The sequence below is a fragment of the Thunnus maccoyii genome, chromosome 3 (assembly GCF_910596095.1).
Source record: "Thunnus maccoyii chromosome 3, fThuMac1.1, whole genome shotgun sequence".
Taxonomy (NCBI): domain Eukaryota; kingdom Metazoa; phylum Chordata; class Actinopteri; order Scombriformes; family Scombridae; genus Thunnus; species Thunnus maccoyii.
Genome location: NC_056535.1, coordinates 439,598 through 583,776, shown reverse-complemented (window position 1 = coordinate 583,776; position 144,179 = coordinate 439,598). Strand labels below are relative to the sequence as shown.

Here is a 144,179-nt window from a genome sequence, read left to right as displayed (position 1 = left end):
TATGAAACAAATATTCATAAAAAACCAACTATTTGTGCTTTGCTGAATATTGTATTTGTATTAAGGCACACCCCTACTGTTTGTATCCTCTCTTTCAGGGATGTCTTAATGACTCAGTGCCGGTCTCATGCATCCACTGGTCCACTTCTCACCTACTCAACCTCGTTTACAAAGTTGTCATCAGGGGAGACTGTCAGGGCCCCAGTCTCCTACATGTGGCGTGATTTTCCCTTCAGCGGTAAGCTCAACACTGGTTCACTTTCAGCGTCCCATCCTCATCGCCAAATTGTCATGGAAATTCTGTAATAAAAATGGATTAAAAGAGTTTTATTCATATGTATATGGGACTCAGAGTCTGATTTAGACACAGAGACCACAAGTAAAGTCAAGCACTTGCATGACCCTTAGAATATCTTGACAGTTAAATTGTACAACAGTTGGTCCTTTTTTCATCCCTTATCAAATTCTCCTACTGGAGGAGTTCTCTCTCCCCATCCATCTTCCAGGAACTGCAAGTTGTCTCTAGCTGTCTCTATTTCTGAAGTGCCACCTCTATGGTTAAGGTTTGGTTATGTTTAGGCAACTAGAGGTACTTAGGTGAGGCCATGGTCAGTATGTTTCAACCTTATTACTGAAGATAACCAATTACTTCTATAAAGAACTAGCTGAATTAAAAGAAAATAAAATCCCACTCACGGATGAGCTTCAGTGTACTGTTAACACCACACATCTGAAACCTAGTCTAAAACTTGGTGAGGCAAGAGACTTGAAGCCTTTAGCTGCCTCCATCAGCCATGTGACCTTAGGGAAAGGATAGATAGATTCTAAACAATTAAATGTAATATATATGCGCGCGCACACACACACACACACACACACACACACACACACACATATATATATACACTGTTCTTTAAATAGCAGAGGGTTTCTAAATCCTTCTCAATCCATCTGCAGACCATATTGAGTGTGAGGCGTGAAAATGGGGTTAAGGTGAGGCTACATCAAAGCAGAATACAGTGATAATGACAACCTGCACGGCACCTAAGTATTTCAGAATGGAGGGAGAGACTGTACCACTTTAGAAAATATTATGCATGGTGGCTTTCACAAATTCACAAACTTCTGACCAACTGAGTCAAGTGAGGTTGCACTAAAAGAAAACGGGGAAATTTGCTCAATGCAAAGATGGAGGTCAGAGAAATGGCACATATAAAATTCACTTAGTATGCTGATTTGTCTGCGTCCTTTCAGGCAGGGCCTTTAACAGCTTTCGTCTCCCTATAAAAGAATTCAATTCCTGGGCAGAGAGGCGCTCCGGGCCAGCAATAATCATGCAGCCTCGGAGGCCCTTAAGCTCATGTTATGATGAAGAAAACTGTCAAGTGCTAAATAGAAAAACATTATGGTCTCTCTTTTTGGGAAATGCACCTGTCATTCCATATTGGTTGCATGCATATCCTGGAACCGGCTGGAAACATTATCTGTCACTTTTACTTTCTCAGCACATATCTCTTAAAAGGTGGAGAAATAAAGCAGTGCATTGAATGTTGTATGGGTCACAGCTCTTCACCAGCATGGAGCGTGTTTTCTCTGCTTTCCAGCCTCTCTCCCCCTCCAGTCACTGGGAAAAGGGCTTTGAGTACAATCCATGATTACAAGGATTAGATTGGCTGCTTAAACCTGAAGGGCAACTCTCAGTTTCAGATCAGACTCAATACCCTTTCCAATGGAAATTGCAAAGACTGAGAGGCAAAAGGAGGAAGAAAGGGTGATAAAGAAAGGCAGGGAGAAAATTTTTGGCATCACATATGAAGGATTTCTCCATGAATGCAGCCAAGTCAACTGTGAATAATATTTGGAAAGGCAGGGTACACAGTGTTTGGAGCCAAGAGCCCTGAAACACAAGCCATGCACAGACAGTCCCTGATGAACTTTAAAAAAAACAGCCCACTGTGATAGTCAATGGTGCATTTCAGCCCATAATTAGGGCAAAGCACACTCTTCTAATTAAACAAATTTACCCAGTATTAATGTGAGAGGATCATTACGGCTCCTCCAAGAATCTTCTTCAAAAAGTCGTCTGAAATGCCTTCTACAGTGTGCGTGCTAAAAGGTGACAAATGATTTCCCTACTTTTCACTTCTTTTCCCCCAAAGCTAAACACATTAGGACTGGGTCTCTGATGCTTCTACATACAGCATTCTTATAATTAAGCCTTAGGCAAGCCAGAGAACTGAAGCAGGGTCTTAATCAGATATGTACGTCCCCTAACTCTGACTTAAATACATAAAAAAGCGAAAAACAGCAATTAAGAGAGACCATGTTATCAGGATCAGATCTTTTTTTGAGTTTTAATGACTGCCCACACAGTGATTTCTCAGTGTGGCAATCAGGCTCATTAGTGGAGCTCACCTGTCTCCACTGCAATGCCACAACAAATTATATGGTGGAGGAAGCCAGGCACCAGACTCCTGTGCCAGGGAATCCAGTGGAGAGGAGAGTGGGCATGGTATGCTAAGAGATGTAGTGAAAGATGACACAGTCTTATTCATATCCAGAGATAGACCTTTTCCATTCAGAAATATCTATAGATATCTATAAATAGAATAAGTGACCAAAATTTTGGGCTGAAAAATTTAAATCTTAATAATGCTTATTTCTGTTCATTTTGTATGTTGACTCACAGAGTGAGATAAGCCACAGCTTGAGTAGTATCTGATTGGCCAGTGGGGTAAACAATTCCAGCTGGTTAGGTAGGCCAAGAGCACATGGGTCGAGGCTTTTAAGGCTGGCTTCTTGTGAAGCATTTGAAAGGTTTCCCAGCTGTGGAGCGCATTAATAGTTGTGGCTGTAACTGGTTGGACTGGTATGGGATAAATATCTGATTCTGGGGCCAAGAGTCTGAATTTCTGAAATGAGAAGCACGACAATGGATCAGCAATGTTGATGTGGCACTCAGGAATGTGGGTATACTGAGGGGAAGCGAGATTAGTGGGTTAGCGAGGTATGTTGAGCCTAAAGCCAGGGTTTTCAATGTCACAAAGGTGTCTCTCTTTTAACCTGGCTACATCACCATGGTAACTTATGCTGCAAACCTAACCTGGTCTGGAGCAGGTTATGATCCAAGTTTCGACTTAAATCGGCAATAAACAGTGCTGATTTGCTGCCAAGTCCGTTTAACACTGCTGGTACTGTAGCTATTAGAACACTGAATAGAAAACTGATTAGTCTTTGTACACATTTGTAAGGATCATGCATTTGTTGGATGAGCAGCAGAGCTGAGTGTGTGGGTTGCGCCCATGAAAAATTTGCCAAATCTTCTCTGCCAATGCCAAACAGCTTATTCTGCCATTGACTCTTGTTTGGTGTTTGGTCGAAGTTTGAAGAAACAAGACATACTGGCAATTTAACAATTTATTCATTTAACAGGAGCCTCAGTAGCGTGTGGAAGAACCATACACAGTGACAACAGCCTGGCACCTCCTCCTCATGCTGGTCACCAGCCTGGTCACACACTGCTGTGGGATGGCATCCCATTCTTCAACAAGCATTTGTCGCAAGTTAGCCAACATGGTTGTGTTGGTCACTCTGGCACGAACAGCACGCCCAAGTTGATCCCACAAGTATTCAATGGGGTTGAGGTCAGGACTGCTGGCAGGCCATTCCATCCTCTCCACTCCCACATTCTGGAGGTAGTCTCTGATAAACCCCACTGTGTGGGGGCGAGTGTTGTCATCTTAGAGGATAGAATTCGGTCTCAGACTGTGGAGATATGGGATTGCCACTGGTTTCAGAATCTCATCTCGATATCTCTCTGCATTGAGATTGCCTCCAATGACGACAAGCCTCGTTTTTCCAGTGAGGGAGATGCCATGCTCCAGTATTGAAGCAAGCAGGCAGTAGCCAAAAAAGCGTAAAGTACATGAAGCAAGCAACAGAACAAATGTTAAACAAATATCAGTTGAGTCAAGCAGTATAAACTCATATAGAACATGAAGCAAGCAACACCCACAGTCCTTGTGAAACAACACGGGTCACACTGAAAGAGCTACACAAGAAACACAAACCACAACAGACAACGCATAGAAGTACAGTAGTTGGAAAAACAAAAGACAAGTTTACAGACAGACTGACATTAATAAGGTGGCAGCAGCTAAGAGAAAATGGTTTTTAGTGCTTATAGATTTGACTATAATATATATTATAGTGTGCATGGATGGTAGGATACATGGTCATGTAGGTAACTACGCCTTTCTCTGCATCTCCCTAAATCACCACCTCAGTATTATCCATTTTCCTGCTTTCACTTGCAAAATATCAATACAAAAGCCTACACAGTTGATCTGTGGGTCTGGATGGTTTCGTGTTTGTTTTTTAAGGTATCATATGCTGTGTTTGCTTAGCTTTCTTTTATTTTATATTGTATGATACCTATTAAAGAACACCACAAGGGACCATTTAATTGGCATCAGAGGAACTGCATTAAACTGGTTTAAATCCTATTTATCAGATCAATTTCAGTTTGTACATGTTAACGATGAATCCTCCATGCATGCAAAAGTTAGACATCGAGTTCCACAAGGTTTTGTGCTTGGACCAATACTATTCACCTTATATATGCTTCCTTTTGGTAATATTAGGAAACACTCCATAAATTTTCATTGCTATGCAGATGATTATATAGACAATTCTATTTATCAATGAAGCCAGATGAAACCAATCAATTAACTAAACTCCAAGCATGCCTTAAGGACATAAAGACCTGGATGACCCACAATTTTCTGATACTAAACTCAGACAAAACTGAAGTTATTGTGCTTGGCCCTAAACACCTTAGAAACACATTATCTAATGATATAGCTACTCTGGATGGCATTACCCTGGCCTCCAGCACCACCATAAGGAATCTGGGAGTTATTTTTGATCAGGATATGTCCTTTAACTCCAACATAAAACAAATCTCAAAGACTGCCTTTTTTCACTTACGTAATATTGCAAAAATAAGGCACATCCTTTCTCAAAAAGACGCAGAAAAAATAGTCCACGCATTTGTTACTTCTAGGCTGGATTATTGTTATTCCTTATTATCAGGCTGCCCTAACAATTCTCTAAAGACTCTCCAGCTGGTCCAGAATGCAGTTGCACGTATTCAGACAAAAACTACAAGAAGAGATCATATTTCTCCCATTTTAGCTTCGCTTTATTGGTTTCCTGTAAAGAACTTAATTTAAAATCCTTCTCCTCACCTACAAAACTCTTAATGGTTTGGCACCATCATATCTTAAAGAGCTCATAGTACCCTGTTACCCCACTAGAACACTGCACTCCCAGAATACAGGCTTACTTGTGGTTCCTACAGTCTCCAAAAGTAGAATGGGAGGCAGAGCTATCAGGCTCATCTCCTGGGGAACCATCTTCCAGATTCAGTCCGGGAGGCAGACACCCTCTCTACGTTTAAGAGTAGGTTTAAAACTTTCCTTTTTGATAAAGCTTATAGTTAGGGGTGGCCAGGCTTGCCTTGGACCAGCCCCTAGATATGCTGCTATTGGTCTAGACTGCCAGGGGAATTCCCATGATGCACTGAGCTCCTCTCTCCTCCTTCTCCTCTCCATCTGTATGCATTCATTTACCATTAATGTTTGTTACTAACTTGACTTCCTCCCCAGAGTTTTTTGTGCTCTCTCATCTTGCAGGACACCCCAGTGCCCAGGCCGAGCCTTTGCGGGCCTGTAGATGTCTTTCTCTGGCTATTGCTGCTGTTTGTTGTTGCTGGTCACATCACCATTACTGTTATTGTTATTCTTATTATTGTTGTTATTTTGCTTCTCGGGGCCCCCCTTCCCCTCTTTCTTTCTCTCTCAACCCAACCGGTCAAAGCAGATGGCCACCCACCAAGAGCTGGGTTCTGCTTGAGGTTTCTTCTTGTTAAAGGGGAGTTTCTCCTTACCGCTGTTGCCAAGTGCTTGCTCATGGGGGAATTGTTGGGTCTCTGTAAATTAAAGAGTACGGTCTAGACCTGCTCTATGTGAAAAGTGCCCTGAGATAACTTTTGTTGTGATTTGGTGCTATATAAATAAAATTGCAATTGAACCACAACACTTTTAAGAAATAATCATCACCTGTGCGAGTATGTTCAAGTAAGTGTGTGATTGTGTATGTTTTATATAGGGCTGTAGTCTCCTGGTCGACTGGTCGATTAGGTTGTCGATATGCTCTCATCCGACTAAATTCTCATTGGTTGAATAATCTCCGTGTTATTTTCATAAGAGGAAAAGTGCTACATCAGTAGCTTTCCAGGATTAATCCATTAATTCCTGCAGTGGGAGGGACAGACTAAAACAACGGGAGTGTATTCAAAACACCCCCGTTGTTTTCACAACTTTGAACTCGCCCGACCTAATGGAGACTGCTGGGTCTAACTGTACTCAATGTTTACTGACTGTTTACTGAATTTACTGAATGTTTGTTGAATCAGCGTTTCTCCTGTAATATTAACGAACCCCCATCAGGCCAAAAGATTTTTTTAATGCTAAAAATAACGCTAAATATCGGTAACGTAACTCCGTTTAGGAATAGGACAGTGCTTAGTATGTTTGCGTAGCGAGTGGGAAAGAGTGTCAGGTAAGGGACAGTGGATGCGAGCGGAGCAGAGGAAAAGGTTAGCGGTAAGTTCTCAGTCTGGCAATAAATGTACAGTACAGACTACAGTGTAACAGTTAATAAATGCTTAAAAGTCAGGTCTGTTGTGTCCAAGTGCTGCAAAAGTGAATGGGGTTAGCTCCAAAATTAGCAATAATACGTTAGCCTAACCTCAAGAGGCAAAACAGAGAAATGTGAGTTCACTGTGCACTCTGTTCTGTTACATACAAAATCTTATCACATGGAGTCTGTAGTCTAATGTTTATCAAATTGTGGGTCCTTCACAAGAAAATGGTTGAGAACCACTCTGCCCTACAAAGGCAAAAAATAGTAACTTCCCTTACTGCCTTTTGCCTTTGTACAGGGACAATAGATATAAATTAGCATTTTTTTGCTAACTCCAGCATGTTTACATCTTGTGTTGTATACTGATGTTCATTAATGTGCTCTGTCCCTATCAAATAAACAAATTAATAAATAAATAGAGCAGAGTACCCCTCTACATGTGTATTTATATCACTATATCTGTACCCCTCTACATGTGTATGAATACCACTTCATCTGTATCCCTCTAAGTATGTATGCATACTATACCACTATATCAGTACTGCCCTACAAAGACAAACTATAGTAACTGAAGTTACTGCTTTTTGCCTTTGTAGGGCAGCACTGCCTTAAGAACCACAACACATGAACTTCTATCACTATTCATGTTTCTTTTACAGTACTATTATTTGCTTATAACACTTGAAATTGAGTTTCATGTTATTGGTCATTGGCAGTGTGGAAAAATGTGCTGTGGCAATTATTACTGAGCACCTAAAAGGATGAATGATTTATTGTCTGTACATCTGAAAGGGCTCAATTTAACCATGGCAGCCTACAGTATATGCATCAAGTGTTGATGGAAAATTAAAATCTGTATCAAGTCTATGCTTATATTTTTAATGATTTTATTTCTTATGTAAAGCACTTTGAATTGCCTCAGTGTATGAAATGTGCTATATTAATAATTGCCTTCCCTCGTGTGTGTGTGTGTATCTCTGTGCATGGGTGTCTGTATGTTTAATCAACTGGCAGAGAAAGGATGCCAGAGAGAAATCCCTTCAGATCAGTTACCCAATGGAGATGCAGGTGCGCTGAAGTACCATCAAGATCTGGGCACCACGCTGAGGAATACATGAGTCTCAGGAGCTAACCCTTTTTCAGAGGGACCTCTGTCAGAGGAGCAATTTGTAGAGGAGTTCCCTGACATGTACCTCCTTTTTAAATCAAACTGTGAACCATAATTAGGTTCCATTTTAATAGGTGATTCTTCATCTTATCACCATCACACAAAAGTTTTCTCGAGCAGCAGTTACATACAGTTGATTTACCTTAAAACACAGGCAATTCAGAATACTTTTTTTCAGATTCAAAGAATGGGTTAGGTTTTCCACTGTTAAGTAGAGCTTAATAATGAAATTGCACTCTAGATAACAATATCATATGGTATCAGTTATATGTGACTGAATTAAACTGTAGCAAAATTTCTGATATTGCCAACTAATTATTGCATTACAAATCGCATAGGAGTTAAAGCCTGAGGTTTGCACTCCAAGATGATTGTTGTCAGTTGAGGCTGTAACAGGTTTACCTTGCAAGGCAGCTGGATTTATGAGATCACAACATCACACGAGAATCCATGTTGTCAGGCTTCAAGTAATGTGCTTGTGTCCAAACCACCAATGGTTTGTACCAATCAGCATTGAGAATCAAGCTGCCTTGCAAGGTTAGACGGTGATAGACAGATGGTTCATCCAATTATCTGCCAAGTATGTGTTTTGAAAGTGCCTGCCCTTTTCCAAACAGTTTCCTTGGATGACTTCTCAGATGGTTCTGTGTAACAAACTATCTGGCACATCAGGTTAGTAACGGGTTCCCCTAAACAAAATTCTTTTTTATAGAAAATGATGATGTTACTGCCAACATGTTTATTAAAGTTGCTTTATGTGTGTATGTATGTACTGGTACTTTTAAATGCATGTGTGTTTTGGGTAGGGCAATTGCCAAGTCTAGGGGCGGCTGTGGCTCAGGTAGAGCGGGTCATCCACTAATCGGAGGATTGGTAGTTCAAACCCCAAGTCCTCTAGTCCGCATGTCAAAGTGTCTTTGGGCAAGATACTGAACCCCAAATTGCTCCTAAAGCCTATGCCATTGCTGTGTGTGTGTGTGTGTGAATGATTAGAAACTCTTTCTGATGAGCAGGCACTTTGCGTGGCAGCATCTGCCATCAGCATATCAATGTATGTGTGAATGGATGAATGTGACATGTAGTGTAAACACTTTCAGTTGTTGGAGGACTAGAAAGGTGCTATACTAATAGCAGTCCATTTATCATTTAGAAAAGAATTAGGTTGGAGGATGTCCATGAAACAATTCAGTAATCACACATGAACTGTGCTTTGTGCATCTGGATTGAGACCAATTTCCATTGTTGTAGAAATTTTTTATCGCTGTTCAAGAACCACACAGAAACATGAAGAAAGCTTTAAACATTGTTACTTGTTGAAGCAGCTGTACGGTACGATGATCCCACAGAGACCTCATGGTCAGTCAATAACCCTCAGATAGAAACAAGTTCAAAAGTTCAACTAGCCTAGGAGTAGGATTTCTTCACCAACATGTATGACAGAATGACAATGACATTACATCACATTCAGTTGAAAACAAACAACACTGTCCTCTAAAGGTTCATCAGATTGACACATAGAAATCTGCATTATTATGATTTGTCTTACCACTGGCTCAGACAAAAGTACAACAAAATAAACTTACTATTAAATACTCAACTGTCTCATTGTACAGAGAAAGGAACTAAGTTTAGAATAGACACAAAACAGATGGAACAGGTGGGTATGTGGAACAGCTGCCAAATGACTGACCACCTAGTTTAAGAACATTTGTAAAATTTTGTTCAATGTTGTTATATTATTCGATTTTCTCTCACACCATCAGAAAAGAAATAACTTAAGATGATCACAGGGAATAGTTTTTCATGTATTTATACACCTTGCCTTGCCACAACAAACCAATATTTAACATTTATTTATTTATTTATTCATTAGTTTATTTGTCAGGGACAGTGAAAAAAATATTGTAACAGGTTAAAGTAACATGAAACAGGTGTATTTTATATAGGATTTCTAGCCAAGGCTACTTTGCGACCCCTGTCCCTGGTTAGGCTTTTCTACTTAAAAATAGTCATAACATAACATTCCAGAGATACATCAATTAAATAAAGCTCATAATAAATAGTGACCTTCTCAATAACTACAGTATTTTCATCACATAACAATTAATTTACATGTGTTGCATATGTGTGCACATGTATATGTTCCCTAATTCATGGCAATGATGTATTTATGTGCATAATATATATATATACATACATACATACATATATACACACACACACACACACACACACACATATATAGATATATATAGATATATATATATGTATGTGTGTGTGTATATATATATATATATATATATATGTATATTGGTCAACCTAGCTTACGAAAAGACCAAATCCAACAATAATTTTCTTCTACTTACAAGTATGGTCTGTCCAGCCAACACCAGATTATAGCTCATATCCAGAAGAGATAAAAATCTATTGTTTTCCAGAATCCGTTAAAACAAGTCACAGAGCCATACTTTTTATTTTGGTTAGTATAATTGGCACTGCAATGAACGTGAGCATCAAAGTTTTTCCCAGAATTACTGTATGAGGTGACAGCAATCATCTTGGAAGTAGCTCTGGCTCAGGCAGTCACAAGGTGATCTCTGTCACCTCATCATTTTGGTCTTTTCATAGGCTATGTTAGTAGTTCTACCTCCTGTCCCTTTTGAGTCCACTATCACCTTTCCTTGGGCATCAGTCAGGATGAGGGGCTCATCATTTTGCAGGGCATCTTTGCAAGGATGCCTTCAGTTGAGGCTTCATATTCATAGAATCTAACTACAACGTAGGAGATCCAGTGCCCCTCCTTTTCTTCTACTAATTTCTGTAAAAGCCCAAAGAAGGCCTGGGCTCAATCAACGATAACCTCTGACCTCAAGAATATGAATGTTTATTCAACTTTGGTATGGGAATTCTTTCAAAGGTAAACTGAGAGTCCTTTCTCAATGTTAAAGTCCCAATTTTGACCCTTCACAGATCAGTCCCCATCCCATTCTGCTTCCAGAGACTCCCCAGCTGTGTGAGGAAGTGGGATTTATGACACAGACTAAAAAAACAGTTACATTCTTTCATCAACTCAAGTCTCAAAAAACACTGGATAAAAGAACTTTTCCTTGGAAAAAATGGGAAAGACTGTTTTGCCACACTTTAACCTAATCAGTTTGTTTTGATGAGTTGGGGCAATCCTATCTATTCAAAGTTTCTCTCCTTCTAACCATTCCTACACACACACACACACACACACACACACACACACACACACACACACACAGACACACTTACCCTCCCCTTTTTGTTTTTTACTCTGATGTGACTTCAGATAAGAACATTTGCCAGACACCAGTCATAAATTAAAGAAGGTTTTGCTTGAGTTTTCTGTGTTTCTTAAGCCAAAGTCTGATTCAATGTTTATTATGATATAATCATATTGTAATCTATATATTATTGGGCATGAAGTAATGCCCATCAAAATGGTGTAATCCTGAATTTTCTGTGATAAAATATAGCTAAGATATTCATGTATATAAATTGCTACACCTTGCATGTACCAACATTGCCATCCAGTGGACAAAATTTAGTAAAGCTTTGAACACTGAAGAGAGGCCTCTGTAATAAGTATAATATTTGCTGGCTGTGTTATTCACTAAATTGCTGTTAAACTCTATATGACTTGTAATAGAAATTTGATGTGTGTATGAAACATTATTTTGATGAGTGAATAATTAACATTCGTAGTTATAGAATAGAATTTAGTTAACATTAAAAGTAGGTTTGTCAAGTGACTATATATGTATATATATGCATCTTTTCATTAGACTGAACTGATTGCTGTTTAGCTTTTACTATAAAATATCATGATAGGACTAGTAGTCAACAAAAACTGTAAATCAAGTTGTGCAACTCAGCTACTGGGATAGTGATTATGTTATGGACGTATGTTGTCTCTGAATGAGTAATATATTGAACAATGCCATTTATGTTTGAATGTGAATGACCATGGTGAAACGTGGATGCTTTGATTTTAAACTTAATCTCGAGTAATCAATTTAGGGGAGATCACGTGTTATCTCTCAGACAAAGGATTTGCTGTTTGCGCTGGAAAATGTGTCCACCCTAAAACATGCCAATGCCAGAGGTGAGGATAAAATCGTGTCGGCCTCTGCCATTATGCTTCTTCTTTTATCTCCAAGGAGACACATGTTCGATCTCTAAGGGCTTCTGCCATCTTAACTTTCTACACACCTTTTTTGTTTTGTATCACGTGATCTCCTAAGTTAACTTTCTTTTCTTTAAGCTATGTGCAATATTGTAACAAACTTTATATTGAAATTCTTTCGTGCTTAGTAACTTGAAGTATAGTTTCGTTTTGGCTGGCAATGTTATTTTTTAAGTTATTTAGTCAGAAAGTCAGTCAGTCAGGAGACTTCAAGGCAAAACAACCCGCTCTTCCATGGACCATGACATCTTCAATGCTGTTACCAGAGACAACCATATCAGACCTGTTTTGTCCCCTTCATCTAACAGTTAAACCCTGTGGTGATTCAACGAATTACCTGAAGAAACCGTTGCAACAGCGCTGTGTCTTAAGGCTCCCGCTCACTAGTGCAAACCTCAGCAGGGAGACTACTCCAGAGCTGAACAGCTGATTTCTCATGGAGTCACCAGTTTATCTGAGGACAACACAACACAAAGAAGGCTAAATAGAACCTCTCCTGCTCTCCATCTGCTTCTATGAGTAAAGAGTTGGTGTCATTTGAATTGAACTCTCCAGTTCAATTCTTAAAGAAGTTGGTTAGTCAAATTACCTTAGCATCAACTAATTTTCCAATAATTACATTATCATTCCTATATTTCACCATCAATCATTCATAACTACTAATGCACCATTTAAAACATATTACACTCATTCGGGTTGATTGTTCATCTGTTTGCATTGATACCTCATTTATTCACTTGTTAACCATTTTAGTTAAATAAATATGCATTATTCAGTATATTGCTGTCTGTGGCTTCAATTTAAAGCAGAGAATTAAGAGCCCTGTATCGTAGCACACTACCTCAGACATGAGATTGATAAAAAAGTGTTTCTGTGTCTCCTCCCAGCACAGTTGAAAATAAAGGGAATGGTGCCCTGGTTATCACAAGGATATATCAATAAATGTAGATGTTCCTACACTTATTTATGGTGCATCGCACGTGAGGCAATACATATCATAAATTGTCTGCAGTAAATTGATGTTTATAGACAAGCTGGCTGTGTGACTATCAGTATGGCTATTAAATGCTGTTTGCTGTATGCTGAATTGATCCAATGTTTCTGCTTAATATTCTGTGCTTATGAACTGTGTATGAGCAGTTGTGAATTAAGCTTAGTAAAGCTTGAGTTGAGTAATGTTAAAGGTGACTTGTCCCTCATTGTATTAGGCACACTGTGTGTCCGTGTTTTCAGCCACTGTGCTGAGTTTGTTTGCATGCATAATGTTGCCGTACACTGATTTTAAAGGCCTTTGGTCAGATTTTGGTGGCTGCACTGCACCAGCATGAGGTTACTCTTCCTGAGTATTAATTACCATTGCTGCGATGTTCCAGAGAGAGTTTAATTTACTCTGAACCTCTTATGTTTTCTGGTTAGATTAGCTACTTAACCAAAAACAGCTGTATGAACAGAGACAGAGGGTTATTTCTCTGTTGTTGAGATTAGTTGCTATAGTAATAGGTTTTGAATCACAAGCAATAATTTGTTGTGAAAAGACGTAGAAAACCTCAGTAGCTGAAATTGTTAGAGTAAGCTAAAGTGTTAGTTGCATTTTCTGAGGGGCTCAAATCTATTTGTGCTGAAAACCCAATGATAGCTGCCGTACCTGGAGCTTACTGCTGTGTGAAAAGTGAACTCAGCTGCTGTGAATTTAGGGTTGTGCTCTGTGTCTGCTGGGAAGTCAATTCAGTGACTTCAAAACAGAATTGAGACCAACCCAGCCTGAACAGGCAGGGTCTATCAGAGGGCAGAGCCAAAAACACCCATTTCACCCCTTCTGCGATGCCCCTTCCTCTGTATTGTAGAGTAAAATAAACTTACAGTGCTCTCTGGTGGTTGACTTGTTAATCAAATTTGATTTGTAAATATTTTAGATAATAGAGTTTTTGTGAGCTTTTAATTGGAGACAGAGCCCAATCACACACTTATGCTTACCTGAGTTAATTACATTACTGTTAAATTGTTATTCTGTTTTTATCATACTATATTAAATCATCATTCATCATTATTAATCCAAGTGATTAAATCAAGTTTACATGTTACACGTTTGATTATTAAAATCCAAATTATTCCAAAGATTTTCAATACTATGTGATTTTTTAAAAACTTAATATATGTTACACATGTTATATGTTGTGCTTACTATTACTATTAGGTTAAAGCTATTGTGTCTTACTATACATACAAATTATTAGATCAATTTTGAAATTATTATTTTTTTCATTCAAATTCTTATTTAAAATTTTTGTTTTTTATTTATCCTTCCAATTCAAAATGGAGTTTCTTTTTATTTGCCTTATTACTCAGTAATTAATCTACCTTTTTGTTTTGCTTTACCATCTCAATCGAACTTTATCAAGTTAATTATCTTAGGTTCACTGTGAAGCTTTCAATTTAGTTCTTCCCTGACTCTCTTTCCCAGTACAACTGTTGACCAGATGACTGATAATCCCTTCTGTACTCCCTCCAGCCTTGATACTACAGGGGTACTTGCCAATTGGAGGTTCCAATGTGGGCAATTGCGACCTGCATCTGTTCAACTGTGAGTTCTACCCTGACTTGAACAATTTGACCAGTGACAGTTAACAGGGGGTTCCACTTTTGACGTTCACAGAGCATAGGTCATTACCTGCCCCATTTTAAGTTGTACTCCTTTGGGAGCTGACCACCTTTCATTACTGTGGGTACGGATTGTGGGATAGACATTATGGGGTTGTACGGCTGGGACTGTATTTTTAGGGTTATCCTTTTTGGTGGTTATCACAGTGAGGTTGTAAGCTCCCTATGTTTTCTGTCTGCACTGCCTCCTCCTTTGACGCTATAGGGAGGTCCCTCCATTGGAAGTTCCAATTTTGCCAGTTACCTGTACCTGACGCTGGTAAAACAGTAAACATGGGTTCTAACTGTCCATCTTTGAGTTCTACAACTCTCTTCTTCAACTTAAATAATTTCTTAATTCTAGCAAAAAAAAAAGAATTTATACTTTTTCCCTTTTATATTTATTCATATATATGTTATTTCTTTATTTATGTTAGGCTTATATAGTGCTCACAGAAAAAAATGAATCACACACATCTGTTATCTGGGTCTTTGAGTTTTATAAAATTTTCTTTTGAATTTATTTGGTTTGATCTGTATATAAAAAGTCAAGTTCATTAACCAAACCAACTATACACCTAATTATAACAAACCAAACATGGAGGTTCCAGCTGTATCTACTCATTCAAGTTTAGGAAATCCTTCTAATAGTCTCAACTCAGCATTTTTGAATTTGACCAACAAGTTAATAACTGGCTATGCAGCTCAAATGCAATAAATTAATCCTACTGAGCATGAAAGAATAATGTCAGAACTTGTACGTAAAACCATGACTGAAAGTCAGAAAGAAAAAGCTTTAGCCAATATATTAGGAAACATGGCCAATGTGATGTTGGCACAACTCAAACAAGCATCCAAATTGTTAGAACAGGCTTTTGAGAAACTAAAAGCCCACCAACATGAAAACAAAGTCCTTAAACAGCAACTTGATGAGACTAAGCAATCTTTAGCCACAGCAAAAGGATGCACTGAAGAGTTAGAAACTCAACCTAAAACACCAGGTGAGGATGATAGTGAGTCTTCAGATGACGATGAAGAGACTGGGTTGCGTAGAAAGAATAGCGAGCTAGAACAAACCCTCCAAATCGTGAGCAGGGGCTAGCTGACACAAAAACTCATCTTGTAGAGGTAAATGAACATCTTGACACTTCCAACAAAAGCCTTGGGGAGGCAACAAAAGAAATAAAGGAACTGTGAGTGCAACTCCTCATTAGGTGAAAAGAGAAGTAAGACCTGATAAAGACTTAGCCGCACCACTCTCTTCAATGCTTCCAGGCCCCACTCCCCACTCTTGGGTCGGCGGTACCCCCATTTGCTTTTGTCTACCCTTAGGTGCTTATCCTTTGCATGGCCCCATGCTGAAAGACTTAGATAAAGTTGTCCGCCCCATAACCTGTCTTGAGCCTAAGGCTGATTGCTCTCATGATACCGGTGCCTATCTTAAAGACATAGAGTTATACTCAACGGGAATCCTGAATGCTGCAACCAATGACAAGATCTGCCTGATCAAGATAATCTCTAGTTGTGAAGTTGGTAGCTTCATTGAGTGACATCCCTGGTATGTCATAGAAAGCTACGACATTCTCTGCCAGATGCTGATGGAAGAATATTCAGGCTGTATCTTACAAACAGGTATAACAACTGCTTTAACAGTCAAACAAGGGAGAAAAGAATCTCCTCAGCAATATTACCAGTGGCTTCATCAAGCTTACTTTGGTACCATGAGATTCAAGTCCATGCAGGTGTGGGTGTGGTATGGGGCCACAACATGCTGTATGAACCCCAATGGTTCAATCTAGGTTGTGAATCATTCCCAGTATGCTAAAATTGCTGGCATTTTGATTAGACTCGAAATGGCCGTAGCATGAGGGATAAAAACTCTTGTCATTTGTACCAACTCCAACTATGTGTGTCTGAACTTTTACTGCCATCTCTCTTTGTGGTACATGGCAAGAAAAGTGCAATGGCTTTACTTCCTCCAATAGAAAACCGACCAAACATAAACAGCTTTTCATGGCCTGTAGCCACCTGATGGACGCGCATGACATGCAAGTCTACTGGGAAAAGGTCAGAGGCCGCTCTCATGTCCCTGGACAAGATAAAGAGCTCAGTGATCTGACTGACTGGCCAAGAGGGGTGCCCTTGATGGGACTCCCTGGCAATTTGACTCTGAATCCCAGATGGGTGGAATGCTTGCAGGCCCTGAACAATACAGGCCAAACCACAGCTTATCTCCTGATGAACCACAATTTTTCACGATTTGGCCTGCTGAGTTGCATTGACTGAGACAGAGGGATTCACTTCACTGTTGACATCATGCAGCAACTGTGGCAGCTACTAGGCATGAAAGCTACCTACCACATCGGCCACCACCCTCAGGCTTCCAGTCAGGTAGAAGAGGTGGTCAGCATACTCAGAAAGTACATGGCATCCAAACAAAGAGACTGAGATATTAAGCTACCCTTGGTCTTGATGGCTATCAGAGCAACCCAACACAAAGCAATGGGTTTCTCTCCATTTGAGATGATGACTGGTAGACAGATGACTCTTCCATTGTACCTGCTCTACCAGCCAGGCAAGGCCAGCATCACAACTGCATTTACTATACACCAGGATATGACCGACTTAAACAACCATCTCAAAGCCACCATTGCTTTTGCCAAGAAAAACCTGGACAAAAAGCGCCCCATGACAAACTCCCAAGTGCAGTACAAGATGTGGTACTACATCTTTGTCCCACCAACTAGAAAGGACAACCAGAAGGTAGGAAGACTTATGCACAAGCTCCTTCCCTACTGGGCAGATCCTTATGTGATCACAGACAAACGTTCATCCATCGTGTACCAGTTCAAGGTTAGCAAAGGTCAGAAAGAGTCAACACTCAAATGGGTCCATCACAACCAGATTAAACCACACAAAAACCCTGTGGCATTTGTCGGGGACACCACTGTCCCAGTTAAGTCATAAACAAACAAGAAACGTTTAAGCACCCAAGGGCGTCAGTTGTTAGTGGTTGAGCACATCTAAAAGTTGCTGTTGTTTGTGTTGTGCCATTTCCGGAGAAGTTGCTGCACTGGGAGTGAGCTCCTGATTACATCTCAAACTTGGACCCAAACAAGTGGAACATTTTGCAAATTAACACTCAAAAATCTTTAGAAAGGACTTTATAGAAGAAGGAATAGCATTGATCAGCAAGAACATAATTTTTGGATATATTTTTCAGATCAAGATTTTGCCTCTCTGTGCACCTTGGACTAAAGAAGTGATGGCATATGACTAGGGGTCACTCATCGGGATGGGGAGATGGTCAGCTCATCCCCCTGCCAACTCTGTACCAGCCCAGTGCAGGTTTTCAAACATAAACATCAGATTAAACATCAAGTAAGACCATCTGTACATCCATCTCAACATCGAAGGAAACGGTCCTGGCCATAAGCTTTATCAAAAAGGAAAGTTTTAAGCCTACTCTTAAACATAGAGAGGGTGTCTGCACCCCGGACAGAATCTGGAAGATGGTTCCACAGGAGAGGAGCCTGATAGCTGAAGGCTCTGCTTCCCATTCTACTTTTAGAATGTGGCAGCTGTGGCTCAGGAGGTAGAGCGGGTAGTCCACTAATCGGAAGATTGGCGGTTCGATTCCCGGCTCCTCCAGTCCACATGCCGATGTGTCCTTGGGCAAGACACTTAACCCCAAATTGCTCCTGATGTGTATGAACGGGTGAATGTGATTCATAGTGTAAAAAGTGCTTTGAGTGGTCAGAAGACTAGAAAGGCGCTATACAAGTACAGTCCATTTACTTTTAAAGACTGCAGGAACCACCAGTAAGCCTGCATTCTGGGAACGCAATGTTCTAGTGGAATAATACGGTACTATGAGCTCTTCAAGATATGATGGTGCCTGACCATTAAGGGCTTTGTAAGTTAGGAGAAGGATTTTAAATTCTATTCTAGATTTTACAGGAAGCCAATGTAGCGAAGCTAAAATGGGAGAAATGTGATCTCTTTTTCTAGTTTTAGTCAGTACACATGCAGCTGCATTCTGGACCAGTTGGAGAGTCTTTAGAGACTTGTTAGGGCAGCCTGATAATAAGGAATTGCAACAATCCAGCTTAGAAATAACAAATGCGTGGACTAGTTTTTCTGCATCTTTTTGGGACGGGATGTGCCTGATTTTTGTGATATTGCATAAGTGAAAAAAGGCAGTCTTTGAAATTTGATTTATGTGGGAGTTAAAGGACATATCCTGATCAAAGATAACTCCCAGATTCCTTATGGTGGTGCTGGAGGCCAGGGTAATGCCAGAGTAGCTATATCATTATATGTTTCTAAGGTGTTTAGGGCCAAGCACAATAACTTCAGTTTTATCTGAGTTTAGTAGTAGAAAATTGCAGGTCATCCAGGTTTTTATGTCCTTAAGTCATGCTTGGAGTTTGTTTAACTGATTGGTTTCATCAGGCTTCATTGATAAATATAATTGGGTGTCATCTGCATAACAATGAAAATTTATGGAGTGTTTCCTAATAATATTACCTAAAGGAAGCATGAGACATGGCTTAATGACAACATCCCCGACTCTGCTGTACAACTGGAGCAGCTAACATGCTATCTAGCAGACAGAGCCCTCGTAAACGGAAGAAAGACTCGTGGCGGGGGAGTCTGTGTTTACATCCGTGATGCATGGTGCTGGGACGCTGTGGTGGTATGCAAACACTGTTCACCACTGGTAGAGTTTATGATCATAAGGTGCTGTCCCTTCTATCTGCCGAGGGAATTTACAGCGATTTTGCTAGTCGCTGTTTACATCCCTCCCACCGCCAACAGCAGTGACAGGAATGCAGCACTTTGTGAACTGTATCAGGCCATCAGTGAACAACAGACAGCACATCCAGATGGATTCACCATCCTCACTGGAGATTTTAATCATGCTGAGACTTTCCTCCCAAAACTTCACCAGCATGTTGATTTCCCAACAAGAGGAGACAACATTTTGGACCTGGTCTACACTACCCACAAAGGGGCATACAAGGCCTCACCCCTGCCCCACATGGGACTCTCTGATCACATCACTGTTATGCTAATACCAGCATACAGGCCGAGAGTGAAAGTCACCAAACTGGTTCAGAAGCAGGTAAGGGTGTGGCCAGAGGGGGCCTCCTCTGCTCTCCAAGACTGCTTTGACACAACAGACTGGGAAATATTTAAGCAGGCAGCCACACAGAACAACCTCACAGACATTGAGGAGGACACAGACACTGTTACTTCTTATATCAGCAAGTGCATTGATGATGTGACCCACACAAAAACCATCATCACTCGGGCTAACCAGAAGCCATGGCTGACAGGGGATGTCCATTGGTTGCTGAGGGCCAGAGACAACGCCTACAGAGCCGGGGATGAAACTGGCCTGAGAACAGTGAGAGCCAACCTGTCCCGCGGCATCAGGAAAGCAAAACAGGAATACACAAACAAGATAACCAGACAATTTAAAGACAGCAGAGACACACGGAGCCTGTGGCAGGGCATTCAGACCATCACGGACTATAAACCCGCGCCACAGCTCTGCGACAGCAACATCTCTCTGCTCAACAACCTCAACAGCTTCTTGCATGTTTTGAAGCACAAAACAACACACGCCCACAGAAGACTCCACCCCCCTCCCACGATCAGACTCTGTGCCTGTCGGCTGCCAGCGTGAAGAGGACACTCTTCGCCATCAACACCCGCAAGTCAACAGGTCCAGACAACATCCTTAGTTGTGTGCTGAAGGACTGTGCAGAGGAGCTTAAAGATGTCTTCACAGATATATTTAATACCTCGCTGAGGCAGGCTACCGTTCCATCATGTTTCAAGTCCACCATCATCATACCTGTGCCAAAGAAACCCGCTCCATCCAGCTTCAATGACTATCGCCCTGTGGCACTGACCCCCATCATCATGAAGTGCTTTGAACGGCTAGTCATGTCACATATTAAATCCATCCTCCCCCCACCCTGGACCCCTTCCAGTTTGCATACTGGGCCAAACGGTCCACAGAGGACCAATCTGCTCTGCTCTCCACCCAGCCCTCACCCACCTCCATAAAACACAAAAGACTCATATGTGAGAATGCTGTTCATAAACTTCAGTTCAGCATTCAACACCATAATCCCACAACAGCTAATCGGTAAACTGGACCAGCTGGGGCTCAACACCTCCCTCTGCAACTGGTTGCTGGACCTCCTTAGTGAAAGGCCACAAGCAGTACGAGTCGGCAACAACACCTCGAGCAGCATCACACTCAGCACAGGGGCCCCCTAAGGCTGTGTGCTCAGTCCCCTGCTCTTCACCCTGCTGACTCATGACTGCACACCAACCTACAGCTCAAATCACATGGTGAAGTTCGTAGATGACACAACTCTGGTGGGTCTCATCACCAAGGATGATGAGACCCACTACAGGAAGGAGGTCAAACTTCTGACCACGTGGTGCAAAGACAACAACCTCCTGCTGAACGTCAGCAAGACCAAGGAGAGTTGTTGACTTCCGGAGAGGCCACACCCAGCACCCTCCACTGACCATCAATGGTGCTGCCGTGGAGAGAATGAGCAGCACCAAATTCCTGGGGGTGCACATCAGTGAGGACCTATCCTGGACCACCAACACTGCATCACTGGCGAAGACAGCACTCTACTTCCTCCGCAAACTTAAGGAAGCGAGAGCTCCCCCACCCATCATGTGCACTTTCTACTGGGGCACCATTGAGAGCATCCTGTCCAGCTGTATCGCTGTGTGGAAAACCCTGCAGCGCATCGTGAACACAGCTGGAAGGATCATTGGTGCCCCGCTCCCCTTCCTGCAAGACATTTATAACACCCACCTCACCCGCAAAGCGACCATGATTGTGCGCAACGCCAGCCACCCCGCACACAGTCTGTTCAACCTCTTGCCCTCAGGGAGAGGGTACCAAAGCCTCTGTGCCTGCTCCACCAGACTCATTAAAAGCTTCATACACCAGGCTGTCAGGAAGCTGAACTCTCTCCCCACCCTCCCACTCCCTCCTGGAAACCCTGGACTCTGAACCCTGACCTTCAGAAACGGACTGTCTTTTGCACTACTACTGCACAATATCATGCCGCTGCACTATTTGCACTATACAGAACAATATATATTTTATTTTATTTTTTTATTTTATTCACGGATTCATCATTAACATGTACAAACTGAAATCAGTCTGATAAATAGGCCTGAAACCAGCTTAATGCAGTTCCATTAATGCCAATTAAATGTTCCAGTCTCTGCAAAAGGATTTGATGGTCAATTGTGTCGAATGCGGCACTAAGATCTAACAGGACAAGTATGGACACAAATCCTTTGTCCGATGCAGTTAGGAGGTCATTTGTGACTTTCACCAGTGCTGTCTCTGTGTTATGATGCGCTCTAAATCCTGACTGAAAATCCTCAAATAAACTATTGTTATGTAGAAAGTCACATAACTGACTAGAGACTGATTTCTAAAGGATTTCAGGGAGAAATGGAAGGTTAGATATAGGTCTATAATTAGCTAAAACACCTGAATCAAGAGTAGGCTTCTTAAGAAGAGGTTCAATTACAGCTACTTTAAAGGACTGTGGCACATAGCCTGTTACTAAAGACAGATTGATCATATCTAGTAAAGAAGTGCTAACTAAGGGTAAGGCTTCCTTAAGCAACCTAGTTGGGATGGGGTCTAAGAGACAGGTTGATGGTTTAGCTGAACAAATCATTGAAGTTAGTTCAGAAAAGTCGACTGGAAAAAAACAGTCCAAATATATGTCAGGATTTACAGCTGTTTCTAAGGTGCCTGTGTTTGGGGAGAAATCGGTGCCTGTTGAGGGCAGGAGGTGGTTAATTTTGTCTCTAATAGTTAGAATTTTATCATTAAAGAAGCTCATAAAGTCATTACTACTGAGAGCTATAGGAATACATGGATCAATAGAGTTATGACTCTCTGTCAGCCTGGCCAAAGTGCTGAAAAGGAACCTAGGGCTGTTTTTATTCTCCCCTATTAATGCTGAGTAATAGGCGGCTCTGGCATTACAGAGGGCCTTCTTATATGTTTTAAGACTATCTTGCTAGACTAAGCGAGATTCTTCCACTTTGGTAGAATGCCAAATCCTTTAAAATTTTCGCAATGTTTGCTTTAATTTGTGGGTTTGGGAGTTATACCATGGAGCTAACCTCTTATGTTTTATTATCTTCCTTTTTAAGGGGGCGATGGAGTCAAGTGTTATTCGTAGCCTGCAGCACTATCAACAAGATTATCAATTTGGGAGGGACTAAAGTTAACATAAGAGTCCTCTGTAGTATTGAGACATGGCATTGAATTCAGTACTGATGGAATTGCTTCCTTAAAAATATCTACACCACTATCAGATAAACATCTAGTGAAGACATTTTTGTCTAATGGTGTGTAATCCAGTAATGGGAATTCAAAAGTTATTAAAAAATGATCTGATAAAATAGGATTTTGTGGAAAAATTATTAAATGTTCAATATCAATCCCATAAATCAGAACAAGGTCGAGGGTGTGGTTAAGACAGTGAGTGGGATTATTTACACTCTGAGAGAAGCCAATTGAGTCTAATATTGAGATAAACGCAGTACTGAGACAATCATTATTGACGTCCACATGAATATTAAAATCACCTACTATAATTACTTTATCTGTACTAAGGACTAAGCTTGATAAAAACTCTGAGAATTCAGATAGGAATTCAGAGTATGGGCCAGGAGGACAGTACACTACAACAAATAGAACAAGGCTTTCAAATGAGTTATAATTAAAAGGACAGAACTCCCCATGCACAGCCAGTATTTTCAGACAGGTGCTGGTCGGTTGCAGGAACATATAAGTTGACAATCAGAATATAACGCCGCACACTGTAATGACTTTACTGTGACTTTATTGAGAGCGAACAACACGTTTCTCCTGTAGCTTCTTCAGTGTTTTAAGTGTAGCTGTCTGAAAAATTTATAAGAATCAACTTTCAATTTAAATGCATTTACTTTATTAGTAGGGACAAAGTCCTAGACATTCAAGACGTTTAATTGAGGGGTAGTCAGAGTATAATCAGAGATATTAATTACCGAGTGTTCCGGCTCCGTGTTGTCATTCCTCTGATGGCGCTTCTGTCCCTCTGATAGCGCTTCTGTCCCTCTGATGGCGCTTCTGTCCCCTTCTGGTTTCATCTTCAATCTCTGATCATTTAGACTCACTGTTGACTTTTCCTTTTGGCGATCCTCAAACAGAGAATGCTGAGAAATTATGTTGTGTGCCTCCGCATCACTGAAGGAGAGGCACACCACTTGGTTCAGGTGCTCTGTTTGGCCGTCCATCTTGGTCCGTAATGTGGCGTGCAATCAAGGGCAAGGAAACGAAATGTTTCCAACAGTATATAACAGTAAGTCATGGAGTCCCTTGTCATTGGGTTCCTGTGCGGCTGTTTCCTTTGGCTCCCGGGTCCCAGTGGTTCCGGCTTTCCCAGGAGGGCCAGGTCTCTACTTCCTGGTGTCGCCCTCCGAGCCTGCAGCATCCCCTGTAGCATCTCCTTCCGAGTCTGCAGCATCATCCCCAGTGGCTCCACCTCCTGAGTCTGCAGCATCATCCCCAGTGGCTCTGCCCTCAGTCGCCTTCCGAGCCTGCAGCATCCCCAGTAGCGTCGCCTTCTGGGCTTGCAGCATCCCCGGTGGCTTCGCCCCCTGAGGACCCTACCCTTTGCCGTCGGCCTCCAGAGGGGTTCTGCCTTCACTGCCGGCTTCCTGCCCAGCCTCTAGAGGGGTTCCGCCTTCGCTGCCGGCTTCCTGCCCAGCCTCCAGAGGGGTTCTGCCTTCGCTGCCGGCCCCCTTCCCAGCCTCAAGAGGGGTTCCGCCTTCACCGCAGGCCCCCTGCCCGGCCTCCAGGGGGGTTCTGCCTTTGCCGTGGACCTGCAGCCTGACTTCCAGAGGGTTTCTGCCTTTGCTGCCGGCCACCAGGGCAGCTCCTCACGTCTGGTCGCCCTATTGAGCGACTTCTGCCGTCTGTCCTGTGCCCTGGTCGCCCTCCCGAGCGGCTTAACCTGTCTGTCCTGCCTCCTGATCATCCTCCCAAGCAGCCTCTGCCGTCTGTCCTGCACCCTGGTCGCCCTCCCAAGCGACTTAACCTGTCTGTCCTGCCTCCTGATCATCCTCCCGAGCAGCCTCTGTCATCTGTCCTGCACCCCAGTCGCCCTCCAGAGTGGCTTCAGCCGTTGCCCCTGCCCTCCAGTTGCCTGCCGGAGGTCCTCAGTTTTCCCTTGGTCCTGCCCTCAGGCTGCTCATCTGAGACCTTTTTCTGTGCCCCTGTGCAGCCCCCAGGCCATTCGCCTGGGGCTCCTTGCTCTGCCTCTGTTCGGGCCCTGGGCTGTCCCCCTGAACTTTCTGACTCTGCCTCTGTCCGGCCCACAGACTTTCCACCTGAACTTTTGCTCTGCACCTGTTCAGTCCCTGGGCCGTTTGCCTGGGGCTCCTGGCTCCGCCCCTGTCCGGCTTCAGGCTGCCCATCTGAGTGCCACCTCTCAGGTTCCCAGTGTCCTGGCTGCCTGCCCGAGTGCCACCTCCCTGGCTACCTGCACCTTGTCCTGGCCTGTGGAATGTTGGTTTTGGCCTCCTCCTCCCCCCGTCTTGTGACGTCCATCCATCCTGTGTTCCTTGATGGCATTTGTGGGATGTCTGGGATCTGTCCCTTAAGGGGGTTGGGGGGGGTTCCCACCTTTGTTGATGACCTCATGTGTTTCACCTGTGTCTCATTTCCCTCACCTGTGTTCAGCTTGCAATCACACCTTGTGTATTTATAGTCCAGTTTACAGTTCGGTCTTTGTCGAGTCGTCTGCGTTTGTTCTGCGTTTGTTCTGTGTTTCCGGTTAGTGTTCCTGTGTCTCAGTGTCTCCAGTGACTTTTTGTATCGTTTCATTAAATATTCTGCATCGTATCCTGCCTGCCGTCCACCTGCTCCACTCACCCTCATGACACCATCACACTTATCCTCCCGCTTTTGTTTTTCACTCTGGTGTGACTTCAGATAAGAACATTTGCCAGATGCCAGTCGTAAATTAAAGTTTATTGTGTTTCTTATGCCAAAGTTTGATTTAATATTTATTAAGGGTATAATCATATTGTGACCTATATATTATTGGAAGTAATTCCAATCAAAATGGTCTAACCCTGAATTTTCTGTGATGAAATATAGATGGATACTCATCTCATAAGATACTCATGTATATGTTAAATTGCTACACCTCGCATGTACCAACGTTGCCATCCAGTGGTCAAATTTTAGTAAAGCTTTGAACACTGAGGAGAGGCCTCTGTAATAAGTATAATATTTGTTGGCTATGTTTTTTACTAAATTGCTGTTAAACTCTATATGACTTGTAGTAGAAATTTGATGTCTGTATGGAGGATTACTTTGATAAGTGAGGAATTAACATTATTAGTTATAGAATAGAATTCAGTTAGCATTAAAAGTAGGTTTGTCACGTAACTATAGTATATTTTCATTAGACTGAACTGATTGCTGTTTAACTTTCGGTATGAAATATTATGAGAGGGTAATAGAAACGATGTTAATAGAGGTATAGCCAACAAAAACTGCATTTTAATTCTATTGCCTATCCTGATGAAGTTGTGCAACACAGGTATTGGGATAGTGACTACATTATGGACATATGTTGTTTCTGAATGTTTAAGTAATGTGTATGACTATGGTGAAACATTTTAAACTTAATCTTGAGTAATCAACTTAGGGGAGATCACCTGTTTTCTCTTAGACAAAGTATTTGCTGTTTGCGTGGGAGAATGTCCGGCCAGGATAAAATAGTGTCTCAGCGCCTGCCCTAATGCTTCTTCCTTTTTGTTATCTCCAAGGAGATGTACATTGCATCACTAAGGGCTTCCCCCAACTTAACTTTCTCCATACCTTTTTTCCTTTCGTATTGTGATCTCCTAAGTTAACTCTTTTCTTTTAAGCTATGTGCAGTATTGAAACTCTGTTGAAACAAACTTTATATTGAAATACTTTCACACTTAGTAACTTTAAGTATAATGTCATTTCGGCTGGCAAAGTTATTTTTTGAGTTATTTGGTAAGAAAGTCAGTCATCAGTCAGTCAGTCAGGAGACTTCAAGGCAAAACTACCTGCTCTTCAACACTGTTACTAGAGACAACCATATCTGATCTGTTTTGTCTCCATCTAACCGTCAAACCCTGTGATGATTCGATGAATCACCTTAAGAAACCATTGAAAGGACGCTGTGTCTTAAGTAGGGATGCACGATATTATCAGCACATCATCAGTATCGGCTGATAAAAGCTCTAAAATGAAATATCAGCATCGGCCATTTCTGCCAATTATGGGAAGCCGATTTATTGCCTTCTCCTCCGCTGCCTGACTGTGCTTCCCCACAGACTGTCTCACCCTGACAGTCCTCACAAGTCTAGAGAGAGATTGTTATTGAAAGAATTACTTGGGGCCAGTCAAGACAATATGGATTTTATTCCATTTCAAACACAGCCATCCCAACAATTTATTAAAGTATATTAAACCTACAATAACCATTTTCTGACAACTAGAGGGCGGCACCTCCCCACCCTTTGGCTTTTCCTGGTTGTTAAACAGGATAGGTAAAGGTTGATGTTAGATCACATGGAAGAACATTTTTATGTTTATTTCTGATTTGTAGACAGTGGGAGTGGTTAAGGTTAGGGTTAGGGATAGATTCATAAACAATTTTTAAGGTGAAAATGATGACGACTTGCAGCTTTTCAGCTCGGCCAAAAACTGACGACCCCCAATGAAATGCCAATGACCCTGTGTGATCTGGCTGCAACCTTAGGTGAGTAGCCTACTTCACCTACAAACACTGTTCTGACAGCACAATATTGATGTAAATTTATTAAGAGATTAACTGAAAAAAAACCTTTTTAAATGCATAAACGTATTAAATAGGCAGAACTAAAGCACAGGCCACGTTTTACCAACAAAGAAAATAAATGATGGAATAACAACAGACTGGCCGCTGGTGGCACAGGGTTTATCGAGTAGGACACCATTGCTCAGAAAGACCTTCTGATGGCAAGTGGTCATTAGAAGTTATGAAAATGTGAAAAGCAATGTCAGAAAATAGTTATTGTAGCTTTAACATAGAAGGGATTCAATATTGCTTGTCAGAATTAAGAAAACTGATAAAATCAAGCTGAATTTTTCATGTCCAGCTAGTTAGTGGTAGAAACCAATTATTGGCAATTGTGCGTTCAAAGCGGGGTTTTGAAGTGATTGGACACTAATGGTGTTCCTCAGCCTTGGCATTGATTCTACAAGTCTCTGGAACTCTTCGGGAGCTCTTCTGGAACACTTCTGGAGAGATGACCACCATTCTTCAAAAAAATTCTTCCCTCATTCGGTGTTTTGATGATGGTGGTGGTGAGCGTTGTCTAACATGTCAGTCTAAATTCTCCCATAGGTGTACAATTGGGTTGAGATCTGGTGACTGTGAAGGCCATAGCATATTTTCATACTAATCAAACCGTTCAATGACCCCTTGTGCCCTATGACTTGGGGCACTGTCATCCTGAAAGAGACCACTCCCATAAGGATAGAAATGTTTCATCATAGGATAAAGGTGATCACTCAGAACAACTTTGTATTGATTTGAAGTGACCCTTCCCTCTAAGGGGACAAGGGGACCCAAAATGCCCCCCAAAGCATTACAGAACTACCGGATCCCCTCTCTGTAGGGGTCAAGCATTCAGGCCTGTACTGGATTTTCCTTTAATTTGTCACCCATCTGTATATATATATTGGGGATGTGCAGGACATATTTATTTGTTGAGGCAGCAAAATTATTTATATTTGTATTTGAATAAAAGTGGAAATATGTGTAAAAATACACTTTTTGTTTTTATGACGCTTGTAATTTTAGGATATTAAAGTGTTAAAATAAGTATTTATGAATAAACTATCTTATGAAGGAGGTCCCCACACCGGGTCTCAAACTCCAGTCTCCCAGATTATAGACGACTGCACTGACTATTGAGCGAAAACCAAGTGCATTGCAAATGTGCAGCCAGACCTCTACTTATTTTTACACCCATAACACAGAGACAGCACAGTGTGTAATGTGTAGAGAAGAACTTCAAAGGCAAATCTTGCTTTGCACTTTTCATTTATTGCCTATTTTTTACAACCTAACTTTGTGGAAAGGAGAAAGGGAACAACAGGTTATGGAGAGTCCCTTGAGAGCACTTTGCTTGTACCAGTAGGCTACTGACACAAGTGATGTGTCCCATTGTTGAGACCAGCTGATAGACATAACAACGGAGCAGAGACTGAGATAGCAATGTAACTGCTATTTGACATGTTTTTTTTTCTCCCCCCACAAAAAAAAATTAAAATCTGTACAAAATAAATTGCTGAATAATGTAGTTGTATTCAGGCATAACCCTAAAAAAAAAATAAATTAAAAAATTATTCATAGCCATGCCAAATTTTGATTTATAGTGAATTTATATTTGACCAATAGGTTTCATCTGGCTGGAAATGACATAAGCATGTGACAAACAACGGAAAGACATTGTGTTAGAGATGTTAATGATAAATTTTAACTACTTGTTTGTTTTTTTTAACATTTTTACTAAAAAATGCCATGTCCAAAATTATCCACACCCCTTGAAATTGTCACAATTTCACAATTTGAGAAAATGCAAGCGTCTATACTGTTCAAAATGGTCCTGGTAATTTCTACCATGTTCTAGAGCATTCTAATCAACTATAAATTGAGAACAGCTGATGCAGTGTCAGTGTCTCCAAGACAGGCACACACCGTGGGGATGGTGTTCTTGGGGTTGAATGCTTCTCCTTTCTTTCACCCATGTCCCTGTGTCCAAACAATTCCATTTTCGTCTCATCCAACCACAGATCAAAAGCTTTCTTCTTTGTCCAGATGAGCTTTTTCAAAGGCTATGCAAGCTTTTGTTGTGCCTGTCTTGGAGAAGTGGAGTCTTCCTTGGTCAGCGTCCACGGAGTGTCTGCCTTGAGATGTTGGTACCAGAATTGCTCAGATTCATCAGGATGGCCTTGGTGGTGATCCTTGGATTCTTCATGGCCTCTTGCACTACCATTCTTGCTAGAGAAGGGGTCACTTTTGGCTACCTTCCTTTTGGCCTGGGAGTTTGAGGGTTCTGCACAGTATCTTAGCTGTTCCTAGGACTGTGTTCTTCTGGACAGAGACCTCATATGTTGTACTTGGAATCTGCTTGAGCCACTCTCCCAGTTTGTGGGTCACAGCCCCCAGTGCTCTGATTACCACTGGCATCACTGTTGCCTTTACTCCCCACATCTTTTCTAGCTCCCCTTTCAGCCTTTGGTATTTTTCAAGCTTCTTGTGTTCTTTCTTCCTGATGTTGCTGACACTTGGGATTGCTATGCCTATCACCACTGCCTTGTTCTGTTGTTTGTCAATCAACACAATGTCTGGTTGGTTAGCCATCACCAGTTTGTCAGTCTGGATCTGGAAGTCCCACAGGATCTTAGCTTGATCATTCTCAATCACCTTAGGAGATGTCTTCCATTCTGACCTTGGGACTTCCAGCCCATATTCAGTGCAGATGTTCCTGTACATTATGCCAGCCACTTGGTTATGTCATTCCATGAACGCTGTTCTTGCCTGCATCTTACACCCTGCTATTATGTGCTGAACTGTCTCAGGAGCATCTTTGCACAGCCTGCACCTGGGGTCCTGTCTGGTGTGGTAGATCCCCACCTCTATCTATCTTGTACTAGGTGCCTGTTCTTGTGCTGCCATGATCAGTGCTTCTGTGCTGTCTTTCAGCCCAATCCTTTCCAGCCACTGGTAGGATTTCATTATATCAGCCACTTCTTCCATCTGTCGGTAGTCTATGCTGTGTAGGGGCTTGTCCCTCCTCCTCCTGTGCACCATTTGGTTTCTACTGCCTTAGGTATTCACTCAGCAGCTCATATTTGGGGGCCATCTTCCTGATGTATTCCTGGATCTTGGTTGTTTCATCCTGGACAGTGGCTCTGACGCTCACCAGTCCTTGGCCTCCCTCGTTCCGCTTAGTGTATAGTCTCTATCTCTTCCTTCTCTCCTCCAGCTTGATGTCATCTATTTAGAGGAGGTGACTGATGGCTGGCTTAGCCTATTTATAATTTTGTCCAATAGTGATGAAAAAACTAGGATACATTATAGCCGAAATAGATATTTTTTATGGTTCAACCTTTCTGTTTAGGCAGATAACATCTGATGAGATTAAATTAACTATGATCATAGGGTGATTAGACTACTGTAGGCAACTATTGGCTGTCTGTGGCCATGTGACGATATTTATTATATTCAGTTAACATTTACAGAACCATAGCCTATGTTCTCTTAATATGTTGGCTAGTGTTGCATCCTCATATCACACCGGACTCAGGATGAACAGGACTCAGGATGATTTTGCTGGTCTTCAGCGACTTCACTCTGTTCTAAGCCAGATAAGTTGGCAGTTATACCCAATGTAGCCTACAATATATGGCAACAATCTGAGTTTCCTAAAACTGCTACAAAATACTATATGTTAATTCTATTTTGCACTATCAATGAGCTATTTTTTTAACCAACATCAGTTCTGATCAGCCCATCACCCCATGCCGCAACAGCGTCAGAAAAAAAGAAATAAAATAAAAATAAATAAAAGAAATAAGTAAGACTTTACTTACTTTACTTTACTTCTCTCTCTCTCTCTCTCTCTCTCTCTCTCTCTCTCTCTCTTTCACTCACACACAAGTGTTTTGGCAGCGCTCTTAATCTGTTCACCCATGGATCATACACATTTGCTTTAGTGATAAATTATCTGTGTGCATAAAAATTACTGCTAATAAGTAGGGTTGGTAAATATGACAATATATACATTGAGACAAAATAAACCTGAACTCAACATGGTTTTCAATTTCCGTTCTCACTTGTTGTTGCAAGAGCAACAGACTGCAAACATTAACACTAATATGTAAGTCAAAGCTGCCACAGTAACTACACAGTCAAGAACACTGAAGTCATGCATGAAAACTGCTAGGAGGTGATGAGGGAATGTATCTGGAAAATTCCCAGATAAGCTCTTGGTATATGCAGCAACAGACTTACAGGCATTTTCTTGCCCAGTCAAAGAATTGTGCCTTGTACCCTTTCAACAAGAGTGATATAGTACACACATGCAAACACACAAACACACACATGCACACACTTCTCACAATCAGCACTCACACTGTAGACTGTTACGGTACACTGTCCACACACTGCACGTTGGCACTTCATGCACATTTTCACAGTTTTGTTTTCTGCACAGTTGCATTTTACACAGTAATTCTTCCTCTATCAAATCTAGTCTGGCTGGAGGGGGGCTTTAATGTCTGGCTAGGTTTAGGCACAAAAACCACTCGGTTAGGCTTAGGGACACATGATGATTTGGGTTTAAATAAATACTTTTTAGAGGATATTTCTGGCAATTTTCTATATTTTTCTTCTCATCTCATGTTTGGAGCCAAACCAACAATGAACTCATCCAAATAACAAGTATTGTGTGTGTATCCAAAGCCTACTACGTCTTATTCCTCTGTGCTGTAGAGCTCTGTTGTTGTCCAGAAACTCTTAAAACACATCAATGAGCCTCACTGCTGCACTGGGTGACATGTTCCTTCCTTTGGAACACAGTTCCATTTATAGAGCTTTGCAAGCTTGTTGTGCTACATATCATAACCTCTTGATTTGTACTACATTGTAAATTTCTCAAAGAACTTAAGTAAATCAAGATGTTTTGCTATGTAGCACACCAAGCTAGAGAATCTGTAAACAGAACTACTTTTCCGCACATGCACAGGGGCACTGGGCTTACATGGAACTACTCTCCGGAGACTGAAAACGTGATTGAGGTCTACAGCATAAAGGAATAAGAGATATTAGGCTTTGGATAAACAAACAATACTTGTAAGTAGATCAATTAATAGTTTGTTTGGTTCTGCACATGAGATTTGTTGACAATAAGAAAAATATAGAAAATCACCAGTCATATCCATAAAGTTTGAGGAAACATTATGGTTTGGAATAAAGTTACTATTTCCTTAAGGTTAGGGGATGATCCTGGACATGGTTTTTAAGAAACAGGGTTGACTCGTGGTTGGAAACAGGAAAGGAACAGTGATCTCAGGTTAAAGTCTGATGTTCTGTTGACCCATCCATCCACCCTGACCTCCTCTCTACACAGACTGATTGTCACCTGATTTCCTCCTTTCTGGCCACTAGAGGGTTTCTCTCACTTGTAACGTAAATATGTGATGTTTTGGGTAATTTTTCTTGGGAGGACAGTCTCACTATGCATGTCCACCACTTTATGCTGGTTGTTGATCATGCACTACTAAAATACTGTGACTTGCACTGTATGATTGTAATACTGTAGATTAATCAAACTACCTGTGGAAACAGAAATCGAACCACCAACAGTGACTCTAACAACATATTTACTCATAAAATAATGTATACAGCTTCAGTCCTATAGAGCCACAGTCACTGTTGTCATTACTGTATTGGCCAGAACATAAGCATATAATTTTACTCTTGAAATTACGAGGACTAGCCATTTACGTGTTCACAACATCACTTATTCCCTAATATAAAAAGAATTAATATTAGTAGTTTCACATAAATGGAGACCATTAGGTGTCATATTTTAATCACTGCAAATTCATTTTTTCTCTCATTTTTTTTCCTCAAGTAAAAACTGACCTGCAGCAAGTTAGAAAACTACTTCAACTGTATTATGTGATGGTGACATGCACACAAATTAAATAAATCACAGGAAAAAAATGAAACATCCTTTACATAAGCAGTGACACCATCCTCTCTGTGTAATTTTAGACACCTGAAAGTGAAGAAAGAACACTGCCCAAGTAGGATTTCTACTTTTTCACTTTTTTTCTGTGCCAAAATATGTAGCTCTGTAGGAGGTTTCTCTGCTGAGTCAATACTTCTCAGGAAGGTGGCTTTGTATGAATGCTCCTTTACATAAAAGACATGTAGCCAGTCATGCATGTATGCACACTTGCATTCCTGCACCTTTTCACCCAGGACGTGGCAGCTTCTCTACTTGAAGTGGTAAATGGAGATGTTTTGCTATGTGTGCAGGTGTGTGATGATGGATGATATCTGAGTAATGTCTTGTTTGTTGATCAGATCAATCAGTACTGTAGAGCAGGGGATTTAACAACATTTCCATCTGCCAGGGACAAACGTGACAGGGAGAAATGTACCATGAAACTGGAAACAGGATTGATCTAACACTTCATACACTGCTCTGCTCTGCCAAGGCATTTGTATTTGTAAGCCTCCTGTTTTTCCCTATTGTTTGCTGTGGCACAAATAAGGTTACTGCATATCATCAAATTATGACTTTTATTATTATATTGATAAAAGGGTTATAATGATGGTTGACAAAATTATTAGATAGGACCTCAAAATTGTTACATACAGAGCCATAAATGATATATTATGAAATACTGATATGATAAACTTTATCAAAGCTTAACATATTTCAGCAGCCTCTGAACAAAACAGGGAAGTTTTTGTCAAATTGATCATATTACCGTGTATTATTTCTTCAGTGGCTTATTTAATGAATTCTATTCATTAATTCTCTTCCTCCTGCATGACAAAAAATAATTAAGCTTGACATTCATTATAGATTATAATGATTATTTCTGTCATAAAGGCAGCATTCTGTTATAAAGTTGGACTCCTAGAAACATATTTTACCTGTAGCCTAATTTCTTATTTGTTTCACTAACCATCTGGGATGTAAAGAATCTGAGGATCAACAAGGATTCTGCTTAGAGAGCTAATCTCCTTAATAAACAAAGGAACATTAATCTTAGTTAAATCAACTAAATGATATACCACACAGGTTGGGGTGGTGGAGGGAGATGCAGCGGGTAACGGTGTTGGCATGAGTGTGATTAGCATTACAATGGTTGCCCTGTACACTCTGCTGAATGAATATTACTGGGTGTTACCAACCACACAACTATGAATAAACCAATGGTAGTGAAGCAAATGAGAAAGAGCTGATGTCAATCAGCCAATACAAGTCTGACTTCAGTGGTCTGCCTGAACATAGCTATGCTTTATTTTGCGTGTTGGAGGCAAGCATTATTCTGGCATAACACACTCATAACAAGTATAGTGGATACTTTCCATTTTGCTTATTCTGCTTCTACTCATGCTAAATCCTCTGTCCTGTGGCCCGTGAGCTGGAAATCAATCCCTCTCCGCCATCGTTGAGTCCAGTCCATTAAATACACCTTGTGGAGAGAGGAGGCTCCAAGAGGAGCTTTGAGTGAGGAAGCACGGGTGTATCGTATGCTGCAGAGTTTTTTTCACCTGATATTAATGCAATATTAATAATATTGCATAATTGTAATACTGTAGATTAATCAAACTACCTGTGGAAACAGAAATCAAAGCACCAACAGTGACTAACAACATATTTACTCATAAAATAATGTATACAGCTTCAGTCCTATACAGCCACAGTCACTGTTGTCATTACTGTATTGGCCAGAACATAAGCGTATTATGGAAATTACGAGGACTAGCCATTTACGTGTTCACAACATCAGGTATTCTATTTGAATGGAGAAAGTATTGGTGTAAAACCGACTCCTACAGGGCATGTTGTATTATGGGTTGTTTGCAGCCTTGATGTTGCAATGCTAGCGAGTGTCTTCCAGTCAATTCTATGTGTTCGGAGATGCACTATAATTTTGTTGTCTTGAACAATGACAATAAAGCTGATATTGATTCTGATTCAGTCTATTAATAGTGAGTCTGCTAGAGTCAGTCAGCTCCAAAAAGTTTCATTAGCTCAGTTTAACCTGCAGGAGTTTCTGAAGACTCGTGTAACATGTTTTTCTCTCGCTGAGGAAATAAATTCATGTTGAGTGAAAATGAGTCCAAAGCGTCTTCCAACATCTTCACCGCAGAAACAGACTGTGGACTGAATCTATCAGGCAGCCTATTACCACTGTCACAGATGATGAGGAGCTCAAAAAGAAAAAGGCAACGTATGACCGCTTGAGTTGCTGTGCGCCATGAGTAACTGCCGTCTCCTGATTTAAATTCCTCTGTCTTTGTATCTTTCTCTCACCTCTCTCTCATCCCTGCTGGGAGGAACTAAGATGCGAGGAAAAGGCATGAGTGAGGAAAGCAAGGAGCCATGTAAGCATATGGTAGTGACATGGAAAGCATCCAGTGATGTACAGTACCATGCACAAGTTTCAGGAACTTTAAATGTTTAGATTCTTATCCATAATACAATACCATCAGGGAGGCATCTGATTGATCCCAAATGTATTCTGCAGCATGACCCCTACCATGCATGCACTACCCCAAACATCCAGCCAGAGTCATAAAAAGCTATCTTCAGCAACAAGAAGAACAAGGAGTCCTGCAACAGATGCTTTGGCCCCCACAGAGCCCTGATCTCAACATCATGGAGTCAGTCTGGGATTACATGAAGAGACAGAAGCCGAAATTCACAGAAGAAATGTGGCAACTTCTCCAAGATGCAGGAACAACCAACCTGCCAAATACCTGAAACACTGGAAGCACTGTGTGCAAGTGTACAGGGAGAACTGATGCTGTTTCAAAGGCAAAGCTGCTCACACCAAACATTGATTTCAATTAGGATTCTTCTGTTAACTAATCTTTTTATGAAGATGATACAGCTTTGTTAAGGTGGGGGAAACATGCTGTTATTTTTCTAAATGTGACTCACCTCATTCAGAACAACTATAGAGTTATGTACATATGTCAGATCAATGTCTGATAAATCGTAGCACTTCGTAAATAGCAGAGAATTATGATCTACATGAAAATATGTCAAATAAAAACAACAGCTTTATTGAGGACACTTAAAATGTCGGCGTCAACCTGTGTGTTTCCTGTGATTTCATAACAATAAAAATGATTATCACTTGGTTAGTTGGCAGATGGGTCATAGCAGCAGCCACCTTGTGAAAATCTACTACTCTGTCTTTGGTCACAAAGCTCTAATTCTGTTGTTGGTCTCCCAGTGTAATCGATGGCCACCATTTTGGACTGACGAGCAGAGATTTGATCATGTTTTTCTTTTTTTAAAATTTTTTTATATTTAGTGAGATGAGACAAAATGGGTGATACAAGACATAACAAGACAGAATGTAAGCAAACGGATGACATGACAGGATTTGAAAGACAAACATGCATTGAGGACTTACAGTGCTAACAGCAGAGAAGAAAACTTCAGATGTTAGTGCGTATAATATGAAATGTGTGTGTGTTAGGGCAGGTATAGCACAGTCTGTTGAAGATGAATGATGATGATAACAAGTTAATAAATAAATAAAAAGGAAAGGAAACTTTTGAATTAAAAAAGAATAATTAAGTTGAATTGTCTCAGTAGGGGAAGCTGGTGATGTCTTTATTCACTCATCTCCTCCTCCCGTCCGCCAAGGCACACCACACTGGCCACGGTGCTCCGGCCCACTGCCCCCAGAGATGAAGCAAGGAAGGAGTGAGAAAGCGAGCGGGGGGGAGGGAAAGGGAAGAGAGGGGGAAAGAAAGAGAAAGAAAAAAAAGAGGGGGAAAATCGAGAGGGGGGAGTAAATAGGGAAAGTGATATATCCCAGGAGGATATCCCAGGTACAGTCAATTCGTAATATTTTTGTTTTTGTTTTTGTTTTTTTTTTCCCCTCTCCCCCTTCCTTTTAATCCCCCTTTTTCTTCCGTGTTTGAGTTTGGATTTTACTTAACCAATTGGGAGAGAGCCTGTTCTTGTGGGGGGAGCGATTCTTCCCATCCTTCCCCATTGCCACTCCTGCCTCCACTCCTTCCAATGTTTCACCATGAAGCAGGAAGTGACTGTAGCTTGAATGTACATCATCCAACCTGCCCCAAATTTCTCATGCTTGATGAGAATCCTGTCACAGAACAGAACACACTGAACACAGTTACATGTCATTATTGTGTCATAGTCATAGCACCACCTACTGACAACAGGCACAAAGCCCTCTTGTATCCAAAGGAATTATTAGGGCCCAAGCACTGACCATCACCACGCCCTCTTGTATCCAAAGGAATTATTATTTTTAGGGCCCCAGCACCAGACGGTGCGAAGGCCCTCTTGTAAGTGAAGGAATTCACTTCTCTAGTATTATTATTGGAGCCCGAGCGCTGACCAGCGCGAAGCCCTCTTGTATCCAAAGGAATTATTATTATTATTATTATTATTATTGTTATTATTATTATTATTATTACAACAAGGACATCACAACAACATTTCAATGTATAACCTTAACTAAATCAATACACATACAGTACATTGTTTGAGTTAAACATTCTTGCTTAGCCGTACTATGCTTTACTGTGTTGCTAGGCTATGCCCAGTTGTTACTAGTCCATGAAGGAAGAGATGCTTTGTGGTGTCCTGCTTTGTAGTCGGTGAATCCGTGGGTGAGTCAGGCTGAGAAGGCTTTGGCTCTGAAGCTGTAAGATGCAGTTAGCGGCAAGCTAACTCCATTTCGCGGCTCCTGTACTTGTTATTTTGGCCAGCAGACTTGTGTGTTAGCTGCTGGCATAAGGAAACTTAGTTTCTGAGTCTTAGGCAGGCTCTTGGGTCTTCTGCCGTAAAGAAGAAAGTGTGTGTCTGCTGTGAGCAGGCCACAAAAGAGAGCAGAGAGCTGCTCCAGCAGCTGCTGGAGGTGTGAAAGACCAAGCAACCATGCTGTTTGATGTGCTGCAGCTGATCAATCAATCAATCAATCTTTATTTATATAGCGCCATATCACAACAGAAGTCATCTCAAGGCACTTTTCACATAGAGCAGGTCAAGACCGTACTCTTTAATTTACAGAGACCCAACAATTCCCCCATGAGCAAGCACTTGGCGACAGCGGTAAGGAAAAACTCCCCTTTAACGGGTAGAAACCTCAAGCAGACCCCGGCTCTTGGTGGGCGGCCATCTGCTTTGACCGGTTGGGTTGAGAGAGAGAAAGAGAGAGGGAAAGGGGGAGGGGGGACAGAAGAAAAACAATCACAACAACAACAACAACAAGCACAAGCAGCAACAGCCAGGGAAGGATGCCATCAGGACTGTGAAGGACCGCGAAGGTTCGGCCCGGGAGTCAGGTTTTTCTGTGAGATGAGAAAGCACAAAAAACTCCGGGGAAGAAGCAAAGTTAGTGACATGCATTGATGTTACATGAATGCATACAGATGGAGAGGAGGAGGAGGAGAGAGGAGCTCAGTGCATCATGGGAAGTCCCCCAGTAGTCTAGGCCTATAGCAGCATAACTAAGGGCTGATCCAAGGCGAGCCTGGTCGGCCCTAACTATAAGCTTTATCAAAAAGGAAAGTTTTAAGCCTACTCTTAAATATAGAGAGGGTGTCTGCACCCCGGACTGAATCCGGTAGATGGTTCCATAGAAGAGGAGCCTGATAGCTGAAGGCTCTGCCTCCCATTCTACTTTTAAAGACTGTAGGGACCACCAGTAAGCCTGCATACTGGGAGCGCAGTGTTCTAGTGGGATAATACGGTATTATGAGCTCTTCAAGATATGATGGTGCCTGACCATTAAGGGCTTTGTAAGTTAGGAGAAGGATTTTAAATTCTATTCTAGATTTTACAGGAAGCCAATGTAGTGAAGCTAAAATGGGAGAAATGTGGTCTCTTTTTCTAGTTTTAGTCAATACACGTGCAGCTGCATTCTGGACCAGCTGGAGAGTCTTTAGAGACTTGTTAGGGCAGCCTGATAATAAGGAATTGCAATAATCCAGCCTAGAAGTAACAAATGCGTGAACTAGTTTTTCTGCATCTTTTAGGGACAGGATGTGCCTGATTTTTGTGATATTACATAAGTGAAAAAAGGCAGTCCTTGAAATTTGATTTATGTGGGAGTTAAAGGACATATCCTGATCAAAGATAACTCCCAGATTCCTTACGGTGGTGCTGGAGGCCAGGGTAATGCCATCCAGAGCAGCTTTATCATTAGATAATGTGTTTCTAAGGTGTTTAGGGCCAAGCACAATAACTTCAGTTTTGTCTGAATTTAGTAGTAGAAAATTGCAGGTCATCCAGGTCTTTATGTCGTAAAGGCATGTTTGGAGTTTGTTTAACTGATTGGGTTCATCTGGCTTCACTGATAAATATAATTGGGTATCATCTGCGTAACAATGAAAATTTATGGAGTGTTTCCTAATAATATTACCTAAAGGAAGCATATATAAGGTGAATAGAATTGGTCCAAGTACAGAACCTTGTGGAACTCCGTGTCTAACTTTTGCCTTCACGGAGGATTCATCATTCACATGTACAAACTGAAATCGGTCTGATAAATAGGACTTAAACCAGCTTAATGCAGTTCCTTTAATGCCAATTAAATGTTCCAGTCTCTGCAAAAGGATTTGATGGTCAATTGTGTCGAATGCAGCACTAAGATCTAACAGGACAAGTATAGAGACAAATCCTTTGTCTGATGCAGTTAGGAGGTCATTTGTGACTTTCACCAGTGCTGTTTCTGTGCTATGAAGCGCTCTAAATCCTGACTGAAAATCCTCAAATAAACTATTGTTATGTAGAAAGTCACATAACTGATTAGAGACTGCTTTCTCAAGGATCTTGGATAGAAATGGAAGGTTAGATATAGGTCTATAATTAGCTAAAACACCTGAATCAAGAGTAGGCTTCTTAAGAAGAGGTTTAATTACAGCTACTTTAAAGGACTGTGGTACATAGCCTGTTACTAAAGACAGATTGATCATATCTAGTAAAGAAGTGCTCACTAAGGGTAAGGCTTCCTTAAGCAGCCTAGTTGGGATGGGATCTAAGAGACAGGTTGATGGTTTAGCTGAACAAATCATTGAAGTTAGTTCAGACAAGTCTACTGGAGAAAAACAGTCCAAATATATGTCAGGATTTATGTCAGGATTTACTGCCGTTACCAAGGTTCCTGTGTTTGGGGAGAGAACGGTGCTTGTTGAGGGCAGGAGATGGTTAATTTTGTCTCTAATAGTTAGAATTTTATCATTAAAGAAGCTCACAAAGTCGTTACTACTGAGAGCTATAGGAATACATGGATCAGTAGAGTTATGACTCTTTGTCAGCCTGGCCAAAGTGCTGAAAAGGAACCTAGGGCAGTTTTTATTCTCTTCTATTAATGCTGAGTAATAGGCGGCTCTGGCATTACAGAGGGCCTTCCTATATGTTTTAAGACTATCTTGCCAGACTAAGCGAGAATCTTCTACTTTGGTGGAACGCCAAATCCTTTCCAATTTTCGCGATGTTTGCTTTAATTTGCGGGTTTGGGAGTTATACCATGGAGCTAACCTCTTACGTTTTATTATCTTTTTTTTTAAGGGGGCGATGGAGTCGAGTGTTTGTCTTAGTGAGCCTGCAGCACTATCAATAAGATTATCAATTTGGGAGGGACTAAAGTTAACATAAGAGTCCTCTGTAGTATTGAGACATGGCAGTGAATTCAGTATTGACGGAATTGCTTCCTTAAATTTATCTACAACACTATCAGATAGACATCTAGTGAGGACATTTTTATCTAATGGTGTGTAATCCAGTAATAGGAATTCAAAAGTTATTAAAAAATGATCTGATAAAATAGGATTTTGTGGAAAATTATTAAATGTTCAATTTCAATCCCATAAGTCAGAACAAGGTCTAGGGTGTGGTTAAGACGGTGAGTGGGATTATTTACACACTGAGAGAAGCCAATTGAGTCTAATAATGAGAGAAATGCAGTGCTGAGACTGTCACTATCAACGTCCACATGAATATTAAAATCACCTACTATAATTACTTTATCTGTACTAAGGACTAAATACGACAAAAACTCTGAGAATTCAGATAGGAATTCAGAGTACGGGCCAGGAGGACGATACACTATAACAAATAGAACTGGCTGTAAAGTTTTCCAGGTTGGCTGAGAGAGACTAAGAACAAGGCTTTCGAATGAGTTATAATTAAATTTAGGTCTAGGGTTGATGATTAGGCTTGAGTTGAAAATGGCGGAGCAGCTAATAAGCATCTAGCTGCTAACTGACGTTAGTGGTGAATGTTTGTTTGGTGGCTCGTTCAACAAGATGCAGTACAGGACGTGTATTCATGTTTCTAAGTTATCATCAAGTTTTGATGATGTGGACAGAGAATGTTTCCACCACCAACGTGTTTGTTTTCACCAACGTGTTTAAAAGAGGAAGGTATCATGCCTCATATTGCAATAATTGAGCATTGAATATTTCATATATTTTATTGTATTTTATTTAAACATTGGACATCTTAAATGTTGTTTGTCTGAAATGTTTTCATTTAAGACCATGAGCAAAAGTTCATTGCTGTTTCGTTCTGTAAGTGTGTTACAGAATAAATAGAAAACAAAGTTTTATTTGTCTCCCCCTTTTTTTACTGATCTAAAAATGATCCGATCCGTGACTCAAATCCGTGATACGATCTGAACCATGAGTTTTGTGATCCGTTGCACCCCTAGTGTTAACATGTCAGCTTTGTAGACCATATTTTGTATGTCGTGCACATAGATAAGAGTGTATAAGCCATGTATTTGATACATGCATTAATACTTTCTGATGTGAACCTACACTTTTAGATCTGTGAATGCTTTTAGTGTTCAGTCTTTCTAGTATTCAGCACTGATCTGTTCCTGTATCACATTATAAGCTTTGTGGTACTTGATATATTTCTGTATACTAAGAAAATACATAGGAAACACATGTAAATCATGTGATATCTTGTCTGTTTTTGATGAGAACATAAATCTATTGTCACAATAGAACAATATTGAATTTCACTTTGTTGGTAAAATCATACATTTGAACTACTCCATGGCTAAAATGAGCTCTTCTTTGTTTAGAAACAATATGTATATGTTAAATGTCTTTAAAGAAGCAGCCTTTACACTACTCAGGGGTTTTTGTTTTTAAAAGCAAATTTGGCATATAAAATTGTCCCCCACCCCTCCAATTTTATCAGGTGGGGGACAATGATATAGTTTGATGCAGTATGTTGGTTTTCCTCCTGTCCTCCCCAATTTTTTGAGTCACCAGCCGCCACTGGTGTGGGGGTTGAATGCAGCTCATTTTTGTAGGATACAGCAGAAAGGCCTATATACACATAGTACATTATATACAAATTTTGTATGAAGTTTGGTGTGATTATCATTTATTTTACAATAATTATAGGTCTTATATTTATAATTCTGTAGTGGGGTTGACCTATGAGGGGAAGGGAAAAAATGGAGTGAGGGTGACAGTTAAGTGATAAAGTGCTGTAGAAAAATACCATCAAAACTAAAATTTGTAGCTCTGTACTGCAGTTTTTTCTTTATTAGGGCCCGAGCACCTAGCGGTTCCCTCACACTCTCCATTCAAATATGAGTATTTTTCTGTGTCCAGCTGCAGTTACTTACTGTCTCTACACACCTGACAGTACACATTTCAATCAAACTTTGACCAGGTCATGTGGGCCAAAAGTACTTTTCTAAAAATAGACTTAATGAAAATTAGGAAATTAATTTGTTTTACACACAAACTCATCAGGAGTTTTCAATTTACTAATTGAAATTCAAGTGAATGGGCCCAAAACTTGCATAATTTTGATGACACGGGTGTGAGCAAGACAGACATGTCTCACCCTTCAGAAAATTCTCATGTGCTGTTTATCTCCTTCTTGCACTGTCTGAAAATAGCCCGAGTCTGAAGGCATCTATATGCCCATGACAGAAGCCCTTCGATTTCGTTGTGGCCTGACGTACGGAGAGGCGCAAGGGCCCGTTCAACGCTGCTTGCAGCTTTAATTATTATTATTATTATAACTCTTTGATCACCTATTTCTCGGATGCACATACCACAAAAGTCACGAGAGTTGGCGAGCATGCAAGTTCTGGTGAAAAATTTGATATTTTACATGTTTTGCAAAAAGGCGGGGCAAAATGGCTCGACAGTGCCCCCTAGAAAATTAAGAAAATGGACCCCCTTGATATGGATTGTCGTAGAAGAACGAAATTCGTTATGCATATGTATCATGTCCAGACGCACCAAAAAGTCTCTTGGAACCATACCCTAAGTCCAACAGGAAGTCAGCCATTTTGGATCAAAGTTGCAATTTTGACGCCGATTTCGCCATTTCCAGCCTGCATACTTTAACGAAGTGATAATTATTTCGTACATGCAATGTCCAATATTCATGAAAATGTATATTTCCGTCAATTACCTTCTGGTAAATGTATTTCAGCATTAATATTTCACTTATGTATTATTGCCTACAAGCAACAGGAAGTGAAGTTTAAATAATATATAGTTCATCAAATATATACATAATTTCCAATGAGTTGTCACCAGTGCCACATACAATATTTCACCCATTCACACAGTGTCTGATGATCCTGACAATTCAGAGCCATGTCAACAGACCTCCAATCGTGATACCACTGCTGCCGCTCCCTCCGATACGCATGAGGTGTGAGGGCCCATTCATCGCTGCTTACAGCTTTAATTATTATTATTCTCTGCAATGAATCGCATTTTGATGGACTAAAAGTGCTCAAAAACTCAAAACTTTGCACATGCCTCATAAGTTGGGGGAAATTGTATCTTTACAGTCATTGGGCTTGGGCATGGCCATCAGGCTCCATAGTGTCCCCAAAAGAAGGGCCATGTTAGGATGAAGTTGTTTTGTTGTTCATAAAATTCGGTGGAATCATTGCTCTCACTATTCTGGACACAATACATATTTTTTTCCAATTTTTTGGCCCAAGGGGAAGTCAGCCATTTTTGATTTTGTGAGTCAATTTTCATTTTATGAACGCATGTTTGAGGCCTTTAGGATGCGCAAAAACTCACAAAACTTTGCAACTATGTTTGAACTAGTAATTATTTCGTTAAGTATCACAATTAGGGTTAGGTGTGGAACGTCGGCTCTATAGCTCCCCCTAAGTACCTTTAGCATTTTTTAGGTGTGGCAAAATGGCTCGAGGGTGCCCCCTAGAATATTTCAAACTCAAAGCCCCCACCTTTAAATCTCACGTATATGTACGAAATGGTAGGCAGATGTACCATATCTATACTCTTGGAGCCATACCCTAAGTCCAACAGCCATTTTTAATCTACTTTGCATTTTTTTCGCAAAGTGAAGCCATTTACAGGCGTTGTACTTTAATGAAGTCCTCCTAGAGATTTAACCCAAGCCATTTCAAATTTGGTAAGAGACATCTAAAACCCTTTTTGCGATGTAAAAATTGTGAGGCTTCATGGCCTTGGTGTGGCGTGCCAGTCAATTTTGCCCAAAACATGAAACAGGAAATTGTTGTAACTCCACTCCACTGACTGCTGCTCCCTCCAACATGCGTGAAGTGCAAGGGACTGTTCATTGCTGCTTGCAGCTTGAATTTGTATTTGTGATTAGAGAGTCTGATGAGGAAGTCTGTTTTGATGAAGAAAAGAATAACAAATGGAGTTGTGATTGATTTAGTCAGCTGCTGAAAGACTGATGAAAGATCTGCTGATGTGTTGTGAAGTGTGCATACAAGAAACAGCAACAGGTTATTGTAATCAGTTTATTACTGAAAGAACAGAATAGACAGGAGGCAGAAGGCAAATACAGATACATTATTTGGATCTGATGCACTCTAAAAAGGAAAGGCTGAATTAGCCGCAAAGCCCCAGGAGCCCAGAACGCTCCAACTTCAGTGTGTGTCGGTTGGATTCCAATAGTTTATTTAATCTATTCATTTTATAAATGTATTTGACAAAATGCACTACAATCAAATTAAACTATACGGGTTTTTCTTGTTGAGAAGCCAACTAGGTTGCCAGTAGAGGCCAATGGGTTTCTTTTTGTCCCAGAGTTCCCTAACAGGTTCGTCTGGTCATGTGAAACAAATGTGAATGGCATTTATTGGACAGTTTTTCACAATGTGCATGAATTGCGAGCAGAAATGCCTCAGTCTAAAGGTGTAATACTGTTTTTCTAATAATTGCTTTCTCACACAGTTCTAATCTCAACACAATGCATATCAAAGCTAATTAGCCAAAGCCATTATGCTGGTTTTGAGAAACCCAAGTACGCTAGCTAAAGTAGTCCCATTGAAACCAGGATACTGTGGCACGTGGCACCTTATCCAGGTCTCTCATCACTTTTATCACTGAATGGAGAAGCCAAGTCCAGCTGAGAGTGGTAAATCCAGGTTCAAAGTCCAGGTTTCTTTTTTCACTACATAAACAACATATGTTGAATATGAACAAGACTTTCTGTCTTTTTTTCTGTCATTTACCTCCTCAAACTGAAAACATTGTAGCACCTCATAAAAATCATTGTGTGCAAAAAAATGTGCAAACAATCAAAACAAAAAGAAAACATACCTAACACAGACTGTAAACCACTAATGTCTGATACCAGAACAAACCATGATAGGAAGGCAGATGTGGGGATCGCTGCCAGATGTCGTTGGGAGGTTTTTTCACCATAATACAGGAAGTGTGATTACAGTATTCATTCACACACTAAAGTAAAGGCAACACACACAGACTGGCACACACAGCTATTCCACTAGCAATGATTCATATGCTCTATAATTGTGTCACTATGTATGAATCATGGGTAAGAAGTAATGGTGATGATTGAGGATGCACAAATTCCCAACTGGATTCCTGTGTCAACAGAAAGAGAGAGAAAGAGAGAGAGAGTTTTGAGTTTTTAAGATACTTATGTACATTTATTACAGTGCACTGGTGAATGCCCTACTTAATAACTGCAAACACATGATGTTAATATATCAGAAAAACACATTTCATCATTATCATTAAAAGATAAAAGCACATTTAATGAACCAAATATTTTTAAAAGTGACCATGTCTTTCTTTTTTTGAGTAATACTTCAGCATTATATGTGCTTTCACTAAATTCTTGAGTATGATTAAAGAATCATGTCTTGACCTCTTTCTATTCTTGCCCTCTGCTAAGGTAGATGGTTAGTTAATTAAACAACCCTTTTTTCTTGTTTGTATTGCCATGAGAAAAAAAAGAAAACATGTTCACTACTGTAAAATATTCTCCAAAAGATCCAAATACATTAAATAATGGGAAAAATCTACATAAAAACAACACAATTGTGTTTGAGACTGTTGGGTGACAAGAATTCACTGCAGTAATCCCATGATCACCAGTGCAGTTCCAACAGTTTATGCTTATACAACATGCTCAAAGTAGATTTTACCTCAGATGGTACCCTGAAATGTTCTCTTATTCACAAGATTTTATTTGTTAATAACACTGACACATTATAAAAAGTCACAGAAAACAGTCCAAATCAATGGTTGTAGCCTGCCCAGTGGATCTCTTCCAGAAGCATCCTTTAAAACATCAGTAACATCTTTTCTACCACACAGAGGAATTGGATATCCAACTTTTGCACCACTGCCACCACAATGTCCATTTTACCTCTAGCCAGTTCTAGCCAGACTGCCACTCTGCAGTTCTCCCGTGATTAGTAGTAAAATTTCTTTAATATTAGATCATTTTTCAATTTTGAAATATGAGCCTCAATGTTTCCAGTTTATCATTATTGTTTACAATCTAGACAGTCAATTCTGATGGCTATTAACACTAATAAAGGAGTCATAAACTTTGTTATAAGTTTAAGCTACCTGGTTTATGTTACAGATTATGTGCCTTTATGTATACTGTTGTAAGTTCAAATTGATATGTGTATAGCATTTCCTTATATTACTAAATTAGAAATTGAAAATAGAAATAGAAGGCTTTTTTGTCATTGTATTGTAGATAATACGAAATTAGGAGTGCTGCTCCTGGTTGGTGCATTAAAAAACACGGTACAACTTAGTCTCACACAACCACACAGCACAAGTCCTAAGATAAATAAATAAAGATATATATAAAATGGAAAAACGTATCAATGAAAATAGGTGTCGGTATTCAAATATTTGAATATATATATTTTTTTTTTCCCTGGCAGTGACAGTCTGATAGGAAGAGGGGTTAGGGTTAGGGTGAGGAGAGTGAAGACAGAGAGGGAGAGATGACGGAGGCAGTGGGGGGGGGAGCAAGTCACAATCCAGGTGCCTCCTCCTCCACTTCGCCCTCTGGCCACCTTGAACTGAAATTGCTGTTGCTGCTTCATCCAGTGGTTCCCCATGCTGCGTGCCTGCTTCGCTGTTCTCCAGTGTGTTGCTGCTTACAAGTGTCTCTCTTTCTGTCTGTCTTAGAGAGGGACAGCTCCTGTTGCTCTCTCAGACAGAATCAATCAACACTGAGGCAGCCAGTGGGGAGGAGAGGAGGAGGCACCTGCAATGTAATTGCTGCCAAAGCGTTGAGGCCCAAAAAAAGGAATTTGGGACAGCCCTACACTAAATAAGCAATCTGCCATGTCATCCCTTTAATCATGTGTACAGTATTTGGCCAACAGAGGGCATAAAAATAGAACTGCACATTTCTGCTAGTATTTTGTTACTGTATATTTCCAGTGATTTATGACAGATATGATACCCCTTTTCTGTGTAAATCCAAGTTAGTGTTTGAGTTTATATGTTGATGATGTCCATTGTTATGTACGAAATGAATGATATTGTATTTTCTTTTCTCATTAGTTTTTCAGAACCTCATCCCTGCATACACACCACTGTCTTTTCCATGGCCACTGAGCGATCATTAAAGATTTGGATTAAACTCTCAATGCCCTGCTCTTTTGTTTTTTAAATACTTTGGTTATAAGGATTTTATCGAAATCTGATACAAAAGTACCAGTTCAAGGTCACATTCTGTATACTGAAATATAGTGGCAGAAAAAAACATAAACAAACAAACAAACAAAAACAATAAAAAAAGATGACAATGTACAATAAAGTAAAATAACCCAACAAAAGAAAAGTACAAAACGAAAACAAACAACAAAGACAAGTGGGCAATATCATATGAGAAGTATGAAAATCAGGAGGAATGAAGTATGGTGGTTTTCAAATTGATTGAGCAGGGCTTAATCTTATTGACTATGGGACAGCAGGTAGTTGAATCTTTTCTTTAATGTGATTCAGGAAGGGATTCTATCTTTTATTAAAGGTCTTTATAGAACTTCTCAACGAATACTTTATTTTCTCTAATTTAAAAAAATAGACTGCATCTGGTATCCAGTGTGCAATGGTAGGTGGATGTGCTTCTTTCCATCTAAGTAGTATTAAGTGCTTGGAAAGCTGACAAAGATGACAAAGACGACACTGTCGGCCTCTGCCTTTGTTAGTTTGAGTGTGTCTGGAGGAGCACCAAAGATAGCTATGAATGGGCACAGAGAAATGGCTTTGTTCAGGCACTCTGAACAATGTCACAAATGACCTCCTGACTGCAACAGACAAAGGACTTGTCTCTGTATTTATCTTGTTAGATCTTAGTGCCGCATTTGACACAATTGATCATCAAATCCTCTTACAGAGACTGGAACATTTAATTGGCATTAAAGGAACTGCATCGAGCTGGTTTAAGTCCTATTTATCAGATTGTTTGTACATGTTAATGATGAATCCCTCATGAAAGCAAAAGTTGGACACAGAGTTCCACAAGGTTCTGTTCTTGGACCAATACTATTCACTTTGTATATGCTTCCTTTAGGTAATATTATTCGGAAACACTCCATAAATTTTCATTGCTATGCAGATGATACCCAAATATATTTATCAATGATGCCAGATGAAACCAATCAGTTATCTAGACTCCAGGCATGCCTTGGGGACATAAAGACCTGGATAACCTGCAATTTTCTGCTACTGAACTCAGACAAAACTGAACTTATTGTGCTTGGCCCTAAACACCTTAGAAACACATTATCTTATGATATAGCTACTCTAGATGGTATTACCCTGGCCTCCAGCACCACCGTAAGGAATCTGGGAGTTCTTTTTGATCAGGATGTCCTCCAACTCCCACAAATTTCAAGGACTGCCTTTTTTCACTTGCAAAAATCAGGCACATCCTGTATCAAGAAGATGCAGAAAAAATAGTCCACGCATTTGTTACTTCTAGGCTGGATTATTGCAAATCATTATTATCAGGCTGCCTTAACAAGTGGTCAAAATGCATATGTTTTAGCATCAAAATGCCATTTTCCCAAGTCCTTCTAAAAACCTTTTCCCACGTGACCTGACAGGTTTCTGCATGATGACATTGCATGTGTGTGCATGCAAGTATCTGATGTTGTTTTTGTATGTATTGTTTTTTGTTGTGTTTCTGAGATTAACACAATTTTGAAATGTAAATGAAACCTGAAGGTTTGACTTGACTAATAGTTTAAAACAGAGAAAGAGAGAAGTTTTATCACAAAGACTGTGTTTTGCTGTCTCAATCCGCAGATTGACAGCACCTTCGGGTGTCTGCATTTTTTCACCTTCAGCTCTACTGAGTTATGCCCTAAGCAGTGTTCGAACTCGCAATCTTTGTATCTTAAAGGAACTCTAATGGAGCACAATCTTAAACCACTAGACTACACATACATGCTTTCTGTGAGAGGAAAAGATGTGTTTAACATGCATATCAAGCCATATTTCAGGTGATAATACTAGAGAGCACTCAAGTCTAATTGAATTATGGTACATGATAAAGATGTAAAGTGACTTTGTACATGAGAGCAATGTTATATGGAGCATTTCAGTGAGCAGGTATTGAACACAGAACTTTGTCATCTAATGGGGAAAGCTGACCATGAGAACAGTGTTCCAAAACACTGAGCCAACAGACATTCCTTAAAATGGGAGAAAAAAGTTCCGCTTTTGTTGAGGAAAATTTAAAAAAAACTAGAGCTTGGAGCTCAGAGATTTGTACATCATTAGTGAAAGCAAGACTAGCTTACTATGAGAATGAATGATATATATAAAAAGTGTTTGAAGGAAGAGAGGATCTGTAAGTTAAAGGAGCTGGAGTAAGAGGAGACACACATCCTGCAGATAGTATTGCAGTCAATGAGAGCAGGACAGGGAGTCCCTATCAATTAAGGTTTAGATCTCAAAAACTATATGTCCTATGTGAAATGTATTTACATTTTAAGAGAGAAGAGGCTTGTGGCAACATACTGAGACAAGACATGTGCTTGAGGAGTTAAAACTGTGGGAGTGAGACCTGAACATTTTAAAGTTTTTATGGCCTCTTTAAGATAAGGGACGTCTGAGCAGTTGAGTGTCAAAGTGACAAAGGCTCCAACTTAGTTGGACAATTCCTCCCATAGACCGCCATTATAAATGTTAATACTTTAAAAAATTATATAAAATCACTGTAAGATGTTACAATAAAGTACAATACAAGCAAACATCTGCTGAATGAGCTGCACAGAGCTTACTTTAACATTACCTAAAATGTGGATTGATATGCTTGTTAAATACATCTTTTCCTGTACTAAACAGGATGGATGAGTAGTACAGTGGTTTAAGCTCATGTCACTTATGAACTCCTTTTAGATCCAAAAGTTGTGAGTTCGAGCCCTGCTTAGAGCAGAACTCAGTAGAGTTGAAGGATGAAGGAGTCCAGGTGATGTCAATCTGCTAAATGAGACTGCTACTGATAAATTTCATGCAATTGACAGACTAAACACCAAAATCTGGCCTGGCATTGCTGTATGACATGTTAGCTCAGTGTAGGTTCAGTTCCACCCATTGCTGATTTTAATCTTGGTAGATTTTTCAATAGTGTTCAGCTTCCAGTTATGCAGTCTAAATCCACTTTCAGCAATCACACGCAGTTTCTACAGAAACTGCATTTTCTAGTTAATTTTAATGTTTTAAAAAATTATATAAAATCACTGAAACATGTTACATTTCAGAAAAATACAAGCACACATCTGCTGAATGAGCTGCACAGATTGACAGTTGAATGTTTTTTTTAGTACAAAGTATGCAGCAGTTGAAAAGATTAATTAAAGACAACCGAATTGCAGAAATATCATGTTATAAAGTTACTTTAGCACCCTCTTTGGGGAGAATTTTATGAAATGTAAGACATTTCTATAATGTCACCTTGTGTACAATATTCCCAAATTTGGTTGCAATCCAAATTAGTATTGAGGAGTTATGGCCCATTAAGTGCATTAGCCCACGCCTTCAAAAGTTTGCTAAGCAATTACAGACAAAACGTAGGTGATATCCAAAAACAAATGAATGTGTGTGTGTGTGTGTGTGTGTGTGTGTGTGTGTGTGTGTGTGTGTGTGTGTGTGTGTGTATGTGTGTGTATGTGTGTGTAGGTGTGTGTGTGTCCTTTAAAACTAATAGAAGTTGGACTGAAAGTAATATTTGGCTGGAATCATCCTTTAAATCTATAAAAAGTTAGACAAAGAGCAGTGTTTGCATGGAATAAACCTTTAAACCTATAAGTAGTTAGAAAGTCATTTTTGGGTGGAATAAACCTTTAAACCTATAAGTAGTTAGAAAGTCATTTTTGGGTGGAATAAACCTTTAAACCTACAAAAAGTTAGAAAGGAGTATTTGGTGGAATACACCTTTTACTATAAAAAATTAGACAGAAAGCAGTATTTGGATGGAATTAACCTTCAAACCTATAATCAGTTAGACAGAAAGCAGTATTTGGTTGGAATAAACCTTTAAACCTATAAGTAGTTGGACAGAAAGCAGTATTTGGATGGAATAACCCTTTAAAACTATTTAAAGTTAGACAGAAACAGAACACTAATGTAAAAATCTGAGAAAGGCTGAACATTTCATGAAGCTTGAACTGTGATTGTGTAAAAGCCTTAAAAGATATCAAAAAGCTGAATACAATTTTAATAGCTGAAAGTCTTGTGACCCGTTTAAAACTGAATCGAAGTCTCTGGCTGAAAGTGTATGGAAGTAGTTGAATGTCAAAGTGGAGTGAGTTGAAGAGGATTTGAACATTCCATCCATTCATTTCAATGGCAAATTTTTTTTGAAAAAAGCTGCTTCGCAGCTCTCACACAAATTCAAAAAACTCAAAACATTTAGAAGTCAGGACTCGAGTATACTTAGACAACTCAAACACACAAACTTCCTAGCAGCACTTCTAGCAGTACCTGCAGACAGTGAATCCACATCAGCAGCAGAGGGAGGAGGACAGAGGACAGGATGAGTGACTGACAGTGACTGATTTCTGTGTTCTTCATTCTTTTCTATTTTGATTCCACGAATATCATTTATTTGATTGACATTTCAGATTTGTTTCTTGTGCAATATCATTAAGTTTATATAGTGACTTTGCAGTTGTAAACCTTGCTGCATTGCTGCTCTAGAAATAATATTTAGTCATATTTATCCTGTTCTGAATTCATTATTTTTAAAAATAATTAAAAACAAAACAGTTCTTCAGTGACAGAAAAAGAACCAAAAGGAGTATCGATAAAGAACCAGACGAATAAGGAGTATTAATAAGATAAAGATAAAATTCTTACAATACCTATCCCTACAGCTGGCTAGTGGCTACATCCTGACTATGAGAGGATGAGAAAATCAGAGTTCATTTTACTTTATGTGATTATTATTTTTTATGACGCACAGTGTGATCACTCAAGAAAATGTGAAGGATTACCTCAGGATATTGTGCTTACTTCATCAATGAGCATATTTGTTTCACTTTTCCTCTTGCAAATGTCTGGGTGTACTGTGAACCTAAATATTGTAATGATAATGGTCCAAAATACTGTGAAAATGCATAGTTTGCACTGCACTTTATAAAATAGGAATATAAATAACACATTATACCCACATTATAAAAAAACATCAGATATGGGGCAACTGGTGGTTAAGTTGCACACCATATAATTGCAGTGTCCCCAGTTCATTTCTGTCAGGGACATTTGTTGTTGTCATACTATCTGTCTCTCTCCACATTTTCTGTCCGTATCTCTACTGTCTCTATCAAAAGCTAAATCCCAAAAAGAGCAAGTGTTTGCTTTCACACTTACTGTGGTCACTCTAGAATGTCAGCCAACTTCTCATGGTAATACTCATAGTTTTCTTTGCAGTCTTCCCAAAGGTTCAGAGGTTGGTCCTCATTCTCCACAAACGTGTCCCAGGTGTAGGAGAAGTCCAGGGGCTTCATCACCCTCAGCTTACAACCAGCAGTGTGCAGGGCCTTCAGCCCTATCTGGATCTCTGCTTCCTCCCACTCAAACAGACGAGCAGCAAAGATGCTCAGCCTGATGTTTTTCCTGGTTTTCAACACTTCAGCTATCTTTGCTGCACAAGCAGAACAGGGACTGGAGGACACATACCTAAAAGGAAGGTGGCAGAATGGAGATTGTTTTTCTTTTTTTTGTATTTTCAAAAACAACCCATTATGAAACAGTTGTATAAGTTTTTCTGTGGCTCTGAAGGAGCTTTGTCAAGTCTGACAGAATCTCAGCATGGGAATGGAAAAAATACATTTCACCAAAAGGGTGAGGAGTTTAAAAATGTGGATAAAAACTATATTAAAATATATAAATATAAATACTATCGTATTGCTTTATGGGACATGTAGAACTCAGGGCTTTTGGAGCTTGAACCATACTAAAGACTAAAAATCTTGTCCTCTGCTGCTTTGATTTGGACCATGTCCTCTGCTGCTTTGATTTGGACCATTTTTTAATAACTGTCCCCCAACTTTATTGAAGCACAATACTAAATCCCTGGAGTACCAACCTCTGATAGGTAACGCTGATTTAGTTACCTATCAGAGTTTGGTGTCTTAAGATGAAAAGATATTCTGCCCACCCCTTATGGTTACATTTCACATATCTAAAAACTACATCTGCCTAAATGAAAACAAAACATCAGACTTAAATACTCAAGACTGACTGAAGACCCTACCCTTAACCACACGGGTCACATGTTATTATTGTAACCATGACAACGGAGGTCCCCTTACCTCAGCGAAGTCAATTTTTTATCAATCAACTTTTATTTATATAGCGCCAAATCACAACACAGGCACAGACAACAATGTCGTCCTGCCTTTTACTGCTAAATCGGCATCAAATCAGAAAATGCTTCTGTGTGTCATTCTGGAGTGCATGGACCAACTACGTATTTTGACGTTTAATTCTGAGGACTTGTTGCATATGTGATATTGCATGCAAAATGTTACTGTAAGGGAAATTACACTTGTTGCATTGTTATAAACATCAGGGCATTTTAATTCCTGATCAATGTACTTTTAATGCATAATGTACATGGTATTGGAAGAGACTGTTAACACCAATTTGACATTTTGTATTAAGAGACATTGAGTCAACATATATTATTATGCTAAGCATTTTAGAACTGAAAGAGCTATTGCCAATTATTTGAGGAATAATTGTTTGTTACATTCATACTGGACTCCATGACTGTCATCCAAACATTTAAATTTCAGAGGTTACTTCACAATAGTTTCTGGAGCTCTAGGTCACTGGATGCACAGCCCTCCAATACCCGGCATAGGGCAACAGCAATATCCAACAGTTTAAACCAAAAACTTAGCCCTGTTTAAACAAAAAATATTTTGTTTTCTGCTCATCAGATAAAATCAAAAAAACATAAAACTACTGTATTGCAATTGTATGTACATCAGAGCCATAATATGTTTGATATGCATGTATGGCTATACATAAGTTAGATAGATATTTTCTTTTCAATTTTTTGTCAGTTACAGTTGAGATGATGTTTGAACATAAGAGTGTGGTTGTGAATGTTTGACCAGAGCTCCAAAATACATATTAGCCTCATTTGTGCATTTAAGAGCAGAGCTTCCTGCAAACTGGAGGAAATTGCATGTCTATACAAACATAAGTAACAAATTTAATTTGCCACATTCTCTATGCCACATACCATCTGGCAGTTTAAGAGAGTTATATACCAGGTGACTGTGTATTTGAGTGCAGAGTCATAGTCCGACAGGCACTGTGTGAAGAAAGCTTCCTCAGCATGAGACCCAGTGTGCTCATCCTCCAGACAGCCCCTCAGCAGTCCATCAGCTGTGTTCCCTTTATCCACCAAGTAACACAGGAAGGTCTTGTTGCGGCCTGAGGAGTATTCCACATTCTTGAATTGAAACCTAAAGACAAAAGGATCAATCCGGTCCCTGTGTAAAACAAAATAAATGGAAGAAAAATTGGCATCTTACAGTTTTCACTGGTAAGTGGCAAATGTGAAAGGTTTAAGAGAATTTGTGTCTTCACCGATTTGCCTTTCCCCACAAGGCAAAAAACACTAATTTGACCTCAAATCACAATGCCTTAAAGGATAAGTTCACAATTTTTCCTGTCTGTCTTAAAACAACAGTCAGGTGCTCAACTGAAAGAGGTTTTCCTTGCTGTAATCCTTCCTCATGTTCATACTGACCATCAGAAGATCTCCTTCAAATATGTTTTTTTAGGGGGCAAAAATCTACAATGTGTCTATACATCCATTTGTGTAAAAATGCATTTAAAAGTTTATTTCAGCAGTCTGATTTAGTTATATCAAGTGGATACCTACCACATTTTCAGTCTTTTTATCATCAAATTCCCTCTTTGTGTTTTCTCGGACAGTGTTTCCCCGTTGAGCTGCAGTGGTAGTAACAAAAAGAGGGACTTTGGCACTAAAAAGACTAACATTGAAAGATATCTACTTGATTTGACTTTTTTGGATGGCTGAAGCTTCATATTAGCTTCAGATAAACTTTTAAATACATTTTTGCACAGACGGTAGCTTGTGCATTTTGTCCCCCATCACTGACATTGTAAGTGCATTATGAAGGAAGGGATGTTCTAATGGTCAATATGAACAGGAGGAATGGTTATGACAGGAAAAAACCTATTTTAATGTTCATTTGGTCACCTGACTGTTGTTTTAAGACCGTCAGAGAAATTCATCCAGATTAAAGGTTCACAATTTTTCAAGACTGTTGCCTTTATATGCAGATCTCTGTCCAGTATTATCTTCCGTTGCAGATGGCAGTGTAACATCACCTATTGCAGGCTATAATATTCTCTCCTCTAATATCTCTGTGACTGTCACCTTCTTGACTGCCTCTCATATTAGTCTTGGACCACTTTGCTGTAGCAAGGGTTTTTTTTAGCATCTATGTCAGCCATTACTGGTATTGATAAATTTGTAATATTCAGTTCAATTCAAAGGGGCTTTACTGGCATGAAGTCGTCAAGAACAATGTTGCCAAAAAGGTTTGTTAATTTGTTAAAATATTTGGACAGTATACAATATCAGTAATTATTATATTGTGTGTACTGATTTCCAACAGCAGGTTAAAAATTCTTCTCTTTACTCTTAGGGAACATTTTTGGGAATTGAGCTTGCCTTCCAGTGGAGCGGAACACCTAGCCCTATATGGCGACTGGGGGCATCAATAATGTTAATTATGAAATCTAACAAATGCACAAATTTAAGTCCAGTGAAGAGAGGACAGAATCTGACTTCCAAAAATGTTCTTGCATGAGGCTCAATGTGTTCTGACAAAGGAAGCTATTATTTCAAGGTTAAAGAAGAGAAGTTGCTGCTGAATCCAAATATATCCCTTCCAGACTTGCAGACTGAGCCCTCATGGACTATTGCTATACATACTTTGACATGTTCACGGTCATCACATCAAGTCTGTGAGGGCACTGGGACTCAAGGGGATAAAATGTGGACCTGGCTGCAGACAAGATGGTGGAATTCAGCCATGGATATCACGTGGCCACCTGGGCGAATGTGGCTTTTTTCATGGTTTTAATGAGGCATCTACCCCGGAGGGGTAGAACCCTACTGAGTTTGTGCCGGTTTATTAGGGCCCGAGCAACTAGCGGTGTGAAGGCCCTTTGTATATGAAGGAATTATTAGGACCCGAGCACCTAGCAGTGTGAAGGCCCTCTTGAAACTCAAGGAATTATTATTAAGGCCCAAGCATCGAATGGTGTGAAGTCCCTCTTGTATTTGAAGGAATTGTTATTATTATCATTGTTATTAATATTAGTATTCCATAAGAATTGCATTTTTGGGGATAAACATGCTCGAAAACTTATGAAATTCTGCATGTGTCAGAAGTTGTATATTTGAAAATGTATATTTTATGGGTCTGGCAAAATTACTTGAGGGCGCCCCATAGAAAATTTCATATTAAAGCCCTCACCTTTAAATTTGATGTAGAATTTTTTCCCCCAACAGGAAGTCAGCCATTTTGTATTTTGCGTGTCAATTTTCATTTAATAGGCTCATCTTTGAGGCCTTTAGGAAAAACTCACAAAACTTTACAAGCGTGTTTGAACTAGTAAGGGTTTCAATTTCACATTGAAAATGGGCTTGGGCGTGGTATGTCGGCTCTATAGTGCCCCCTAATTAGTTTTAGAATTTTTGAGATGCAAGGAGTTCTCGAAAATTCACGAAACTTTGCACATACATCAGGACTCCATTGGAGCAATACACTGAATGTGGACACATTTGGACTCACATTGGAGCAAAATATGGCATTTGGATTTGAAAAGACCCATTTGGCACCAAGGTGCCCCAGATGGCAAAAGGTTTCCCATTTGTACTCAGTCAGAGCCAGAACTGTTTCCAATTTGGTCGCAATTTCACCTAGTACTTTGATCTGGACATGTAAAGTCCCATTCAGCACTAAGTTGACCCAAATTGCAAAAGGTCTGTTTGTCAAAGAGTACAACAGAGCCTCCCGTTGGAATTAACACTCCAGCACACCTGCACCTAAAATGGCAAAAAGGTCAACTCAGACTGCTGAAGCCTCACATAAGCTTCAGATTAACTTTTAAATACAATTTTGCACAAAATGACTGTGTGGACACACTGTGGATATTGGCCCTTATCATTTACATTGAAAGCACATTTGAAGGGGATCTTTTAATAGCCAGTATGAACAGGAGGAATTATTACAGCGAGGAAGACCTCTTTCAGTGGGTACCTGACTGGGTACCTGGGCACCATCTGGGTACCTGACTGTTGTTTTAAGACAGATTTGAAAAACTGTGAACCTGTCCTTTAAGCCACTCGAGGACAAGCTCTGTCTCCATCCAACCCTTTTCCTGGGCATGGACAATGATGCCAGCACCGTCGTGTTTTATAATCACATATGGCAGGAGCTTGGTTCCGTCTGCTAGGCATGCTAACATGACAGTGACACAACCTTCTCACTTCCAGTTGACTTAACAATTTTTCACCTTTTTGTGGACAGTCACAGACGCTGGCATGTCAAAAAACACAGGGGTCTGAACGTTTTCAGTTTGGTCCAGTGGATATTTTTTTCTTAAGTTTATCACATACCACTGGAAAGCCAGTAGCTTTTCACTGACATCTGAGGGCAAACGCTGGGCCAGAGTGGTTCTGCATTCAAGGGATATTTCATTTCGGAGCATCATTTTCTTGCACAAGCCAAGGCTTGGTTTGAACTTGGCTGTTGGTATGTTGTATGGTACTACTTAATTAAATTTTTTTTTTTTTTAAATTCAGCTGCTTGGCAATTTCCTGTGTTTTCAGGTGAATAACAGCTCTGGAAATATGCATTCCTTCATTACATTTCTCAGTCATATAATCTGTCTTGGAAGCAGCCACATTTGGAACCACAGAAAGCTTATCTCTCACTGTTAGCATCTTTTTCTTTTTGGGCTCACCATTTTCTGGCATCCAGTGACACTATTTCCTGGCTGCTTGGTAGTTGTTTAACAACTGTGCCTCATTGATCACCATGGCTTTAAAATAACTTTTTCTCAAACCTTGATTACTTGCTGTACTCTTGACATTTGTTTTTCAAAAACATCTCTGTCTCTCCATGTCATCAATCACTCATGACTGCACTGAAGCTGTTAAATGATGGTGTTGTCTTATATTTGGGCCAACTGATACAACTGTATTTTTTACCAGACTGTGAAACTGCTCAATCTGCAGACAGCCGCCCAAAGATGTTCATGCTCTAACCTTGGTAAACATGGCGGCACGCAGCAGTGCAATGGCTTCTCTAGCTCCTGGTGATAAGTTTACTTTCAGCATCTCTTTTTTGAGTAAGTGTGCGGTAAGGTATAGTTCGTCCAAACTTTTGAACATTAACAACAATTGGGCTGCCACACTTACACCGAAGCTCAGAGCAGCGTTAGGCAGACTGCAGCTCCTGAGGACAGTGGACTGGCATAGCACAGTACAGTGGCTCAGAGGCAAGAGGAAGCATTGTGCACAAAACCAGAAAAGGGGCAAGCAGGCCTTTCTATTAGCCAAGCCAAAAGCAAACACGAACAGGCCAGCAATTCCATCACTCTTCCCAGCCAACATTTGCTCACTGGACATTGACTACTGAATTAGACTATGCATCTAGCGAGAGATGAGGAACTGTATGTACTTCTCCTGACAGAAACCTGGCTAAATAGCAACATGCCAGACTCTGCTTTTCAGATCAACGGGCTGCTACTCTTCCAAGCAGACCAAAACCAAAACCACCATACAGAAGTGGGCCACTTCAGGCAATAATACGGCACTGCTGACCTTCTTCTGACCCGGATAAAATGGATGTGAGCCTGAAGTGGCCTACATGTAAAATAACAAATATGGCCCAAATATCCCAAAACAAATGTGGGCCATTTTTGGCAAAGGTGTGGTGCTCTCTGCAATGTGTAAACTGGATGTGACCCTAAAGTTGCCCATTTGATACATACTGAATATGGCCGAAATATCACAAAACAAATGTGGGCCACCTTTGGCAAAGATCTGGCCTAGTCGACAATAGTTAATGTGGGTGTAAACCAAAAGTGGCTCACATATGGTGCAGCAAATGTGGCCCGGTTATCTTAAAACATACCTAGGCCAGTTCTGACAAAGATACAGCACAGTAAGCAGTGGCTTGACTTGATGTGAACCTAAAGTGGCCGACATATGATATGGCAAATATGGCCTAAATACTATACAACAAATTTGGCCCACATTTGGCAATTATATGGCACAGTCAGCACTGGCTGTCATAGTGTGAGCCTAATGTGGCCCACATTTGAAATAGTAAATATGGTCCAAATATTGCTGAACATTATCGAGCCACTTTAGGTAAAGATGTGGCACAATTGGTACTGGCTTATCTGAATGTGAGCCTAAAATGGCCCACATATAACAAACAGGAGCAGACCGCCTAAGTGCCATCATTCCACACGATATGTGAGCCAGATGAGGATATGGAATGTGGGCCCAATCAGGGCCAGAATAAAAATGAACTGTGGTCCAGATGTGGGCCAGATCTGGTTTATTTGTTTAGTTTTTGGTTTACATGTGGCATTGCTATGGTTCGCTTGTGGCCCGGATCTGGCAAACAGGAGTGGACCGCCCAAGTGCCATCATTCCATGCGGTATGTGGCCCACATGAAAGTGTCTTCAGAGAGGCAGCAATACCCATTGGAGATGTGGACCTGGGGAAGTATGCATTATTCGTCAACAACTACATCAGTAAGAGTGTTGACAATGTTATCACTACCAGAACAATCACCATCCACCCAACCAGAAATCCTGGCTGAACGCAGAGGTCCATTCTCTTCTGAAAGCCCGGGACTTTGTGTTCAGGTCTGTTGATGCATCTGCATTCTCTGAGCATCACTCAAGAGCATCACTGACTACAACAAAAAAGATGCAGAATGCCCCAGGGCTCTTCCTGATGCCCTCAACACCTTTTATGCTGGTTGTGAGGATTCTAGTACCTCTCCTAGCACCAGGAAGAATACATGAAGAACCACTTCACTGCTTACACCATCTCATCTGTGGTTCACCTGGCCCTCACTCACTTGGAGAACAAGACCTCTTACATCAGACTGCTCTTCTTGGACTTTAGTTTTGCATTCAATACCATAATCCCACAAACTCTGATGAACAAACTGTTATTACTTGGACTGAGCTCATCCTTAATCGACTGAGTACTGGACTTTTTAACAAATAGGCTCCAGTCTGTTAGTATCCACAACATCTCATCCCCCATTATCCTTAACACTGGTTCCCCACAGGAGTGCATCCTGAGTCCCCTGCTGTACACCCTACTGACCTATAACTGCTCAGCAATAGTATTGTCAAGTTTGCAGATGACGCTGCAGTGGTGGGAGTGATGAGTTCAGGCAGGAGATGGAACAACAGGAGGTTTGATGCAGAGCAGACAATTTCTGCATCAACATGAAGAAAACAAAGGAGATGATTGTGGACTTCAGGAAGGGTGGCAACACCCCCCCCCTCCCATCTACATTGGAGGAGCAGCTGTTGAGGCGGTCTTTAGCTTCAAATACCTGGGGGTGCACATCACTGACAACCCCACCTGGAGCAACAACACAGTCAGCATAGTAAAGAAGGCCCACTCATGCCTCTACTTCCTAAGGGGGTTGAGGCACGCTGGCCTTGCCATCTCAGTCCTTACTTCCTTCTACAGGTGTGTGGTAGAGAGTGTCCTCACTTCCACTGTGTGGTACGGCAACTGCTCTGCTGCAAGGCACTGCAGCAGGTAGCACGTAGTCTGCACAGACAATCATTGACAACAGCCTACGTATTTACATCAGCAGGTGCAGGAATAATCCTTCTTGCATCATGAAGGACTCCACCCACCCTGCAAATGGACTGTTTGCACCCCTCCTCTCAAGCAGGAGGTTGCACAGCATCAGGGCCAGAATCACCATGCTAAAGAACAGCTTCTTCCCAGTAACTGTGAGACTGATAAACTCTGCATCACATAGAATTGCTGTGCCACACTAAGAATTAGATTTTTAACTGTTGTACCTCATTGTTTAACTGCTGCACCTTACTGAGTGATGCTGCTTATTACCACTGTTAATGGGTGTGTGCAATTGAGGCCACTTGGCTAACTGTTTATATCCCCTCACACTTATTCATATTTATACATTTATTGACTATTTATTATAATGTGTTTATCATGTGAATCTTCTGATTTTATTGTTTTATTATTGCTATTTTCTGAACCGGGGCCTGAGTACCTAATTTTGTCTCCTTTCATGTACCAACATGTTGGTACATGATGAATCACAATAAACTTCCTTGAATCCTTGAATCCTTGAATTATATGTCAGAAATCCAACCGATTGTTTGAGAGCAAGATCATTGATTGTTAAGGTAAGTCTAGCAGAACTTCTTCAGCATGTTTGTTTTTTCTTTTCAAATACCGTCATATACCATATTCCTCAGTGAAATGTTGGGAAGGTATTGTGGTATGAAAAAACATATACCACTCAAGTCCTGTTGTAGGTACAGGTTGTAAAATCTAATAAGATTTGATAAGGGATTCCAAAGGATTCAGATTTGATAAGTGGATTTGATACTGGTTTCGAATTTGATAAAATGCTATCAAAACCTATCCCCATTAACAATTTGGCATAGGCCCTGTTTACACCTGGTATTAACAGCCGTTTCAGGTGATCCGTTCACAAGTGGACAGCTCTAAATACAGGTGTGAACACACCCAAGATGCATTGAGGACGCATTGAGATCTGATCACTCAGACCACAGGTGGTCTGGGCCTCAAATCAAAACAACTAGCTAGCTGTCAACTGCTACCTGCTGTTACCAATATTCCAAAGGAGATACAGCACTAAAGAAGCTAACAGAAGAGGTTTTTTTGTAATGTAATCCACACATGCTGGAGCCTCTCTATGCACCCTGGATTCAAGAAGTGATGGCATATGACTGGGGGTCACTCATCGGAATGGGGAGATGGTCAGCTCACCCCCCTGCCGACTCTGCTACCAGGCCAGTCCAGGTTTTCAAATGTGAACATCAGATTAAACATCAAGTAAAACCATCTGTACATCCATCTCAACATCTAAGGAAACGGTCCTGGCCACATGGATCTTCTGGGGTTCCTAACTGCCCGGGTGGCGGCCTTTTCTCCCTGCTGAGGCCGAGAAGAGGTTCCGGGTGCACCGGCCTGGTGCTGAGGGGCTTAAGAGGAGCTTCTACCCTCTTGCCACTGGGATCCTGGATGGGATTGCTACATAAGACTGTCATTCGAGGCCGTTTATCCTACCACAGAGCAGCATGCCTGTCAAAAATTGCATCAACTTCAAAGCAGTGTTTCGTCAGCAACAACACCTGGGTGGTGTTTCATGGAGTGCTTTTTGGACTAGCTGACGCTCCTACAATGAGTTTTCATTATAACTTAGGGAGAATAGCAGGTCTCCTCTTCATGCTGATCCTGCTCTCTGGAGATGTTCAGCTAAATCCTGGACCAGTGACCCCTGGAGTGCTGCAGAACTTTGATGCTGATTTGTGCCCAAGTGTGTCTGGGACTCCTCTGGTGCCGGTGACAAATGAGCAGCAACTTTCTGAGCCGGGCTTCTCCCTCAAAAGACTAAACAAGGCATGATGTCTCAATGAATAACTTTTCACTACTGGGCTGTGGAAGTCTTGATGGGTCCAGTGTCTCTCTTACAAAACCTGCTGCTGACACCACTGTGTGTCAAAAGTCTTATGTCTTATGGGACCCGAAGCTGAAACCGAAGGGGCTATTTGGTGGACATTTTAACATGAGAAGCATTACCGCAAAGAGCAATCAGCTAACTCATCTTGTGTCTGACTCAAATCTGGACTTTCTCTGTCTGACTGACACATGGTTGAACGAGTGTGTTCACGGTGCCCGGATACCAATGTTTCAGAAGAGACAGACCTGATGGAAAAAGAGGAGGGGTGCTTTTTTATTTGAGAGACAACATCAAATGTGAACATATGGCTTACAATGCGGGTAACACATTAGAGTATGTTGGGATAAAAATAATATTATCCCAACAAAGGTCTTTTAACATCATAGGTGTCTATAGGCCCCCTTCTGCAGATGGCACTTTCTATGATCAACTCACAGAAGTCTTAAAAGAGTCTTAAAGGAGAATTATTACTTATGGGTGATTTTAATGTGAACAGGGGGAATAAAACTAAAAATGATCACAAAGTAATTCCAACTAGAACAACTACTAAAATGCCCAACTAGGATTGCAAAATGCTCCAGTACACAAATTGATCTGATATTTACTAACAAACCAGAAAGAATAACTAAAAGTTATAATTTAATCACTGGCTTATCTAACCCTATGTGAGAGAAAACTAACTAAAAGTAGATTTAAGACCACAGCAACTAAGACAATGATCCTTCAGTGCATACCCAGAGCTAAGCAAGAAGAATTTATCAATGAAATTAACAGCTTGAATTGGGATGATGTACTGTCCTCTGATGATCTGGACTATAGCTGTGATACTTTTACTCACAGAATCAACTCTGTAAGGGAAAGACTTAATGTGAGGATACAGATAAAATCTAAAAATAAAAACAATTTACTGTGGTGTAATGAAAATTTGTGGAAACTAATGAAATCTAGAGATGCACTAAGGAAGGCACTTAAAACTAGAAGAGACACTGACATGCTGATCTATAAAGGTTTAAGGTACAAAGTTTTCCAAGAGCTAAGAATAAGCCAAAAGGCAACAGTAAATTGATCTGGAAAAACATTGATAATCTCACAAGGAGGGACCCAAAATTTTTAGGAGATTTTAAACTCAAAGTACAGGGAAAGTTAATTGAAGATCATCTTACTGTTGTTTCTATCTTTAATAATTTTTTTTCTTGAGTCTGTATATGAGTTAGGAAAAAAGATCACAAAAAGGAAACTGGATATTGTTCCTATAGATGCTACAGGCCAGGTTTTCGAGCTGGTAGAGACTAATGAGTTACAAGTAAACAAAATCATCAGCTTCTTAAAAAGCTCCAAAAGTAGAGATGCTTTCCAATTTGACACCATGTTTGTCAAATCACACAAAGATATTTTAACTCCCCCTATTGCTCATTTAATTAATTTGTCTTTTAAACACTGCTCCTTTCCTGATGACTGGAACTGTGCCATTGTCACACCTATTTTTAAGTCTGGAGACTGCCAGTATTCTCAAAAGTTAAATCAAATCAAAAGATACTGAGAAGGTTGTCATTTAACAACTGACAACATTTCTTAATACAAGCAATTTTGGTCTACATTGAATGCAATTTAGCTTTAGAGCAAACCATTCCACCAAAGCTGTTACCTTGCACTTAATAGAGCAAATTAAATCAAGACTTGACAAAGGAGGAGTAGTTGGTGCTGTATTTTTAGATCTGTGTAAAGCATTTGACACAGTCAATCATGATATTTAATATAACTTCTCATCTAGAGCACTGGCATGGATGTCTTCATATTTATCTAATAGGATACAATGTGTTAAAATTGGTGACACACTGTCCAGTAACATGAAGTGCACAATGGGTGTTCCACAAGGATCAGTGACACAACTGTGTCATGATGTAGAACTACAAATGTATGCAGATGACACTTACTGATTTTAAATATCTTGGTGTGACACTGGATCCAAATTTGAACTTTAAGAAACATGTTTAAAAAACGGTTAAAACCATAAAGTACAACTTGGCAAATTTTAGACATATTAGAAACTGTCTCTCTTTGGATGCAACCAAGATATTTATGCATGCTATGATTCTTTCCCATATGTCTTATTGCATCACATGTTGGGGGCAGGCTAGAGAAACAGCCATAAAACCTCTTGAGTCCTTATACAAACAAACTCTAAAAACTCTGGACAAAAAGCCAATGCATGCAGAAATACAGTTTACTGAGCTTTGAGAATTTTAGATTATTCTCAAATTTGTGCCTAGTTTATGAAATTTTAAATGGTTTGGCCCCTCCTCCACTGTGAGACTTTGTGTACACGTGCTCAGTAAGTTCTAGATCCTCCAGAATATTGTCTATACAAAATTGTACCATACCATTTTGTCGCACTGCATTTGGGTAGTCAGCTCTCTCTGTGAAAGCCACAACTCAGTGGAATGCACTACCTGATGATGTGAAGAACTGTAGTTCAATCAATACATTCAAGACCAAATTAAAAAATCTACTAAAGACCAATCAGCTGTGTGACCACTGAGTCTAAACTCCATCTATGGTCTTCTCATTAGTGCAGACAGTCTTGCTTTTAATTTGACAAATTTACATAATTAATTTCTAATTGATATTGTGGGTGTATGTGATATGCTTGTGTGTGTAGCTTTGTATTTTGTATGGTGTGTTCTGTGTGTTTTTTGTGGGGGACTGCGGATGCAAATTAGCTTTTAGCTAACTCAGGTACAGTGCATCTTTTATGTTTAAAACTGCACACTGTCCCAATCAATAAATAAATACAATCTCAAAAAAATACAATCTATTTTCCGGCAGAATAGGCACTGAGAGTGTATCGCTGCCTCCCGGTGCGTGAACCCATCCAAAGCTGTCTTCAACTTGTTTGAGGATAGGATAAAGAAATTCATTATTTTGTTTTGCCATTTTTCATGTGAATTAAAAAAAACGTAATTCACTTCCTGTTTTTTCCCTGTTTTTCTCATTCCCCTGACCCATTTTCCTCATCAAATTGACAATTGGAATATAAATTAAGCCATTACTCTTTCCCTTGTCTGTCAGAAAAAAATTTCGGAAGCTAAATGTTGCTGGATAGTTTCCTCTGACCTGTCAAGTTGATAACAACACTTTTTAGTTTTGGTGCGCTGCTCGCCATAATGAGCTCAGGATTTATCAAGAGGACCAAACAGTTTCACTGTATGAACCTGGACTGTGTGTGTAACAGCTGACCTATTGGATGTTTAGAAGAACACAAAAAATTAACTAACATTAGATCCCGACCGATGCTGTTGACGTGTCGGAGATTTAAATAATCAGCGAAGTTACGCTGCTGTGCCTCGTGCATAAATGCGCACAGCATCACTCAATGGAGAGAAGCAGCTGCAGGGAGATTGCTGCATGTAACTCTATATTTGTTAAATATATATAAATAGATATGTTCAGACATGGCGCTAGAGCAAATCAACAGGATGGGCATTTAATTTTCGTGAGGGGGCACACAATGTGTTGTATATTTGTTTATCCTGTTATCAAACAAACTGATCACAACTTTGGACAGAGGGTACCCCCGGTCCTCCCAACAGTTAAAAACAACAATGAATTTGGTTTTTGAAAACGGAAATGGTATGCGTGTTTATTTGCACATAGAGTGGGTAAGTGAGATCCGATCACAAGTGGTCAAGATGCATGTGGAGAGGCATGTTAACACCAGGTGCAAACAGATTATATCAAGCTGTCCACCTGTGATCGGATCACCCAAGACAGATGTTACTGCCAGGTGTAAACAGGGCCATAGTGAAGTTTGTTGGGCACTTGCAAGGTTAGAAAGAACAGCATTTATTTACCACTTGCATTAATTGGGAAATAGTTGTCAATGACATACAATATAGGCCTGTAGTAGTTACTTGGCTGACCATGCGTTTAAATAGATAATATAATCTGACATAGATGTTATAATCACAGCACCTGTTTTTGTTGTCTGCATATGGCAAACATGAAGGATAGTAAGTCGAGTGTCAGTTTCAAACTTGTGCTGTCAGGGTGGGGGCAGCATGGCAAGAGAGGCAAATCTAATTTTACACCATCTGGATGGCTGACACTGGAATTCCACTGCATTATTATTAGCCCAGTTTTTGTGTGACCCAGCTCTGCAGTAGGGAAGGCAATGTCTTTTTACTGTAGTCAAATATGATGTGTTAAACCTTTGGAACTGCAATCAAAACATATTTCATTGTGTGGAAAAATGTTATGAGATCAAATGCTGATCAATTGAGCCCACTGCTATTAACCTCTTAAATTCCCCAAGGACTCCAGCATCCTTGGCTGCAGCAGGTTTTAAAGCTAGAGTGATGATTCTGGTATCATATGAAACTAGAAGACCTAAGTCATCCATTGGTGTCAACCATGTCATGATAGCTTGTCGGGAAGGGGGTTAATAGTGCTCCAAAGCTAGATAAATTTTGGTGAGGGAAAAACGAGCATGGCCATTTTCAAAGGGGTCCTCTGACCTCTCACCTCAAGATATCTGAATGAAAATGGGTTCTATAGGTACCCATGAGTCTCCCCTTTACAGACATGTCCGCTTTATGCTAATTCAATGCAGTTTCAGGCAAAAACCATGCAGTTTTTCTGCAAGCAGTATAAATGTGTTATTTTCACTTATTCTAAAAATGGTATATTTGAATATTTCTGCATATTGGGGTCACTAAACAGTCTCGGAATTGTATAAATTTGGTATGACTGGAAAGCTGAGACCATTGTGGATTTAATGAGCCCAATTGTATTCATGTGTGATGATGTTAGTCCCCATAGAAGCCATAGTAGCCATTGCATTGTGAAACTTGACCTCACTGTATAAAATGACCTATTGTGACCTCTAGGATAACACAGCCTCATGAAACTTTACAAACACAAACTAGAGATCTGGGGCATTCCTAGATATATTGACAATAAGGGAGTTTCTGAGCAATTTCCAGAACAAAAGTGCCATCCAATTGCTGAAAAATGCAATTCTCACAGAAATCTCAATGTCAAAAGTTTTTGATACTAAATCACAGCATGGATTTTTCTATGGTGTTCCTCAAGGTCTTGGTGTCTTAATGTGGTATTTTGGAGGGATTTTTGACCATTTTTATCAATTCTTGAGTGGTCAAAAATTGTTTTGTCAATAAATAAGGAAAGAAATAATTGGTGGGCATAAACAGATTAATAAATAGATTAAGTTAACTCCTTGTTCCAAATATAGGGACATCACTTTGAATAACAACTAATGGTTGCAACAAAGAGCCCATGCCTCACAAGCTAAATAGTTAGATCAGACAATACAAGTCCACTGGAATAGTCACCTATGCACAGTCCGAGCATCCCCTTTCCGCTGGTGTGGTAGTCTGTTACATCTAGTAATCTATATTACATATCTGCCCACTGGTAATACTACAACAAGAATCTTAAAAGCCAGAGATGAGACATGGTCTCAAAAGACAGAAGCAAATCTCCTAACGTGAACTTTATTATACCAGGACATGTCTCAAGCCAGAGAGTGTACAGCTTCCACTACTATAGAATCAAAGAGGGGAAGGCAGAACTGAAAATGAGACCAGCAAAAGGTTCCCGCTGACCCATAATCTGTCTCAGCAGGGCTAAAGAGAAATTGAAACTGTCCTGCTGTAGAGAAAAGCTTTAGAAGCCAAACAGTTACAATGTGCAGTGTGTACAAAGTGTAAAAACAATGTACAAAGTGCAAAATCAACCAGGAATTTATGTCCAAGAATTTCAGGATAACAGTGTTGGAGGAGAATAGGGTTGTATATATTCTCAGATTCTCTGATCATCACTGTGTGAGATTGTATTGTCAATATTTTAAACCTTAAGGGATTGCTATCATCTCTGAACAAGACTAGTACTTTTTTTTAATTAATCATTTGTCATCACTTTTGTGTTCTGTCTCTCTGTTTGCTGTCTCACCTGTGGACTCCAGTGTGCTCAGCCGTGCTGCATTATGCACATATATACACTCATACATTTGATATGTTTGACTTAGAATGATGTATATCCATAATGCTGACTTCCCTCACAGTGCACAGTGCATAGCAGCCATGTCTCCATAGATTAATGGAACTGAACCAAATCAAAAAGCAGAATTTATTGTGCTGATCAACATCATTTTAGCCGTCTATTTCCCAAATTTTGACTTCATACTGCAGTATGACTAAAGCACTGAGTAGTGGAAGTCATTACTCTGAAACAGAATAAAAATATTAAGCATCTGTTTTAACTGTATTTAGCTTATAAAGACAGTTTAATAACTTAGAATTGAAGTAACTCTCTGTTGTTTTCTTTCTTCCTCGTCCTTTTTCTCTTTTTTTGCGCTCTGCTGCACCCGAAAGCATAACGTAAAGCTGCTAGCCTATATGTTGCTGCTGCTAACATACAAGCATGATCTCCACTGAACCGGAATTACTTTTCCCCACACATTGGGGCTAACATTGTGTATGTTTTAAAAAATTAATGAATAAATTGACTCACAGTTAAGTGCTCCATGCCCAGTGTGGCATGGGAATGCCAAACGCACTTTTGATAATTTGGTGGCCAGGCTTGCCAGGCACACTTGGATATGGGGTAGGATCTGAAAGATTACATTATCATCACAGTCACTTCTTTCATCCCCTTTAAACATTTATTGGCTTTTACTGGGAGTTGGAATCCTGTGAGGAGTTTTCCTCAGAGCAAACTTGTTGCCTGGGACATGCAAAGTTTCAAACATTAAATTGTTATTATAGATATAACAAAAGGTAAGTTTATCATATTAGTTTCTGTAAAGCACTTGGCTGACATTTAAGATTCACATCAGCACTCCTAAATGTCAGGTGGTTCACTCAGGTCAACTATGTGCTTCTCAGAGTCAGCATGTGGGATCTGTGGATCCTCTCTACTGCTCACTGGTGTGATCAGAGAATCAGATTTCAGACAAAGTAAACGCATCATTAGCCAAACCATAGACAAGACCAAAGACAAACTGTGTCAATAAAGGAAATGTACAATGATAATGAGGTAACTCAGCCATGGATAGCCTTAGCTCTGTCTATTAAACAGTTACATTAATCAACTTGTCTATGCATGAAATAGTTGAAGATATGGACCTACCCTGCGATGATTTCAAATGGAGGTAGTTCCACTGGCTCAAGCTGAAAATCTCCATTCTGACCATTAGCTACTGTACCATTGGTGGCTACCACTTCAGCTGATGGTACCTCTCCATTATCCACTGCTCTCTTTCCATCATTCTTCACTTCCTTTACATCCTTGGTCATTTCAGCCGCCTCTTTTTCTTTTCTCTCTTTTCTTCTCATTAGCATATGACTTTTGTCAGCCATGATTAAAGAATGACTTTGTCTAGAGAATGCGTGGGTTCAGAAAATATTTGTAAAAAATAAATATGGTTATAGAAAATAAGACAAGATGTATTACAGAAGACCTGGGACAATAAATGACTGAACAGAGAGAACAGAAAGGAAGAGAGACAGAGTCAGGAGGGAGGAGCTGAATGGTAGAGAGCAGAGGGGAAGAAAGCAGTGCAAGAGACTAACCAGAGAGGGAGGGAAGGAGGGAGGGAGAGAGAGCAAGAGAGAGAAAGAGAGAGAGAATTTTGAATTTTAAAAATGCCTTTATTAAATTACTAAAAGATACAGCAATTCAACAGAAGATTATATTAGACCCCTCCAAAAATATAATAATAAATCATTACAAAAATAAAGTAAGAAAACACAAGAACAACAAAATACAAAATAATAAAATAGCAGTCATTCTAATAACAGTCAAAATGAAAAAAATAAATAGACAGATAGATGTAGCCTTTATTGTCCTGCAGGAAATTTGTTTTCACACCTTGTACATACACAGAAACATACAGATAACCACACCGCAATGTACACATATACATACAGATACATAAATACATAACATTCACACCTACAGAAAAGTCTGGCTCTATAATAGGTCAGTGAGGCAGTTTGTTCAGTGCTACAATGGCAGAAGGGCCAAAGCTTTTGCCAAAGCAAGCTCTTCTCTTTTTCAGAGCCCTGTATCTATGACCTAATGGCAGTAGTGTGAAAAGCGAATTTAGGGGGTGACTGGTGTCTATTGTGAGTGCAAGGCATGTGATGGTTCTGTCATTCATGTCTGAGAGGTTGGGTGTAGAATGGATGATTTAGAAGGGAGCATGTGTGATCCTGGTAAGTTTGCAGTTCTTTTGCGTTGTCAGTGGTCAGTTGGAGGTATTAGTCAGTGCACCATTGTGTGAAATGAGAAATGGAGAGTTGACAGGCTGTGGTGGAGTTATTGTCATTAAATTGTCCCAGTATAGCAGTGTCATCAGAGTATTTGTAGTATGTGGTGATGGGTGAAGGGCTGATGCAGTCATTTGTGTAGAGAGCGTAAAGGAAGGGACTGACGACACAGCCCTGAGGGGTTCCACAGTGTTTCCCTATAATTGTACAGGCCTGGTGGGCCACCAGGCCAACGAGGGCCCCTGCCAGGCCAAAAAAATATTTTTGTCAATGCCAATAATTATGCCAAATATTCATTCGGAAATCAATAGCATTTGAGAGCCTCTTTGCAGCCTGTCCATGTGCACCAATAGTTCCAGATAGTCTCTTAGCCTATTTGAAAGTGCCCTGGAAAGCACTTTGTAAACAGTGCACAATAAAGCCACAGGGTTCAAATTCTCTAATAATGCCAGATCTCCTTTCTTCAGCAGCAATGAGAGTACAGCTCTCCAGATGAGACTGGAAGTAGACCTCCTCCATAATCGCTTATAGAAGTCTATGGGTAAGCCATCCAACCCTTCAGGAGCTCTGCAACACAGTGTTCATCCCATACCCCTTTTTGACCAAGACAATTCGAGGGCTGGTCCAGAGCCAGTTCCTAATCTCAAACCAGTTCTTAACATCTCAACAGCCAAAGAATCGGCTCTTGTCCAGGAAAACTGGTTCCAGAGTGGCACCAACTGTTTGCTGGTCTAGAAGTTAGAACTGCTTAATGTCAGGGGCTGGGGGTGGGATTATCATGACCAACCAAAACCAAATCTCCAGCAACATGGTGGAAATTTTGAGCCAGGCTAAAAGTTGTTAATATGTCACTTTATTAAGTTTAAATATTTTTTCAGGCCAGAAAGAAACCATTTAGATTCCTAATATGTGGTCAGTTTATCCAAATAACACCTGTTTGGAAATTTGCTGACTACATTTTTGGAGATGTGAGGAGCTGTCCAAGACAGACACCCGTCACAGTCATGTGACTGCATCCATCTTTTGCGCAGATTACATTAATGAATTGCTCTTATTTGCTTTTCACTCGCAAAGCTTTTATTGCACTTGCACTAACATAACAAGTGTAGTGGTCACTGTCTATCTCTCCTCTGATCTGCTCCGTGTGTGTGTAGCCAGAGGTTGAGCCAACTGCGAACTGGCACCAGCACCAGCCCTTCACCAGTACTAAGCTCCAGTTGGTGAAAAAGGGGCAACAATCTTCCGCCCCAAAGACCACATTACAAAAGTCAGCAGCATGTTTCATCATTTCCCCTGGGTCTGTAGTCACCCTGCCTCCAGGAAGCGTAAGGGAGGTCATGTGTTTCCTCCTTGCTACATTTTTCTCCAAATTGAAAAAGAAGGGACTTGGAGCATTTCATCTCCTTAATACTAAGCAAGCAGGACCTCACCAGCACCCCCTTAACCATCTGCTGCAAGAAGACACCAAACTCCTGTCTCTTCCTCTCCAAACTATTATCATTGCCAGGGCTGGTATTAATTCCCAATCCATGCTCAATTTTCTTTATGTCATCTAGCTGCTGGACTGCTACTTTGACCTTAGCTGTAGAAAAAGCTGTATACTGCTGCCAGAAAACTCTGACCTGAACCTTTCCCACAGCTGGCTTAAAATCTCAAATTGACCCTTTCTACTCTTCCATTTTTTCCAAAGAGACCAAAACTCCAATGAAAAGCACTGTCTTAGAGTAGTTTAGTGTTGAGATGCCAATAAGATTTTACTGTCTTACCAGGAGAGACACATACATTTATTGTGATGATGATCAGTGAAATCTACTGGTCTAATTGAACTGCTAACCAATTTTGACCTAATACTCTGAGAAGTATACCTGAAGTATACCTCCTAAGCTGGCTAGGCACTCTAACCCAAGTATACTGCGTAACAGCAGGATGTGGACCCTCCATACATCTATTAAATCTAAGTGACTAATTAACTTTCCCTCAACACTTCAAATCCAACAAGTTTTTGCTGAATGGTGACAAATCTAATAAATATATCAGCATCCTGACAACACTCTGTCACCTTCAGTGATTTGCCAAAAGTCTCATCCAAAAAATTGTGTTGGATGGACAAAGGTGGCATCTGGGCGGATGCCATCCTCGCTGAAAACCAACTGCGTACTGCACAATAAACCAACTAATGCATGAAAAAGTACACTTAGCTGATCATGCAGAAACAAAAGATGAAGGAAAGATGAAACTATACCAAGAATAAGAATAGAATCAAATTAGAAAATCTGTGTAACATGCACTCACCACCAGTCACGCTCACCCACAACTCCCAGCATGCACAGAGAAAGAGAGAGACTAGAGTTAAGGTTAATTTAGTATATCTATATTTTATATTAAATACGCTATATTATGTGTCTCACCTGGGAAATTGTTTCTAGTGTGGTGTGGAAAAACTTTACTCAGATATGAAAAAAACAGCAGTAAAATCTACAAAGCTTTGAGGGGCGGCTAACCAACCACTTTTTTTTTTATTATAATAGCTTTCAAATGTGCATTTTAGCTTCAAGTAATGAGGAAAATACTGGCTATTCAACATTGTTTTTGGCACAGAAATTGTATGATTTAAAGATGCAATATTAAAACTCAGCAGAAAATACTGTCTATCAGCAGCTCCGGTCTAAAAATATCAGTATTGACACGAAACTAGGACCATATGGGTATAACCCTGGTAGACACACACAGGCAGCTGCAGCTAACAGACCAAGCAGGTCTATTTAAAGACCCCCAGGGTGGTGGAGGCAGGGTCCTAGCACATCAGTGTAGTAGTTGTGGCAGTGTGCATACAATGATTCTGGATAAAAGTAAAGGTCTGATTAAAAAGGCAGAATATTGCTTAATCTGATGGCTTGCATGGTGGCAGAAGTGTTCTCAGTCTGTGTTAGTATCTCACAGGTATGCTTAAGCAGATGGAACAATAAGCTGGGTATAGGTGCCAGCTGACTAAGGTTAGCCTTAGTCGACATTTGGTCTACTTATTGGAGGGCTCTATATTATAATTATGCCTTTAGGTCAGAGGTCATTGGGTCCGTGTGTGTGCTCCCTCACCCACACAGATAGATATCTGTGTGGGTGAGATATCTGAACTCAAGTGTACTGAGACAACTCAAACACTCGAACTTCCCAGCACTATAAGCATTCCCCTACTGATGGAAGTACTGAGGTGCATTTGAACAGTGATACATTCCTTTGAAAGGTGACGTGTTCACTTACTGTTTTAAAACTTTCATTTTGTGACTGTGGCGAGTAATGCTCAGGAACTGCAGATTAGTAGTGAGCCCAGGGACTGCAGATGAGCAGGTTAGCATTTTCTCATCTGAGAGAAGGATACCTAATGGCTAAATGTGGATTTTAGTTTAGAGAGAGAGGAGTCTATGAGGAGAAAATTGAGGAGTGAGGACAGATGGAAGTTTGACATTATTCAACAAGATCCAATAGAGGGCTTCAGAAACCGCATTGAATGTAGCTGGGCTGCTTTTAGCTACATCCAAAATTTAAGAATACTGAGACTGCGATAGCAATGTAACTGACCTGCGTGCTAGTATTAGACATGTAATTCCCAAAAACAAATAATTGTAAAAATATTTGTACAAAATAAATATTCATAAAAAACCCACTATTTGTGCTTTGCTGAATAATGTATTTGTATTCAGGGACACCCCATACAGGCAATGCAAATAATGTCAGCAGGATCTTCTTCAGTGATCAGACATGGCTGAAATGGTGAGTAGCAGAGCACTAGTTGGTCTGAAAGATAAGAATGATAGAAAAAAATATCATTGGTCATGTTGATGTTGGATTTGTGAATGAAGGAATTTTGAAAGTGTGGGAAAGTGGAAGTGAATTCCCCCATTTCTTATGGTGTAGTTGCAATCTGTGGGGAATAGCTTCAAGGCCAGGATACAGAGTGGCAATTGTTATAGCAACTAAGATTGTATTAAGACAGAACTTACTTTGGTGATCCTCTGACAGTTGGTTGCAGGAAAACAGGGAAACAGGACAAAACAAAAATGTAGCAGAGTAAGAGAAGCTAAAAGTGATGTATTACTTCTTCTTCCACATCCAAAGGCAACTATACTAAGCCTTTTAAACCTGTCAGTTTTATTTCTGGCAGGGGTGGCTGTGGCTTCGGAGCTAGAATGGGTTGTCCACTAATTGGAAGATCAGCGGTTCGATTCCTGGCTCCTCCAATCCACATGAGCAAGATACTGAACCCCAAATTTTTCCCGATGACTGTGACATTGGTGTGTGAATGTGTGTATGAATGATTAGTTCTTACTGATGTGCAGGTTGGCACCTTGCATGGTAGTCCCTGCTGTCAACGTATGAATATGGTGTGAATGGGTGAATGTGGCTTGTAGTGTAAAAATGTTTCGAGTGGTCGAAAGACTAGAAAGGCACTATATAAGTGCAGTCCACTTAACATTTACCATTCTTATGGTCAGAGACTGCATGATGAAACTAGCCTAAATGTTGGACTAGAAGATAAGAGGCCAGATATCACTACAGGCTGCAACTTAATTTTTCTTTCCTCTGTTAAGTGTGTGTTTGGCTGCATTTACATCAGTATTAACATCCATATCAACACCATCTCCACCTCCACCTGCTGCTGCTCCATCTCTCTCTCTCTCTCTCTCTCTCTCTCTCTCTCTCTCCACTGGTTGCGGTGGCTTGTGTGTATTTTGTTTGATTTGTCTTATTATGTCAATATATCTCTTTTTGGTTTCCTATGAATGTGTTTGATTAAAATTATAATTACATTATAATGAAATGATGAGTTATGACTAATATTTTGAATAATAGCCCAACAGTTTATCTCCAGTGGAGTTGAACTACAGCCAAATGATATATTTTCAAGATCACTATTTCTTTCTCATAGAAATCCTGCTGCTAAACTGTGTCTATGAACTCTCCTTCACTGGCAGGAGGGCTGTCCCTGGCACATTTCAAGAGCTGATTGCCTAATGAGCTGCTTCTTAGTAAATCAGCTGCTGAATACATGCAGGTTGCAGAGGCAAACTCATAGAAAACTGCAGCGCATATTTGCACAATACCATTTTCTCAGGAAATCCGGTCCACAGTATATAGTTCCTTGGAGTTCACAGAATTATGTTGGAGTTGAAGCAGCTTTCATTGAAACACAGACGTACTAGATGAGTAAGTAATTTGTTGTTGGCTTTACTTAATTAAATCCATAGACTGTATATAAATATGGACAATACGTCTCCACTTCCTACTGCTATGGAAAAGTGAAGCCAAAATATCTCCTTTCTGTGAGCTATCATCTTGTTTGTGTAATGTCATTTGGAGCCAGAGTGTGCACCGTAGAGTTGGGTGGCGGGATGACAGCCCACGGAACACGCTCCCTATGCCCCTCCACGGCCTGACAGAGGTTTGAGAGCAGTTGTCACAGCTGTCAATCATGATGTCAGACCCCCTTTCTATAGCGTCAAATAACTAATTAAAAACAAACTTATAAGAAAAATGAGCACTTGGACAAACATCAGCATGATAAGAACTACCTGAAATGGTAGAGACCATCTTTTGGAAAAATTTATTTGAAGTGTACTTTGATTTTTTAGTTTGGCTCATGTCCCATCCACTTACATGGAGGGGGCGGGATTTATGACCTATACTGCAGCCAGCCACCAGGGGGCGATCGAGATATTTTGGCTTCACCTCTGGGGAGCTGTCATGACATCCATCTTTATATACAGTCTATGGTTAAATCAGTCTATTGATCAGTTCATAACAGTTGCTTGCGCTCTCCTTGGTACTTAAGTGATGTTACTCCAATCACAACCTCCTTCAGTGCTTGTGTGTTTTATTCACAGTGTGTTTTATGTTCAGTGAATTTTGAAGCCTGCTGTCTTGAGCTGTTTGACAGATTACTGAGGATTACTACCATGAGTCATTGGCAAGATTTGAGATGTCTGTGTTTTTCATATCTGTGTCACTGTGATTTAAGAAAGAAGAGTTAAACCTTTTTGAAATTAGCTTTAATGGTAAAGCTGTTAGATATGTAGCACGAGTCATAGACATACTTTTTGTACCTAGGGTAATATCCGTTAATGTGTTCATATGTGTCTAGCACTGAGCATTCCTTTTACAAACCACCTCATAAAGACTCCAGGACTCCATTTTCTTACATGTTGTCAGCACTTGCTGATTTACTAAAATATGATTAATCATGTCAAGCTTATTAAGACTTGCAAAAGACAGAGTTGTTGGAGATATCAAAAAAGCAGTGGGATGCATTAACCATTAGTTTGCTTACTTTTCTTGACTCCAGCTGTATTTTACTTTTGAGCTGCTTCCTGCCTCTCATTCCACACTGCTTGTCACAATACTGTATACTACATCCAAGCATAAACACTACTGTCAAGTTAATGCTCCTTTAACTAAATGTCCCTAACAGCCACTTTCTGCAATTTTTTTCTTTTGTGTGTTGTTGGCATTTCTTGGTATCACACATAGTATACTAGCAGTATGAGGGTCACTGCTATGTGGATTATTTAGTAACTTTAAAATATGTTGAGTGACTGATTCAGTCAGCCAACTCACATAATGTAGATTATTATGTAACTGTTGAATATGTCTGGCATTAATGTTTGGTAGTGATTTATAGTGCCTCTTGGAGGGTAACTGCTGGAATGGAAGGTGAGCCAGATGAGTGGGGTCCAAGATGATTTTATGAGCTCTTTCTGCTCTGTGTTTTTGGTATAGTGTATATTGGGATTTTATTGATGGGAGTAGAGAGCCAGTTATTTAAAATTACTTTTAACAATTTGCTGGAGTCTTTTTTGAGTTTGGCCATCAGAATGGTTACAGATAATATGAGGATATATCGTATATACACAGACATATCATAGTTATATGTTTATGTTTACTTATCCTTGTTCAGCTTTCTTGCCCTTGTTTTGGCTGTATGTCCCTGTGTATCTTCCTGAACACTGATCTTGGAACTGTGTGCATGTACATTGAAAGCCACTAGAAACTAGATAAATTCCTTCCATGTGTAAACAGACATGGACAGTAAAGCTGATTTGAGTGTATTGCAGATATGGGTGCTAGGAAATGGGTGATAAGAAATTTGAATGAGGCAGTGTTGGATTTGATGATAATGGGGTTTTTGAAGTGTTTTTTGCTCCTGAAGTCAACAATAAATTTGCGAGTTTTGGATGGACTGAGCTGTTTATTATTGTCTGTGCACCAGATAACTGCTTGATTAACCTGTTTATGGTCGAGTGTTTCATTGTTATTGGAGATGAGACGTACAATGGTTGTGTCATCTGCGTACTTGTAGATGTTTATGGAGCTGTGGTGGGATGTGAGTTGATTTGTGTATAGTGAAAAGAGCCAAGGAGAGAGCATGCAACCCTGAGGGGCTCCAGTACTGAGGGTTGGGGGCAGGATGAGGTGTTGATCACCCTTACCTGCTGTTGTCTATTCTACAGGAAGTTATGGATCCAGTGACATATGCAGGGGTCAATGTTCATGTCCAGTAATTCATGAAAGAGTTTCACTGTTTATTTTATGGCTTTTGACTTGTGGTTGTGTAACTATTTTATTTCCGCTGTTATGTTTTTGATTTTATTTATTTTTGACTTCTTGTTTTTCCTGTAAAGCACCCTTGTAACTTCCAAGGTGCTATATAAATATATATTATATTAAACGCAGAGCTGGGTTGTAGGTACTAGAGATTCTTAAAACCCCCCCAACTGAAGTGGTTAAGGTTCCCAGGGAGTTGACTGGCACTGTCTGGGATGGCTGCAGGGCTTTGTTTGCAATTGGTGATTTGATAGAGATTTTTCATAATGTTTTTGTCATTTGTTGCAATTTGTTATGCAATTCCACTGTTCAGTTACATTTTCTGTAAATTGTATCTCCTTACCTGATGGTCTAAACCCACATTGTTGAAAAAATACTAAATCCTTTCACTATATGTTACTTCTTCTTCTCTAAAAACTCTGAAATGTAAAGATATTTAGTCAACAAAATATGAGTCAGCCTTCAAAACCAATTTGTGTGAGTTTGTAGATTGCCAAAACTTGCTAATCCCCACAAACAATACAGAGGACAAAGCAGAGAATTCATAAATAAGCACTATTTTTGGTTGCAGTTTAGCCTCTGTGATTGTCTTCTGGGGTAGGGCTATTTCATCTGTAATGGAGGTAGACTTTTATTATAATATTAGCAACCAGCTATTCCACATCTGTTCATTACTGTCTCTGTCTCTCTTTCACTTTACACCTTCCCATTCCTTGTTTGCTGCATTTATTTATCAGTAGAAGACATGGTAGAGAAAGAACAGTAGCAGTAGGCTGTGTGAAATTATAGAAACATCTGACGCAACATGTTCTTGAGCCAAGTTTTTCTATGTAATGCCCTCAGACAAAGTTCTGCTAAACGCCATGCCAGTGCAAACCTAGGTCAATGACAACAAAGTCTTTTTTCTCTGTCTCATATGCCCTCTTTTTAAATATTTACAGATGTGTACATCAAATTTATTCATTTATTTAATGAACAGCTGTAATAGCCAGAATGGTTTGTAACTATAACTGAGGAGCTTCACACACTCAAGGTACACACACACACAAACACACACACACACACACACACACACACACACACACACACACAAACACACACATACACACACTCTTGGACTTGAATGTAATGATTGAACTACAGTTCTTCATATCATCAGGTAGGATATTCCACTGAATTGTGGCTTTCACAGAGAGAGCTGACTGCCCAAATGCAGTGCGACAAAATGGTATGGTACAATCTTGTAGAGAGGATATTCTGGAGGATCTAATAGAACTTACTGAGTGAGTGTACACAAAATCACATAGTGGAGGAGGTAAACTGTATTTCTCCAATAACCTAAAGTGATGTTTTTATAGTTTGTTCGTATAAGGACTCAAGAGGTTTTATGGCTGTTTCACCAACCTGCCCCCAACATGTGATGCGATAAGACATATGGGAAAGAATCATAGCATGCATAAATATCCTGGCTGTGTCCAAAGAGAGACAGTTTCCAATATGTCTAAAATTTGCTAAGTTGTACTTTATGGTTTTAACCATTTTTTAAACATGTTTCTTAAAGTTCAAATTTGGATCAAGTGTCAGACCAAGATATTTAAAATCAGTAGGCTAACTATGTCAGTATTTTCACCTTTGATGAAAATATCAGCATTAGGAGATTGTATCATCTTTTTTAGAGAAAAACATACCTTTTATCTTGTTTACATTTAGACTCAGACAATACTGATCAAGCCAATGTGTGATCCTTTCCAATGCAATTGTTAGCTTAGCAGCAGCTAACTCTGCTAACTCTCAGCTGTTTTTGCATGTGTGTACACAACGGTGTCATCTGCATACATCTGTAGTTCTACATCATGACACTGTTGAGGGAGATCATTAATATATAGGCTAAATAACAGGGGACCTAACACTGACCCTTGTGGAACACCCATTGTGCACTTCATGTTACTGGACAGTGTGTCACCAACTTTAATACATTGTATCCTATTAAATAAATACGAAGACATCCATGCCAGTGCTCTAGATGAGAAGTTAAATTTAGAGAGTTTCAATATTAAACATCATGATTGACTGTGTCAAATGCTTTACGCAGATCTAAAAATACAGCACCAACTACTGCTCCTTTGTCATGTCTTGATTTAATTTGCTCTATTAAGTGCAAGGTAGCAGTTTCGGTGGAATGATTTGCTCCAAAGCCAAATTGCATACAATGTAGACCAAAATTGCTTGTATTAAGAAATGTTGTCAGCTGTTTAATGACAACTTTCTCAGCAACCTTTGAGAGTACTGGCAGGTCTGTAGTTACTGGCCTCAGGCGGTCTCCAGATTTAAAAATAGGTGTGACAATGGCACATCTCCAGTCATCAGGAAAGGAGCAGTGTTTAAAAGACAAATTAATTAAATGAGCAATAGGGGGAGTTAAAATATCTTTGTGTGATTTGACAAACATTGTGTCAAATTGGAAAGCATCTCTACTTTTGGAGCTTTTTAAGGAGCTGATGATTTTGTTTACTTGTAACTCATTAGTCTCTTCCAGCTCGAAAACCTGGCCTGTAGCATCTATAGGAACAATATCAAGTTTCCTTTTCATAAATTTTTTTCCTAACTCATATACAGACTCAAGAAAAAAATTATTAAAGATAGAAACAACAGTAAGATTATCTTCAATTAACTTTCCCTGTACTTTGAGTTTAAAATCTCCTAAAAATTTTGGGTCCCTCCTTGTGAGATTATCAATGTTTTTCCAGATCAATTTACTGTTGCCTTTTGCCTCATTCAAAATATTATAAAAATGAGATTTAGCTCTTGGATAACTTTGTTCCTTAAACCTTTATAGATCAGCATGTCAGTGTCTCTAGTTTTAATTGCCTTCCTTAGTGCAGCATCTCTAGATTTCATTAGTTTCCACAAATTTTCATTAAACCACAGTAAATTGTTTTTATTTTTAGATTTATCTGTATCCTCACATTAAATCTCTCCCTCACAGAGTTGATTCTGTGAGCAAAAGTATCACAGCCATAGACCAGATCATCAGGGGACAGTACATCACCCCAGTTCAAGCTGTTAATTTAATTGATAAATTCTTCTTGCTTAGCTCTGGGTATGCATTGAAAGATCATTGTCTTAGTTGCCGTGGTCTTAACTCTACGTTTATAGTCAGTTTTCTCTCACATAGGGTTAGGTTATGATCTGATAAGCCAGTGATTAAATTATAACTTTTATTTATTCTTTCTGGTTTGTTAGTAAATATCAGATCAATTTGTATACTGGAGCATTTTGCAATCCTAGTTTGGCCTTTTAGTAGTTGTTGGGGTTAGGGTATGTATTTTAACACTGTTATGTTAAGAACATAGACTTACCTAAGTTGCAGGGTTTCTGCCAGTGTGTATTGCAAGTTAGTTTTAGCTACTTTAAGGAATAACTCAGTATGTGGTCCAGAGTGTGTGGTCACGCCGCTACTCTGTGCTGTGACTCTGCTGCTGCTGCGGACTCAGAGAGCAGACACTTTAGTTTATAACTGTAGTGTCAGTCATCCGACTAAATATTGATAACACAACAATCCTTCCTCCTGGGCATGATCATGTTTTGATCCAGAGTGCGCATGGACAGGGTTCATTGTCAATGTGTTTGTGAGAGGGAGAGACAGAGGAGAGCGACAATGGGGCAAGGGGCTGAACAAATCAATGCGCTGCACACAGCTCTACAGTGAAATCAGATTTCACCCATTTTAAGTTTAGTAAAAAAAATTTTTAAAAAAATAGAAAATCAATATGTGGCAGTCAATGTTGATATTATGGTGGGCCACCACAAATTAATGAATGTATGGGTAACCCTGCTGTTTGTACAAGAGAACCAGTTAGCAATATAACACATTACACTTTGATTTTCAGTAATCACTTACACTTAAATTACACATGAAAATCTCAATTGTTGTTGGATTGCTCCTTCTGCTATCAGGAGCATGCATGAGGGAAGAGGATATAGAAATAGGTGAAGGAGGTCCAGCATTTTACTTAATGGATTAATTACAATGAACTTCAATGAACATTTTCATTGGAATGTTTTAATTAGATTTATTAGATTGGTATTGGTACATATGATACATTACCTCTGCAATAGTACAACAAAATAGGAGAATTAAATGTGGACTCTTAAACATTAGATCACTATCATCCAAAGCTGTATTAGTAAATGATCTAGTCTCAGATTATGGTACTGATTTATTTTGTCTTACTGAAACCTGGCTGCATCATGAAGAACATGTCAGCCTAAATGAATCCTCTCCGCCTAGTCATATTAATACTCACATTCCTCAAGACACTGGCTGAGGAGGTGGAGTTGCAGCCATTTTCAACTCAATTATCAACCTTAGACATAAACTTAATTATAACTCATTCGAAAACCTTGTTCTTAGTCTCTCTCACCCAACCTGGAAAACTCTAAGGCCAATTCTATTTGTTATTGTGTACTGTCCTCCTGGCCCGCACTCAGAGTTTTTATCAAACTTAGTCCCTGGTACAGATTTAGTAATTATATTAGGTGATTTCAATATTCATGTGGATGTCGATAATGATGGTCTTAGCACTGCGTTTATCTCATTGTTAGACTCAATTGGCTTCTCTCAGAGTGTAAATAAACCCACTCACTGTCTTAATCACACCCTTGATCTTGTTCTGACTTACCGCATCAAAGTTGAACATTTAATAGTTTTTCCACAAAATCCTATTTTATCAGACCATTACTTGATAACTTTTGAATTCCTATTACTGGATTACATGCCATTAGACAAAAATGTCTTCACTAGGTGTCTATCTGAGAGTGCTGTACCTTAATTTAAGGAAGCAATTCCATCAGTATTGGATTCAGTGGCATGTCTCAATACAACAGAGGACTCTTACGCTAATTTTAGTCCCTCCCAAATTGATAATCTTGTTAATTGTGCCGCAGGCTCATTGCGAATAACACTCAACTCCATTGCTCCTTTAAAAAGGAAAATAATAAAACATAAGAGGTTAGCTTCATGGTATAACTCCCAAACCCACAAATTAAAGCAAACATCAGGAAAATTTTAAAGGATTTTGCGTTCCACCAAACTAGAGGAATCTCACTTAGTCTGACAAGATAGTCTTAAAACATATAGGCAGGCCCTCTGTAATGCCAGAGCCACCTATTAGTCATCATTAATAGAGGAGAATAAAAACAGCCCTAGGTTTCTTTTCAGCACTTTGGCCAAGCTGACAAAGAGTCATAACTCTATTGATCCATGTATTCCTATAGCTCTCAGAAGTAATGACTTCATGAGCTTCTTTAATGATAAAATTCTAACTATTAGAGATAAAATTCATTACCTCCTGCTGTCAACTGCTTTTAAACGTGATATATATTTAGACTGTTTTTCTTTTGACCTTCCTGAATTAATTTAAACAATTTCTTCATCTAAACCATCAACCTGTCTCTTAGACCCCATCCCAACTAGGCTGCTTACGGAAGTCTTACCCTTAGTTAGCACTTCTTTACTAGATATGATCAATCTGTCTTTAGTAACAGGCTATGTACCACAGTCCTTTAAAGTAGCTGTAATTAAACCTTCTCTTAAGAAGCCTACTCTCGATTCAGGCGTCTTACCCAACTATAGACCCATATCTATTCTTCCATTTCTCTCTAAGCAGTCTTAGCAGTCGTTGATCAGTTGTGTGACTTACTACATAACAATAGTTTATTTGAAGATTTTCAGTCAGGATTTAGAGCACATCATAGCACAGAGACAGCACTGGTGAAGGTCACAAATGACCTCCTGACTGCTTCGGACAAAGGACTTGTATCTGTACTTGTCTTGTTAGACCTTAGTGCCGCATTTGACACAACTGATCATCACATCCTATTACAGAGACTGGAACATTTAATTGGCATTAAATGAATGCGTGTTAAGCTGGTTTAAGTCCTATTTATCAGACCGATTTCAGTTTGTACATGTTAATGATGAATCCTCCATGAAGGCAAAAGTTAGACACGAAGTTCCACAAGGTTCTGTTTTTGGACCAATACTATTCACCTTGTATATGCTTCCTTTAGGTAATATTATTCAGAAACACTCATTTTCATTGCTATGCAAATGATACCCAAATATATCTATTAATGAAGCCAGATGAAACCAATAAGTTAACTAAACTCCAAGCAAGCCTTAGGGACATAAAGACCTGGATGACCTGCAACCTGCTACTAAACTGAGACAAAACTGAAGTTATTGTGCTTGGCCCTAAACACGTTAGAAACACATTATCTAATGATATAGCTACTCTAGATGACATTACCCCGGCCTCCAGCACCACTGTTAGGAATCTGGGAGTTATTTTTGATCAGGATATGTCCTCCAACTCCCACATAAAACAAATTTCAAATACTTTTTTCACTTACGTAATATTGCAAAAATCAGGCACATCCTTTCTCAAAAAGATGCAGAAAAAATAGTCCACGCATTTGTTACTTCCAGGCTGGATTATTGCAATTCATCATTATCAGGCTGCCCTAATAAGTCTCTAAAGACTCTCCAGCTGGTCCAGAATGCAGCTGCACGTGGACTGAGAAAAACTAGGAAAAGATATATTTCTCCCATCTTAACTTCGCTGCATTGGCTTCCTGTAAAATCCAGAATTGAATTTTAAATCCCTCTCCTCACCTACAAAGCCCTTAATGGTCAGACACCATCATATCTTAAAGAGCTCATAGTACCCTATTACCCCACTAGAACACTGTGCTCCCAGAATGCAGGCTTACTGGTGGTTCCTACAGTCTCCAAAAGTAGAATGGGAAGCAGAGCCTTCAGCTATCAGGCTCCTCTCTTGGGGAACCATCTTCCAGATTCGGTCCAGGGGGCAGACACCCTCTTTATGTTTAAGAGTAGGCTTAAAGCTTTCCTTTTTGATAAAGCTTATAGTGTGGGCCGACCAAGCTCGCCTTGGACCAGCCCTTAGTTATGCTGCTATAGGCCTAGACTGCTGGGGGACCTCCACTGATGCACTGAGCTCTTCTCTCCTCTCCTCCATCTGTATGTATTCATTTACCATTAATGCATGTTACCAACTTGACTTCTACCCCGGAGTTCTCTGTGCTTTCTCATCCACAGGAAACCCCATGGACCGCGCTGACATGGAGATGTCCTTCTCCTGCTATTCCTGCTGTTGCTGCTGTTTGTCGTTGCTAGTCATGTATCTATTGTTATTGCTGTTGTTGCTGTTGTTGTTGCTGTTGTTGTTCTGCTTCTCTGTGTGTACTGTACCATACACTGCCTTCCTCACTCCTTGTCTATAAAATGCATATACACTTTTTTAACCAACATCAGTCTGCAATTGCACTCTGTTGTGACTGTATGCTGATCATTTGCAAGGTTTTTCATTAACCTTGGGCGGCTGTGGCTCAGGAGGTAGAGCGGGTCGTCCACTAATCGGAAGATCGGCGATCGATTCCTGGCTCCTCCAGTCCACATGCCGATGTGTCCTTGGGCATGACACTTAACCCCAAATTGCTCCTGATGGCTGTGCCATCAGTGTATGAATGTGTGTGAATGGTTAGCTTCCTCTGATGGGCAGGTTAGGACCTTGCATGGTAGCCCCTGTACCCATTCAGTGTGTGAATGGGTGAATGTGATTCGTGGTGTAAAAGTGCTTTGAGTGGTCGGAAGACTAGAAAGGTGCTATACAAGTACAGTCCATTTACCATTAAAGACAACTTAGTCATTGTCAGCTTTTTATTTTCAGATTTCCACCACACTTCCTACCCACACATCTGCAACCTTGGAGTAATTTTTTGACAGCACCCTCTCTTTTTAACACCACGTCAATCTAATCACCAGAACTGCCTTTTTCCACCTGAAAAACATAGCTTGTCACCGCCCATCATTCTCCTTCTCTACTGCAGAAATTTTGATCCATGCTTTCATAATATCCAGAATTGACTACTGTAAAAGCATTCTTTATGGCACACCATCCAAGATTCTAAATAAACTCCAGTACATCCAAAAGTCTGCTGCTCACCTGCTCCCACTCGTGTGACCACATCCACTGGCTCCTTGTGCCACAACGGATTCAATTCAAAGTCCTTCCCACTCACAAAGACCTCCATAACCAGACCCCTGCCCACCTCACCGACTTGCTCCACCACCCCCACTTTGATGCTGACCTCCTGTTTCCACCGTTCAGAACCAAGCCCTGGGCCTGGGGTGACAGAGCTTTCTCCATAGCTGCCCACTCCCTCTGAAACACACATCTGATATGTCTATGTTCCAAAAAGAATAATAAGAACTCACCTTTTAAGAACTACTTTTAATGTGTGATTAATGTTGTGTGCTACCTCGTGCTTTTAGTGTGGGTTTTTTATGATCCTTTTAACTTATGTAAAGCTTCTTTGACTACCTTGAAAAGCGTAGTGTAAAAGAGGAAGACAAGAAAACTCTTCACCTGGCACCACCAAATACATTTGGAAACATTTAAGTTAGAATACAGTATGAACAGCCCCAGTATCTTCCAAACAGAAAGACCTGATGAAATAAATCCTCCGTTTATGTGAATAAAATATAGAGATTTTCCTGCTGCCTTCACTGACTGGCTTTAAAACAGTTCCATAAGTTATGAAGGTACTGTATTAAAACTGTTTTTGAGTGATGTGCTATTCATGGTGGCATGCTCTCCTCAACTTCAGTCTTAAAAACTGGTGACAGCTGAATACACATTGAAATGACTTGCACAACCCCCCTCTCTTTCTGCAGCGTCATCCCCCCTCCTCTTCCCTCATAATGACACATTGTCCACAAGCCACACTGAGGCTAAGTGAACAACAGGGGCCTGCAGGGACTCTGGGACCAGTCTGAGAGACCCCAGGGGATGAAGCAGCAAAGAGTAGCCACAGGAGTAGAAGAACTGAAGGTTGCAAAATCTTCAGAAACATACAGAGGAAACAAAGCAGTAAGTTTTCTTCCATGATTGCTAGCCTTTTTGTTTCCTCATGTTATTCAGGCAGGTGAAAATAATGTTTTTTGTCACTTCAGAAACACCGAGTGTGATGACAATTTGCTGATAGTTGAGAGTGTTCCTGGATAAAAAAAAGAGATAGGTTTCAGGTTAAAGAGAGATATATTCTACTTTATTTCGGATATTTGTCTGTGTTGCAGTGACTAGTTTAATCACTGCTGGAATTCTTAATTCTTCCTGTGTGCAGACAGCTTATAGTGCAGTGCAGGATTAAGAACTGCTCTATTTTCACTGTTTTTCAATGACAGAGTAGTACTCTGCATTACACACTGTAGGTCTGTAGTGTAACTTCCATGTAAACTGTAGGTTCTTTATCTGCAGTTCTAGTCTTTAGGTGACTATAGCATGTCAGTCGGTTTGATGATGACCATTCAGATATGCTGCAGCTGTTATGGACCTTTGTGCTCTAATCAATAGCATGAGAATGGCCAGTGTGTAATCAAATGTCCATTTATGAACAGGATATAAATTACAACAGTATAGCCAGAGCTCTCTTTTCACCCTGGCACTAATGTTTGTAGAGCTGTCCCAGCAGGCCAATACTCACACACTCATGTCAGCTTACAAAGCAAACATTCCTCTGGCATTCTGACCAAACAGTGAACAATGCTCTTTTGGCTCACTATCAGGAAGTAGCAGGACTGCTATGCAAACTCTTAAATCATATCAGAAGGTAAACAGACATGACAAATAACCTAGATAATTGAAAAAAATATAATATTGTTGAGTCTAAAAAAAAATGAGTTGAGGACTTCCAAATGCAACAGTTCATCCAGAATGAAGAAGTAATGGATCTCAGACCTTCAGGATATAGTTCTCTGGTACATTTTAACATGTATTTACACTTCTGCATTAAGGGGTCACAGCTTACCTACAGCAGCTATTTGTGTAGGCTCTGTACCTATGCAGTATGTTCCTCAAAAATGAACTACACTACTAAATAATATGCTATTGAGCTATTATCTGTCTGTGTAGTGCTTTGTACTGAACTGAATGTGACTACCTCGACTAGCAACAGACTGAATATACTACTGAACTGAAGACAGTCAGAAGTGCTGTACATTCGTCATGTTAACAACTTGTGATGTGTTCACTTACTGTTGTAAATACTGAAGTGCAATTGAACTGTGTTGTGACTGCTTAACTTTGGAAAAAAGTGAACAAACTACATAGTCAGTGACTACAAATCTTTGAACTGAAATGAATAAAGGGATGGGAATGGGATTTCAACCTCTAAACATGAAGCAAGTAAACGAAAGATTCACTTGTGGTCTTTTTTCAGTAACATACAGTAGCAACAACATTTATGCTGCAAACCTCTTGCTCACTATGCACACCGGCTGCGTGCAGTCATCATCATGTCTCCAATGTCCATCATGGATAAACATTCGTACATCCAATTAACAAAATAAACACATAGATTATATAGGCAGATTCCCAGTGAATAAATACATACAAACATTCGTGTAGTGAGTAGCTTGTAGTGTAGTGTGAGTGTTCCAAGTTGGATTCAACAAACTCTCTTAACTGCCTGAACTTGTAGTTAATCGCTAGTTTTAGCCTGATGAATGCCACCTGTTCATGAGTAGGTGTATGTTCATGAAATATGATCATTAGCATAATCCACACCCCTAAAAGTACCATATAAGGCTCCATGTTCCACTCTGTTTGTGGGCAAGTTTCATTCACAAAGGAGTGTCAGTAGTAGGGGACCCGAACTTTAGGAGTGTCAATAGTAGGGGACCCAATCTTTAGGAGTTTCAGTAATATGGGACCCAATCTTTAGAAGTGTCAGTAGTAGGGGATTTGAAACAATTAGAAAATATGAATCCAGCTAACATGTCATCAGAGTAGCTCTGCACTGTGACAGAATAAAAATGGAATGCTTGGACGTGAAGTCAGATGCTAAAAAACATCTTTCTAAAGCAAAGCTGTCCATGATGGAAGGCAGCCAAGGGATGTGACAGTCACAAAGATATTAGAGGAGAGAATATTATAGTCTACAGGTGACGTTATACTGTCAGCTGCAACAGAAGATGACAGATACCAGCAGAGAGGCACAGAGGCAGCTGTCAGAGTGAGAGAAGTTTCCTATAGCTGAAATAAAGAAGTTGTGGTGCTAAAATATGGCAATAAAAATCATGAAATCAAAAAACCTTTCAGTAAATTGGCATCCATGATGATGATATGGTAAATAGAATATTAATGTTGTATTACCTTTGTTTTAGTTATATATTTAATTTTTCTATCATATTTAAACTCCTAGTGTTTCTCCCATGTGAAGAAAAAAAGAGATGATCTGTTCATGACAGGTCTGGAGCACTAGTAAATTTTATTCGTACCCACAAGATTCTAAGTAAGAGAAAACTGATGAATGCCACAAATAAATAAATTACTTGTATGTTCATCTTATGAACAAATCTGTTTGTACAAGTGGTTCTTGCATGAGGCCCAATGTTGCTCACTTCCTGTGGAGCTGTCAGCCTGTCAGTCTGACTGGTGAAGACAGTTCAGCTGGCTGCTGTCCTCTCAGTTCAGTAGCTTCTGCTGACAGACAGCTGGTCCTGTGGACAGACGGCCACTTTTGATGTGGTTTCCCAGTAAGAGTAGTAAAATTTAAACATGTTGAGTCTGGAAAAACTGGAATCTGCCAATTAAATACCCACTATATACACATTTTAATTGTATAATGTAAATGTCTTGTTTGAGAGACAATGAAGGGGGTACAACAGTACAACCCAATCTTGATGCTTGCAGGTGGTCTCCATGTTTGAGCTGAGGATGTCTCTGCAGTCTCTGATGGTGGCTCTGGCCTTGGTCCTGATCTTCGTGGGTCCAGGCCTTGGCATGGCAGCCCCTCTAGGTGAACCAGATGATGAAGCTTTTGACATGGAGAACTACGATCTGAACAGTGAGACAGACTGGGAGAACCTGGACATCAACATTTATGGAGACAGTTATGATTATGATGACTTGGACCAAGAGGTAAGGGGGTTAAGAGATAAAGCTCATATTACGAGTCGGTCAACTCAACTCAAAACTCTCACGGTTAAAAACTCAAAAATAACTATGTCCATGAGTTAAACCTTTTATTTTTCCAGCTCTCATTTTGCAGCTGAAGGATAAGATTACTAGGACTGTTAACTTTACTGAGAAAGGGCAGAGGAAAGAGAGGGCAAAGGACTGACAGGGATTAGAGGAGGAAAAGGGTGGAGGTAAGGAAGAGGATGAGGGAGGATGAGGAAATATTAGTGCCTGGGGAGCAGGGGAGGAAAAGATGACATAAAGATGGAGAAGAGTACATACAGTATGTTATGTATATGCTCACAAAAAAACAGTCAGGTATTTGTCAGTATTAACGATCTCCACATTCCTCCCACTGATGCAGACTGGAGCAAGTAGAGCTTTCTTCTTTCTAAAGTCCACCATGATCTCCTTGGTCTTGGCCATGTTCAGCTGCAGGTGGTTTTCCCCACACCACTTCACAAAGTGGTCCACCAGGCCCCTATACTCCCCCTTTTGTCCATCCTCCACACATCCCACAATGGCAGTGTCATCCGCAAATTTCGGCAGATGACATGATTCACAGATGTACCTGAAATCTGATGTGTAGAGGGTGAACAGGAAGGGACACAGCACAGTCCCCTGGGGAGCCCCAATATTGCACACCAGGCATGCAGACACACAGCCCTGTAGCCTCAGACTACAGTCTGCCTGTCAGGTAGTCCATGAGATCATGGGGGCATCCACCTGCATAACCTCCAGTTTTCCTTCAGCAGCCTGGGCTGGATTGTATTAAAGGCATTTGAGAAGTTAAAGAATGTTATCCTCACCGAGCTGTTGAGTCTGTTGAGGTGGGAATAGGGCCTCTGCAGCAGGAATATAATTACGTCATCAACACTCACATGTGGCTGACACGCAAACTGCAAGGGGTCTAATGAAGGGCTCACAAGTGGTTTGAGGTGTGTTAGGACCAGTCTGTCCATGACCTTCATTATGTGGGACGCTAATGCAATTGGCCTGTAGTCACTGAGAACCGTAAGGCACTCCTTCTTAGGCACTGGCACCAGACATGTTTTCCATAATACAGGAACTCTCCTGAGGTGCAGACTCATGTTGAACAGGTGCTGGAGCACTCCACATAACTGGTCCGCACAAGCCTTCAACACACACGGGCTGATGCCGTCTGGTCCTGCGGCCTTGCCCCAGTGAAGTCTCTCCAGCTCACATTTTATCTGGTTGGTTGTGATGTATAATCCAGCCTGGGGAATGGGGTATGTGGCTGGGTCAGCAGTGGGTGTCAGTGACGGGGCAATGGAGTGCAAGGGAGGAGCCCCAAGGCCTCTCCTCATGTTGCTGGCAGTGAGGGAGTGGACATCAGAGAGACATCGTCCTGGGGGCTGGGGGAGTGGGCAGGGAGACAACACAGGGGCTGGTGGAGAGGGGGAGGTGGGGGTGGTTGTTTGTTTGCCTGCTCTAGATTCCCCTCAGCTACACCATCTTTTCTCTGGAAGCTGGTGATCTCTCTCATTCCACTCCCTCACCCTGTTTCTCTGCAGTTTCTCCTCCAGCTTCTGTCTATGGGTCAGAGACAAAATGTTTTGATCATAATAACATGTGGCAAGGGGATATTGACTCTGGATAATATAACAAAAACAACTGCAGTTGCAGACATAATGATTGTATGATTGATTGAATATGTAACCTACACAACAATATAAAAAATAGTAGTTACCTGGATGTAACTCCAGTTCTATGAGTATGTGCATAACCCTCTAACGGGCTTCACTACTGGTTTACTCCATCAAAGATAACTCGGTAGATCTTTGTACGCTGTAAACCCGAATGTTCAAAATAATTAAATAGATTAAGTAGTGTAAACTTAATTTAAAAAAAATTCTACTAACGTAAATATTTTGAGTTCTTGTGACATTTTCTTCCTTTTTGAGTTAATTAAACTGATAATTTTTGATTGACTTGAACTATTTTGTGGATTAAATAAGCACCATTTAAAAGTATAATTTCACTGTACTTATTTCTATCGTTTCAACATTAGCGTGTGTCTGACGTCAGTAATATCAGTAACGTTATTGCGTGTGGTGAGGGATAATAGGAAAGCATCCAACCGGTTTATGTGAGCACTGTCAGGCTGAGGAGATTATCATGCATATAATCATAGATTGTACTAAGTATCATCAAGAAAGACAATGAAGGAAGAACTCAGGAGGACTGGAGATCGGGAGCTCAGCATTAAAACTTTAATGAACCTGCCAAGTGGGCCGAGCAGTAGAGTTTTCTTTGAGTTTATTAGACAGACAGGATAAAGGGGTATGATTCTTAATGTCTGATCCACACTCCGGAGCGGAAGGTGCCGGTAATGCACCTCATACGCTGGTTTCCAACCACTGTTAAAAACCAAAAAGAAGAAGAAGAAATGTGACAAGGGTATGGGAACGCGGGATTTGGCAGGAAAAGGAAAGGAAAGCACCAGAAATGCCAGCAGTGAGGTGGATCTGCACTCTTAATTTTCCGCAGTAATCAGGATCATTGGTCTCACTGTAAGTGTTAATATTCACATTTCTTCACATTTCTTTTTTTAAAAAACATTTGTTGATACTTTGAGATTAATAATGTTGAGCTAACTTTGATGTTAGCCAGATAATTGCTAGCTAACATTATCCAGCAGTTGACTCAGGAGATTAACAGAAATGCTTGAATTATTTGTGCAATGTTACTGTATAATGTTAATTTACAATATTCATAGCTAGAGATGTGGTTGTTACCAAAGTAGGACAGTCACTTTTCAGAGTTTCCGCCAGCGTATTGCAAGCTCGGCGGCCCTCCTGGTCTGAGTTGACATATGGTATGTTGACAGCAGAGAAAAGGAGGGAGGACAGACGTCTCACTCCACTATTTTGTAGTGTGACCTTATCACCCCCATTTCATCATTGAAACATGATGAAAATTTAAATGTTTGCGCTAATTATCTATTCAAAATCAAAATGAGAATAACTTAACATTAGAGGATGAAAGTCTGACTGACTGCAGCAGACCATTTAAGTAGTGTGCCTTGAAAACCAGTGGGTGGCAGTCTTGCACTGCCAAGCTGAAGTTACAGCCCATGTACTGAAATTTAAAACAAAATAGAAGATACCAGCTAACAGTTAGCAAGCCAACACAACCTCGCCTCACTAAGGTAAGTCGTTTTGCCCATAATCAGCCACAAGATGCGGATGGCTATGTGTGTATTGAATGAACACCATGTTAATTTCAACTTGTTGGGATAGACAGATTATAACAAAGTGTTGTATTTGTAACTTCATGGAAAACAGTCATAGTTGGAAGCTTAGTGAGGAGTTCGGAGCTGGGGAAACACGCCATGATTAATTGTTAGGTAAGTGAAATGAGCTGGTTAAACCGAATAGAAATTAATGTTATATTTAGGGATGTGACCGAGACAAATATCTAGATGTTTATTGGGGGGCAATTTTGGGCATGTATTGTACATGAAAGAAAAATAAAACGCCAAGTGAATACACAGGGTCAAAATTTTACACCCGCCAAGTGCCAAATGCGGGTAAATTTTGGGTTTAGTGGAAAAATAAATTGGAGTCACCAGCCAAGTGGCTGGTAAATAACTAAGATTTACATGGTTGTGTATTTTATGTGCTTCAGTGTTTTCCGTATATGCTTTCAATAGCAGCGCAGCACTGTCTCACACAAACACACACACACAAAACCAGCAGACAAGATGTAACAGACTTTAGGTTTAACTTTACTCGACTTTACTACAACTGTTCTCTGCCCTAAGTGCAACGAAATCCATCAGTCAGGGAGACAGTACGAACAATTTACCAAAAAAAGTTATTGTGGTGCCTGATTTACTTGCAGTTTGATCTAAACAAATCTTTTAACAGTATGGATCAATCCATACAATAACAGTTCTTGGATGGGTCTAGTTCATAACTACCATATTCCTACTCGATATTTAACCTCTGGCACTGCACCAACAGTACTTACCTTTACACTTGCCTGCAATAAAGAAAGATGATTTGTCCAAAAATAAGTCAAAAATTTCATTCAAGATTTTTCTTAAAAAGATGTTAAAAAGTATTACATATACAATTCTCCATCTATAGACACCCTATTTAACACATTCACATATTGCCATTCTGAAAGTGTTAGCTGTATTCCATGGTCATGTTTTTGTAACCTGATAGTAATGAACTTGTACTCAGTTGCAAGTATAAGATATTCTGATTTGAATGTTTTTCACGCAGGCTTGATGGAATTGAAAGAGGTGGTGGAGTTAGCATTGTGCCCATCATTTAGTGATGAAACCTTAGACTATTTTGAGTGCAAAATCAGTGATCATAGGCAGGTACTGGTAGAGGTTTTCCCTGAGATTAGGCTTCATCCTAAACATCACTATGTGGAGCATTATCCCACCCTAGTCAAGTATTTTGGGCCCCTGCTGCACCTTTGGACCATGCGATTTGAGGCTGAACACCACTTTTTCAAAAGAGTGGTGCATGATGCTCAAAACTTCAAAAATATTTTTAAGACAGTGGCAATCAGAGACCAACATATGATGGCATATCATCTTGCTGCTCCATCATTTTTCAAGCCAAGAACAGAAGCATCCTGGGTTGACTCTGTTCTGGTTTCAGGCCTAACAGAAGTAACATAAGTACATATTAGAACACAAACAACTACTGACACAATCTACCAGACATCGAAGGTGACCATTGATGGCACAGACTATGTCTGTGGTATGTTTCTGTCTGTCGGAGTCAGTGGTGGACTGTCTAAATTTTGCAAAATAGAACAGATCTACCTTGTGAATCACAATGTTTCTTTTCTGTGTTGTGATTATAACTCCTGGTATGTAGAACGTCTTCAGTCCTATGAGCTGTCAGCCACACAGGCAATCTGTCCATCCACCTGCAGTCTGGTCTCAATGATACAGTCCCACTCTCAGCATACAAGATAGATGGCTTCCTGCTGTTGACTCCCAAGCGGTTCATAAAACTGTGAAACAGAACTGAGACCAGCCAATGGTGAGTAGTTCTTTATTAATCAATTATTGTATCTTTATTTATTACTGAATGTAATCAAGCAGTTCATAATCTCTATATTTTAAGAATAACCTTTTAATGACCTGAATGACTCTTTCTAACCCAGTTTGTCTCAATAACATGAAGGATCATGGGTTGTGGGGATGCAGTTGGAACAAGTTGGAACTAGACCTTGACTTCAGTTTGCAATATGAAGATCCAGACTTTGATGGAAAACTTACTTCCCTTGCTGACATTGAGGAGTTGCCACAAAAAGCTGTTGAAAATATCTCACTTGCACAAGATTCCAGCTCTCTTGCATCTACTGAAACACTTTCAAGTGTGTCATCTCCACAACATCTAAGCAGATGGCCTCGAAGTCCTTTTCCAGTTCCCACATTTTCATTTGATGTTGAGCTGAAACTTAGAGAAGGAAATACTGAATTTGAGAACAACAACAAACACCTTAAGTTGACAAGAGACCTAAAGCACAACATTATAGAAAAGCTTGCATCCACAATATATAGCTTCAAGGCTTACCCAAGTAGTAAAGAGATAGCAGTGGCAGCTGAGGCTCTTGTGGCCAAACATCCCTGCTTGAGGGAAGCAGGATCTGAGACTGGCTGCAATGAATGGAAGAACAGTATCAAGTTTAAGATGGGCAATTACAGGAACAAGATGAGACGGACTGGATGTCAGGAGGTCACTGTAAATGCTGGAAAAAGAAGTAGAAGCAATCCTGACAGTGAACCTTTACACTCCAACATTAAAAGACCCAGGTGAGCAGAAGTCAGCTTTCTACCCAACTTTCCCCAAAGAGAGGATCCATCAAGTCTTGAGCAGTTGAGGCAGAAAATTCTTGAAGAAGTCAAGAAGACTGAGAAGAACCTACCCCTCATTAAAAAGATGATGCAGACCACATTTGCCCTGCGGTGACAGACCATAGTGAAGACCACCAGTGAACGAGCTCATGGACCTCTGGCCTGCTCTCAAAATGGAGTCTGAGGTAATATGGATTAGCTCTCTTTTTCTACTTTTCCTTTATTAATAACATATGGCACATTCTGTGTAGTTAAAGTGATAGTTGTGGTTCTTAGTCATATAGTGGGTATTTGCTGCTTTATAGGAGTGTAATAGAGCCTCCAAGTTTGACTCGTCAGCTCCTTCCCTATGGCAAGAACGAGCGCTTCACCTGGACTGTTCTTCTCCAAAATTTTGTACTCCAGAATTAATGAAGTGGATCTGGACCACCAAACAACCATTTTGAGCTGAAATAAATGTTTTGGAGGATGCACAACACACTGTAAAAGCAAATAGTATACCTTACTAGAAATAACATGGCAAGTTTACTAGATTTTAAACAAAATGTTGAGTTTACTATTGGTGGTTAATTGTTGTGAAAATAGAGGTGGCACTAGTTCACAGAAATACTATTATTCAAATGAACTTACTCAGAGAGTCCAAGTTGTTACTTGAAATAATGAACAGTAGGTGGAGATAACACCCCTCCCCCCATGGAGGTAAATCGCCATTTATGAAGACACTGAAGAAGTGCATATGGCTGTTTTCCACTCTCCCACACAGCCCATGTTGATGAAGAAGAGGTGCAAGGAAGACAATCCTAGTGTCAAGGTAAAAAAAAATTATTTGCAGAATGTTTAACTTTTGCGTAATGTCTTTTAGTTATTGTTCAATTCATCATATAGTGCTGCATTCATGTTAGCTAGCTAACGTTAGCGTCCAGCCTAAGTCAGCAAATCTTGATATAAAACAATGAGTTAAGTTATCAACGTTACTCGGGCCTCGATCACTGCCATTTTCATTTAGCAGGCTGAGCGTGTTTCTTCAGAGCTCCAAGTTTTTCCTAATTAGAGAATTTCAAGGCGACCGCCTCTGTCAATTTCCAGACCGCCTCCGTCAAAATCAGGGTCCCCACAGATTCTTAAAACATCTTAAAATATATGTCTTGTCTTATTGTAACGCATCTAATAATGGGACAAGACCACAACAAATAAAAACAACAAAGTCCAGCCCTCTGCAGAGCAACCACAGTTGACATTAACACCTGAATACAAGTTGAACTTTGTGAATCTTCCCTGTTTGACAAAACGCAGTATTTTTTTATTTCAGCTGTCATGCGATCAGATATTTCTTCTTACTTGTAAGATTAATTTAACTGGAAGGTCCTCCTTATTCTAAACAAAATGAGGTACAGCACTCCATGGTTTTATAGAAATGTGATTGATTAAACGGATGTTCTAATCATAAATGCTTGTGATCTATAGCGCTACACACTGGAAAATCACTATTTAGGGCTCGACACCAACAGCGTCCCATCATCCCGGGACGGTAGAAAATGTTTTCGGGATGAACAGAGATCTTCCCCGGGACACCTTTGGGATTAAAGGGATTTTATATATAATTTTCATTTATCTATTTTAAACTATCACTTAGCAAATGACAAACTGAACCACGTGCTGACTACAGTGGAGCGCGTCTTCTCATGCTGTTACTATAGTTACTATCACATATCAGCACAAGACCTGGAATGTTCCAGCGGTACCTGTACATCTGTCCCCTCAGTCACAAACTGCTTGCTAGCAGGACCTTGCAAATATGTTGCGCTGGTTAAACAAAACACAGCGCTGCCCGGCTGTGTGTGAGTGTATCAGCTAAAACATACATTTGGACAATTTCAGTATATTATTGTGGTCTTTTAAACACTTACCAAGTCGGGCGGGTCAAGTCATAAAAAATTACATTCTGATTAGTAGTGGATGAGTGGTGAAATAATATATCATTAATGAGGTAAATATTAATTACATTCTCTAAAATGTGAACATAGCAGAACAGAGCTGACAAACTGATTCAAAGGTATGGCACTTCATAATTAGTGTGCTAGCTTCAGCAAGTCACAGTTACACAATCTTCATTTACTTCTCTATTATTCTTCCACGAAATGTTCTCTGTGTCATCATTTTAAAACAGTTTAAGATATCATAGAAAGAGGAAGTTAAAGTTGAATGTTTTTCTTAAAGGCTTGAGTCATGCATTTCCTTTTCTATTACAAATACCATTAAAGACCTCACCCGAAAATGTTTGTCGCCCCACTGTCTGTCTGTCCCTCGCTCTCTCTCTGTCCAGCCCCCCACCTCTCAATCTCTCCATCTCTCTCTCCCTCCCTCTTAGTAATCTGATGTAACAGAACTGTGTACAGTGGAACTCCATGGCCTTCCAGTCCTTCTCTGTGATGACCCTGAAGAATTTTTTTTGAAATGCTTCTTTAGTAATGTTACCAGCGGTAATGCATTAGTATCATTCATATTAGTACAATTCACAAACAATTATTTGTATTGCTTAGTTTTGAAGTCAGGACATAAAGAGGAAGTTGTTGTGTCATTATGAAAGGAGTTGTGTTGTATGTTGTAGTAGGGCTGCACCATTAATCGTATTAAGATCTCGATTCATACCTTTATGCGATCTCATTCCTAAATGACAGGGATGGGTATTGTTGAGATTTTAACGGTACTACTACTCTACCAAAACTGCTTATCAATCCGGTACGTAAAGCACATCCATGACCAGTCAAATAAATATTTAAACGTTATAGTAGTGTACTAAGAGTGGTGACCAGGTGCATTAAGGATATATAACAGATTTTCCCCCTTTTCTTAGGCTGAAGATGCAGATGCTGACTTAAGCCAAGTTGCAGTTGCAGTGCTCCCAGTCATCCCTGAACAAGAACCAGGCCCAACTCCGAACTCACAACACTTTGAATGTGAAAGAGCGATCATTCTGGAGGGACAGATCATGGTCGATAATCTGCGAGATCTGCCAAAAGCTGTATGTCTCTTATTTGGCTTACTCTATGCCCTGAACTCTGAATGTTGAAGAGCTTTATGGCCAAGGTAAACCCTAAAAACTACTGTTTATTATCGTATGGAGAGGATTTTTGTACATGAGAGAACTGTTCATTGTCTTGTTGAACTTTACCTTTTTACCTGCTGAAACTTAAATCTCATTTTGGCAGCATGTTGGAATGTTAGCTTTCCAAGAAAGGGGGCTTGTGGAGGGCTTTACGGCCAATATAAGCCATCTGAACCATTACATGAGAGTTATTTTTGTATATGAGAGGATGATTTTCTAAGAATTGTTAATAAACTTGTTAAAGTTCAAGGTTGTTTCACTTTTTGATTGCTTTTCCACTGAAAGTTAAAGCTAATTGTGGCAACATAATCTAACATTTTGAGTTTACTTGAAAAAAGTTTGGAAACCAATCGCCTCACTTCATCCAATTTTAACTCAAACATATTGAGTTAAATAGGATTTAAAGCTATGTATAACTAAGTTAATTGAGTGGAAGTAATGGTGTTATACCACATACAAGTCTTTAGTAAGATAACTTAAGGTCCAAGACTAAACTTACTTACAATCATTCAATAATTTTACATGAAATCTAAGAGTAAACTTACTCGAAAAAAATATGTTCAACTAAGTTTTAGTTGTTTATTAATTTAACTTTAATTTGGCTTTGAAGTTTGCTGGGTAAAAGTGAGGCAATTGGTTTCCAAACTTTTTTTCAAGTAAACTCAACATGTTAGAATTTACAGTGTATAATACAGAAAAAACACTGCTGGAGGAGTTACAAAATATTAGAACTCATTTGGATGAGAATAGATCTAGTTCTGTTGATGATGATCTACAATTATTGGATCTGAAGCAAAAGAATTAGAAAGGCTATATCAGAATAAGATTAAAGGGAGTATATATAGAAGCAAAGGTACATGGATGGAATACGGTGAAAAATGCACCAAACATTTTTTGCAACTTCAAAATAGAAATATACCCAGAAAAAATATTGTGCAACTTTTGAATGAAGATGGAACAACTGCCACATCCACAGATGTTATCCTTAACCCTGTAAAGCCCAAATATAGAAAAAAATGAGCAAAAATTTTTTTCACCCTTCAGATGTTGTTGTAGGAGGCCTCTGATGCAGAAATTAAAGGGTTTTTGAATTATTTACATTTTAGCAAGTTTTTACGGAAATGTTGTAATATTACAACGTTGGGCCTAGATGGGAGCAGAATTTCTGTATTCTTACTCACATTCTCTGAACAAATATACAGAACAACTAAGGGTTAATTTGCAGGGTTGACTTCTCTTTTAGCCCCATAACAGTATATAACATGAATAATAATCACATAATAGTCATATTTTTTTTATGAATAGTCATTTATTAATTTGTAAAAAACAGAATAAAATTGTATATACAAAACTGAATTTCATCTCCATCCCAGTGTTCAGCCATGTTTATGTGCAGTGATGGTCCCAAAGACACTTCTTTTCTTCTGAAAAGGAAAGATGAACATCACACTTGCTGCATAGCTTGTTGGTTTATTCTTTATTGCAGTGTCTGCAGCGTCCTCTCTTCGTCTTCACTGGAAAATGTGTGATTTTTCAGTGAGCGATACCTTGTCACGGGGCTTGGTGTGTTTGTTTGATTGGGGCTCGATGATAATCACTGGCTGGAAAGTCAGTGGGTTGTTGGGTTTTTTCGTCCACTTCACTGGCATCTTCATCTGCCTCTTCGTCACTCACATCAGTGTTGTCTGATTCCATTTCAAAATCACTCTCTCCATTTCAGATGGCAACAGTGACATCCTGCACACTGCATAGAAGACCTGTCTTTGCTGGTTGCATTCAGAAATGGAAAAAGTAAAAAAAAAAAAAAATAATAAATATATGTATTGATGATACATATAAGTATTACATTGTATGAGATAACCTGAAGGAATAGATAAGGTGGGGGATCAAGTGTTCAGGATTGAGAGCCAAGTATTTTCCAGGCTAAATATTATCAGTGCAAATTAATCCTAATTCATTTACATATTTCACTAAATTCACACAATACTGTCTGACTAGCCTATTATGCTCTCTACTTATCATACCTAAAGAAGTACTTCCATCCCCCCAGAACATTTACCTCCCCACACACCAGGACCATTCACACCTGTCCCTGAACAATGCAACAACCATCCCCCAAAACATTCAGAACAGTCAGGACCTGTTTCTAACTAACTGGTAACATTACTTAAGAAGCATTTCAAAAAAATTCTTCAGGGTCATCACAGAGAAGGACTGGAGGGCCATGGAGTTCCACTGTACACAGTTCTGTTACATCAGATTACTAAGAGGGAGGGAGAGAGAGATGGAGAGATTGAGAGGTGGGGGGCTGGACAGAGAGAGAGCGAGGGACAGACAGACAGTGGGAGGACAGAAACCTTTACGGGTGAGGTCTTTAATGGTATTTGTAATAGAAAAGGAAATGCATGACTCAAGCCTTTAAGAAAAACATTCAACTTTAACTTCCTCTTTCTATGATATCTTAAACTGTTTTAAAATGATGACATAGCGAACATTTCATGGAAGAATAATAGAGAAGTAAATGAAGATTGTGTAACTGTGACTTGCTGAAGCTAGCACACTAATTATGAAGTGCCATACCTTTGAATCAGTTTGTCAGCTCTGTTCTGCTATGTTCACATTTTAGAGAATGTAATTAATATTTAACTCATTAATGATATATTATTTCACCACTCATGCGCTATTAATCAGAATGTAATTTTTTATGACTTGACCCGCCCGACTTGGTAAGTGTTTAAAAGACCACAATAATATACTGAAATTGTCCAAATGTATGTTTTAGCTGATACACTCACACACAGCCGGGCAGCGCTGTGTTTTGTTTAACCAGCGCAACATATTTGCGAGGTCCTGCCAGCAAGCAGTTTGTGACTGAGGGGACAAATGTACAGGTACCGCTGGAACATTCCAGGTCTTGCGCTGATATGTGATAGTAACTATAGTAACAGCATGAGAAGATGCGCTCCACTGTAGTCAGCACGTTGTTCAGTTTGTCATTTGTTAAGTGATAGTTTAAAATAGATAAATGAAAATTATATATATAAAATCCCTTAAATCCCGAAGGTGTCCCGGGGAAGATCTCTGTTCGTCCCGAAAACATTTTCTACCGTCCCGGGATGATGGGACGCTGTTGGTGTCGAGCCTTAAATAGTGATTTTCCAGTGTGTGGCGCTATAGATCACAAGCATTTATGATTAGAACATCCGTTTAATCAATCACATTTCTATAAAACCATGGAGTGCTGTACCTCATTTTGTTTAGAATAAGGAGGACTTTCCAGTTAAATTAATCTTACAAGTAAGAAGAAATATCTGATCGCATGACAGCTGAAATAAAAAAAATACTGCGTTTTGTCAAACAGGGAAGCTTCACAAAGTTTAACTTGTATTCAGGTGTTAATGTCAACTGTGGTTGCTCTGCAGAGGGCTGGACTTTGTTGTTTTTATTTGTTGTGGTCTTGTCCCATTATTAGATGCGTTACAATAAGACAAGACATATATTTTAAGATGTTTTAAGAATCTGTGGGGACCCTGATTTTGACGGAGGCAGTCTGGAAATTGACAATAACTAAAAGACATTACGCAAAGTTAAACATTCTGCAAATATTTTTTTTTTACCTTGACACTAAGATTGTCTTCCTCACACCTCTTCTTCATCAACATGGGCTGTGTGGGAGAGTGGAAAACAGCCATATGCACTTCTTCAGTGTCTTCTTAAATGGCGATTTACCTCCATGGGGGTCCACCTACTCTTCATTATTTCAAGTAACAATTTAGACTCTCTGAGTAAGTTCATTTGAATAATAGTATTTCTGTGAACTAGCGCCACCTCTATTTTCACAACAATTAACCACCGATAGTAAACTCAACATTTTCTTTAACATCTAGTAAACTTGCCATGTTATTTCTAGTAAGGTATACTATTGGCTTTTACAGTGTACATTTGTTTATGTTTCCAAGAAGAATACTTTAAAGCATGACCTCGAAATGCACACTTAAAAGCATCCCATGCACTGAGTGGATTTGCAGAGCCATTATTTATAGAGAAAAATTCCAGAATAAATTGTCTTGTTATTGAAACAAAAGTCTTATCTTCCAGTAATGATTAGTTAAATTTCCAATAACCTCTTCCCCTGTTAATTTCAGAGAGATCAAATTTTGATATAATAAGATGGTGATCATAACGGAATCTTTCAGCTATCACTACTTGACTAACTTTTGTGATTAGGGAGAAAGAAGGAAAAAGTCTATTCTACTGGCCATGGAGATTCTTTGCCAAGTATATCTGATTATATCTGGGTTCTTTAACCTCCATATATCAACTAAGTCCACAGCTGACATCATAGATGCAATAGCATTGCGTTTTTGACCTTGACAATCTCTTCCGTCTCCTGTTTTATCTTTAGTTGGGTCAAGGACTGTGTTAAAGTCCCCGACGATAACTATCGAACACTGGATAACACTGGATCATATTATACAGTGTAAATTCTTTATTGTAACATCTAAACTAATTAATTGACCATCCATATCATGTTCCATCTTATATAAACAATAATTTAGATGCTCTCTTAACAGAATTGCAACACCTCTCTGATTTCTTGACCCATGATTAAAAAAGATGTGCCTCCTCCATTCTCGTATCCACCTTGCTTCCTCTTCTTGAGTAGAATGTGTCTCTTGTAGACATGTTATATCAAACCTTTTTGTTATTCAACCAAGTATATATCTCAAGTCTTTTCATAGTATTGGCAAGCCCATTACAATTGTAACTGGCAATACAAAGGGTCTCATTATTCATAACTTAAAAAAAGAATATATAATGCCTGCACATAGAACTTTATTAATAATCTCGTACTCTACTATTGCTTGTTTATAAATGCATGTACAAATAAACAAACAAACATAAACACAACAACACAAAACAAATTTAAGAAGAGTAGCATGAGCCTAGTGCTAAAAGAATAACTGGTAAGCAAGTGATAGTGGGTGGGCCAGAATCTTCAAAAAATAAATAAAGTCACGAGAGTCACAAGTCAACATAAGATCATAGTTTAGATATCCTCTTCATGCATCGTTCATCCACGTTAAGGCCCAAAAGTATCAGTTGGTGGAAAAAGCCAGAGTGTAATATTAATATCTTTGTATAGTTTGCCATCAATGTATAGTTTATCAGCAACAAGTCTTACCCTGCTTTTCTTTTGCTGCTTAAACTCCCAGTATATGGGGAGAAGTTTGTTTCTTCGGTCCACAATCTCAGACAGAAACTGCTCACTGATGCCAAAAGGTTTTCCAGCAAGATGCTAACCCCAATACCCATCCTCCATAATATTAGTTTTTGACTTTGGCAGAGAGAGATGCGCAGGTGAGTTCTCTGGACTGCTTTCTATGTCCCATATGAATCGTTTGGCTGGTTGACTCGAATATTTAATTCTATTTTCTCGGTTTGGATCACCTGTTGTTTGGGCGTGCTGCCCTCCATCAAACAAAGAGACGGGAAAAACTGCTCAAAATTAACTCCGGCAAAAATCAAAAATCTGAATGCTTCAGATCGCTCAACAGCAAACGGCTTCTGAGTCCAGATCGATACATTGAAAGATGACTTAATATTTTAAATCTCTCGCATCTAACAGAGTTAACCACCCGACGTTACCTGCATGCACATTCACTCGTGCATGTGCATCACTCAGTCAGTTTTTTTTCCCCAAGCCTCAGTTTTTTAACTGAGGTTTTCCAGTATCAGGAAGCTGGATCACTTTAACCTGGGTAGATCACCATGGTAGCTTATGCTGAACAGCTAACATGATCCAGAGCAGGTTAACTTCAGAGGATCGGATCACAACCTGTCAACACCCCAACCACTGACCAATCAGATCACTGGGACAGTCATCAGGATCCAGACAACAAATGTCTTGAGTTTACAATAAAGTGAAGTAAAAAAGAGCAATATATTTTTATATTAACACACCTGCCTCTTTCACATGAACATACATGAAGCTAGAAGATACAGAGTCAACAACCAGTTGATGACTAGCTTCATGATACTGGTTATCCAGGATGGACAGTGTTGCACTCAGTGAACCTGAGCTAACCCCAAGAGATCCAGACTAAGCTGAACTTGCTTGGAGGTACAGGCCTCTGGTAGAATGCACAAACGCCTTAGGTAAATGCCTTGGGTTGCTGGTTTCTAGGGCTGTAGTCTGCTGGTTGACTGGTCAAGTAGTTGGATCGATATGCTCTCATCTGACTAAATTCTCATTGGTCGAATAATCTCCATGTTATTTCATAAGGAGAAAAGTGCTACATCAATAGCTTTCCAAGAGTAATCCATTATTTCCTGCGGCGAGAGAAACAGACTAACAAATTATCTGTGAAAATGGGGGTGTATTCAAAACACCCTCGTTGTTTTCACAACTTTGAACTCGCTCAACCTAATGGAGACTGCTGGGTCTAACTGTACTCAACGTTTACTGAACGTTTACTGAATCTGTGTTTCTCCATAATGACCTGACACAACGAGAGCCCCCGCCATATAATATTTGATATCCGAATGAATATCCATTCATTCGAAAATCGATTTAGGAGTCTCTGTGCAGCGCTGTGCCAGCACATGAGTCAACCTCTGTCATTGCCTGGGAAACTATTGGTAGCGTGGCTCCGTTAAGGAGTATGTTTGCGTAGCGAGTGGGAAAGAGCGAGGGGCAGAGAAATAACGGTGGATGCGAGCGGGGCAGAGGAAAAGGTTAGTAGTAAGTTGACAGTCTGGCAGTAAATGTACAATACAGACTACAGTGTGTCAGTTAATAAATCCTAAAAAGTCATGTCTGTTATTTCCCCAAATGCTGGAAAAGTAAAGGGGTGTAGCTCCAAAGTTAACAACAATGGGTTAGCCAAACCTAAAGACACAAAACAGAGAAATAGAGAACAGAGAAATGTGTGGCTGCCGAGTTTACTGTGTACTCTGTCCCGTCACATCGCAATTGAACAGTGCACACTGTTCAAACACATTTGATACCAAGACATTTAATCACCCTCATACAGGAAAGAAATATGACATAAAAGAATTCATTAACTGTCTCTCTACACGTCATATATATCTTGAAATGCCCCATGTGGCTTAATGTATGTAGGCCAAACAAAGCGCCATCTCAAACTAAGAGTTGCTGAACATAAGGCTGCCATTAGAAATTGTAATATGGATTATGCCATTGCTAGACACTACAAGGAGAAAAACCATGGGTTGGCTACGTCCCTCAAATTTATCAGCATTGAAAGAGTGCGACCCAATCCAAGAGGTGGTAACTTGATTAACCAGCTCTTAAGAAGAGAGGTATTTTGGATTGAATACTATTGAACCTTATGGACTTAATGAAACACAGGATTTGAGTTCTTTTCTGTGATATGAAAATGTTAACCATATGACACATAGTATTTGAGCTCTTTTCGGTGATATAAGTATGTTAACTTTATGAAACACAGGATTTGAGTTTTCGTCTGAGATATGTAAATATTAACTTGTATTTCTCTCCACAGGCTATTTGGACTCTTAGGGAGAGATGAGATGAGCCCCTGGCACTCACCCTTCCCATTTAGTGATGTAGAGGGACAGCTGTAGGACCTGTTGTCCATTCTGCTTAAGGAATTTTACCCATCCTATTCAGTCAGTTGTTTACAGGATGTAATGAAGTTTAATTATATAAAATGGTGTAATTCTTGTAACTTTGTGCAACATTAATCATGTTATGTTTTTTGTAATATGTATATTTTCATTTTCGTGCCCTTTGTAAAATGTTCACTTTGAGAAAATGAAGACTGTGATAATTAGTCATGTGACTCAAATGTATTTATGACACCTGTGAGTACTCAGCAGTTGTACTGAGCGAACCTGAAGAAGCTACAGGCGAAACACATTGTTCGCTCTTAATAAAGTCACAGTAAAGTTATTACAGTGTGCGGTGGTTAATTTTGATTTTCAAAAACAAACAGGGTTCAGACTTCACAAAGGTGAGCAAAGTCAAAGCTTGTTAAATTCTGTTTAATGAAGTAGTGAGACAAATCACACACTTGTTTCATCATCAGAAAGCCTGCAGCATTACAATAATTGCGCACTCAAAGTTCCGCCATTTGTCCCCCTTTCATCGGATTTGAACAAAACTTGGTGTGTACTGTATTCAGGAGGTAGCGCAAGATGTCACCAGTGAGTTTAATCAATTTCAATTTCAATTTATTTATTTATATGGTGCCAAATCACAACAAAAGTCATCTCAGGGCACTTTTCACATACAGCAGGTCTCGACCATACTCTTTAATTTACAGAGAGACCCAACAATTCCCCCATGAGCAAGCACTTGGCAACAGCAGTAAGGAAAAACTCGTCTTTAACAGGAAGAAACCTCAAGCAGAACCTGGCTCTTGGTGGGCGGCCATCTGCTTTGACCAGTTGGGTTGATAGAGAAAGAAAGGAGTGGGGGGTGGAGACAAAAAGAAGCAGAACAACAACAGCAACAACAACAATAATAATAGATACATGTCTAGCAACAACAAACAGCAGGAGAAGGACAGAAGAAAGCAGTGTTTCCCCAACATTCATTAATGAATGTAGGGGAAACTACATAAGTGAAATATTAATTCAGTAATACATTTACCAGAAGGCAAATGACAGAAATATACATTTTCATGAATATTGGACATTGCATGTAGGAAATAACTATCATTTCCTGTGTCCACTATGTGGTGCTAGAGAACACCCACTAAATATACAACATGTTGCTGTACATCATGTGTAGACCACACCATGTAAATTTCATGTCAATCGGATGACATTTGTTATATAAGGCTGACTTCCTATTGCCATTAGGTGGCACTATGACTGTGACTCAATATGAGCATGTAAATGTATTCAAGCCTGGACTCTTATCAAACATGAGAAAACTGGGGCTGATTGGACAAAGCAGAGTGGAGTTACAACATTTGCCTGTTTAATGCAATTAAACATGTTTTGGGCAAAATTCACTGGCACGCCATGCCAAGGGCACTCCATGAAAATTAAAAGCTTTGCAATTTAACATTGCAAAGATCTTTAGATGTCACCTACCAAATTTGAAGTCGTTTGGGTTAAATCTCTAGGAGAAGTTTGTTAAAGTACAACGCCTATCAATGGCTTCACTTTATGAAAAAAATGCAAAGTAGATCCACAATGGTGGACTTCCTGTTGGCTTTAGGTTTAGAGGAGTTTTTTAAAGTCTTACATCTGCCTACCAAATTTCGTACATCTATGTCAAATTTGAAGGTGGCTTTGACTTTGAAATTTTCTAGGGGGCACACTTGAGCCGTTTTTCCACACCCAAATCTAAGACCCATATCAGATATCAAGTTACTCCACTTCTGATGCATGTGCAAAGTTTCATGAGTTTTCAACCACCCCATCATCTCAAAAATGCTAAAAGTAATTAGGGGGCACTATAGAGCCAACAAGCCACGCCCAAACCCAATTGCGATACTAACTGCAATACTCACTACTTCAAACAAAGGTGCAAACTTTTGTGAGTTTTAAGGCATCCTAAAGGCCTCAAACATGTGTTCGTACAATGAAAATTGACACACAAAATTCAAAATGGCTGACTTATTGTCCAGCGAAAAAATTTGAAAAAAAATAGGTTTCATGACTAGAATGATGAGAGCAATGAACCCACCAAATTTCATTAACCTCCAAGCAACTTAATCCCAACCTGGCCATGCATTTGAGGGCGCTATGGAGCCTGATGGCCACACCCGAGCCGAAAATGAAGCCAATGCAGAAGTGCCAAAAACTGCAGTTCCTTGAATGGCCACTTGAAGCTGGCTCCAAAAGTGAGTCATTCCCCATAGACCCCCATGTTAAAATGCCCAACTTTACAGCAGAAATAAACAACGGTGTCATCTGCATACATTTGTAGTTCTACATCATGACACTGTTGACGGAGATCATTAATATATAGGTTAAATAACAGGGGACCTAACACTGACCCTTGTGGAACACCCATTGTGCACTTCATGTTACTGGACAGTGTGTCACCAACTTTAACACATTGTATCCTATTAGATAAATATGAAGACATCCATGCCAGTGCTCTAGATGAGAAGTTAAATTTAGAAAGTTTCGATATTAAACATCATGATTGACTGTGCCAAATGCTTTACACAGATCTAAAAATACAGCACCAACTACTGCTCCTTTGTCAAGTCTTGATTTAATTTGCTCTATTAAGTGCAAGGTAGCAGTTTCGGTGGAATGATTTGCTCTAAAGCAAAATTGCATACAAAATTGCTTGCATACAAAATTGCTTGTATTAAGAAATGTTGTCAGTTGTTTAATGACAACTTTCTCAGCAACCTTTGAGAGTACTGGCAGTATACTTATTGGTCTGTAGTTACTGGCTTCAGGCAGTCTCCAGATTTAAAAATAGGTGTGACAATGGCACATTTCCAGTCATCAGGAAAGGAGCTGTGTTTAAAAGACAAGTTAATTAAATGAGCAATAGGGGGAGTTAAAACATCTTTGTGTGATTTGACAAACATTGTGTCAAATTGAAAAGCATCTCTACTTTTGGAACTTTTTAAGGAGTTGATGATTTTGTTTACTTGTAACTCATTAGTCTCTACCAGCTCAAAAACCTGGCCTGTAGCATCTATAGGAACAATATCCAGTTTCCTTTTCGTAATTTTTTTCCTAACTCATATACAGACTCAAGAAAAAAAATATTAAAGACAGAAGCAACAGTAAGATGATCTTCAGTTAACTTTCCCTGTACTTTGAGTTTAAAATATCCTAAAAATTTTGGGTTCCTCCTTGTGACATTATTGATGTTTTTCCAGATCAATTTACTGTTGCTTTTTGCCTCATTCAAAATATTGATATAAGAGATTTAGCTTCTCTTAGCTCTTGGATAACTTTGTTCCTCAAACCTTTATAAATCAGCATGTCAGTGTCTCTTCTAGTTTTAATTGCCTTCCTTAGTGCAGCATCTTTAGATTTCATTAGTTTTCACAAATTCTCATTAAACCACAGTAAATTGTTTTTTAGATTTTATCTGTATCCTTACATGAAATTTTCCCTCACAGAATTGATTCTGTGAGTAAAAGTATCACAGCGATAGTCCTGATCATCAGAGGACAGTACATCATCCCAGTTCAAGCTGTTCAATTTCATTGATAAATTCTTCTTGCTTATCTCTGTTTATGCATTGGAGGATCATTGTCGTAGTTGCCTTCTTTTAGTCAATTTTCTCGCACATAGGGTTAGGTTATGATCTGATAAGCCAGTGATTGAATTATAACTTTTAGTTATTCTTTCTGGTTTGTTAGTAAATATCAGATTAATTCGTGTACTGGAGCATTTTGCAATCCCAGTTGGGCCTTTTACTAGTTGTTTTAATTGAAATTTCTCTGTGATCATTTTTAGTTTTTTCCTCTTAGTTTTATCCTTCCAGTTCACATTAAAATCACCCATAAGTAATAATTCTTTGTTGAGATTGCACTCTTTCAAGGCTTCTGTGAGTTGATCATAGAAAGTGTCATCTGCAGAAGGAGGCCTATAGACACCTATGATGTTAAAAGACATTTGTTGGGATAACATTTTTTTTCATCTCAACATATTCTAACGTGTTACCTGCATTGTAAATCACACGTTCACATTTGATGTTGACTCACATTAAAAAGCACCCCTCCTCCTCTTCCATCAGGTCTGTTTCTTCTGAAACATTGGTATCCGGGCACCGTGAACACACTCACAGGAGTTGTTTGTTTCAACCATGTTTCAGACAGCCAGAGAAAGGCCAGATTTGAGTCAGACACAAGATGAGTTAGTTGATTGCTCTTTGTAGTAATGTTTCTGATGTTAAAATGTCCACCGAATGGACATATCAAGGTTTTCACAGCCCAGTAGCGAAAAGTTATTCAGTGAGACGCAATGCCTTGTGTTAAAAAAGCTTAGTCTGTTAAGGGAGAAGCCTGGCTAAGAAAGTTGCTGCTCATTTGTCACTGGCACCAGAGGAGTCCCAGACACACTTGGGCACAAATCAGCATTGAAGTTCTGCAGTGTTTCAGGGGTCACTGGTCCAGGATTTAGCGGAACATCTCTGGAGAGCAGGATCAGCATACATCATGTTGCTTTGTATCACTTATACACCACACCATGTAAATTTTTATGTAAATCTGATGATGTTTGTCACATAAGGCTACCTTCCTGTTGTCAGTAGGTGGCAATATGACTATAACTCAATATTGACATGTAGATGTGTTCAGGCCTGGACTCTTATCAAACATGAGAAATTTGGGGCGGCTTGGACAATGAAAAGTGGAGTTAAAACAACTTCCTGTTTAATGCCCCAAACGCGTTTTGGGCAAAATTGATCGGCACACCACAGCAAGGGCGTTTCATGAAAATTAAAAACCTTCACAAGTTAGCATCACAAAGGTCTTTAGATATCATCTACTAACTTTGAAGTCAATCATGTTAAATCTCTAGGAGGAGCTCGTTAAAGTACAATGTCTGTCAGTGGCTTCACTTTGCCATAAAAAATTCAAATTTGATTAAAAACGGTTGACTTCCTGTTGGAGATAGTATATGGCTCCAAGAGGCTTTTTAAAAAAAATTCTGTAGATGTTACATCTGCCTACTAAATTTCATACATCTAGTCAAATATAAAAGTGGGGGCTTTGATTATGAAATTTCCTGCCCTTTTGCCACATCCATGCCCAAGACCTATATCAGATGAAAGTTACGCCACTTCTGATGCATGTGCAAAGTTTCATGACTTTTTGAGCATCCCTAGCACCTCATAAATGCTAAAAACAATTAGGGGGCACTGTAGAGCTGAAAAGTCACGCCCAAGCCCACTACTAATTGAAATATTTACTAATCCGACCAACAACAAAGTTTCGTGATTTTTCACGCATCCTAAAGGCCTCGAATGTGTTCATAACACAGAAAAAATGAATACCCCCTCCCACAGCAGCACTTAACCAGGTTATCAAAAAGTTTTATGTAGAAAAAGAAACTACATCTACTAACTGACTGAGCCTACTAACCATTTGTTATGTTTTTCCTATTGTTGCTTCACTGTGGTGTTCTGTTTTCTGTGCAGAATGATGTATGTGTAGAGTCTGTTTTCACATTCAGCTGCTGAAGGAGGAAAGTTTTTGTGCTCACCTTAAATCTCAGTTAAGATGTGTACCTACAAGCAGGATTTGTAATCACAACTAGTTTGAACCCAATCATTATCCAGTATGCAACTTACAGAGGAGTTGGAGTTGTTGGAGTCTTGAATCTTTTGGACTTTGGATTTGGACTTTTCAAAGAAGCAGAAGAGCTCATGTTAAACATCTGAAATAAAAAAATATTTGCATATTTATAGATTCTGGATTTTTCAATGAGAGAGAAGGAGGAGAAGCCATTTTAAGGATTTTTAACTAACTGATTTACTTTTCAAATTTTTTTTGTGTCTGGATGTCTGGATGGTATGGTAAAAATGTCTATATAATCCAAATGACAGATTGAAGTGGGCACTGTAGCTCCAGACACTCCTCCGCCTGAACACCACGAGGAGGAGGTGACCCTGCCCAGCCAGCCCACCCTGCCTCCAGCTCCTGTCACCCTGGACTTCAAGGGACCAGGTCTGTTTGGCCCTGAGACTGGACTGGGTATGTCAAAGCAAGGACTGGGTCCTTATTTATGTACACAAATGTTTGACAATCTTTAATGTTAAAGGCTCTACACTGTTCCCTCCATTCCAATATATACAACAAATGCAACAGAGGAGCGGAGGGCAATGACTGTAGGGGGTGTGGTCTCATGGCTATGTAGTGTGTCACGCGGGAGTGTCAGTATGTGGCTATAGCTCTGCTGTTTATCGTGATTAATGTTACCGTCATCAGCCCTGAATATTTTGTTAAGCTCTGAATATAGCACAGTTACAGATATTTCTTTTCTCAACTGGCGAGATAACAGCGGTACTGCCATGGCAGCAGTGAATGGGGGTGAAATAATTCATCCAGGAGTAGCTGCAGTGTGCACCAACAACCACCAGGTGCCATATGTGAGTAGTCCAAATGCAGTGTCTGCCTGTCTCTCTGGAGGGTAGTCAATACAAAATGGAGACCATGCTTGGCAAGCAGATACGACGGGGGAACAGAGAAACGCTGTGAAACTTTTTGCGAATTAGTCACAGCACTGTTATATTTTTTGCTGGGCCTGTACAGTATACTTATATTACACAGTGTTAATTTCATAATGTTATGATATTTAAACCAACCATCCATCAACACAATTTAGAATATATGAAACAGAAATTTAACACCCAGGGGCCAGATGCATAAAACTCTGTGTCTATTCATGACTTAAACTGTGTGTACACACAAAGCCAGAAATATTCAGATGCATTCTTTTCATCAGATTCATAAAGCTGTGCGTATGCATGGTTGTTTTATATATCTCAGTCATTGTGGAACAACACACACAAGTCTCATTGGTACACCCACAATGAGCCATAAATGGGTGAAGACACGTCCTGAACCAGCTGTCTTCATATCAACATGATGCCTGGTCCACCAGTCTGTACAGCTGTCAATGAAACAAACCAGAAATAAAAAGTGCTGTTTCACCTATTGTGTTGCACAGGTGAGGTTCTCCAACAGCCAAAACAGCTGTCATTATGCATGACCGTTACGCACAACCTGTTGTCACAGGTCAGCTGTGACACACAAATTTCAGCTTTATACAGTGGAATTGTTTGTAATAAATCAGACTTAGGGATAAATACTGAGCTCCATCAGAGTTGTTAGGATATTTTTATTTGAAGTAGCTTAACATCCAAGTTATCTATAATAATTTCTCTATGCTTTCTCTTCTAGAATGTAAGCAACTGAAACATAACCTGATTTCACCTCAGGATCAATTAAGTATTTCTGATTCTACTTACTACAGTTAATTACTTGAATCCTTAAGTGTTTCACATATTTCTCAAATATGTGTCATGCTACCTTCTCATAAATACCTTCAGTTGTACATCTTTACTATAACCAACTGCCCTACAATGAGGGGTTATTACCACAGCCCCCCACAACCCCCACTACCACAGTGAAGTTGGCTTTCACATGGACATGATAATGCTGCTATACAAATGTAAATCAGCCATTTAAAGGTCCAGTGTGTAGTATTTAGTAACATCTAAAAGAACAGACTTGGTAAAAATTGAATAGATTATTTATAATTATATTTTAATTAGTGTCTAATCAGCTGAAAATAATAATTGTTGTGTTTTTGTTACCTTAGAAATAAGCTCTTTATGTCTACATGGGAGCGGGTCCCCCTCAACGGTAGCCGCCATGTTGCATCGTCATGTTTCTACAGAAGCGCAGAACGGACAAACCTAAAACTGGCTCCAGTGAGAGCCTTACGCGTTTTAGATTCAGTGGGCGACTACTGGAAATGCACCGGTATTAAAACCAAGAAGAAGAACGGACCAAACATTTTGTATTGTGAGACGTTTTTGAAACCAAAATCTGATAAATGGAGGATCATACTTATTTAGAAAATCACAGGAGCGTGAATTGTCGTCGTCAAAGAAATAAAAACACAAAGAAGCTAAACGAAATCGGGACAAGCAACGGCATAAAACGAGGATAAACCCAGATGGAAATCCCTGATGAGAGAAATGTTTGCAGACTAACGCCGAAGTTTCCTGTTTACTGCTGGACAGGTAAGAGTGTAATGTATATTTATTTTGCCCCGCTGGTAATGGTTCAAAACCTAGATGATGTACAATGTTTATTAGCGGTACATTTGTTTTCCTGAAAAGAAACACCGCCACGTAACGTTAAACATTAGCACAGTTTAGCCTCAGTTTGTGCCTCTCACTGAGCTGGTGGTCTGACAAGAGACAACAGGGAGGCGACGTTGTGCTAATAACCCAACGATTTATTCATTTTCTGTGGCAGTAAGACAACACATTGACTGATAACTAAGATATTGTGCTAAAGACAGTAAGTGAGAGTAATGAGTTAGTGTGAAAGATAAACTGAGAAGTCTGCTCATCACCAAGTTAATACATCCTGTGAATATTTTTCACAGTGCTCCATGATTTCATTGTTTGCTCCTAATTTGTCATTTAGGAGCACATGTACACACTGGGGAAGGGGAGGTTAGCTTATAGTCCAACACAAGTAACGTTTTCCCCGTTTCAATGTTGAAAAACATGTAATTGCTACCAGAGTTTTAATTTTACATGTATCAGTCAGAAGTAGAATTTTTCTGTTATTTATTTTGGTATGTTTATCCAGGCCAGCCAAGAATCCCAGCATCTTAGGACGTAACATAATGTATTACAAGGGTTTGTGACTGTGTCATAAAGCACTTGTTTTTTGAGGTTGCTATTGTTTCTCCAGCTATGAGAGAGGTCCCGCAGCATCGATGCATGGTTTTGCCTTTATCTTCATCCTGAGGTGACTGTGTAATAGGTCAGGGGTAATTCACCATGTGCCATTGATGGCTGGGAGTATATAGGTTTTCATTACAACCAAAGACAACAAAAGTTGATTTCACTGAATAGCTACTTGTCTCTGGCTGAAAGTGTGTTAATCAATTCAATAATCTGATCTAGTCTGTTGTTGGGATGAAAATCTGCATGGAATAAGGTTGAACAGTTTCTGGTGAGCATGTTAGATAGATAGATAGATAGATAGATAGATAGATGATTTATAATAGTAAGTTCATTCATTTGTGCTGTTTTATTTTTCTCTGGCACTATGGGTTGGCATTATTCACCATGTCTGTGACATTCGCACTCGCCATATCAGAAGTATTGCAGACCAAGTCAGGAGAGGTAAGTGATACACATTTGTTTGCCTATGTAGCTATATTAACTTACCCTGTAAGTCCTACTCTTGGTTAAATAGCACAACTGCATAAAATGTATGAAATAGTAAATTAACTTGTTGTGTAAAGGTACTGTCTTCCACAGAAGCAGTTTTCCCTGCAGCTGCTGCTCTACACACAGCTCCTGGAGCAGATGAGGAACAGCAGTGCTAGTGAATCATAGATGTTGTTCCTGCCATGAGAGCATCTTCATCCAGAGCAGTAAATTGAATACCTTTGGTGTGGTATTGGTCTGACCCTTGTCAGCTATTATATGTGCAGCAATTTGACTGCTGGAAGGTGATCGGATAAGTTTAATCACACTGCTTTTAGTGTTCAGACTAATGATTTGATAGATTATTCTGTCTTTATCAGAGTCAACTCTGAAGAACACAGAATAAGCTGTCAAAATGTTTGTTTGAAAAGTAAAAGCTGCATGTTTATGTTATAAATAAATGTTTCTGTTAAATAAAGGATATTTTTATTACAAATTTCATTATTCTTAGTGTTGTTTTTTATATTTTTATTTTGTAGTTTGTAGTGAATTACAGTTTACATAAACCTGAAGTGGCAATGAAAATTAATCCATAACATGTACCCGCCCTGTGCCCTGTTCTGAGGATTAGTGGTATTCCAACTTCACTACTGTTTTATGTTGCTTTATAATATATAAATAATGAAAATATAAATTAATGGTGGAAGTGTGAATGACAATATACTGACACTGCAGGGAAGTACTGTATTTATTGAAGTATATATTAATATGTTTATCATTGCAATTATCACAGCACATCTGATGAACATCTTTTATTTGGTAAACTTGCACATTTAAGTTGAACAAATGTGAATATATAAACAAAGAGTTTGATAATTATCCAGAATATATATAAATATAGAAAATATATAGAACAAGTATAAAATAAATAAAGTATCAGAAATGTAACAAATAAATATTTGATGATTTGATGCCTTGATGATGAACAGGCAGGTGTGTGAGTACCTGAGATGCTGTGTGGACGTTCCAGAGGACCTGGAGGGAAACTCAGAGGCCAGGTGTGAAACCAGTGTGATGTCTTTGGAGGACCAGGGAACTTGTCCCTGATCCTCCAAACACAGCAACTGGGGATGACAAGTCGATGCTGTCAATAGATGAAATGTCTATAGGCAGCATAACGGTACTCCCGGTTGTCATCCCCAGGCTTCCTGGTTTGGCTTAATGCCATAATGTCCTCCCAGTACCGCCTGTGAATGCATAAAAAGCATGTTCAAGACAGTACTGGGAGAAGTGCAAACTCACACAATCTGCAGGGTCCTGGCCACAGCATTTCCTCTTCCGATCCATAGGCATGTCTGTACAGTTACGACAAGTACACCATAGTACCCCTGGCACTCCAGCAAACGGTGGGACACCATGCCTGCACTGATGCATCATCAAGGCATCAAAAATGAACATGTAACGTTATCCTGCCAACGCTATCTCGCTATCAATAATGCCTAATGTCAGAATAAAATAACGTAAGTTTTGTTTAGCATGACATTGCTAATGTTAGCTTGTATTACCAAAACAATAAAACACTCATAATTGCTATCTTACTTGTGAGCTATAACCTATAATATTATAGACTAAATAACTAAATACATATTCACCTCATCGCTTGACTTGTTAGAAATGCTCGGAGCTGTCGTGGACGACGACATCTTCAACAAATAGCCTCTTGTCCTTGAAGGCCACTGTAGCTTCTGGAACCTCTCCAAAGCGGCAGAGTGCTTCAATCTAGAAACTCACCGTTAGAGGCCGCTAAATACCACACATATTACACACTGGACCTGTAAGGTAGTAGGGGGCTGTGACTCCTGTTCTACATTTAGGAGCTCCAAATATTTAAAATATGGAGAACCAAAAGTCAAGTTTACTAATTTAATTTGGTTCATTTTTTAAAAAATTGTTTATACTGCAGGGGTTGCTTATACTCTTTTTCTAAAAGGCACTCACTCCATTTTAAAGGAATATAGTGATCACACATAAGAAAACGGGTTCTTATATTTACACAAATATGCATTTATCGCTTCCCAACCTCCCCACCTGCCAAATGAAAATTACTAAGAGTTTTTCTCTATAACCTAACTATAATGGACTAAATTGAAGGTGAATACATTGATACATTGATACAATTGATTTAATTTGTTCCGTCAATATTCAATGATAAACCAACTCCAAAATGCTCTGGATGTGTAGCTATCATTCACAGAAAACCCCCCGTGTCTCTTTTGCGTTCATGTCGACAGCAACATTGAACACAACAGCTGTTAGTGTGGTGCCAAAGCTTTGTGTCCATCCTGTAGGTCTCGGAGGCTGCTTCCTACAGTTTTTTGCTCTTAATATCTTGTGATCTTTTTAACCCAAAAACATGATCTTTCCCTAACCCTAACCAAGTGGTTAAGTGCCTAAACCTAACCAGATCTTAAACACACTGTTGTCACATTATAAAAACCAAAAGTAATGGCAGTGCATTAGTATTGGATATCAGACACTGACAATGTTAATTACCTGAAAAAAATACTTTTTATATATTAGAGGTCCTCTGCTAAATTCGGCATCATATTTCAATCAGTAAAACTCAGATTTAACAAATCAGCCATAATAAAAATGTGTGAAATGTGTTGTTAAGGCAAATGAGCATTATCTGGGAAACATTACGTTTATTCACTTTACATGGAGCTAAAATTAATACAGAAATATTTTAAATGTTGGCAGAATGAGTTAGTGTCTGTTTATGAGAAATCATAAATGATCTTTTAGAAGCAGTACAAGTTTACCGGTAACACACTACACTATTACACTATTTAACTTAAAAGCATTTCCAAACGAGCAACATGACAAGGGAGCCTTGAATTAAGACATGACAAACATAAATTGCCACACACACAACTCAAATATATGCGGTGCCAAGCTACAAGAAAGATAGCTCACTGCAGTCAGTCAGTTTCCTCTGCAGTTGCTTCACTTCTGGTGGACTTATTGAGCAGAAATACAGACAGTACCACTCTGCCATTGCAATTACATTGTGGCCGGAGGGGGTATTACCCTAAAATCCTGTCAGCAAGCGGATAGCTCGTGGTCTGTGAAGTGAAGCCAATGCAGAAGTGCCTTAAACCATGATCATGCATGGTTAATGTCACAACAGCAGTGAAAGATTGTCCACTGTAAATGCTCAAAAGGGTTGCTTCACTTCATTAAAAAAAACAACAAGGCAAAGTGCAGTGCACATGGGAAGCTAATTAGCTGTAAGTCAGGTTGCACATCAAATTTGACCAAACATTCAAGGCAGCATGGCGTCGATCTAAAAGAATGTTCAGTGTTTGATGTCATACAGCCTAGCCCGAGTGTGTCATCAGCCAGCGCTAGCAGCTCACTACAACTCACGCTAATGCAAGTAAACCGTCCGTGCATGAAGTATAGTTCATTTGCAGTTCACAATGTATAATGAAAAATCCGATTTTGGGGGGTATTTCCTAATTTCATTGTTTTAAGATGTGCAATGCAGACTGTCTGCTTGTTCCATTATCCAACTTGTAGAAAGAAAATTGAAACCGTAAGTTGAGAGCTGGAAACAGAGACAGCTCGCCTTCAAAGTAAAAGTTGCACGTGTGTTGGCTGCAGCGGTCAATTTAAGGAGAGCTCAACTTAATAAATACACAAATAGCCTAAATAATGAACATAATTCATAACTTCTTTTGCACACTTTGGAGATGAAACTATGTAAAAGGAAGCAGAGGCGGCAGAACCAACCCGGGGATTTCTGCATGAAGTACATGCAGCATGTGTTACACAGATGCACTAAGCCGCTGCAGACATTAACATTAAGTACCGGTGAGTCCTACTTAATGTGTTTGTGATCATGTTGTGTGCATGACTTTATCAAGTTAACCTCTCCAACCAAACACTGTTTAAATTGTTTACTCATCCACCAGCGTAGCTAACTGTTAAATTCAGAAGATTACCAATGCTAGCAATGCTAATTGATTTTTAAGTAAACTAGCTACCTGTTGTAGCTAACAAACAGCTGTTGTATGCTAATGTTACTCCTTTCTTATTATCAGCTGTTTTGCACATCGTTTAGATTATTTGTTCATCTAAGTCTGTGTGAAATATCTATATTTATGGGAGAAGTAAGTTAACTGAACTCTCTTCAGTCACATATGTAAGGATTAGGGGTGTTTTGACATGTATTTTTCATTTATTAAGCTCACAGATGTGTACAGTACGAGCAATGTGTTTGTGCATGCAGACTACAAAGTAAAGAAATGTTCTAAATAGCCAATGTGCTGAAGTACAGATAAATTACAAGAGAGCTATCAAATATGTGTAAGAGTGAGCAGTTTTAGCAGTTATATTACAGTTCCCTTATTAAAGATTTGTGGTGCACAACTTAACATTACGTATGTGGCTCTACTGGAGTAGACAATATGTTGGGACCTTTTTCAGAGAATTTTTGCCTTAATGTTTTTCAGGTCTACTCGCTCGCACCACCACACTGGCTTCCTTCACATTGTTCACCTGTCACAGGCTGGTAAAATGTACCAGCACTCAGGGGCATGGAGATATATGTAGTAAAAGTTTAAGTAAACAGATTCTTACTGAATTTACTTAATTTATTTAAGACATCTGTTTTAAACTTTCAAACCTTTTTTCTTTTATTACAGAATTTCCAGGGGACCAGAGTAGAGACCTTGTGAGACACCAGGGAAGACAGCCAGTGGATGGAGTGTCGCTCACCCTGAATGCTTTTGCTGGGGTTTCATGTCTGCTTTCTGTGTCTCTAACAGTACCTACCAGTTTTTCAGTGCAAAGGACTAAGACACACATGGTGCTGGGTCTTAACAATTATTGAAAAGTTAATAATAATAAAGCTGCAAGCAGCGTTGAATGGGCCCTCGTGCCTCCGCGCACGTCGGGCCGCGGCGCAGTCGAAGGGCTTCAGTCACGGGCATGTAGATGTCTTCAGACCCGGGCTGTTTTCAGACAGTGCAAGAAGGAGATAAACATCACTTCCTTTGTCCACTGTTTTGCCTGCTGCTGGGACTGCTTCGCTAAAATTTTTTAGGGGGTGTTATTCAGCCAGTTTGTTCAGGCCTGGACTCTTTTCAAACATGTAATGTTTGGTGCAGACTGGAGCATGTACAATAAAGTTATCACAACCTCCTCTGTCATGACGAAGCATCAAATCTCAACGGTGTGAGGATGAGAATTTTCTGCAGAGTGAGACATGTCTGTCTCACCTGTGGCATCAAAATTATGCAAGTTTTGGGCCCATTCACTTGAATTTCAATTAGTAAACAGAAAACTGTTGATGAGTTTGTGTGTAAAACAAATTGATTTCCTGATTTTCATCAAGCTTATTTTTAGAAAAGTAAAGACTTTTAACCCACATGACCTGGTCAAAGTTTGATTGAAATGTGTACTGTCAGGTGTGGAGAGACAATAAGTAACTGCAGCTGGACACAGAAAAATATTCATATATTTGAATGGAGGGTGTGAGTGAACTGCTAGGTGCTCGGGCCATAATAAAGGAAAAACTGCAGTACAGAGCTACAAATTTTAGTTTTGATTTTATTTTTCTGCAGCACTTTATCACTAAACTGTCACTCTCACTCACTGAGCTCCACTCAACCCCCAAACCCACCCACCCCCCTCCTATTCTCTCTCCCTCTCAGTTGGAGAGGAGAATGTCACTCTTCTTGTGAAATATCCTCATAAATCCCATGACTTTGGCCAAATACTACATTAAAAATCACATTTTTTGTAGGAAATTACATTGCAAATCCATTGATACAGGTTTCAAAGTGGTCAGACTTACCGTTCAACGCTGCTTGCAGCTTTAATTTAGAATTTGGATTAATCAGTGATTACATACACAGTCTGCCCTAATTCTTCTGTTAGAAAGAATGCATAGATGGATAGATGCATTTAGGATGCATATAACTGTGTGGTGCCACACAGTTAAATGCATCCTATCAAAGTATGACAAGATGATATCAGTACAAACAACTGTAAACAAGAAATAAAAAATCCAAGACACTTTGAGTCCTGAGTGTCTTTAATACATTTTAATGTGAATGATTAGAAGAGATGGTTAATTTTTGTACAGTACACATATGAAACATGTACAGTGGCTTATACAGGTCCCATAAATTGAATTCTTCATCATAAATCATTGTGGTATTGTTTTGTTGGATTTGTATTCATCACTGATGGTGTTGGCAACACGGTCTAATTCTGTAAGTAAAACAAAAAAAAAACAAAACGCAACAATTCATGAAATAAAGTTAATCTTACTTGTGTATTGTGCCCCCTTTCTGCCACTGTTAAAAACCTATTAAAATGTTGAATATCTTAAGTAAGTGGAGGGAGTTATAAAAACCCACTAACTCAAAGAAATAATGTGTTGAATGATGTTTTTTCTGCTTTAAAATCAAATAAAGGATGTGTATTGTTATTAATCATGGGTGGTAATTAATTGCAATACATTTGCAGTTAGTACACAAATAATTGATTGTTACTTGGAATTCTCACTTAATTAGCTCAGTAAAACATTATGGCAACCTGAAACTGTCTTGTAAAGGAAATGAAGTTCTCAATTTACATTCTAATGTTTCAGTTTGAGGCGAGTCCCCTGAACACAACACAAAAAACATGGCTACCTTCACAATATGAAAACCACATCTACGTCTTCAATTTTCAGTAGTCATAGTGAGGTTGTTGGACTGCTTTCAGAATTCCTTGTATCACGTAAAATGTCATCACATTGTTTAGGTGTTATCAGACATGAGTTGTATATGAATACAACTCCATGTAAATTACCAGAAGATTTAAAGTATTTCAAATGTATAACAATAGGTGATAAGATGCTAAGAAACTTGAATTTGAACAATGTGTTAGTTTCACAACCTGTCCAGTGTGACCCGGAGAGTCTAGTACGTTGAATGAGGAGAGAGGCAGTTACCCTGATCCCATTTCACTGCAGAGATGCAACCAGCTGAGTGTCTTGGTGCAGGTCGGTAAGGTTAGGACATTTATCAATGTTTCAATGTACAGGGGACAAATCCCCATCAAAACTGTATGATAGTATCACTACTGTATGTATGATGTACACATATATACTGAATTGTTTCAACTTTCACTGAGTCACAAAAATCCAACATGCTATACAGTACAATGTATCACTGAAAACATTGTGACCTTCCACTATTGTGAGTTTAAACAATGTTTGACTGGTTTAAAGTTTTACATAAATGTGGGAAGCATTAGGCCAGTTGAATTATACTTAGCCTGTTCTTGTTGATCCTCTGTAGAGCAGGGGTGATGAGAAAGAATTCATTAGAAAATGAGGGATGTTTGCAACACTTGAGGCCTGCTATATGATCTATGACATTAAATAATGTGTGATGTCTGTTAAATTTGTTCTCTAAAATGCTACTCATTCTCCATTAGGAAGGCTTTGAAATTGCAATAATTCTCTTGACAGTATATACAGTGCTGCTTGATAGTTTGTGAACCTTTTAGAATTTTCCCTATTTCTGCATAAACATGAGCTAAAGCATGATCACATTTCCATGCAAGTCCTAAAGCTAGATAAAGGGACATCAATTAAACAAATGAGAAAAAACCTTACACTTGTTCTTTTATTTATTGAGGAATATGATCCAATGTTACATATTTGCGCGTGAGTTGGGTGTTTGCTGCATTTACATTGAAAACCCCTGGGCTGGTTCCGCCACCTCTGCTTCCTTTTACATAATTTTATCTCCAAAGTGTGTAAAAGAAGTATGAATTACATTAATTATTTAGGCTATTTCTTTTTTTATTTAGTTTAGCTGTCCTTAAATTGACCTCTGCAGCCAACACGCTTCAAAACGTGTAACTTTTACTTTGAATGTGATCTGTCTCTGTTTCGAGCTCCTGTTTCAATTTTTTTTCTACAAGTTGAATAATGGAACCAGCGGACGCTCCGGCGCGCTGAATTGCATTGCACGTCATAAGACAATGAACTTAGGAAATACCCTGAATACAAAGTGAAAAACTGCAGATGAATTATACTTCATGCACAGACCATAAATGCTTAAAGGTCCAGTGTGTAATATGTGTGGTATTTAGCAGCCTCTAACGGTGAGGTTCTAGATTGAAGCACTCCACTGCTCACCCCTATCCTTCCTAAGACTTTGGAGAGGTTCCAGAAGCTACGGTGATCTTCATAGACAAGAAGCTATTTGCTGAAGATGTCATCGTCCACGACAGCTCCGAGCATTTCTAACAAGTCAAGCAATGAGGTGAATATGTATTTAGTTATTTAGTCTATAATACTATAGGCTATAGCTCACACGTAAGATAGCAATTATGAGTGTTTTATTGTTTTGGTAATACAAGCTAACATTAGCAATGTCATGCTACACAGAACTTATGTTATTTTATTCTAACGTTAGGCATTATTGATAGCGAGATAGCATTGGCAGGATAACGTTACATATTTTATTATCCATTTGCAGAGTCAAGTACTGGAGGTTAGAGGGAGAGGAAGAGGGTGAGGAAGAGGGCAAGTTAGCGGTTCTGCTGCAGGCAGGGCCAGACGAGGGAGGAGAGCAAACACCGGCACCGCAGAAGCAGGGGAAGAGGCTGGAAACCCTCCAAAGGGACCGAAGCAACTGAGGTTTGTGACGTTATTTATACAATTATTTTATTATATTCCTACCCGTTCTGCATGATATTAAAAATGCCAATATAACACAAAGTGGTATTTACATAGCAGCTCTGTGCTTTACGTTACTGTAGTCTGTATAGTTTGATGTATTATCAGTGTAACATGAGTCAGTAGCCCCTTTTACACAGCCCGTTCAAGGCGGGAATACTGCACCGGTAATCCTCCTCGCTGTTCTGTTTAGCCCATATTCAGACCAAATCTGGTGGGGCAGCGTACAGCTGCAGGGTTGAGGGGGTGTGTGGGTGTATTTTTGCTTTAGAAGCTAACCGCTGTGAAACAATAAGAAAATAATGTTTATTGATCTGATTCACCGGCTTCCTCACTACCAGCGATCACCCTCCGGCTCACTCAACCACAGCTGCTCTTTCTCTCTCTCGTCTTTTTAAAATGAGTCAGGAAGCCGACAGAAAAGTCTAACTTTACTTTTAACGTTATCAAACGAAGAGAAATGTCCTCCCCTTGGATCCTCTTTGTGGCTATATTGCGGGTTCTCTGAATAAAAGAGGCTACTGAAAAAATCAGCAACACTATTGAATGATGATATAAATACTATATAGGAACAGTATTGAGCAGCAATATTTTGACTTTTTTGAAAAATCATGTTACTGTTATAGACATGTTTGGGAACACTGCACAGCCTACAATCCATATTCTGCACTACCATTACCATATTTCCAACATATGAAACTTATAACCTATAAAGCCTTATCTGTGTTTTATTTTTCTTCTTCTCTTCTTGAAGAGATGACCTTGGAGGAGCACAGGCAGCTCACTAGCGAACTGCTTCAGAGGCAGCCAGGGCTCGTTTTTGATGCCTTGATGATGCATCAGTGCAGGCATGGTGTCCCACCGTTTGCTGGAGTGGGACCAGGGGGACCATGGTGTACTTGTAGTAACTGTACAGACATGCCTACAGCCAGGGAGAGGAAATGCTGTGGCCAGAACCCTGCAGATTGTGTGAGCCTAATACTGCACTTCACAGTTGCTGTGTTTGGAGGATCAAGTTCCCTGGTCCTCCAAAGACATCACACTGGTTTCACACCTGGCCTCTGAGTTTCCCTCCAGGTCCTCATCAAATATTTATTTGTTACATTTCTGATACTTTATTTATTTTACGCTTGTTCTATACATTTTCTATATTTATATATATTCTGGATAATTATTAAACTCTTTGTTTATATATTCACATTTGTTCAACTTAAATGTGCAAGTTTACCAAATAAAAGATGTTCATCAGATGTGCTGTGATAATTGCAATGATAAACATATTAATATATACTTATACAATGACAGTACTTCCCTGCAGTGTCAGTATATTGTCATTCACACTTCCACCATTAATTTATATTTTCATTATTTATATATTATAAAGCAACAGAAGACAGTAGTGAAGTTGGAATACCACTAATCCTCAGAACAGGGCATTGTAGAACATGTTATGGATTCATTTTCATTGCCACTTCAGGTTATGTAAACTGTAATTCACTAGTTTGAACCACAAAATAAAAATATAAAAAACAACACTAAGAATAATAAAATTTGTAATAAAAATATCTTTTATTTAACAGAAACATTTTTGGACATCCTTTTCAATATGGACAATAAAAGGATAACATAAACATGCAGCTTTTACTTTTAAAACAAACATTTTGACAGCTTATTCTGTGTTCTTCAGAGTTGATTCTGATAAAGACAGAATAATCTATCCAATCATTAGTCTGAACACTAAAAGCAGTGTGATTAAACTTATCCGATCACCTTCCAGCAGTCAAATTGCTGCACATATAATAGCTGACAAGGGTCAGACCAATACCACACCAAAGGTATTCAATTTACTGCTCTGGATGAAGATGCTCTCATGGCAGGAACAACACCTATGATTCACTGGCACTGCTGTTCCTCATCTGCTCCAGGAGCTGTGTGTAGAGCAGCAGCTGCAGGGAAAACTGCTTCTGTGGAAGACAGTACCTTTACACAACAAGTTAATTTACTATTTCATACATTTTATGCAGTTGTACATGTGGAACTAGTGCTATTTAACCAAGAGTAGGACTTACAGGGTAAGTTAATATGCTACATAGGCAAACAAATGTGTATCATTTATCTAGACCTCTCCTGACTTGGTCTGCAATACTTCTGATATGGCGGGTGCGAATGTCACAGACATGGTGAATAATGCCAACCCATAGTGCCTGAGAAAAATAAAACAGCACAAATGAATGAACTTACTATTATAAATCATCTATCTATCTATCTATCTATCTATCTAACATGCTCACCAGAAACTGTTCAACCTTATTCCATGCAGATTTTCATCCCAACAACAGACTAGATCAGATTATTGAATTGATTAACACACTTTCAGCCAGAGACAAGTAGCTATTCAGTGAAATCAACTTTTGTTGTCTTTGGTTGTAATGAAAACCTACATACTCCCAGCCATCAATGGCACATGGTGAAATACCCACTTTACATCACTTCAGGATGAAGATAAAGGCAATACCATGCATCGATGCTGCGGGACCTCTCTCATAGCTGGAGAAACAACAGCAACATCAAAAAAATAAGTGCTTTATGACACAGTCACAAACCCTTGTAATACATTATGTTACGTCCTAAGATGCTGGGATTCTTGGCTGGCCTGGATAAACATACCAAAATAAATAACAGAAAAATTCTACTTCTGACTGATACACGTAAAATTAAAACTCTGTTAGCAATTACATGTTTTTCACCATTGAAACGGGGAAAATGTTACTTGTGTTGGGCTATAAGCTAACCTCCCCTTCCCCAGTGTGTACATGTGCTCCTAAATGACAAATTAGGAGCAAATAATGAAATCATGGAGCGCTGTGAAAAATATTCACAGGATGTATTAACTTGGTGATGAGCAGACTTCTCCTCAGTTTATCTTTCACACTAACTCATTACTCTCACTTACTGTCTTTGGCACATCACCAGAGCTAAATATCTTAGTTATCAATCAATGTGTCGTTGGGTTATTAGCACAACTTCGCCTCCCTGTTGTCTCTTGTCAGACCACCAGCTCAGTGAGAGGCACAAACTGAGGCTAAACTGTGCTAATATTTAACGTTACGTGGCAGTGTTTCTTTTCAGGGAAACTAATGTACTGCTAATAAACATTGTACATCATCTAGGTTTTGAACCATTACCAGCTGGGCAAAATAAATATACATTACACTCTTACCTGTCCAGCAGTAAACAGGAAACTTTGGCGTTAGTCGTCTGCAAACATTTCTCTCATCAGGGATTTTCATCTGGGTTTATCCTCGTTTTATGCTGTCGCTTGTCCCGATTTCGTTTAGCTTCTTCGTGTTTTTATTTCTTTGACGACGACAATTCACGCTCCTGTGATTTTCTAAATAATTATGATCCTCCATTTATCAGATTTTGGTTTCAAAAACTTCTCACAATACAAAATAATTGGTCCGTTCTTCTTCTTCGTTTTAATACCGGTGCATTTCCAGTAGTCGCCCACTGAATCTAAAATGCGTAAGGCCCTCACGGGAGCCAGTGTTAGGTTTGTCCGTTCTGCGCTACTGTAGAAACATGACGATGCAACATGGCGGCCACCGTTGAGGGGGACCCGCTCCCATGTAGATATAAAGGGCTTATTTCCAAGGTAACAAAAACACAACAATTATTATTTTCAGCTGATTAGACACTAATTAAAATATACTTATAAATAATCTATTCAATTTTTATCAAGTCTGCTCTTTTAGATGTTACTAAATACTACACACTGGACCTTTAAAAGAATAAAGATGAATAAAGATATATTTGTTATCTAAACATTTGACCTCTTTTTTGACTATATTGGAATTAAAGCTGGGAATTGATAAGAACCGGAATCGATAAGCAGAATTGGAATCGTTAAAATTCAAACGATACCCAACCCTAATTAACATCATGTGCCAACATAGACCTACATACAGTGTGCATTAAAAGATGATTTAGTATGTAGTTACCCTTTAAAATTTTGTGTGGCTGTGTGCATATGTGGTACAGCTGTCTTCTGTCTATGTGCAGGAATGCCTACCTGCCTGCTGTGTGTATGTATCGGAGGGAGTGTGTATTGTGACGACGCCGGACTGGATCAGATCCCACCCCTGCCCAAAGACACCACCCATTTTTATGGACGTTTCAACAAGATCCGACACCTCAAGAACACAGACTTCATCAACCTCAGTGAGGAATCAGTTTGGAGACTGAGGTCTACTGTAAAGTCTCAGATAAAAACTAATATTCAAATAATGGCAGATATAGACTATGTTTTTGTTTGTTTCACAGATAAGCTGCAGTCCATTGATCTAACTGGGAACCAGATCTCAGAGATGGATGAGGACGCGTTTCGCTCTCTGCTGCACCTCCAGCAGTTATTGTTGGCTGATAACAACCTGCAGATGATTCCTGAGCTGCCAATCACCATGAAGCGCATTGATCTACGCAACAACAGGCTGATCAGCCAGGGGATGCACACAGAGGTATTCAAGGTAGACCCCCTGCTTATATGCTTAGACTTTTAAAAATCCTATTTTAATCTTTAAAAAAAGCTGTCACTCAACCCATTTTACACAGATCTGTTTATCTGTCAAAGGAAGTACCACTACCACCTGTGAAAACCAGTGTGGACAGTAACTAAGTACATTTTCTAGAGTACTGTACTTAAGTAAAAATTTGAAGTACTTGTACTTTACTTGAGTATTTCCATTTTATGCTACTTTATAGTTCCACTCCACTACATTTCAGAGGGAAATATTGTACTTTCTACTCCATTACATTTATTTGACAGCTCTAGTTACTTTTCAGTGTGCAGTCAGGGTCACATTTCAGATGTCTGAGTTGTTTACAGCTCCACCAAATAGTGATTTTTCCCTCTAAACTTTTCACATGGTTTCATTTCAATAAATGTTCAAATGATCCGGTATTTCACCGGAAATCAAAGATTTGAGAAAAAGTTTGAAAACTGAAAACAGATTTGTGTATCAGAACTTTGTTGTTTCTTCTTTCCTCTCCCATTAATCGTCTTTCGACCCCTCAAATTTATCTGGTGACCCTTTGGAGGGACCTGATCCCTAGGTTGGGAACCGCTGGACTAAACTAGCTAACTGTAAATGAAGTGGTTCAAACCAGTTCCACCCTTAGCAGCAGCTACAACAGTAACATGCTGGTTACACATTGATGCTTCAGTATTAATAATCTAATGATGTCATATATAATAATATATCAGTCAGAGGAACCAAACCACTGCTTTTACTGTAATACTTCAAGTACGTTTTGCTGCTAATACTGTGTAATGTACTTTTACTCAAGTAGGATTTTACTTGTACTTTAGTAGGATTTTTCATGCAGGACTGTAATGGAGTATTTTTACACTGCTGTATTGGTACTTTTACTTAAGTAAAGGATCTGAATACTTCTTCCACCACTGGTGAAAACACTTGTATAATGTTATGTCTTCATCTGTATCTAAATCGTCTGGAGGTTTGGGAAAAGCAGGGGAGGCAGGGAATTATCTGTTATCCTGCAGGAACAGTCTCCTCCTTTTATTCTTCTTGCAGAAAACAGCTTGTATCCTTGGATAGTTAGAGCATAAAATGCCCCTCTGGATCAACTACAGTTGATCCAAAGGGGCATGATGCAGACCACTGATTACATGATGGAAAACATTGAAAATGTGAAGAAAATGTAAAGACAATAAATTGTTCAAGATGTAGAAAGTTGACAGTCAGTGGGTGTTGTGCTCCCTCTTATGGATATTTTCATGTATTACTTTTTTGTTATGTGACTGTTTCCCTTTCCTTTCTTCTCTGTGCAGGATATGAGCCAACTAGAATTCCTCTATCTGTCCAATAATAACTTGGATTACATTCCTACTCCACTGCCACTGAGCCTGAGAGTGTTACACCTGCAGGTAGGAGCACAAACATCTATTGTCTCTTCTTCTTTAATGTCTCTGAAGGGAAATGTTCTGTTTTCTCTGCATTAAGATAAAATATGGTAAAATGCCGCTTTTAAACATAATCCAGACAGCAAAATCATTTCCTCAAAAACCTGTTTTGAAAAGCAGTTAGTAGGATAGTGTGAGGTTACAACAGTGATGAATGAAATGATGAAATAGTAGCAAAACTATGCAGAGTCAACAGTAAAATGTCCAATGGCTAACACTTTAAATGTAAAAACATTAACAGCAACTTCCTTGTGCCCCTCAAATCAGAACAACAACATCCAGTCTCTGCATGAGGACACCTTCTGTAACCACCATGACCGCAAGTTTATTCGGCATAACTTGGAGGACATCCGTCTGGATGGTAACCCCCTGAACATTAATCTGTTTGCTCAGGCCTATATCTGCCTGCCACGCCTGCCTGTAGGGAGTCACTGACAGCTGCCGGACACCAGGCTTGAAAACACACTTAAAAAAACACACAAATAATACTAGAATAAAAACTGTTTAGCTGTAATATCTATAATATAGATGACGTGGAATTTGAAGGCCATACTGATCCAAATGTTTTAAACACTCAGCACTTTGTCTACATATTCAATGTCAATTTTTATGCCAAAAACATGTAAAGTCTGTGGGAAGAAACAGCATGACTGAAACTGATATCTTTAAAGCTGCATTAATTGTTTTTTTGGCCACTGGTGGGCAGCAAGACAAGCTGAGGACCACAACAGTGACATATTATCACCTTATAAAGTTGTATATGGTTAACATGTTGGCAAGTTGCCTATTGACAACCAGAGACACAAAGCAACATCAGCATTCATTGCTAGGACACAGTCCTGCTTGTGTCCTGATGAACAGATTAACTGCTAAATAGTCCACTATGTTCACCAGCTAGTCACTAACTCTCTGTCTGCTGTTTGGTGTTGAGTTATTCACTGAAAACAGCTACCTGCTGTTGCAGCAAATGAGGTTCTTGAGAGTTGAGTTTATGGGCCTGAATACTGAAACCAAGAGCAGAAAGAGGCTAAAAAGCTTTGAGGGGAACTGTAGTGTTGGTGATAATTCTCTCTGGGTTCATTCTTATAAGTAACCTTTCACATTAAGCAGTCTTTGATTTGTTGTTAGTATAAAAATATTAATTAATGCAGCTTTAATTATTACTATTTTAATGTGGGAAGAAAGAGAAACAAGTCTCCCCTTTTAACCATCTGAACCCTTGACTGTTTTTGCTTAGTTTTCTCGCCTAGGCCTTTATTTGCAGGCATATGGCATAATTGTTACATGAACATTTCTTAGCCCTGTTTATTATACATTATCCTTTATTTCTTTAAAGAATATGTTGGCCTGTTCAGAAATACCATCATATAGCATGTCAATGATAAACACATTTTCCAGGTCATCTTTTGTGAAAAAATGTAATTGTTCTTTTTTCTGAATGTTCACAGGTTTTTAAGACATAACCACAAACAACTGTATATGAATGGATAGATGAGTGTAAAAATTGGAATGAAATGCATTGAATATGTAAAATGACATAATACAGAATTTCATGGATTTTGTCACTCCTGTTCTTCTTGTTATTTCCATTTGGAAAGAATATGTTTTGAGTTTTGGCACTGCATATCCCATGACGGGATGGTGGGTGGGTGATGCAAACAGGAAGTGCAATGTGCCTGGGATGTATTTGGCCCAGGGGATGTATGCCAGGTCCTCCAGCAAGATGGCAGTGTAACCGGATAATGGGCAAAACCTCCTTTACATTTATTTAGGAAAACAGCAGCTTAAAGTTTATTTACACAAGTTTATACAGACTCTCCTACTCAAGATGATTTTTAGATCTGTTTTAAGCTTACTTTAACAAAAAAAGTGTAATCTTCGATATTCTGAATCTGAACCGAAAATTTCATGGCTCTCAACAACAAATGCAAATCTACTGCCACAAACAAAATTCCGACAAAGACCCCCAGCAAGTGCAGAAATGCTTATGAAAATATAAAAATGCAATAAATGAAAGAGCTGATGGTCTACAGGCGGAAAAATGGCAGAAACAATCAACAGGGTGGACAAAATAGAGCTAAAAATCCATGAAGTGGAAAACAAGATCCAAGAATTGTCAATGTATAACCGACGCTGGGATTTGTGTATGTTTGGGTCAGCTAAAGAGGAAGGAGAAAATGTTTGCCAGGAAACTGTGCCAGAGCTCAAAAGTAAACTACCAAATATCATCTGCAGTGTCCACTGACCTGGTTGCCAATGATGGAATAGACACTACCAGGATTTTGTCTGGAAAGAAAAAAAGAAAAAAAAAAGTCCCCTCAGGAATGAGAATGGGTGCACCAGAGATGGGCTCCTGAAACATGGACTTTTTAAGTGCATGTTTGAGATGCATTCTCAAATTATCAAATTAACAGCATTAAGCAGCAAGAACAGAAGAGGAAATATTGTCCTTGGATATATTTTTTAAATCAAAACAACTAGCTAGCTGTCAACTGCTAACTGCTACCTGCCACTGTTACCAACCTTCCAAAGGAGAAACTGCACTGAGGAAGCTAACAGAAGAGTTATTTTGTGAAGATAAGAAGAGAAATGAAGGGGCCTTTGTTGGTGATATTCTATCTCTTTCCATGAACTGGTGTGATGGTGGTGTGACTGACGTTTGCAGTGACCTCTCCCAGTTACGACTAGGCAGTGTCTTTGTCCATGTCTACGTCTATGTCTATGTTGGGCCTCAGCCATGGGGTCAGACAAAGGCAGGCCTACATGTAAACTCTGAGGCCTAGCTACAAGGCTGCCTCTTTCCTTTGTTCCCTGAAACAAAGGAACAGCGCCATAATGCTACTTACAGACTCCATTTCCCCTGATGCTTTGCAAGTTTGCACTTAAGTGTGAACTCAGCAAGGAGCCTCAGGTTCTCATCTCTGATTGGCAGAGACGCATCAACACCACAGGGAGCCATGATAACGCAGCCATAATATCACTGCCCTTTAAGTACTGTTCGGAAACAAGTCTCGTCCCTTGCCAGTGTATCTGCGCTAAGAGAGGGTCTGCTTTTTCTGTCAGCCAGATTACCAACGGAGGTGAATTGTGCACGTGTGCTTATCCCCCTTTCTTTTTGGAGCTCCTCCCCTCGCTGGACGAGACAAGACTTCGACCCGTGTTCACCTGAACACTATTACCGGATCCATGAGAGACTGCTGTGGCAACTCAGCGCTCTCACTTTACCTGCAGAAGGAAGAAAGGATTTTCTTCACAGAGATGGCACCGCCAGTACCACCCACTGGAGGACCCGTGCTGGTTCTCACGGACTCACACACACACACTGGTTCGCTCTGGAGGGCGACAAAAGTAAGAAGTTGTCTGGGCAAAGATAATATTAGTTTTGTGTGTTTTATAAGCTTGTAATTTTGTTGTGTGATTTGACAAACCGAAGAGTTCCATTTTCTGCTGTTATTCTGCTGCTTCTCCTTTTTAGTTTGTGTTCAACACGCTAGACTGTGTTGTCCCACTCGGGACTGCTGTGTTTGTGCCACCGCAAGTGAAAAGTAAGTTGCTTCATCGGTTCACAACCAGACAACGTGTACAGACTACCATACATATGTGCGTTCTATGTAGATAAAGCAACCGCTGCTCTCCTCTCATGGTCACGGGACCGAGAGTCACTTTCCCTCCTTCTCCATCCCTCTCCTTTTACTAACACACACACACACACACACACACACACACACACACCCCTACATAATTACACACCTTTTTTTACACATCTGATGGTCAGATAGCGTGGGACATAGCGCCACTCTGCCCCCTTTGTTATCTGCTATCTTCTATTGTTCAATTGGGACACTGTGGCCACTTCCACCGGTTGGTTTTCGCGTGACGTGACTTCCTCCAGAAGTCACGCCATCTTGAATCTCGTGCAACGTCATCTGGCCAGATCACGCCCGCTATCATAAGGTTGCGTGGCGTCATCTGGCCAAATCATGTCGGTCATCTTGTGTCACACACACAATTTTGCTTTTTAAATGTTTTGACTGTACACAGCTGCTGTTTTTATGTGTTTCATTTAGTATTAGTTGGAAGTATAGTGTTTGTTAATTGAAAAATTTGTTGACTTTGTTGATTCTTGTGGAGATTAATGAATACTGTCATAGCTTTAAAGAGAAGTTTTTTTGTCATTATTGTGCATGTTTTATTGTGATAAGTGACTGATTGAGAGTGTCAGAGCTTGGACTTATATCTTCACTGTTCACTTAGTGGTGCTGATATCCCAGATGTTTGCTCCCCTAAGTGAATAAATTGTATATGAGACTACATTATAGTTAGGTTATTCGTCCCGGTGGTGCCCGTATTACTAATCAAAATTAATAATCTCTTGATTTCATAATTCATAATTCTCTGATTTATTTATTCTTTTATTTTATTTATTTATAATTATTACCAATACCCAAACGCACTCCCACCAAATCCAATATCTACGTCTGTGTCATCGTGTAGAGTGCAAGGGAAATATGTTGTTTTGGACATTCGTAACAAAGACTTTTGCCAAGAGAAATACTGGCTGGGAGCTAAATCAGCTGAGCGAGCTTTGTCTGCTATGCCCAATGGGCCCAAAGGACACCACGGCCTTGCCTGGAGCTGTATTGGAGAGGAAACATTGAAAGCAGTGTGACAGAACGCTGGGCAAGTACGGAGTGCAAGCTAGGGTAATTGTTAACCCATACAAATTGGCAGTTCCAACAATCATGCCGCCTAATGTTTTTTGGACAGCAAAATGGATTATTTCACTCCCCCATCAGTGCTGGTCACTTGTTGACATGCAAGAGCTGTCTACATTGAACTGAGACATGTACTTTCTTTACCCTTTCTGTTTTTGATAAAATATGACCAAAATCTCATATCTTGATATAGAGAGAGCTAACAACAACTAAACTCATTATGTTCCTGTAAGTGTAATAAAAGCTTCGCAAGTAAAAAGCAGTCAATTATTATTATCAGTGTAATTCGCGCAAAAGATGGACAGACTCCAAATGACAAAAAATACTGCCATAAAGAGTGTGATTTGCATCACAATTAAATAAATAATAGAGCGTAATATGAAACAATAGACATTTTTCTCTCGTCACACAATATATATTATCATATTGCACAGCCTTACTGTATATGACAATAAAAAAAAACTTAAAACCTTCATCTGCTCTGCTCACTTGTGAATAAGGCAAGAAAGGATGGTAAAACAGCATTCTTCATCAGTCCCAAAGCCTTTGTCATAGAGGCAGGAGGAAGAAGGAAGGACATCCACCTTGCCACTGATGAACTCCAGTCCTAAAGGTTGTTTTTGAACTGAAGTAGAAATAAGACATTTTTCTGCAATTTGTTACACACTTGAAAGTATTCAATAGGCTTACTCAAGTTTGTACTTAAAGAGTTATTGTAAGTATATGTTTTTAGGAATAATAATATTAATTTTGGTAGAGAGAGAGAGGGAGAGTACATAAACCTTTATGTATTCAGAGAAGTTTCACTGACAGGAAGCCGCTCTTTTACAGAAACGTGCTGATCACATTCACAGTTACACAGTGGCAAACCTTGACTATTAGAGCTGGGCCTTCAGCTCAGCTGAAATTAGCCTTGCCCCTCCCAAAAAACACACACACACACACACACACACCAAAGAAGTAGCAAAAGGGCAAAAGATTTTGCGAGGGATAAGCGACTATAACACTTAACGAAACATGACGTAAGGTAAACAAGAATAGGCATAATAATCATTTTAAGCTCAGGTATCTTCTCTATACCTACTCAAAGTAAACAAGTCACAAAAAACACAGAGAATTTAGGCTACAAAATGAACTGAAAAGAAACTGGAAATATTAAAAAAGCCACCCAGCACATATATTTTTCTTGTCAATGGATATCACAATAGCTTTTGTCTCTCAGACCGGTGCCAGGATGAAGTGACTGAGGGGGCTGTTAAAAATTGCAAGGGGGCCTTCCTCCATAAGATAAAATTCATTGATATAACCATGCATTAGTCTCAGAAAGGATAGATAATAACATAATGCTACTGTTTCAAAATCAAAGAATTCATTTATTAATCAGAATAATCACAAAAACACTTACAATAAGCAGGGGGAGGCGTGTAGAAACAGCTGTTTGAAGCTTGCAGCTCTCTCTCTCTCTCTCAAACAAACAAAACTACAACAGTCATGTGTGCTGTTATTCTTCATGTACAAATGAAAGAAGAAAAAAAACAGTTGTATCCAAACTTATTTGGTCTACTATTTAGAGCTTTAATAAATGCACTACTATTTGCAAATAGGTTTCCAGGTGGACTGGTTGACAGGACACAACTCCTCACTTAGCATGATGCTAAAAACCTATTAATACAATGGGAAATCCCATAGAAAAATGGCAAAGTTAGCAGCTTTAACATTACGCTATTTAACTTTAAACAATTACTAGATGTGTACACAAAACTTCTTTTTGAACCCATAATAATGTTTAAGATGTAACAAGAGCATTACCAAAGAACATGACAAGGGAGCCTTGAATTAAGCAGGGCTGCCAAGTCTCATGTATTGACGAGTTATTATAGCGAGTTATTCAGACTATCAGGGGAAAAAGACAAATGAACACAAATACATAATGTAATGTATTCCCATACATGCTGCTCAGCGTAATCTCAGTCAGTGGCTCTTCTGGCAGCAGCACAGTATTTTTCCCTCTCCTGTCGCGTCATGCGGGCAGGCAGGAGTGAGTGAGTTACTATGGTTAGGGGGACGCTCTGTGTCTCTGTCGCTCTGAAACTTTCTCACAATTCCCAATAATAGGTTTTTAGGTTAGTTGTGAGGCCATTTCATTCATCCAAATTGTTTGCAAATGTTAGAATTTGAAGATGGCCTTGTGAATATTAAGAATAGCAACCCTCAGCTTTAAGATTGTTTAATCAGGTTTAATTATCAAAATCATATTGTGATGTGTTGTAAGGCTATTTCATTTCTATAGACTGTTTGTCCTTGTTTGACCTTGAAGACAGTTTAGTAGCCTGCAACCTACTACCATTTTAGACTACATAATGTTTTTGTATATATAATTTCAAATATGAAATAGACATTCTTCTGATAATAATTTCCTGTCCTGATCCACCCAATTATATACTGTTGTTGATGCATTCTTGGTTTTCATACCACCCTCAATCTAACTAATTTAGACTAGTGCAGGTGGCTATTTCTTGTCTAAATGTGGTGTAGAAATACAGGAAATTTGTTTTAAATTACACAGTTTCATCTCCTTTTCTAACCTTTAGGACACCACTGCACCCATATAGTTTCGGTCTCATAGACATAGAGATTTAAGTACCCCAACAAATAAGATTTCACATGGTCAAACAAAACAGCATTCTCTAAATCAGTGGGACAATGTTCTGAATTTGATACAGCCTACAGGTCATGTAAACAGCATATTGAATTTGGATATTCTGGATTAGGTCTTATGTAGTATTTTCCAATTAAGACATGTGGGATATGTTGATGTTATTCTGGTTTTCGGAGCATTCTTTGGACATGTATACAGGGCAATTGGAATTTGAGTCTCAATTGGGGTTTTTAACACAGTTTGCAATACACGGCCCTCTTGCCTGTTTACCCCTGCACAGGCAAAATGACATATCCTGGAGCAGGAAGGCAGGCAGAGGAGAGCAATGACAGGAGAGTGGAGAGCTGTTTCAGGTGGACTGGAAAAGCAGAGTGTGCCTTCTCCACAACAAGGACAGAGGGGTTTGGTTATTATCCTGACTGACAGCGATGACTCGGGTTCCATGCATGTATCGGTATGATACATGCATGGAACACAGGTAGCTAATAAGTTGAAAACTGTTCCTCTTTCAAACAACACAGTAACGAGGAGAGTTGAAGAACTTTCAGATGACATTCAGTTTCAGCTAGTGGATAGACTGTGTTCCTGCAAACAATTTTCTATTCAGCTGGATGAATCAACAGACATAGCTAATGCTCTGATGGCCTTAGTTGGCTATCTATGGGAAGGGAAAATACTGGGGGAATTTCTCTTCTGCAAGGAAGTGCCTGGAAGAACATTGGGCAAGGAATTCAAATGCGAATGCATTCAGGTTAGGCATCTATCCTGGGCAGACTAACACCGCATCCACCATTATACTATAAGCACACAACAAGGGATCTCTGAATTTATATGGAGCTTTAAACTCCTCAGTGTTTTACCTACAGCCCAAGGATTGCACAGTGCACGTAGAAATATTGCACAAGGTGCGATTTAACTAATAACCAAATAATAAACAAAGGAAACAAAAAAGAAAAACAATTTAAAACAAAAGGCCCGTTACTCTACTGACTCTGGATGTGGGAAAAAACAGTGACAGTCAATACTGCCATGAAGACAGTCCTATAAAGATAGACATAGTATTAGGCTACAGTCAGGCATATTTAAAAAGAATATTTTTCATAAAATTACCAACCCACTATGTCGTACCTTTAATTAATTTAGATAGCACCCAGACCTGCAGTGTGCTTACTGTCGTGATGCCCAATAGATCATAATCCCACATCAGGTTTACACATGGTGTCTTTTAGCAGATGACGATGACGATGATGGAAGCATCAATGTCAGCGCACATTTACAGTGTCCACTCTCTCCTCAAGGGCTTCTTTCTGAGCTTGCGAACAAATGTTTGGCATCCCTCGTGCTGTATCTACCTTGCTGCACTTCCTCGTTCCGTGGACAGGTGAGAGAGAGAGAGAGAGCACTCACTTCCTATGTCCCCTATGTAGCCTTCCCCAGGGTCCTGAGGGCATCCTCATTACACTACCTTTTGATTACCCTTTGTTGATCACTGCCTTGATCTTACAGTATAAAGCGTTTCCATTTCTTGTGCTCTGGGTCAGTCTACTGTATCAGACCAACTCTGTGTCAGTAAGCTCACCACATTTACGGAATGCTATTAAAGCACTTCCACCACAGCAAACTTTGAACAAGGACTTGAGTGATTTGAAGGACTTGAGTTTCTTCAACAGACAACACACACCATTACCTCAGTAAAGGTGAATTAGCATAGTTGTTAGCATTCCCTCTGTGTAACATCACTTAGCAAACTTTAATGGCTGGCTGAAGCCACGTTATTATGGGACTTTTGTTAACAGTTTAATAAGCATGATCTCAGATCATATTTCAAGATTGTACGTTGTATGTATTATGAAACTGAAGCAGGTTAAATTTTTGTTGTTAATATGAGTATGTGAGGCACCACAGAGGAAGTCCATGGTCATCTTAGTGCATAGAAAGTTAGTGTACCATCATGTTTGTGTTGCATTTGTTCTCCTTATGATTACTTTTTATCATTACACTTGTTCATCTCTTGCTTCAGGTCATGCATCCCTGTTAAGTCACTGACAATAACAAACTTAAACATGCATGTTGCCACCGTTCTGGTGAGTGGAGGTGTAACACCACCTGAAGTCCTATGGAGGTTCACCTCTTGCAGCAGAATATCAGACAGAAAGTGGGCTTCAGAACACAAATACAGCACCACCCAGGAAGCATGTATGGAGGGGGACAGCAACTTCTGCCTTCAGCTGATGGAGAAATTCATCTGAAGGTAATACGCTGTGTCTGCAGCTGCGTTTTTCAGTTGTCTGTGTCATGCATATCTGACGGAACAGTACGCTTCTATGTTAATCAATACAGCTGTCAACACAGCATGTGTACCAGCTTGCGTGTCGTGTGTATATGTGTGTAACCACAACCTTAAATGTATTTTGAGGATTCAAGTCTATTTTCCTCCATTTTAGACACGTAACTACAGTCGTGTATTGTGCATTGTGTAATGCTTCGAAAATGTGTGTGACCTACACTCAAAGCTGTACCTGACCGCTTCAGATGAAGTACTTGCTGCTGCTGCTGCTCTGCTAAACGTGCTGCTCACATTACACTTTCTGTGTAGACACGGTGTTAGACTTTGCTGTGGACAGTAGAGGCCTGAGACACTGAACATCACTCCAAATCTGTCAAACACCTAGAGAAGGCTCATTGGGCTTTGGTAAAGTTGTTCCTTCTTGGGCCTTTTAAGTTGGTCACTGAGGCAGCTTCCAGTGTCACCTTTCAGCAAGAAGACAACTGATCAGCAAAACTTCACTGTTTGTGTCATGGACTTGAACACAAAGGTGACACAGTGGCATGTGACAGTGAATCAGAAAAATACTATATCTTACCACACAGGCCAACTCAGTGACAGACAAGACCTTAGTCAAACTGTGTGCGCATGAGAGGGCAGTTTACGTCATGCTTCATTTGCAATTCAGACTCAGGAACGACCTGTCATTGCGACCTTATACAAGCGCATTGTAACATGGGTTTTGAAAAAATGATCTAAATAAAGGTTATTGTAAGAATGATGATTATTATTCCAATTATATGAAAAGATTAATTAAATTGAAGGTGAAAATGTATGTATGTATGGATGTATGTATGTATGTATGTATGTATGTGACCAGAAAACGTATGAGAGGCCAAGAGTGAAACATAGCTCACATGGCCACTCCATAGTGAATCACAAGAATTATGCCAACATGCTCATTACGTCATGGTGTGTCACAACCCATCTGTGTAATAGACTGTTTAGATATTATTTCTAGTATCCATTTTGTCTCCATGTAAAGGAGTGAAGACAACCAAATATTGTAAATCTTCTGCCACAAGGTGTTTTTTATGTGAGTGTTTATTACTATTATTTTTTATTTAATTAGTGGTGATATACTTTTTTCAGGATTTTGTTGTTTAGTTTTGTCATGTATGCCTTGTTCGTCATTTAACTTCTTGGGACAATGTTGGAAATAAGTGTTTTCACTTTAACATGTTATCAGTTGCATTTTTTTACGTCTGTAATTCATAAATAAATCATCATATATACACCGAATACAATCAGCACACCACTGTTGCTACCTCATTTTCTTTCTTTCTTTATTCTTTTGCAAATTGTTTTCAGCATTTTCAAATGAGAGGCAAGAGGACAGGGAGAAATAGAGAGAAGAAAATCTTCAAGGGTGCAAAATCAGACACAACTACTAAACAAACACGCTCACACCGTGGGAGTTCCCCAGAGATAAACTGAGCTACTGACACAAGCGAAGTGCTTTCAAGAGACTCTCCATAACCTGTTGTTCTCCTTCTCCTTTCCACAAAGTTAGGTTGTAAAAAATAGGCAATAAATGAAAAGTGCAAGAATCGCCATTGAAGTTCTTCTCTACACGTTACATGTTGTGCTGTCTCTGTGTTATGGGTGTATAAATAACTAGAGGTCTGTCTGCAATGAGGTGATGAGTAAAGTTTTAGCTCAGTAGTCAGCACAGTCGTCTATGAGCTGGGAGACTCCAGTTCGAGACCTGGTGTGGGGACTTCCTTCGTAAAATAGTTTATTCATAAACACTTATTTTAACACTTT

At 39.6% G+C, this 144,179-nt stretch overlaps 2 protein-coding genes and 2 long non-coding RNA genes across 8 annotated transcripts; 3 read left to right on the top strand and 1 right to left on the bottom strand.

The window, feature by feature from the left end:
• Positions 1-45,456: 45,456 nt before the first annotated feature.
• apobec2a (apolipoprotein B mRNA editing enzyme, catalytic polypeptide-like 2a) lies at positions 45,457-71,721 on the bottom strand. The gene is made up of 4 exons (XM_042407095.1): positions 71,354-71,721; positions 55,696-55,920; positions 53,783-54,091; positions 45,457-46,507 (listed from the first exon to the last, which is right to left on the bottom strand). The coding sequence occupies exons 1-3, from the start codon at positions 71,581-71,583 to the stop codon at positions 53,788-53,790; spliced, it is 759 nt and encodes a 252-aa protein (XP_042263029.1). The 5' UTR covers positions 71,584-71,721; the 3' UTR covers positions 45,457-46,507; positions 53,783-53,787.
• A 17,190-nt stretch (positions 71,722-88,911) lies between these two features.
• optc (opticin) lies at positions 88,912-135,099 on the top strand. Of its 2 annotated transcripts, none has more exons than XM_042406331.1 (7): positions 88,912-89,048; positions 91,872-92,099; positions 114,627-114,774; positions 130,792-130,950; positions 131,053-131,246; positions 132,581-132,676; positions 132,980-135,099. In XM_042406331.1, the coding sequence occupies exons 1-7, from the start codon at positions 88,968-88,970 to the stop codon at positions 133,145-133,147; spliced, it is 1,074 nt and encodes a 357-aa protein (XP_042262265.1). In that variant the 5' UTR covers positions 88,912-88,967; the 3' UTR covers positions 133,148-135,099. The 2 variants fall into 2 exon arrangements, with proteins under 2 accessions (XP_042262265.1, XP_042262264.1); XM_042406330.1 differs by having other exon boundaries at positions 131,053-131,255.
• LOC121894031 lies at positions 94,465-101,302 on the top strand. Of its 4 annotated transcripts, XR_006095466.1 has the most exons (6): positions 94,465-94,672; positions 97,007-97,174; positions 97,299-98,177; positions 98,298-98,803; positions 100,316-100,731; positions 100,847-101,302. It is a non-coding gene; the product is annotated as an uncharacterized LOC121894031 (long non-coding RNA). The 4 variants fall into 4 exon arrangements; XR_006095468.1 differs by having other exon boundaries at positions 97,007-98,177; positions 98,756-98,803; positions 100,361-100,731; XR_006095467.1 differs by having other exon boundaries at positions 97,007-98,177; positions 98,756-98,803.
• On the top strand, positions 123,804-127,828 carry LOC121894032. Its single transcript, XR_006095469.1, has 3 exons — positions 123,804-126,313; positions 126,530-126,690; positions 127,484-127,828. It is a non-coding gene; the product is annotated as an uncharacterized LOC121894032 (long non-coding RNA).
• Positions 135,100-144,179: the final 9,080 nt, after the last annotated feature.

What these genes read in the sequence shown, in the direction of transcription:
- apobec2a (XM_042407095.1), bottom strand. Translation starts at nt 71,583, where the DNA reads ATGGCTGACAAAAGTCATATGCTAATGAGAAGAAAAGAGAGAAAAGAA. An exon ending in CCATTTGAAATCATCGCAGG is followed by an intron (nt 55,921 to 71,353) that starts GTAGGTCCATAT and finishes TGTTTTACACAG; the next exon opens with GGACCGGATTGATCCTTTTG. An exon ending in CTCAAATACACAGTCACCTG is followed by an intron (nt 54,092 to 55,695) that starts GTATATAACTCT and finishes CCTTCCTTTTAG; the next exon opens with GTATGTGTCCTCCAGTCCCT.
- optc (XM_042406330.1), top strand. Translation starts at nt 88,968, where the DNA reads ATGAAGCAGCAAAGAGTAGCCACAGGAGTAGAAGAACTGAAGGTTGCA. An exon ending in CATACAGAGGAAACAAAGCA is followed by an intron (nt 89,049 to 91,871) that starts GTAAGTTTTCTT and finishes TGATGCTTGCAG; the next exon opens with GTGGTCTCCATGTTTGAGCT. An exon ending in TGGCCCTGAGACTGGACTGG is followed by an intron (nt 114,775 to 130,791) that starts GTATGTCAAAGC and finishes GTCTATGTGCAG; the next exon opens with GAATGCCTACCTGCCTGCTG.